This window comes from Marmota flaviventris, chromosome 3 (genome assembly GCF_047511675.1).
Source record: "Marmota flaviventris isolate mMarFla1 chromosome 3, mMarFla1.hap1, whole genome shotgun sequence".
Lineage (NCBI taxonomy): Eukaryota > Metazoa > Chordata > Mammalia > Rodentia > Sciuridae > Marmota > Marmota flaviventris.
Genome location: NC_092500.1, coordinates 18,477,078 through 18,621,256, shown reverse-complemented (window position 1 = coordinate 18,621,256; position 144,179 = coordinate 18,477,078). Strand labels below are relative to the sequence as shown.

The window sequence follows — 144,179 nt, the reverse complement described above, 5'->3', positions numbered from 1 at the left end:
TTTGTATCTAGTACCATGTTTCCCGCAGACTATCACTTAAGTTTATTTTTAAATGAATGCATAACGCATGCGTGAATCCATGAATATGCAAATTAGTATAAGAATAAATTAATAAGTAATTAATTTATTACTTATTAAAAAAAAAGGGAAGTCCAAATTTCTCTTCCGTGTCTTCCATGTGTCTGGATCCTCGGTCATGTTCCTGACACTCATCTGTCTGGCTTTGAGTGGATTTGAAGAAAAAAAAAATAACCCTTCCATGATACTTTATTCCCATCTCTCAGAACATTACCATAATACATTGATTTTGTTAGAATAAGAAAATTTCACTGTTGTCTTCTCCAAAATTTTACTGAGGAAAATGTATAAATCTATTGTCTTTGTTTTTTTTGTTACTGTGCCAAAAATAACTGACATAAATAAATTAAAGGTGGAAAAGCTTATTCTGGCTCCTAGTTTCAGAGGTTTCAGTTCCTGGTTGGATGCCTGTGTTGCTTTGGGCCTGAACATCATGGCAGAAGGGCGTGGCAGAGGAAAGTGACTCAGCTCTTAGTAACCAGGAAGCAGAGGGGGAGGCATAGGAATGGGCCAGGGACAAGATGTAGTTCCCCAGGGCACAACCCCAGTGACCCACTTCCCCCAATCTTGCCCCACCTGCCTAAAGTTCCCACCTCATACCAGTAGTCCATTTAAATTATGAGTCCATTAAATGGATTAATCCACTGATGGGGTCAGAGCCCTCATCATCCAATCACTTCCCCAAAGTCCTACCTCTGGACCTTGCTGCATTGGGGACCAAGTCTGCAAATACAGAAATTTCTCTGGGACAGTCTAGATCTGAACCACAACATTCCTCATGCCTGGTATGGTGAATGGTACCCCCAAGTGTCGTGCAGCGTCCAACCAACATAAATATGGTGGTCGGTCCTGGCTATGTTTACGCAGGCCAGAAACCAGACTGGTAGAGCTAGAAATAAATGTTTACCACTGAAACTCAGAAACCATCGAGTCTGAGAAGCAGCTCCTTGGTTTTCTTTGGGATGGGTATTTTGTTGTGAAGGACTGAGAATTTAATGCCACATTGGGACGTGCCATGAAATCAGCCCTTCTATTGAGTTCCCCCACCCTCTTCAGTCGTCTTTACTCGGGGACTTGGGTAAACTTCTCTTCCCAGAAATGATGTAGGCAATGAAAAGAGCATGAACTGAGAGCCAATAGATAAGGGTTTTAATTCCAGTTCTCTCACTCGTTAGTTGGGTAATTTGGGGACAATCTCTTAGCTTCTCCGAAACTTAATTCTCTGAAAATAAAAGAAGAAGAAGAAACAGTTGGAAAACCACAAACTCTGCAAAAGTAAAGTGCTATTTCATCATCAATAATAGTTGTTATTATTATTTTTAAAAATATTTTTAGTTGTTGATAGACCTTTATTTAATTTATTTATTCTTAGGTGATGCAGAGAACCGAACCCAGTGTCTCACACCTGCCAGGCAAGTGCACTACAGCTGAGCCCCAGCCCTAATTGTTATTGTAACAATATTTCTAATGAACCCACCACAAATGCCACATTTTAAATTGACTCAAACACTTCATAAATTAAATGATATAACACATCAGTTCATTAATAAGTTAACATAGGTTTGAGCATTTGATTAATACCATTCTCAAATCTCAGAACAGAGAGCAAAATTCTGGGAAGAGTGATGCTTGATAAGTTTTGATTTGCAAGGAAGAGGTTATGAACGTGAGGCGTGTCCATACTAGAGAAGTTTGAAGTAGGGGAGCAACAGGGAGGCATTGATACTAAAAGGAAGCAGAGGTCTTATCATCACCCAGGTTTGGCACAGGGAATGCTACGAACACAGGAATCAGGGACTTGGGATGACTTCTAATGGGAGACTCACAATTGCACTGTGTACTATAGCTTACACATTTGTTTGTGTATTGGCCTCCAAGGGTCAACCCTGACTCTAGTCAGGGAGAAATGATCAGGAAGGAATTGTCTCAGTGAAACCTTTCTCATTAACCCAGGAAGTCCCAGACTCTAGTGAAACCATGCCATGCTTTTGGGTTCAGGGCCATGTTTCCACTTATAAACAAGATAAGATGTTTAGGGACAAGATACTAGAATGTTAGAACTGGGAATGCAGATAATGCAGTCCAACAACAATCTCCCTAGAGATGAAGAAACAGAGGTAACTTGCCCAAAATCATGCATCAAATTAGTGTGGAGTTGTAACCCCAACCAAGTGACCCAGAATCTATGGATATTAACAAGCCACATTACTCCAAATGTCTATGTACCCTGGAGGCACTAAAAGGGGGCTTCAGTGGAGATTTCCTAGATGTCCCCATTGCTGTACTTGTAGCCACTACTTGAGCTGAGGGGCCCCAGGTTTTCTCAGAGGCTATCATTGCACCACGAGAGTGTAGGTGTGGGGAGGAGAAGATATCAAAGACAATTTACAAGACAGATGGAAAAGATGATGCTGGAAATACTCTTCTCAGGCTCCTTTGTTTCCAGGATTCACACTGTGATTCAGTATAAGTGTGATTTACTGTCGGTTAGTGAGGTTCGCTAGCATAAGGTGTGGAAGGTGGGAGACAAAAGTTTTATCATTTTCTTCCCAAGGAGCAGGATGTGAGGCCATACCAGCATGAGATTCTGGAATGGTCTCTTGAAATTTACATGCCTCAGGCACTGGTTTCCAAGTGCTGGAGAACTTCAAAAGTTTAGTGACGTCTGGAACCACAACTTGAAAACTAATGGCAATCTTCTGCACTCGCCCTTTTAGTTCTTTCAATGACTTTTTTTTTTCCTTCGAGTTATTACTTAGTGTTAAGTCCTTTTTTTTGCTTAACAGACTTTGAGTGATTGTATTTTATTGACTGAACTGCCTGATAAAACACATCTGTCACTAACCATTGTGTGACATTGGGCAAGAGATTTCCCCACTCTGGCCTTAGCTCCCATCTTGCCCAATGAGGGGTTTGTAGGAGATGACCTCTGAGTTTCCTTCTAAGTTTTAAGATCAGAACAGTTTCACAAAATTATAAGTTCTCTCTCATAGCTTGGGAGCAAGAAAGGGAGAGAAGATAATAATTTGACTTTTAAGGATCAAATTATGCCCGTAATTGAAGAACTGGGTCCTCTGAGGAGGCATAGAATTTCTCCCACAGCTGAAAGGCATCCGGGTATTGCTGACAGGAAGTATCTGGATACTTCCTGTTTGACGTAGGCTACCCAGTTTCTGGTAGACTTCTCTCCTGGAAAGAATACTGGTTTCATTATTACTCTTTTCTAGAAGTGGACCTCACCTCACCCAGAATATCAAGAAGAGCCCGTGTGTCTGAGCCATCTTCCGTGAGGACCCATCTGCCTACCTCCACTACAAAATCTGTTCTTCATTTTTTGTCTTCCAACCTGAATACCAGAAGCAATTGAGTTCAAGCACTGCCCCAACCAAGTTCCTAAGAAGGTCAGACCCCTCCAGCAAGGTCATCTGTGGTAGATGCAATTAGTCATTTCACTCCATAAAAGTTAGGGTGCCCTCCCCACATTTTTACAGCTTTACCACCTTTACCACTTCCTGTGCTCCAGGTACTTCCCACATGGGTATCTGATTCACTTTGCTTGCCTGCTTTCTCCAAAGTCCTGTTGCCAACCTATCCATGTGCAAAAAGTCCTGTTGCAACCTATCTCATGGGAGTGCCAGAGAATCAACACCCCTGAACCAAAGACTGTCAGGATGGTGTCTAAATACCCCAGCTCCTTTGCCTCTGGGTGGGATAACTTTGAGTAGGAGGCATGTTTTCCATGTCATTCTTCAGAGTTTTCATGAGATAAGGTCAGGTGGCCCACAGTGGCAACTGGATTAAGTTTTGGACCCTTTATTGTCTATCTTCTTTCCCAGTCTCTTTCCAAATAAACCAACTCCACTTGTTTGCCTCAGGCTGTGTGTTCACGTACGCAGCTCTGAGCAGAGCCTAACATGTAACAAAGGATCAAAAGTGTATACAGCTCTTGCTGAATATCTTCATTTTCTTTAGCACCAGCCCTGGGTATCATATTATTCATTCATTCCTCCATTCCTCGATTCCCTCTTATATTCACTCACTCAACAGTTAAAATCATTTCCTTGTTGCTTGTGTTGGGCTGCTAGGTGCTGGGATGGAAAGATGGATAGGGCAAAGGCCCTACCTCTAAGATGCTTCCAGTCAAGAGACCCAGAATGGAAGTCCCTACTGGTACCCAACACACCTCCCAAAGTAGGCTGGCTTGCCTGGGGGCTTTGTAAAGAGATCTTTGCTTGGCTCTGGAAGAGGTCAGCTGCACACTATATTTTTTCTCATTCCAAGCAAACAAGCAATAATGTAATGGCAGGAAGCCTCATAAAATGGTTATTTCTATTCCCGGACTGCTCCGGGGTTCCATCTAATTTATAAACATTGTTTTATGAAAAATTGAGATCATTCTTGGAAGTGCCCACAGAAAGTGACCTTTGCTTGTTTTGGTGCAGTGTTTGTATGTGAATGTGTACACGGCTATTGTTGCTAAGGAGGCGATGGCCAGCTCAGGGTAAAGGCTTTCTTTCCATTCTGCACATTTCCTTCATAAGGGAGGGTGTAACTGAAACCCCTCTCCACACCCATTCTCCCCAGAAAGGCAGAAATGGAGTCAACTGTGGATACAGCAGCCTGAGTGCTTGGGACAGGCTAGCCTCACCCCACAATGTGGCTTAGGAAAAGTTCTACCAGTGCTTTCAGAGCCAGAAGTCTTTGGGCACATGCCTCAGGTGTCTCTCACAAGGCTCTTCATCTAATTTTTTTATGAGAGTCAAGTCATTGATACCAAAATCTGTTTCTAGGGATTTGCATCAAATCCCAGGATGTGAAAGGTTAGGATGATTAGAGAAGTGTGTCTTACCTTGCAGGGGAGCAAAGGGTCAGATTTGAGTGAATCCTAGCAGTGCCTTGTCCCTCCTAACAATGAATAACAACTGGGACAATTTGGCATAGGAATAAAAATCACCCAATTAGAGTCAGCTCCCAACTCTGCCACTTAGCTTGTGGAGTGACCCTGGACACATACCTCAACCTCTCTGCCCTTCAGTTCTCTCAAATGTCCATACAAACATCTGTATGACATTTGATGAATTAATTCAGCAAATATTTTTAACATGTGGGAAATACGTAGCATACAGCCTCTGACAGACATTTGGTGAGGCTGTATGCTGTATATGAGGCTGTATCCTTTATGTGGAAAGTTCTTCCCTCAAATATCTGCCTGGACCACCCCACTCCTTTCATAGAAATTTCTACTCAACATCTCAGTCAAATGAACCTTCCTTGAGCCCAGTGTGTTGACCCACACCTGTAATCCCAGAAGCTCGGGAGGCTGAGACAGGAGGCTCATGAGTTCAAAGCCAGCCTCAGCAAAAAGATGCTAAGCAACTCAGTGAGACCCTGTCTCTACATAAAATTCAAAATAGGGCTTTGAATGTGGCTCAGCGGTTGAGTGCCCCTGAGTTCAATCCCCTGTGAAAGGAAGGAAGGAAGGAAGGAAGGAAGGAAGAGAGAGAAAACATTCCTTGTTCACCATCTTTCTAAAGAGCACTCCCTTTTTTTCTCTATCTCTTCCTGCTTTCCTTTTCTTCATAGCACTTGTTACCTGAAATTAAATCTTTTCATTTAATTACTTTGCTTTTACTTCCCACATCCCCTAACTAGAATGTATGGACTATAAGAACAAAGACGTTTTGTTCATCATATCCCCAAGGCCCATGATAATGGCAGCACATAATAGGTGCTCAATACATATGGGTTAAGTTGATGGCAATCGTGATACAGATGCCCAGAGTATATATTCTACACTAATTTAGTAATTGGAAAGCCCAGATTAAAGCTAAATGGTCATAAAATGGTCCCCATCAGAATTTGCCAGGCTTGGTTAGAATTGTGATTGGAAAGTGCATATTTTCCCTTCATAGCCACTGTTGGGAGGGGCTCCTCTTTTTCCGAAAGTATCCTTCTATTTCCTCCTCCCCTCCGGTTCTCCACCACCATTTGTCCTAGCCCTGAAGTTGTTTTAGAAATGATTCCTTGGACTCTGGGATCATTTTCTTTCCTTTTTAGGGACCTGAGGCACCACAGAGGGGAAGGATCCTGCTGCCCCTCTCCTGAAAGTCTGGAGGAGGTCGCCCTGGGCTGCACAGGTCCCCAGGGGTTTTTCTGGGGTCATCACAACAATGTGATGAAGGTGACCCTCTCGCACAGCCAGAGCACATGAGAACTAATTTGGAGACCAAATTTCGAAAAGAATTGATGTCACTGATCCTAGGGGTCCCTGGGTGGGGCCGTGTGAAGACAATCCTTTTATTGATCTGGTATGGCCTAGCTCTAAATAAACAAGAATTGACTGATAAGAAGACAGAGGTACAAACCTCAATAAAATGTCAGTGTTGATGGCAATCCCATAGATTCTCTAAGGCTATCCTGTGCTCCCTGAATTGCTATGCTCAAGTAGGGCTTAAAATGGGAAAACATAAACCTAGAGAGGTAAAGTGGTTTATCTAAGGTCATACAGCTTGTGAGTGACAGAGCTGGGATTAAAGCCATTTGCCCTATTCTGAGCCAGACTGTAAGCAAGGAGGGAGTCTAACTGGCTCAGCATGGACACCTCAGCACCTAGGACAGTGCCTGGTACTTACATACTTGGAACATTCAATAAATCCATATATGTGCCATTTTGAACACCGTATTTAGAAGAACAAGCCAAATTAAGTAGAGAGAACAAAAGTTCTCGTGGCTGAAGTAGTTATCTCTGAGCTCTCACCAAGTGAGTTTTTCCCACCTCTGTCCTTAGTTAACCCTCCATCACAGTTGTCTCCTGACATTGACCAGCAGATCCAAGTTCTTCTTCCAAGAGAGCTTTGAAATGTCTGATCCAATTGCATTGTTGAGGAAAGAATCTAAGTAGTGTTTCTCCATTTCAGGGCCATTTTTTTTTTAAAGGAAACCACTGTTGGATTGATCATGAGCACATTGTGCCAACAGGTCAATTGGATCCAATTTATCAACTCACTAGAAACAAATTGGCTAGCGGAACAGACTATGTAGTATCTAAAGAGCTAAATACGACACTGGAAAGAGGTAAAATGATAGGTGGCAATGTGTAGGCAAAATGCAGATTCCTGGGTTTGGAACCCAGAAGTTCTCAATCCGTAGATTTATAAGATGGCCATGACTCTTCATTTTAAGCAGCATCCTGATGAATCAGACCCAGATGGTCCAAAGCCCCTGTGCAATTCTAGTTGAGGACATGCTTCTGTAGAGTGATGGGAACTTGTGCAATCACTTGCCCTCCTTGGATGTGACTTTCTTACCTAGACAATGAGCACATCATTCAGAGCCTGCAGGCTGGCATCCTGATGTCCCCACATGGCTTCTAGCAGGGTCTCCCATTAGCATTTTTTTCAGGGCTGTGGCTGATCTTTTTCTTGTCATCCCATCAAATCTAACAAGTGTGTTAAAATCAACCATATTTCACATTCTGACCTATATATAATTCATATTAACCACAAAATAGTTGAATTTCAGTTGATTGCTTGGTGGGTTACAAACCATATTTAATGTCATGTAACACTGAATTTAATTTTGTAATTTTCTTTCTATGTTTTGGAACCAAGATTTTTGTTTTGTTTTGTTTTGTTTCCGGGATCTCAAGCATTTCTGTAGGGTCTTAAAAACAACTTCGGTCCTGGAAAATACATCTTTAAAATCACTAATAAATAAAACTCCTTTTTGCCAGCAGAGTATTTTAACAGGAAATGAAAACAGACAGGAGATAGCTTAACAGGAATATTAGGTTAATCTCTAGGGTGTTATACATCATCCATTTTATACCTTCCAGTTACTATGACCTACCCAGTTCTAGAGTGTGACCCTTTTATCTATGATGAGAAAAATGTCAAGATGTCTTCTATACTCAACTATTATTATTTGATAAATAGAAATTTTCCTGCCTAAAAGCATGTTTTCGGCCCATTCAATTGGCTGATAAATCAGAAGTATGCAGTTGTCTCCATTTGAATATAAAAATAATTTTTTATATTTTATATTTTAATTTGTGACAAAAAACAAATTTTGGGGTAGATCCATGACTTCACTTCACCAGCTAAATGATATCAAATGAATGGCAGGGCTATCAACAAAAAGCTATTCAAAGAATATATCCATGATGGTTTCAAGAGAAACTCTCCTTTACAAAGTATAAAGTCAACCTATATAAATGAATGAATGATGAATGAATAAATGAATGGGATATGTTCATCAAGTTGAAATTTTCTGGGTTGTGTAATCTACTCTTGGCAAGGGATCATCACTTTAGAAAACAGGGAAAAAGAGAAAATGCAAAGAAAGACATTTTATAAATAAAGCCCCACTTCCTGGTTTAGATAGTTTTCTCCCATGTGGGTACTGGAGTAAAGTACATATCAAAGGAGTTCTATGCACAGTAGTCCCTGGATCCTGTATCTGTGCAATACTCTCACAGGGCTGTTTTCTCACTGATGAAGCTTTATGGAGTAGCATACCTTACCCAGCTAGAATCTAATTCAATGAAGGCAGGAATTATTCCTGTCTTGTGTACATCACCAGGATCTTCCCCAGAGCATACTTGCAATAAATATTTACCAAAGGAACAAACTCTGGTTGCTTTTGCAATTTGCATCCTGCTACCAAGTGACAATAAAGAAAATGCTCAAAAATTAAGTCTGCTATAAAAATCTAAAAATTACATTAACAAGACAGTAGATATATGAGTCTGACCAAATCAGATTGAAAATTTATTCTATCTGGGGTCCAGAATCAGAAAATAATAAAAGATTTATAGAGTATTTATGTAAAATTTTGTCATGCCATTATGATGTAATGTGCACAAGATATCATTGCTCATAACCTGGGCATGGTCCACATCATGCTACACCATTTGTTTGACTAGCTCAAACCTCTCTCAAGACAGATGGCTCTTATATAGCGTAGCTCTGTTTATCCTCATTGACCAACCAGGCTAAAAACTATCATGCAACATTGCCAGTATCTCCTATATCTCCTATTTGAAATGATTTTTTTCTTTGGAGACATACAATTTTCCTCAAGTCAGAAAACACTTTCAGAGATTCTTTAAAAATCTAGAAATGGAACAACCCTATGACCCGGCTATCCCACTTCTTGGTATATATCCAAAAGATCTAAAATCAGGACACTATAGGAATGCAGTTACATCAAAGTTTATAGTAGTCCAATTCACAAGAACCAATGGAACCATCCCAGATGCACATCAACAGATGAATGGATAAAGAAAATGCAATACACACACAAAATGGAGTTTTACTCAGCCATAAAGAAGAATGAAATTATAACATTTGCTGGTAAAAGGATGGACCTGGAGAACATCATGTTAAGTGAAAGAAGCCAGGCCCAGAAAGTCAAGAGTCAAATGTTTTCTCTCATCTGTGGAAGCTAGACCAAAATAAGGGGGAAAAAGTGAGGGGAAGAAGTCCTAGGAAAATATATATCAATGGAGTAGAGAAAGGGAATGGAGGAGGTGGGAGAAGGAACAGAAAAATGGAGGAAAGGTGCAATGAAACTGATCAACCTATTCTATGTACATATGTAAATATGACACAATGAACTTCATGTATACACACACACATATATGTATAAGTATATGTGTGTTTGTGTGTGTGTATATTACTGATTTTTTTTAAAGCTATAAATTAAAGAAGAAAGACCAGTAGAGTAGTGGAAAAGGAGCTGGGGGAGGGAGAAGAGGAGGGAAATGGAAGCACTAGGAACTGAATCAGAACAAATTATATTGTTAAATTATGTATAATCATGTCAAAATGAACCCCAATATTATGTATAACTATAATTCACTAATAAAAAAATCACACAAGAAGAAAGTACTCTTAAAGTAGAAGCAACTTAGTTTTTTTTTTTTTAAGTCTAGTTTCCTTTAACAGAAAAAGTTCTAAAATGTAATCTCTAAAATTCCCTAAGAGAAACTTTCAGTACAAGAGTTATATTTCCCATTAAGTAAGAACAATTTGCCTGTTTGTTTAAATCAATAAATTTACCTCTGATGGCACTGAGGGCATGAAAATAAAACCATTAAACAGCTGAAAACATTCATTTATTTTTATTTTATCATCGTAGTTGAGCATTTTGATGATGACTAATTATGAGAAACTAGTTATTAAGCAGAATATTGAAACCACTTTGTTAAAATGTAAGCATGAATAATTGTGAGTGCTTCTGATAAGAAAGGAAATTGAAAGGAAATGAAAAGTTTTTCTCCAAACACTCTTGGGAAGGCAGTATCCCTGGCAGAATGCTCGTCACCCCACAAAGTTCTGCTTCCCGTTGTGCAGGCCACTAGCCACCTGCAGTCATTTGAACTTAGTTTAGCTTAATTAAAATTAAATAAAATTAAACGTTCAGTTCTTTAGGCACACTGATCATGTTTCAAGTGTTCATTAGCCACACGTAGTTAGTAGCTATTGAATTGCACAGCGCAGCACAGAGGATTTCCATGACGCAGAAAGTTCTATTGGATGGTGTTGCTAGAGAATGTCTCATGCTCTTATCAAATAATTTGCTAATACGTGCTTTACTGAAATAGGTTTAATCACCTGAGTTTCAATTTGGATGTCAAATACCAATACGATGGATATTTGGTGCCACAGGTAATCCATGGATTGATGAAATGTTCTTTGAAGAAGTGGACTTTGTAATATGTTTATATGTGTTTTACTCATTAGAAGCAAGAGGTGTTTTAAAATATGCAAAATTGATTTCTAAAAAGCCACATGAGCTAATGAAAGCTCAAACCTGCAATAGACATTATCATTAAAAAAATCTACATATCATGAGCATCCTTTGGATTGGGCAATTTATGTCAAGTGTATTTGATGTTTTATTTGCAGTTACTGGATGTAACTAAGAAAAAGACCATCTGTTTAGGAAACCAGATCATCTGTTTATTCAACCATTGTATTAAAGTAGAAGTAAAAGAAAAACGGATGTCTTTAAAACAACCTATGAAAAGAATTTAAAATCGTACCTCAAAGTAGAGAAAATAGTCCTATTTTCAACTTTATTTTCATTTTCTTTTAACGCAGTCTCAATTCTCCCCATTTTTTTCCCCAGAACACTGGAAGGATTTTACCCTTTGGAAGATCATTTCCATCGAATGGCATGCATACCACTTTACATGAATAGAGGAAATGCTTATAATTTTTTAGTTTATATATTAAAGAAAATATAGTTACTCTGTTAAAACCATGTGCTCAGCTATTTCAGCTATTAAGCTTTGTAAAAATAAATTTAAGCAAAGATGTAAGACAATTTAAAAAATTAGTAGTATACTGATAGAAAATAATAATGAAGTTAGCATATAAGTGTCTGAAGTTTCAAAAACAATGCTTAAACTTACCCTGGGTTTACCCTGCATCCAGCTCCTGGCATGTCATCTCTTAGCTGTATAAATTTTGTTTTCAAAAGGTCTTGTGTTGGTCACAGGTACCATATTGCTAGCTCTAATTTTCAGTATTATCTAGAATCCCAGTGTTATTTTTGAACTTGCAAGAAGAGGGGTGCCCTCCCCATTTCACTACATGCCATATTTAGCTATTTACCTTCCTCGCTGAGACATCTGGTCTTCTAGTCTTACCTCTTCTCCATATACTTTCTCTCCCAGAAAAGTCCTATTTCTGACTGGTATTTGACCTTCTTTAAATCTACCAAATTATCCTGGATCAGTGGTATTTGCTTTAAGAACAGAGATTCTCATGACGGGAGACTTCCCATCAATCAGAACTCAGCAGTTACCCATTCAATTAAATAATGGGACAGTGGACTTACATTTTCAGTTACATTTTGAAAGGGATGACACAAATCATCACTTTATAAGAGCATTTCTCAAAGTGTATTCCATCAAACACTAGTCCTCTCTGCTGACCAGAAGGAATACAAGAGTTCCGAAGCCAAATAATTCTGGGAAATATTGAATAATAAATCCCCCCTCTTGGAGTCTGTCATTGCAAAGCATTTCAGTATAATGGTTAAGTATGCAATTTTTGTAGCCATGTGGTCAGAATTTGAAACTCAATCATCACTTATAAATCCTGTGCCTCATTTGTAAAATAGAAAAAAAAAACATTAGTGGCTACCTCGTGGTGTTACTGTGGGGATTTATCAGGTCAGTGTGAGTAAAGCACTAGTGCAGGGCTAGACTCAGAATAAGCATGTCATTGTGTTGATGCTTTATTATTAAATTTACTTTATTATTAAGTGAATTTTTAACTGATATATAAAAATTACACATAGTAATGGGTACCATGTGATTTTGATACAGGTATACATTGCACAGTGTTGGTGTACAAGTCAGGTCAAACACATGTATCTTCTCAAACATTTATATCTCCTTTTTTTTAATTTTATGGTGAAAAGATTCAAAATCTTTTTTTTTTTTTCTTTTGTGCCATGGAAGTACATCAAATGTTCTGAGAAGTCCTACAGGGTTAAACCACAGTTTTACTTTGCTTAAATCAGATTTGTCCATTTATTTGACTCTGGAAGCCCTTCGCCCCGTACAAGTCTTCAGGATATTTATGGATTAATAATTTGGGAAACACTGCTCCAGAGTCTTATGTCTGAAAGCCAAGAGCTCAAGAATGCCAATTGTTTCCTGCAAGGTACGTCTCTGCGTAAGGGTATGCTGCCCCCAGGTGGACAGAAAGACCCTGGTCAGAAGCCCAGTGCCTGTGGATACAAGCTGTCCTCAGGTGTAGTTATGAGAAAATGAAACAAAAACAAACAGCAACAACAACAACAAAAAAAAAGCAAGTGATTTTTCTATTAAGATGTGTTTTAAAATAATTTGAAGAGGAGCTCTTTATAAAAATGCTAGATATAAAAATAAAACAGCAAGAGCTAAGGCTATAAGTTGCTTCCACGAAAAGGCACCTTGTAATTATGAATCCCGCGTAGAGCATCGCTCAGACAAGCATACAGTAAGTGATCAATAAGTTTTGCAGAAAAGAATGGCTGGCTGGTTGATTTCCTGAAAGGAGAAGCAGAAAGTGAGAATGAATGGCATGACTCTGATCTGACAGTTTGGGCATCTCAAGGAGTTACTGCAGAGTTCATAAAAGTCCAAATAATTTGCCCAGAAACCTTTTCTCTGGAATGAGTCAGCACTCACTAAGGAAAGACGGTAAACTCCAACATCCAACAAAGGCATGAATTTGAAATAAGATGCAAAGTTGCTGAACAGTTAACCGGCAAATATGACTAACCAGAAGAGCTAACCCTGTAAAAATGATAAGCTGTTTTAGAGAAAAACACATGACAGTGTGCTTTTCGGGAGGGTTGACTGAGTGGGTACAGCACAAAGACCTTCATAAACATTTTCTAAGCTAATTCACCAAGAGCCAATGTGATAATTCCTTTCTTACCTCTGTTACACACTTGATAAAACTAAGGCTCCAATGGATCAAGTGACATTCTCAAGGTCACACAGCCCCATAAATGGACCCTGAACCTGACCCAGCAGCCTGATCTCCAAGCCCCGACTGTTGACCTTCCTATCATATTGCCTCAATATGTGCAAAAAAAGACACAGCAAAAAAGAGGCACAGACTCCACAGGCCAAGATAGGTATTTGGACTGAATTGATTAGTTGGCAAAGCAACTTATCTGATGAATTTGGGCTAGCGAATATGTAGGTGTCCTAAAGACCAGAGCTTCTCAGCCTTGGTAGCATATTAGGATCACTTGGACTGCTTTTCAAAGACTGTCGATGCCTGAACCTCAAAGAGAATCTTATTTCATTGTTCTGGGATGGAGTCTGGAAACACAAATATTGTTTTCTTTTTATTTGTTATTTTTAGATATACATGACAGTAGAATGTATTTTGGCATATTATACACACATGAAATATAGCATTCCAATTAGGATTCTATTCTTGTGGTTGTATATGTCGCAGAGTCACCCAGGTCATGTATTCAAAAACAAGGCTAAGAAAGTTAGGTTCGATTAATTCTATTGTTCTTCCTATTCCCCTCCCCCTCCCTTCCCTTCATTCCCCTCTGTCTAATCCAGTGAATTTCTATTCTTTCTATTTGTCCCTATTATCGGTTAGCATCCACATATCAGAGAGAACATTCGGCCTTTGGTATTTGGGGACTGGCTTATTTCACTTAGCATGATATTCTCCAGTTCCATCCATTTTTTTGGCAAATGCCATACTTTCATTCTTCTTTATGGCTGAATCATATTCCATTGTGTATATACATATGCATTTTCTTTATTCATTTATCTGTTGAAGGAAACAGAGGTTGGTTCCATGGCTAATGTGAATTGAGCTGCTATGAACATTGATATGGCTGTGTCACAGCGGTATGCTGATTTTAAGTCCTTTGGTTATACACTGAGGAGTGGGATAACTAGGTCAAATGGTCGTTTCATTCTGTGTTTCATGAGGATTCTCCTTACTGCATTCCAGAGTGATTGTACCAATTTGCAGTTCCACCAGCAGTGTATGAGTGTAAATTTTCCCTCACATCCTCACCAACAGTTATTGTTACTTGTATTCTTTTTTTTTAAGAGAGAATTTTTTAATATTTATTTTTTAGTTTTCGGTGGACACAACATCTTTATTTTATTTTTATGTGGTGCTGAGGATCGAACCCAGCGCTCTGCGCATGCCAGGCAAGTGCTCTACCGCTTGAGCCACATCCCCAGCCCTTACTTGTATTCTTTATAATCGCCATTTTGAAGAGAGATGAAATCTCAGTGTAGTTTTAATTTGCATTTCTCTAATTGCTAGAGATGTTGAACATTTTTTTCATGTTTCTTTTTAAATTTTTTTAGTTGTAGATGGACACAACACCTTTATTTATTTTTATGTGGTGCTGAGAATTGAACTTAGTGCCTTATACATGCAAGGCAAGTGATCTAACACTGAGCCACAACTCCAGTACCTCATATATTTCTTGACTGATCATATTCCTTCCTCTGTGAAGTATCTGTTCATTTCTTTGCCCATTTATTGATTGGATTCTTTATTTATTTTTTGGTGTTAAGTTTTTTGAGTTCTTTATATATCCTGGAGATTAATGCTCTAGCTGAGGTGCAGATGATAAAGATTTTCTCCCATTCTGTAGGCTCTCTCTTCATATTCTTGATTTCTTCCTTTGCAGTGAAAAAGTTTTTAGTTTGATACCATCCCATTTATTGATTCTTGATTTTACTTCTTGCACTTTAGGAGTATTTTTTAATTATTGTTTTAAAAATTTATATGTGACAGCAGAATGCATTACAATTCATATTACACATATAGAGAACAATTTTTCATATCTCTGGTTATATACAAAGTATATTCACATCAATTCATGTCTTCATACATGTACTTTGGATAATGATGTCCATCATATTCCACCATCATTTCTAACCCCATGTCCTCTCCCTTCCCCTCCCACCCCTCTGCCCTATCTAGAGTTCATCTATTCCTCCCATGCCCCCTCTCCCACTATGAATCAGCCTCCTTATATCAGAGAAAACATTCTGCCTTTGGCTTTTTGGGGATTGGCTAACTTCACTTAACCAATCTTCTCTAACTCCATCCATTTACCTGCAAATGCCATGATTTTATTCTCTTTTATTGCGAGTAATATTCCATTGTGTATATATGCCCATTTTTTTATCCATTCATCTATTGAAGGGCATCTAGGTTGGTTCCACAGTTTAGCTATTGTGAATTGTGCTGCTATAAACATTGATGTGTCCCTGTAGTATGTTGTTTTTAAGTCCTTTGGGTACAGACCCAGAAGAGGGATAGCTGGGTCAAATGGTGATTCCATTCCCAATTTTCCAAGAAATCTCCATACTGCTTTCCATAATTAAAATAAAAAATCCATAAATAGGATGGACTCAAACTAAAAAGTTTCTTCTCAGCAAAAGAAACAATCTGTGAGGTGAACAGAGAGCCCACATCTTGGGAGCAAATCTTTACCCCTCCCACATCAAATAGAGCACTAATCTCTAGAGTATATAAAGAACTCAAAAAGTTAAGCACCAAAAAAACAAATAACCCAATCAACACATGGACCAAGGACCTGAACAGACACCTCTCAGAAGATGATATACAATCAATCAACAAGTATATGAAAAAAATGCTCATCATCTCTAGCAATCAGAGAAATGCAAATCAAAACTACTCTAAGATTTCATCTCACTCCAGTCAGAATGGCAGCTATTATGAAGACAAACAACAATAAGTGTTGGCGAGGATGTGGGGGAAAAGTTTTTGCACTCATACACTGCTGGTGGGACTTTAGGAATCTTAGGGAGAAAGTCAGTTCCTAACCAACATGATGAGCAGTTGGGCCTACTTTTCTTCTAGTAAGCATAGGGCCTCTGATCTAATGCCTAGGTTCTTAATCCACTTGAGTTTTGTGCAGGGTGAGAGATAAGGGTTCAATTTCATTTTACTACATATGGATTTCCAGTTCTCCTAGCACCATTTATTGAAGGAGCTATCTTCTCTCCAATGTTTGTGTACAGAGCCTTGGTCTAGTATGAGATGACTTTTATGTGAGTGTGTTTCTGTGTCTTCTGTTCTGTTACATTGGTCTTCCTGTCTGTTTTTGTGCCAATACCCTGGGCACAGAAATATTTCTAAAGCTCCCGGAACATTTTATTTTTTGTACCAGGCATTTAACCTGGGGCACTTTACCACTGAGCCACATCCCCAGCCCTTTTTACTTTTATTTTTGGGTCTACTAAATTGCTTTGGGCCTCACTAAGTTGCTGAGGCTGGCCTTGAACTTGCAATTCTCCTGCCTCAGCCTCCTGAGTTGCTACAATTACAAGCATGCATGACCACGCCCAGCTCCCTGAGCATTTCTAATGTGTATGTGCAGCCAGTGTTGACAACTTTTGAGGGCAGACTCTCCATGCCCTTAAGGGTGCCTCTTAGTTATAGAACTTCTTGGAATTCTTTAGGGATTGGGTTTGTTTATCTTGGCATTTAGTTCAGAACTAATTGGGTGATCCTCACACTCTAGGCAATAATACGTTGTGTAAATTCTGAATTGGGACAGCACTTTGCCTAGAAACATGAAACTTCCCAAGGAGAGTATTTTTCTCTATTACTAATTGTAGTCAAATTTCCCTTGAAAAATGGCAACATCCAAATCTCCTTTTCCTACTAGTCATGTATTGCAAAAATACAAAAATAAAAAAAGATTTTTTTAAAAAGTCTTCAAACATTGCAACACCATTCAGTAGATTGCACCATGTCGTGGCTTAGACCTCATTAGGCTTGCCCTCTTTGGCTTTATTAAGAGAGCAGCCATTTCCCTTTGGGATCCACCCCCTCCCCCATGAATGGATTTCTTCACTTTCCCTGAAAGGTCAGAACATCCGCCTTTCCCTGAATCCCTTGTCAAGCAGTGATGGCTCAGCCTCTTGTTATCGTCTCAATGTCGTTCCCTTGAGGATGAATTTTACTTACAAATTAAAGATGTCTACAATTTTAGTTGTTTATATTTGAAAAGGAAACAGGATAATTTTATTTTGAACAAGGATACTTGAAATGAACGGGATGGCCATCTAATCAGCCTTTCCTCTCTTCCTACCAAGACATGATTCTGTTGAGGAGGCCCCTCCTCTGCACCGCCCATGTGAGCTCAGCATCCACTTGTGCTCAGTATTCAGCTCCCTGTGTTCTAATAACTGCTCCCCACTGAGACGAAGGGCACTCAGACTTTCTATGGTGGCAGCCCCAGGGTACTACAGCAACATCTGTGGATATCCCTGACGTTTTCCCATAATATTATGAATAATGGCTATATTAATTTCTCCTCATTTGACTAGCTTTCAGATGCCATCCGCTTCCTGCTGGGACCACTAAGACATTCCGTGTCTCACATCTCCAGTTTCATGGGCTGGATCCTGATTAGGCTAACCTAATCACAGTATCCCATTTACCATTCATCAGTTGAAACACCCAGAGTTAAGGCAATTCCTCTATGGCATTCCATTAAGAAATCGTTTTGATATAGAGATGAACACCTGAATTACATTGGTCCATTAGACGGAAGGGACCAGGGAAGCACTTGACCTCAGCTTCTGCCAGCAGCCATCTTGTGAGCAAGAGGAAAGACCCCATGAATACAAAGTCAACATGCTTATAGGGCAGAGGACAGAATAGTGACATGGAGCCCTGATGGTCATATCTATGGGCTTACTGGGAAATAATAAATCTTCCTATGGATTAAACCGTTTTAGTTTTTTTTTTCCTTTATTTTTGTTTGCTCGTGTGTCCTGTCATTTGCTGAAGAAAACCTATGCAGTTTTATCAGCGTCTCTCTGGTTTGTGTAGAAGTCACAGAATGTAAAGCATTTCCCATGCACTGCCTCATTTGACTTTCTCAGTGGTCCCATTCATGGTTATAATAATAGTAATAGCTAAGGTAGTAAGTAATAGCCCCAGGCACTATTTTCAAAACACTTTATCTATAATTTAGTTAATTTGGTTAATTACCACAGCAACTCTATTCAGCAAGTACCATAATTATTCCTATTAAGATGGCTATTAGATGACCCAAGAGCATGAAGATACCCCAAACAGCCGATAGCTGGTAAGTGGGAAAGCTAACATTTGAACTTACGCAGTCCAACCCCAGACTCTGTGTTCTTTATTGCTATATTCTACCACAAGTATTTCAAATGGAGAAACTGAGGCTCAGAGAGCCAAAGAGATGGTTAAGAAAAGAATCAGGACTCACTTTACATTAGTGTATTTCCATGATGCCTTATTTCCCTCCTGGTGAGCTCCCCACCAGGGTCTTTCCAATAAGTTGTGGAGAAGTTCATGCAAATGAGAACTCTCCACCCCTCCCAATTGTCCTTGAAGTGGAACTGTGACAACATGAGAGGAGAGAATTTCTCTAGGGGCCATATATATAATGCAGCCTACCAATCACACAATCACATATTTCAAGTAACCTAATTCTTGGAATATTGAGATACTGACTTTTAAAATAAAGCAGTTGGATCATTTTTCTGTGGGTATCCCTTGAAATCTGAATTGCAACTTGAGATTTACAATAATGCAGTCAGAAATGGTGATAACATTTTTATAATACTTGGAAATTTTACATCTTTCTTTTTTTTTGGAAGTTCCATTTCTAGTGCATATTGCACACAGAATTGTATCCCAATGGGATGTGTTTATTCTTCAAAGATTTTATTTATCTTTGCAACAAAAATATGAAGATAAGTTAAAAATACATTGGTTTTTAAAATTTTTCTGTGACTGTGGATTCTAAGAGTTAAAATATTTATTTTTGATTGAGTAATATTTGCAAATATTATTAATACATAATTTATAAATATTTATTAACTACAAAAATACACTTCAATTGGAAATGCATTTACCAATTAGGTATAGATGGGGATTTTCTTTCTTTACCCATAGTTCATATGGATTTACTTATTTCTAGAATGAGACAAGAACCGGTATTGATTCAATTTTTTTTCCTATTTTTTTATAGTTGCAGGTGTTGAGAAGCCTTTATAATATAACAAGCAAATGAAAACTTAAGTTTTTTGTAGAATTGTCATTCAATTAATTTATCAAATGCACCATGATCTACTATCAAAATTCATTTTAATAAGCAATCAGGGTGTTTACTTCCTCCCTAGTATTTATCACACAAAAGAATCATATTTTCTATGTTTTCCTGTATTTTCTTCCCTTTTACTTCCTGATCCATAATCAGATCCATGACAACAGTACTTTGGGCACATAATAGATGCTCAACAAAAATTTGTTGAACAAATGTTAGAGCCAGAAAGTATAAAGAACAGGGGGGGTGAGAAAGAAAGAGAAGATGGAGGTTTTAGAGAGATAGAAAGTACTGGGGAAAGAGAGGAGAGAGACTTGTAGAGCATCAGGGAATTTTATCATGTGGCAACAAATGAATTTCCCTTAGATACCCTTTCCTAAGATTGCAGTAAGCAATTAAATTGTTCACTATACTTTTTTGCCATGAGATTAGTATCTTTTTGGAAATTAGTAACGCATAAATTAGACCACAAGGCAGCCCAAGGAACATAGATTCCTGGCAATACTGCCAAAAAAGAGAAATGATCTCCTATTTGCAGCTAGTACTAGGTACTATCTGTGACCACCTGCTAGATGGCAATAAATAGGCCTTACCATGGCCTGGAATTACTCTTTGCAAGCTATGCATGAATAGAAGAGTTCAGTTTCCCTTTGTCTATATTGTTGGGGTTGCAGTGTAACACGTGCATGGACCTAAAACCATATTCAGATTTATAGTCATATTCTTAGGAAAGAGAGGGGACAGCCTGCCAGATTACTGCATGATCAGGATACTGATGGCAAGAGACAAGCGTAGCTGACTCATATTGGAGGCTCAGAATTCACCTCTCACAGCCACCACATAAAGTGGATAAATTTATTGTTGGCATTTTGTAGTTAGCAAAAACTACAGGGAGGTAACATTGTTGCTCATGTGAGATCAGCTCCAGGAAGACTGACTGAAATCCATCACGTAATTTCATCTAAGTATATGCAGACATTAGCTCCAGTCTCCTTAATCTATTCCAAATTCTTTGGCTCCAACCTTCTTGTCTATACTGAATATTTCTATCTGGAAAAGATTCAGTTTCTTCTAACAGGTTTTCCCTAATGCTTCATTTCTATTTTATCAGAAAATGTTAGTGACACTAACTGCTGACACTTAGTATGTTCCTAAGTTCTTTATGAGTTTATTCAATATTAATACTTACTTGCGAGGTAAGTGTTATGATTCTCCACTTTACCCATGAGGAAACAAAACCACAGGTGATCAATAACTTGCTTGAGATCATATATTCATTGAATAGAAAAATCACGATTCTGCCTGGCTTCTACTACTCCCTTACTTACTCCTCACTATGTTCTGCTCTCTCCTGAGCCAGAGAGCTTTTAAAGAACAAGGTTTTGATAAGTCCATGGCCCTTGGCTAAAATAAAACAAGGTCTGTGGACACAGCCAATCCAGAGGAGCCACAGCTTCATCTCTACTCTGTCCCACCCATGTCCCATGCAGGTGGTGGAAATGGGTTTCCCCTTGGTGGAATGGGGTGGCTGAGAAATAAAGGAATGTCGAGAAAACCACAGGACACAGAAAGTACTTTGAAAAGCAGGGCCAGGACAGGCAAGCAGATCAGATCTAGACTCTGGCCAAAATGGAGCCCGCGCCTGCTTTATTTATATAGGGAAACATCAAAGACCTTCCAATAGAATGTTCTCCACCAGAAAAGGTTAAAGGTGGGCTGGCTGTCCAGTTCCCGGTGGGTTTTGCCCACTTCTGAAGCTATTTTGAAGGATCTTCCTAGCAGAGTGGAGATGAAGGTCATGTGCACTGGGCAATCCCAAGGCCAAACTTAAATATCCTTGGCTTCCATGCCAAGAGAAGATCCTCAGGTAATTCATGGATGGCTTCCCACAAACTTGTTCTGATTTAGCAAGTTTGAAATACAATGACATACCTCTTTCCTTTGGGTCAGCATGCACATCTCTGAACTCTTATTTCAAGGCATCAATAAACAGGCCGATTCTGCAACCTGTATACTCAGAAAAATGAGATATTATATCCCATGTGATTCAAATGTATGATATGTCAAGGTCATTGTACTGTCATGTGTAACTAATTAAAACAAATAAAATAAAATTAAATAAATAAAATTAAATAAAAATATAAATAAATAAATTAAATAAACAGGCCGATTCTGGACTTAGGGAAAACATGTTTCATGTGAATTTTCTCAGAGAAAAAAGCACTGTTGGCCTTAAAAACAGATCTGGATTTTAGATGCTGAGTCTTTGCCTCAAAGGAAGAGGTAGATCAGTAATTAACATCTCCGTGTACTTGTTTTTCTTTTTTTTTTATTCCCATGACTTCAGTGATATTTATCATATAAAATATTGAAATAAATAAAGTAATAACCCCCTAAACAAGTTCAGATTACCTTTAACCACATCATTTTTCTTTAAAACAACGTCTTAGTTTATTTTCTGTTGTTAATAACACCATACCACATTTATTAAAAAATAAAACAAAACAAAAAAATAGGCTTATTTTGTCTCACAGCTCTGGCATGAGGTCGAGGGGCCACATCTGGTAACGGCCTTCTTGCTGGCAGATTCCCATGGTGGGGCAGACCATCACACGGCAAGACACAGAGTGTGCAAGAGACCCAGCCAAACAAGCTTTTAGAGCCGATTCCCTGTCAAGAGAACCCATTAGGGCTGGGGATGTGGCTCTGTGGTAGAGAACTTGCCTAGCATGCAAGAGGCACTGGGTTCAATCTCTAGCACCACACAAAAACTAAATCAATAAATAAATTACTTACTTAAATAAATAAAAAAAAGAACCCATTAGTCCATTAATCACACTAACAGGTTATTCATTCAGGAGGGCAGGAACTAATCTCCTGTTAAAGGGATTAGGTCCCCAGGGCCCAGTGACTGGACCTCCCTCCCCCCCGGTTTCCACAGATGGATCTGGTCACACCTCTTAATATCTCATAATGAGGATTAATTTTCCATATGAGTTTTGAAGGGGACCCATAAAATTCAACCATAGCAAGCAGCACTAAGGTAAGGAGTGAGAGCAGTCTCTGACCCCTTCCCAAGACCCAGGAGTGACATTATTTAATGGGGGGTTATTATTTAACATTCTTACCTATTTTCTCTCTACAATCATAAAAATATACATATATTATGCATATCATATACATTATTTTTGTAAAAGTTTTGTAAAATAACTGAAAGTGTGTTTCCTTCTTCACTTAACAATGCCTCCTACACTTCCCCAATCAATATTCACAGTTTTACCTTATTGGCTTTTTAGATACTCTACAATATCCCATTAAATATAATTTAACTAAACAACTTCTTCCTGATTGATATCTGGCTTGTTATAAAATATTTGCTAATACAAGAGTTTTTACGTTGCTCATCTTGGTGTATCGTTTTTGCTCTCATCAAGCAGCATCATGTTGGAGCATTTACCACTTCTCTGAAGACGTCAGGTAGTTGGGATCTTTCTCCTTTGAAATCAGTAGGTAAAGTGGAACTGAGTATTTCATTTTCAGAGTTCCCAGATTTCCTTCCACAAATGTTTCCTGCTTCCAATTCTAGTCTAGATGCCCAATGTTTTCAATTCTGAATCAAAGGCATCCCCATGCTAATACCAGATCAAGAAGGAAACCTAGAAGGTATCTTTCTCCTTCTTCCTCCCTTTTACCACTACCTGGGTGCAGACTTTCATCCTGACCGCTGTCTCCAGGGTCAGCCCTGAATCCTTTCTAGGTTCACAGAGACCAAAGACTTTGAAACTATTGCTTAGATGAACTGAATTCTTCCTGTAAGTCCTCCACCCCCTGCCCACAGAGAAGGAAGGTCCAACTTCTTAAATGAGACTGCAACTTGAAAAACTTCTACAGTCCTGGAGAAATAGGAAGACCTCTCCTGAGCTCCACCCTGTACTTAGAATGGAAACCAGCAGAAAAAGACCAAACTGAAGCAAATGACTCTCACATTCCTTTCCCACCTTCCAACAGAAAGGCAGACCCCCTGGGGCCTTTCTGGGGAGATTGACAGCTTAGGAAAGAGAAGAGGGAAGAATGTGGAGCTCTCCAGATGCTTGGTGAAAGGGGGACCCTAAGAAGGATCACAAGTGAGGGAATTGCACATCTAGCCAAACCCTCCCCCCACGGAGAACTGGAGAAAAGGAGAGGAGATGGGGTGGGGAGGAGAAATGGAGGGACCTCACCTATTATGGCTGAAATCATCCTTACTGTGCAGAAAGAGGTCTCTGACATGTCTCTCTCCCCTTTCCCTCACTTGGAATTGGACACACACCACAGAGTAGAGGTACCTCAGTGTCTTGGCCTGCCTTCAACAAGCCAGCCTTCCCCCTGATAAAAAGCAAAGTCACCTCTATTCTGTCATCTGTGGGACTGAGGTCACTGCCTCTGGTTGTCATCTCCCTGGGTGAGTAAGCCGAGGTTCAGCTGCTAACCTTGGTCTATCCATGGTACAACTGGCCAAGACACTGAGGTACCTCTCAGACTCAACCCCTCATAGGGCACCTAGCTCCAGGCTGGACTCTAGCAGCCCAATAAACACCCAGAGGTGGTAGAAAGGATGCAAAAGCAATAGACAACTGTTGAGATTGCCCAATATCCCTCATTCTCCATGACAATACAGAAACTACTCAGCTCTGGGACCCTACAAGGGCCACAGGGCGGGAGCTGTCTATGGTACAGGCCAGCATCAATGAGTAGGTCATTAAAGACCCAGGACAGCTAGATTACCTTCTGCTAAACCACAGGGAAGAGTTAGAAGCTGAGGGGGCCACGGCTGGTTTTCGTTAATTCTCCTGCAAGGCGAGTTCTGAGAGCTTCATTTCTGGCCCTTTGAGACGCAAGTTATTGCTGGGTTAAATCTGAAAGATTCTCACCATGTTTTCCCTCAGAGTCATCCCTCTTTGAGGACTTAAGCGACTGACTATTTTGATGTCCTCCCCACTTTGTCCCTAGCCTGCCTGGCGTTTAGTATAGCTCTCCAGCTTCCTCCCCTGCTCCATACCCGGATACAGGTGGAGGAGTACAAGGTGAGGAATTTGTAGCCAAATGGTGACATCTAGCCCTACTTCTGATCCCCAAGCAGCCAGGCAGGTCCAGGGGCATGGGCACACTGAGCCTGAGATTAGGTTAAAACCCATGGTGCTGACCTGTATGCATGAGGATGAAAATTTAAGTTCATCAAATAGAAACCGAATTTTTGGAACCTTGAGGTTTGGACCTCTTAAAAGGCAGTGTACATCCACAGATCTGAGAAATCCTGAGTTAGGGATAGTATATGGAAGGCTCCCCCTTTTGGGTGGGAGAGCTCCTGGAAAATAAAGAGAAAAGAAGGTTGAGGACTACAGCAGCACACAGAAAGAAACAGATTGGCCAAATCAATTGTGTGGTGGAGCAACAGAGGTGCAGAGCCTTGGCAGTAATCATCGTCATGCTCCTGGTCTTGCATTAAACACAAAGCAAATAGTCAAATCAGTGTTCAAAGAATTAAAACTGGGGAAAAACACAATATTGTTTTAATATTAATATTAAATATTAATATATAATATTAATATTAATTTCATATTAATTAAATATTAATAGACTCTCTCCTTCATCAAACTGTAGGCCTGATGACAGATTTTGGCATCCTTTATTCTACTAACCTTTAATGAATGGGAATGGAGCAATACTTCTCAAGGAAGATACTGCTCTCTCATCATGTCTACATTTTTCAGGGCCTACTTTGTCTTGTTCTAGTTTGCAGTAATTGTTTGGCCCATTGAACTTCTCAAAGGGGCAATGCTCAGAAGGTAAAATGAATTGACTACAGTGCCAACCACTTTCCATTTTTAAAATTGGTTTCCACTTCCTGCCCCTGGAGGCACAAAAACCTTTCCAACCCTCACTTATCAAGGCAGTCTTAAAATTGGGCAGCAAAGAAATCATGTTTTCTTGCATCGATTCCTTAGTAAAGGAGCATGTCTGGAGAATGATTCATTTTTAAAATCAATTGTGTTTATATTAACTGTTTCCTAAAACCTTACTGAAGGTTTCTATGTAGTACATTGAATGGTGGCTTTCTGGAGGTTATGATTTAGACCTTCGAGGGCAATGCTACAGCTCCAGGAGGAAATGGAAGGTGAAAAATTATGAGTGCATGTCAAGAAATCAGGATTAAAAAGTGGAGGTTCAGGCTGGGGTTGTGGCTCAGTGGTAAAGCACTTGCCTGGCATGTGTGAGGCCCTGGGTTTGATCTTCAGCATCATATATAAATAAATAAGTACAGTAAAAACTAAGGAAAGGAGCAGTAGGCCAGAAAGCTTAACTTTCTATAAGTATTTATTTTTCTTGTGATGTTGGAGATAGCCCCCAGAAGGTTTCTATGTTGTACATTGAATGGTATACTACATGTGGCATGGAGGTTCACTGCCACTGGCTTTAAACAGGACACTTTAATTTCAACCTCCAAAGTTGCCTTTTTCAAAATAAAGTTTTAGTTTCAAGTTCATGCAAATTTTATTATTGACATAATAGCACATATAGGAGAAACACTTATATGAAACATTTAGACTCTGCTTTAGCAACTAAACCACTCTTCCAAAACCTTTAAAGGAATTTTTTAAAAAATCTTACTCTTTCTTCAACGGAAGCCAGTTTTTAAGTCAAGCTTCTCCACAACCATTACCTCTGGAAAGAAGGTCCAATGGGATCGTGTTTCTGGACCAAGGTGACCAGAGTAATTTATGGACTCATAATTGTGCTTCAACTCAGAATAATATATGCTTAAAATTGTTAGATGCAGCTGACAATGAAGGAAAGGTTCTATACACACAATGTTATTTGATCTTTCTGATGATCTTATGAGGAAGACATAAATCTTTGCCATTTTACAAATCAGGAAATTGAAAATCACAGAGCTTAAAGGTCTTTCCAATTAGATACAGAGAGGCGGAAAACTGGCATTTGATTTGGAATCCACAGAAGGGTCTGATGAAAGATGCTGCATCTTCTGATCTCCAACAGTTACACGTGATAGTGTACTGGAAAAACACAATATCTGATTTTCATTTGAATAAATAACAAGACATCAGACATTGTTAATGAGGTAATGAACAGAAAAAAAAATTCACTCTTTTAATTTAGGCAAAATTTATTTAAAGTCTCAGTGAGCAAGACAATCCTTAGAACCTTGTGTGTCTTTGTATTCACATACACTCTACTCTTTTCCAGGGCTGATGGTTGCTGCATGAGAAGATGAGCTTAAGATATAGCTTAGTGTTAGAAGAATTGACGTGCATGCACAAGGCTCTGGGTGCTATCTCCGACACCACAAGAAAAAATAAATACTTATAGAAAGTTAAGCTTTCTGGCTTACTACCCCTTTCCTTATGCTGGTGGGGGCGCTGTCCACGGTGCTGAGAATCTCCTCTCTGGTAGGCATGGACAGTCTTGGTTCTTTCTCCATTCATCCCAGCCTCAAGTGCCTGGTCTTCAGAGGCACTTCATGATCCAACAACTTCTATTTTTTAACTCCAGATTGTCCTCCACTCTGGAAAATTTGTTGTTTTTTGCAATAGCAACTTTGAAAGGAGCCTCCTGTCTCTTTGGCTTTCCCAAGGACATTCTGGGAATAGAAGGGTTCTGCTTCCTCCTTCCCCAGTCTAAAATTTTATTTATTTTGTTGGGCCATAGAAATGGAGTTCTCCCAGTTTGACAGATATAGGGTTGGCAGCCACCAGAAGCACTGCAAAGATCCCAGAAGCCTTCCTAATTGTTCCAGATGGATTTTCTGCCTCTGGGAGAAGTTGCTGGATGAAGATTCTCAAAGAAACAAACAGCTTTAAAATGTGTTTTCCACCAATACACAAGTATTAGAGACTTACAGGGAGGGCCAGCTGATCTATGCCTTTCTTCATTGGTAGATCCTCAACTGAGCCCTTTCTTTTAAGTATCACGAGGTCAGAGAAATGGAGTGGTACAATAAAGTTTCTCAACAAAACCCAAGGTCCATCCTTTAGAAAAGAGAAATGGGGGGAGAAACTCAGTCACAAAGGAAGGTTTTTATTCTGAATCTTTCTTTCTAAAATCCAAACTCCATCTTCCCTAGTCTTCTCACAAGGTGTGGAAATCAGTCTTCTGACACTACTCTCCCCAGTTGAAGGTGTTGGAAAAAGGGACATGACCCAGTTAACATTTCATTGAGAGCCTGTAGGAATAAAGGATCCTCAGAGAGGACTAAGTTTATTTCTCTTTTAATAGTTATCCCTTAATTTAGTCCTACTTCTAGGAAAAGAAAATTATAGGCATCCAAAGTATAGACCAATTTTAATAATCTCAATAAAGGATACCGATTCATTTGCTTTCTCTGAATATCACATACTTCCTAAGAATGATCTAAGAAAAAATACAGACTGCAGTTCACACAAACCACATGTTGAATTGACCTTTCATCCCAGGGATAAATCTAACTTTTTGATGATGATTGATCCTTTTCAGGTATGATTGAATTCAGGTTTGCTAATATTTTGCTGAGGATTTTTGCACTTAGTTTCAGCAGGGATACTGATCTGTAATTTTCTTATCTTGTAGTGTTCTTGTCTGACTTTAGTATCATGATAATGCTGACCTCATAAAAATGAGTTTAGAATAGTCTTTTCATTTTTTTGTAAGAGTTTGAGAAGGATTGATATTAGTTCTAATTTAAATGTTAGGTGAAATTCAACAGCAAATATATTAGGTTCTGGGCTTTTCTTTGATGGGAGACTTTTTTATTACCGATTCAACTTTATTACTCATCATTGTTCTGTTCAGAGTTTTAATTTTTTCTTGTTTCAATATTGGTAGCTTGTATGTTTCTAGAAGCTTATTGATATCCAACTTTTGGTATATAATTGCTCATTGTAGTATTTCATGATCTTTTGTATTTCTATGATATCAGTTGCAATGTCTTCTTCAGTTTCTGATTTTATTTATTTGAGCCTCTTCTTTTAATGTCTCCTTATTAATTTACTGACTGAACGACGTATCCATTGTTGAAAGTAGAGTATTGAACCCCCCCTGGCATTTTTGCTGCCTTCAGGTCTGTTAATGTTGTTTTATATATTTTATAAATAAATGTCCAGCTAAACAAATATCTAATGTTGAGTGCATAAATATCTATAATTGTTATAGCCTCTCATTGAATTAACCCCTTTGTCATTATGTAATGAACTTCTTAGTCTTTTTTATTTGATTTTTTGACTTAAAGTCTACTTCATCTAGTACAAGTATAGCTACATTTGCTGTCTTTGGGATTCCATTTGCCAGAATACCTTTTTCCACCCTTTAGTTTCAGTTTGTGTGTCCTTAAAGCTGAGTCTCCTGTGGATAGTATATAGCTGGGTTTTGTTTTTTACCTACTCAGCCACTCTTTGTGGTTTTTTTTTTTTTTTTTTTTTTTTTTTGTAGTTACAGCTAGACATTTGTTTATTTTTTAAATGTGATGCTGAGGATTGAACCCAGTGCCTCACTCATGCTAGGCAAGCGCTCTGCCACTGAGCTACAGCCCCAGTCCACTCTTTGTATTTTGATTGGAGAATTTAATCCATTTATATTCAAAGACTTTATTAATAGATAAAGATTTACAACTGCCATTTTGTTGTTTTCTTTTCTTTGTTTTTTTTTTTTTTTTTCCTTTTTGGTAGTTGTAGATGGATAGCATGACTTTATTTTATTTGTGTATTTTTTTATGTGGTGCTGAGGATTGAACCAAGTGCCTCCCACACCCACCGCAAGCGCTCTGCCACTGAGCTACAGCCCCAGCCCCTGTTTTCTTGTTTTGTAGATTCTCTGTTCTTTCTTCCTGTTTTGTTCTCTTCTTTTGTGATTTAATGAATTTCTGTAGTGTATTATACCTTGAATCCTTTTTCTTTATCTTTTGTAAATCCACTACATGTATTTACTTTACGGTTACCATGAAACTGACTCAAAACATTATACAGCTGTGTGGGCTATTGTAAGTGAATAATCACATAATTTCAATTGCATATGAAAGCTACACTTTCATTTCTCCTCTCCACACTTTGTTTTTGATGTCATAATTTACATATTTTAATATTAACTATTACCCTTTAAATTTTTATAGTTACACTTACTTTAATAGTTCATCTTTTAAACTTTATAATATAAATGTAAGTGATTTGCATACTACCATTAGACTTACGTTCTCAGGGGCTGTGGTTGTAGCTCAGTGGTAGAGCACTTGCCTAACATGTGTGAAGCACTGAGTTTGACCCTCAGCAACACGTAAAAGTAAATGTTTCATATTGGAAAAAAAAATACTTTCACCAGTGAGTTTTATATTTCTATGTTACTAATTAACATTCTTTCATGTTGGATGAACTTCCTTTAGTATTTTTTATAAGGCAGGTCTTCCAGTGATGATTTCCACAACTTATGCTTGCCTTAGAAAGTCTTTATCTTCCCTGTATTTCTGAAGGACTGCTTTGCTGGCTAAAAATATTCTTGATTGGCACTTTTTCTTTTCTTCCAGCCCTTTGCCTGTATCATTCCATTCATTCCTGCCCTACAAAATTTCTGCTGAGAAATCCACTGATAGCCTATGGAGGCTCTTTTGTATGTAAGATTTTTTTTTCTGTTGATGTCCTCAAGATTCTCTATTTATCTTTGATTTTTGACAGTTTGAAATATATAATGTGATGTAGTCTTCTTTGTATTGAATCTGATTAGAGACTTTCCTATACCTACATATTTATGCCTTTCCCCAGATTTGGAAAATTTTCAGCTATGATTTCTTAAAGTAAGCTTCTGTCCTTTTCTGTCTCTCTCTTCCCTTTGTGAACTCCCACATCATGAGAGCTATCACTCTTGATGCTGTTCTATGAACCCTCTTTAATCATTTTTATTCTTTTTTTCTCTTTTCTCCTCAGTCTGTATCTTTTCAATTATTCTGTCTCAAGTTTACAAATTCTTTCTTCTGCCTGGTCAATTCTGCTGGTAGTGTTTTCTACTGCATTTTTTTTTCATTGTATTCCTCAACTCTAGAATTTTCGTTTGGTTCTTTTTATTATTACAACCCATTAAATTTCCCATTTTGTTCATTTATTGTTGCTCTGATTTTGTTAAGTATTTTCTGAAAGCTCACTGAGCTTCTGTCAAACAATTATTTTTTAATTCTTTGTCAGGCCATTGACAGATCTCCACTTGGAGAATTAAAGTTACTGGAACATTACTGTGTTCCTTTGGTAACATTATGTTCCATTCATTTCTCCTGTTCCTTTTTGCCCTGTGTTGATGTATGCATACTAACAGTAATAATAAACAACCTAGGTACTTAAAGATCCAGGTCTCTCAGTTCTATCCCCCAAAATTGGGTCAAGCCGGGAGAGGGCCCAGGATTTACTGTTGATGGTGCTGGTCTGAGAACTGCTCTTGAGGAAGCACCATGCAAACCCCTTAAGACTTAGCTGCTTAAAATGTAAGGTCGTGTAAGAATTTGAAATCAAAGCTTTAAAGACACTGACATTCTCCCACTGCCTCTCAGACATGCATGTGTTCAGCTAAAATGCACATTTGACAAAAATCAGCTTGTTGACTATCCACATATGACTGATTATCACAATGAGCCTCTGCGATGGTTTGGGCATAGGAGCTTCCGGTTATTCCTTCAATTCAGAAGACTATCCAGCTAATGTGTTTCCAAGGCAATGAAAGGAATATTTCATTCCAAGGAGCATTTAAAACAGTAAAATTTAATAACCCCCCATGTGCTTTCTAACGTAAATTCCTCATTATTTTTAGTGGACTTGCTATTTAATAGTATATGCACTTATTTATTCAATGAATATTTATTGAACATCTACCAACTATGTCTTTAGTTAACATCTGCTGCACCATAAGTGTCTTTTAAAAGTTCCCCAAAAAACTTGGCAAATTGTTGGAAAATGATGTTGGAAGTTGTGGGATCTTGTGGGGAGTTAATGCCTTACACAGCAGTAATTATGATTACAATAAAACATACAGAATGTTTTTACAATGCTTTAAAATTTTAATGTTTGTAATGATCTTAATGGGCTCCCAAATTAAAGAAGTTTTACATGGGCACAATAACAAAGCAGTAATTGGAGTCATACTTAATGAAAATAGAAACTAAATTTTGTAGAATAAGATTTATATTAAACCAACTAATTCGATTCTAATGACAGTCTTCTCTCACGTGTAGCCATATATACTCCCTTAGGACTTCTCTATGACAAATAAAAGCACATATGAAGCTTGAATAAAGCCCTTCCCAAATATTAATTCACCTTGATGAAATGTGACAGAATATTATTTTAACTTAATCGGGAGTCTGAGATCATGATCTCTAAATCAAAGAGGACTCCAAAAGATCCACCATTATATTTTTGGATTTGAATTAATAAACTGTCACTTCAGATTATTTTGATTTACTTGTTGATCTTCCGTTTTTTTCTAAAAATTGTTAAGGCTAACATGTCACATAAAGTTTTTTTTTTTTTCAGTTTTATGGATGAAAAAAGTAGCCAGATTTCTATGGACAGCTTTTCAGTTGAGAGACCCAAGTTCTGCCTGTAGATTCACTTTATTTTCTGGAGGGCATTGCAAAGGATTCCAACTTCACCTAAAAAGAAGAAAACCATTGGTAAGGGCCACACATATAATTTAAAAATACCCTTGGAGAATCCACAATGTGTGGAACCCTAGGGAATCAGTGGACTTCCTGAAGAAGCTGGGTGTCATTCAAATTTTATGGCACCTACAACTTAGTTATGGAGATAGGAGTTGGGCAGTTGTGCTATGGGTAGTCCCATGTTTTAGGATGTGCTAGAGCTATTAATATAATTATCTTCCTCTTTCCAGAGGCTGTTCACCAGGGAAGGACTTAACAGGCTTCTGCCCAGGCACACACTAGCTGTTCTGTTACTTTTTACATGACTATCCAAAGGTGTCTCAAGGAACTAAGTCACTAAACCCAAAAGAGTGGTTCATACAAATCTCACATGTCAGAATCGCCTGAGGTCTTATTGCCAATACAAACACCCAAAACTTAGCACAAATTTAGTAAATTTAGTTTGGAACTTTTTGATTTTTAGCCATCTTCCTAAATGATTCTGGTGCACATTAATGTTTGGGAATGTGTGCTCTAAGCAGATCACAGAGCTTAGATTGTCAGATCCCTAGACTAAGGTGTCATGTGATTCCATTCATGCCAAGTTTTCACAAGCCAAAGAACACAGGTCAGATACTCATTATAAAAGTGGAAGAAGTCTTGGGTGTCAATAAACCTCCTTCCCTCCTAGATCCAGAAGAAGCAAAAGTGGAAAGATGATGAGGTCTTCTATAAAGTCATATAGTTCTAAGAACCCTCAGTTCCTAAACTGGTTAGTTTGTACTCTTGAAAACCCCCTGATAAATGATAATCTATGGAATTATTTTTGTCTTTTCAGAAACAATTTGAAAAAATAGCTATGGAAATGGTAAAAGCAGCTATAGCCTCACACCTCTGTCTTACATCCCAGCCTCTGGAGTGCCTGGCGCTTCTTCACTGAACACATTGACACCAAATGAGTGTTTCAAGTGATTTTTTTGAAATGAGAAATCACAGACAGCCATACCTACTGTGGAACGTTGTCAGTGATGAGGGCAAGTTCTGTGTATTGGAGGTTACCACAGGCAATGTGAAAGGGGCATTACAGACACTTCAAGCCAAACTATCCCTTTGGACTGCACTGGCATTATGCAAGGCAGGAATTCCTGCCTGGACCAGAATCCAGAATACCTCCCTACGGGCTCCCCTCTTTGGTAGTTCCATCTATTCATTCAATAGCTCTTGAGTACCTAATATAATTCTTAGAAATAGAGCTATGAATAAACCTGCTGTGGCTTTCTGCCCAAGTCTAGATGGAGAGACAGCCAAGTGAACAATTATAAAACAACAGTGAGAAATCCTCTATGAGAGGAATCTCCAGGCACTGGAAGACAAAGGAAGGGTCTCCAACCACTCTTCCTACAAGAAGAGGTATCTACACAGGACTTAAAGGTAAACAGGTTGTGGACATCTCTAAAAGGGCCTGGGAAGAACAGTATTTTAAACAGAAAGAATTACATGGGCAAAAGGCCAGGAACAACCAGAGAGCACAGGAACTAGAAACTGATCAAAATTACTAGAAAACAATTCAAAGGGTTGGGGGGGAATCAGGTATGAAAAAGGTAACTTTGTGATTTTTTTTTAAGAATAGCTATTATAATTCTATAGCCGAGGAAGAGTAGACGGCAATAGATGAGCTACTGGGGAGCTGAGAATGGAGACAGAACTAACTCTTTAGGAGATGAGATTCCAGGCAGAGTGATATCACCTGGACACTTGGAGGAATGGGATGAGAGGCACCTGAGAGTGACAGACCAGGTGTAGAAAAGTGGTGTAGAGAAGGGAGATGGAAGGGAGTCTCAGAGGGTAAAATGAACTCTCAAGGCAACCTCTCCTTTTTGCCAAATTCTTCTCTCCCGATGATCCCGTGGCTTACGTGGGGATGTCTCCAAATCCAACACGTAATAAATCTCCTGTTGTTCCTATAGTGAGGTAAGAAAACACAACCCTGTGTTTCTGGGAAAGAGGGGTAACTACTTACTGTTGATGGAGTCCGCCAAAATCTTAATCTGCTGGGTGTTGTCCAAGACCTCGATCCTCTGGGTGTAGGGGTCATAACGCACTGAGAAGGGTCGAGGGATTGTGGCAGCAAAGTTCCTGAAACCAAAACTGCAGGTCAGCTTTTGGAGAAAAGTCTCTTTTTTCCTGTGGCATTTCCCTTCGTTGTTAACACTGAAGCCTCACTAGAACAGGGGCTTCCAAAGCCAGGGCTGAGAACAACATAGAACTTTAGGGAGATCCTCTTGGGGAGCCTTCATGATGCTGGAGGAAGGTGAGGCTCCCGGAGTGAGGAGGATGGAGGAGAGAACTAGAAATGCCAAGCAGGAAGGACTGAGGGTCCTTGAGAGAGAGGTGGAGGTGGGAGTCATTTTAGGGCAGAGCAAATGGACTTGTGGGCCAGAATTTTACCTTTAATTACTCCATCTAAATGCACCAAAGGCTGACATACTCAGCCTCAGAATTCCAAAGGCCTACATGTCCTGGGTCCATCACCTGATGGTTCTAAGCTATTTCCTAAAAGTGGTGACAGTGACTATCAGGACATCCATGTTGGGTAGACCCTCTGCTCAGCCTGTCTCCTGCTTGGATGAGAACCTGGTTTGAGGGTTGCAGGGCTTGTAGGCAAAGCTCTCAGCTCAGAGGCCCGAGAGTCCCAGAGTCCTGAAACCACTCTGAGGCCTCTTGCTGAACTGCCTCTGGGACTGACCCCTTTCACTAGTTATCGATTCAATGCCTTTTTTATGTCAGGTACTATTCTAGGGACTCGAGAAAGAGCAGGAAACAGAAAGCACAAACATTCCTACCTTTATGGAGCTTAAATTATAATATGTTAGAAGTTCAGAAGTGCTAGGAAGAAAAATAAATCACAGAAGTGCTGAGGGAATGGTTGGATGGAGATTTTAAGTACAGTCAGGTACTGCATAGACATATTTTGGCCGATTATAGACCATATATATAACAGAGGTCCCAGAAGGTTATCCAGGAACTGGAATATTACTCTTGCCAAGTGACACCATAGCCATTGTAATGTCATAGTGCCACATATCACTTATGTGTTTATGTTGATGCGATGTCAAAAAACCTACTACTCAACCAGTCATACAAAAGTATAGCAATACAATTGTGCATAATACAAAATACTTGGCAACAATTATGTTACTATGCTACTTTTCTATGTATTTACTATACTGTACTTTTTAATCATTATTTTGGTGTTCTTCTACTTGCAAAAATAAATATTTTAGTGTAAAATAATATTCTGTGTCATGCCAAGCAGCAGCCTCATACATCTCGGCTTTATTATGCCTCATAGCAAGAATGTTTGCATCATTTTCTCTGGTGCTTGATTAATCTTGTGTTATTTTGTTCATCAAGGCCTTAGGAGCCATGGGCTGTGCCTTGTATGTGCCATGCAGCTGCAGTGTGCAGTAGGCTTCACCATCTAGGTTATTATGTATGTACGTGCTATGACATCAATGACACAATGACAATCACCTAGTGATGAATTTCTCAGATACGTGGTTGGTTGATGCATGATTGACCATAAGAGATGAAGACAAAGAGATTAAATTTGGGGAAAGATATAAAGGAGGTAAAGAAGCAAGTTATGCAGGTATTAGAAGAGCAAAATGAAGAAGGTATTTCCTGTGGTTGGAAGACTTCCCTGACTGATTTGGTGGGGTGGGTGGGGGAGACTTTTTGGCCACTCTGCACACACAGGGTCCCGTGACTGGACTTGGTGTCTACACTGAACAGAGACCTGATGTCAGAACAGTCTGAGGGAGTCAGATGTCCAACAGAGAGTGGAAAGGGATGAGGGTGGGGAAGTTCTGCAGGCTGACTGCCCACAGATCAGCATCACCAGCCCGGGTCAGGGACTCCCAGAGCTAAGGACCCACCTGGTCACCACCTCACCTCACTTTCTCCTTGGCATCACTGAAACTCTCAGCCACGTAATACAGGGGCTGGAACTCTGTGACCTTGTATGTCTGAGTCGCTGTCGTCTCCAACTCCAGGGGGAGGAGTTTCGGCTTGTCAGATAAGCAGTACTGCAGGCACCAAGTGAAGGGCTTTCCGTTAAATCAAGATCAGGGATCCTGTTCTCCCCATAGGCTATTTGCACATCTTATTTTACCTTGATTCCTTCTACACTCCACCCAAACACAGTCAGCCACATTATTTTGCATATACTAGATTCATCTAAAATCCTTCTTAGCTCATCTAAAACCCACAACCAAGATAGGAAGTGGTAACTCATTCCAAGTACTTTCAAGCAAAGAGATCAACAGGCACTGTGGGAGCCAACCACATCTTCTGGCATGTGTTTGCATCCATGGAAAGTTGCATACACAGGTCAATCTTAGGATCAGGAGTTTCCTCCTCCCTAGGGCCCTGTGCACTTGCAGTTGAACTTCTACCTCTGACACCCACAGTCATAATCAAATCATAACTGCTAAGGTACCAATCATTGGATGATGAGCCTCCCATTGCATCTCAAAATGGATACACGGGGCCTTAACAATACCAAGAAAATGAGAATGGTCTCCTCTACTCACCATTTTTAAATCCATTTCTGGTTCCTGTTAGGGTCATACCTGTAATTCACCAAAGGATGACAGGAGCCCAGCACCATATGCCTTTATGGAATCCCCTTGCTTGCAGAGCCCAAACTCCACGGTGAACCAGTAAATCTGGAATGGAAAGCCATGCTGAGAGCATACCCCAAGTAAGGAGAAGGTACCAGATACCCTAGGATTAAGGAAGGAACTGCCCAGGTAGGAGCCTGTGTGAGTCTGTTCTCTGAGTCAGTGCTGCTCGACCTCACTTCTCTGTATCCTGTGCCTCACCCTACCTACTCACCTGTTGAATCAAGAGTTGGCTGAGTCCAAGGTATGATGGGAAATACACCTTGATGGGCACTAAGGAAGTCTCCTAAAGATAGCACCAATAAATTCCTCTAACATGGGAACCTCTCTTTTCTTTTCTTTTTGATTTTTTTCACTGTGCCATAAACTATGATGATATGTCCCTAAAATGTTCTGAAATTGGTAGGGTTTGTCAGGTAATTCCATCAGGTCTAGCAGTGGGTGGTAGGGGACTGGGTGGTGGTGGAATCAATGAGGGGCGCATCCCATTGTCCATGCTAAAACTTGGAGTGTTGCTAAAGTCAACCACTGTACTTATCTCCCCAAATAACCAAGTCCTTTCCCCTCAACAGTTCCTAGTCCAACACGTCCTAGATGCCTGGCCTGGGGAAAAGTGTCTTGGGGTTCTTGGCTTAGAAACTGGGGAAGGATGTGTTGAAATTGTGGAGTATAAAGGAAGGAAATCACCTACTACGCAGATTTGCTGCTTCTATAGCTTCAGTGAATGAGTGTCATTATAGTCACATGGGAGAGAGAATGAAGAGCCCACCCCGTTCCTACCTTGTGTCTGAGAAAAGAACCTAATGTTGGCTCCACTATAAAGGTGGAGATGTGAACATTCCCTCTTCAAAGTTGTGAATCCAGACTACTTCACAGCACACTTTAGACCCAAGGCATTTTGATTAGCATAGCCAGTTGTTATCTTTAAGAACACTCTGTTTAAAATTCTGTGTAAACATCTACATGCAGCTGCCTCCAAAATAATCCAAGAAGGAGAAATCAAAATGTGAGGCTTCCCCTGGGCAAATGGAACCCACTGCATTCTGATTCCACCCCCCACCCAAATAGCCTGCCTTCCAGGAAAGAGCAAGTTTTTAGGCTCTGAAGCCACATCACAGCACTCCCACCATCCACCTAGGGGGAGGAAAGACTCACGGTGGCGAGTTTCTCGATGTACTCATCAGGAGCACCCAAAGAGGCCAGGCCAATTTCCTGCATGATGGAGAAGCAGAGTCACCAACTCAGCCCATCCCAACCCTACCCTCGGTACCAGGCTGAGGCTTGACCACAGAAAGGTCACGAGTGGCCAGCTGTCTTCAGAAAGGCCCAGATGGATCCTGTGTGTTCTGTCAAGTCTTCCCTGCCCACACCTCATAGAAGCAAAGATCTCTAGAGCCCGGGGAACCTTTCAACATCATTTGGTTCTTTTGTGCTCACTTTACAAATGAGGTACAGAGAAGGGAGGTGACTGTTCATGGTCACACAGGGCGTTGGTATCTAAGACTCTTGTTTCCAGTCCAGTGATTTTTCTCCCATAGCAAACATGGACATTCCTGGAGTATCAGATGAGGCTTAATCATGTACCTCGGGACACCACAGGAGAACTCAGATGAGTGTGTGAAACGCTTCCAGGTCTAACACCCAGCTGGAGAGTTTGAAATGTCATGGATCATTTCTCATCACAACTTCAATTGCAGAATTCCTCTCATGGTCTCTTGGTTTGTCAGTGTGTGTGTATGTGTGTGTGTGTGTGTGTGTGTTTCCAACTTTATGCATTCCTTCCAAAAATATTTATTGAATGCCTTCTGTGTGCCTGACTATGTACAAAATTGACACAGATTCTTGACTTTGTGGTTTGTATATCTATGCATATACATAGATATGTGGTACCCTGAATAAGTTCTTTGGAAAGAAGAGACAGAAGAAAAAAGGGACCAGGAAGATTACAAGTTTCAGGGAGTCTGGGAGAGGTGCAACCTTAAATGGGGTTTCAGAGGAAGCATCATTGAGAAGGCAATATTTGGGCAAAAATTTGAACAAGATCATTGGTTCTACTGATCTCTGAGGAAACTACATTGTTGGCCAAGCACACAGACAATATAAAAATTCCTTAAAGTGGGGAAATACAAGTTGGTTCAAGCAATAGAGAGGGAACCAGCGTGGCTGAGAAGGGATTCAGAGTCAGATTATGTCAGACCATTTTAGGGCTTGGGCTTTTCTTTTCAGAAATGGGAAGCCATTCCAGGGTTTTGACCAGAGAAGTGGACAGGATCTGACTTATGTTATCAAAGACTCACTCTGGCCACTGAACAGGAATGGGCTGTAGGGATCACAAATAGAGGCCGGATGCCAGGAAGGAGGCTATGATGTCAACAGGGTAAAAGATGACAGTGGGTGACTGACGCAGGGTGTAGCAGTGGACGTGGTAAGACATGGTCAGGCACTATGCCTATCCGAAAAGTAGAATGCACAGAGGAGACTGAAAGATTAGTCGTGTGGTAAATGAAAAAGGAGGTGATAACATTCTCCTGTGCTTTTGGTTTAAGCAACTGGAAGAATAGAGTAGCTGAGGATTGATATGAGGATGTTTGTAGGTGGAAGTTTGGACAAGATTTGAAATTTAGTTCTGGACCAGATGATGGAAATATCTAATTAATACCCAAGTGGAGCTTTTGAGTAAGCAGGTGGATATATAAGCCTGAGTTTGAGGACTGCAGTCTGAGCTGAGGACATAAATTTGTTCATCATCAAAGTCAAGAAAGTATTCAAAACCATGGGATTTGGTGAGATCACCAAAGGAATGAGTGTAGGCAGATAGAACTAATAATTGAGACAACTTTGAAGCAAGAGGATACATGGTTTGCATTTCTTTTTTTTATTATTATTTATTTTTTAGTTTTCGGCGGACACAACATCTTTGTTTGTATGTGGTGCTGGGGATCGAACCCGGGCCGCGCATGGCAGGCGAGTGCGCTACCGTTTGAGCCACATCCCCAGCCCCTGGTTTGCATTTCTATATCCCTCCTGCACCAAGCCCATAGCCTCAACCCCACTATGCTTAGAAAATGCTATCAAATGTAGAGTAAATCAGATTCAGATATTGTCCTTAACCTGGCTCTCCCTCCATTGTCTCCATTCCAACCACCTTTCCAAAAAAGCCATAATCCCAAATCCAACAAAATCCATTGATAAATCCAAGATCAAAATGGTGCCCAATTTTTTTCACTACCATTCTCCCTGAGCTCAGAGCTGGCCCCCATTATTTCCCTGTGCTCCATCCCAACCCCAAACTTCCCTATAGTGAAAAGCAAGTTCTACCTTTAGGTCAAAAAGGAATGTTCTCATAGAACTTTTAAAATGTCTCCTTGCCTGTGGATTTTCCAGATCAAAGGTGGAACCATGTGACACTGATGGCCCCACAGCTCTCATCTGTTGTACATAACTGTCCACGCCTCTGTGGGGTCCCCAAAATGGAAATGGCTTAAGGGGGATTGACACTTACTTAGCCTCTCACTTGGCAGAAGAATTTCTGGAGGTAAAAATAGAAGTATCTATTCTCCAAAGAGAAAAGTGATAGTTCTCTAATATAGTAACTAGTCCCTATTCGAAGCTGTCCTGAGTAATCAATACTATCTGGACAGCTGTAACTACACTGTCAGTGAAAGTGCTCCCAGAATTAAAGTTAACTAAGCTGTACACCCTCCCACTTTTAAAAGTCCAACAATCTCCAAATTCCATTAGCTCCCCCAAACCTCACACAGAAGTAACAAAAGCTTTGTCTGTTTAGAGAGTCTGTGTCTTACAAGAACAGTTCTCCCAGACTTAGTAAGCAATGAGTTTGGCTTTCTGTTTTGTCCATTTGTTTCAAACATGAAGTGGTATCCTCTTAATTCATCAGTGGAAATATTTATTTCTTCCAGCTGACACAAAAAAATGATTATAATATTCACACTCAATCCCACTATTCTGAAATTCAGACTTGGCCTGGCATTTCCTCATGGGTTATTCTATTTGATCCTCATTCTTCATTGTGAGGAAGAGAACTGTCAGGGAAGGCTTCTTACTGATCAGATCTGTGCAAACAAAGACAGGGTACCCTGGCGATCACAGAGCTGAGCATTGGTAGGGTTGGATCCTCTGAGTGCATCAGAGCCATCATGCCACTCAACCATGATCCCAGCTACCCCAAGCCTGGTTTTAGGCTGCCTTTCAGTACCTGGAGAGAATTAGTAGAATATTTTCATTCACCCCAAAAGATTTTTCTTTTGAGTTTGCTCATCACTGTAAAAGATGAATCAAGGTCTAGATTGCTGCTTTGATGATGGTGAGGAGACACTGGGCTCTTTAATTATTTACATATTTATTTATTTTTTTCAACTGTAAGTCAGGTCCTTGGCATTTGATTCTCAATAAATATCATCTTATTTAATTCAAATACATACACCAATGCCTGGTGTATGTACTTGTATGAAAGTCCGTAAAGAAAATGAGAGTGGAAAAGTACTAGGGGAACTTGGAAGAAGGCAAGGTGATGTCTGCATGGGAATCAAGGAGACATTCACAAATGAAAGGCTCTTAAACTACATCTGGTAGGATAACTAAGATAAGTAAGTTTGACCGTGCACAATATGATTTGGAGGATGAGCGATTCATCCTGGATGATGTCCCTAAAATGGGTATTTAGCCAACTCCACAGACCCACACACCCCTCTCAGATAGGATCACAGGACTAGACCAGGTTTCCACTCTTGCAAAGGATATGTAAGGCTCTCTCTAGGGCTCAGCTCATTTGAGAAATCCAGGCCCAACTCTATAACTAGAAGGGGGAAAATAAATCCATTCCTTACCTGGGAAAATTGGGCAAAGCTGCGATCTGAAAACAAGGGCACATGTCCCAAGAGCTCATGACAGATGTCACTGAAAGACACAAAGTAGAGTTTGGAGGAGAGGAGGGTTAGGCCAGGCCAGAATTCATCTTTCTACATGAGGAATGGGCAGAAAGAAGGTAAGTAACTCCTTTAGGCTAATGCCTTCACTCTCACGAATAAGTGATATGCAGAGTGTGAGGTCAGTTGAGAAATGGAAGAAAGGCAAAGGAAAGTAAGGATCAGGCACAGGGCAGGGCACAGCAGCCAGGGGGCATAGGGATATGTCCACTAGGGTGTAGGGCAGGACCTAAGAGCCTCTCATACACCTAGGTGAGCTGTGGGTCATAAGCACTTTCCCATTCCAAGTCTTCTGTATGTTCAAATTTGGTCATTTTGGACGGAGAAAATCCTCAGAATAGACGGGATTCCTTCCCTGTTAGTATTGCCATCAAATAATTCAGACAACTAGTCCTGAGGATCAGCCTACAATGATCCTAAACCTTGTTTCTGGAGCAGAAAGGGTGACACCCACTGTGGCTAGCAACAGGCGCTGGAGGACAGTACTCACGGTTCAGGGGTGTACATGGGCTTGGATCCGTGTCTGATGTACTGTGTGCAGTGGAACACGCGGAAGGCCAGGCCATTCAAGAAATCTCGGGAAGACAGCAGGCCAGCCACTGGTCGGAGGCGGAAGCCAGTACAACCTGGGAAGCAAAGAACAAAGACTCAAACCCCTTTGAGGAGCAGCCAGAGGGTCCTAAAGACCTCCAGGTAAGAAAGCAGTACCTGCACCTGCCCTGGAACAGGTACTCTGATGCCAAGCTGGTTTGGCTTCACAGCTCTACCCCACTGTTTTATGAATGGCTGATTTGGGTCAAGTAAACACATTTCTGAGCCTCAGTTTCCTCATCTGCAAAATGTAGATAGATAGTGCTTAAGGATATTTCAAACATCACGAGAGTGCTAAGTACAAAGTACTTAGCACAGAGCTTAGTTCACTGGAAATACTTAGCATATTTCACTTTTATTATTGCTTGTTAGAGTTGAACACTTACTTACTAATTCTTATTTTTCCAGTGTTGGAAGGGAACGTTTACTCTGTTGCCCAGAGGAAAGAGAATGGAAGGAATAGTTCCAGTTTCTCTGCTGTGCCTCACACAGTCCACCCCAGGAGGAGCTGGGACCTGACTTCAGTATTGGGGAAGAAGAAACGAGGGTTGTGACTTTAACCCTTCCCCTGGGGCTCCTTCTTCATTGACTGCCCACGGAGCAACACATTCTGGTCTACTCTTAGCTATGCACTGTGAATTGGCAGGCTAGTTTCCCTAACCAAGGACAAAATACTGGGAAGTCCAATACGGGATTGACTGGACATCTATACCTGCGTATCTTTTCTTTAAAACCGACATTGTGGTCACCATCTCTCCAGGTCCTCTGTCATTCAATTTGTTCCATACTTAGAAGGAGAACAGTAATCACATTGATAATGATAATAAGAATAGCTAACACTCTAAATGACCTGCCATATGCCTGACACTGTTCCGAGAACTTTACATGTGCTCACGGATATTTGCACTGACACTGAGATAGACGCCATTATTATCCCCCTTTATAGTGGAAGACGCTGAGACACAGAGATTGAAGCTCTTGTCACAAGCCACAAGCAGTCTGGCTTCAGAGGCTAGTCACTTAATTATAATTATATAATTCCCCAAATGCTAGTATTACTGTTTTATTATTCTTATCATTGGCTAAAGATAATAATCAGCTACAGAATGTCTTCAGGACCTCCTTTCCTCTTCCCTCGTGTTCACTGTATCTTCAGGCTAAAGCTTCTTCTTGCTCTTCTCTTTATCTAAGGAGACTCTCTCAATAAAAAAGATCCCCAAACTCCTATAGCCCAACCTGTCCCAGCTACAACATCCCTCCCTGCCATCTAGTTTCCTGGAGCCTCGCCCCAGAGTCTGCACAGTTCATATGAACAGAAAATTCTCAGTTGCTATAAACCTGCACTCTGTCTTCCTACCTTTTCCCTCAGTCTACCTGGCACATAGTAGGTATTCCGTACGTGCTGATTGTTTTATTTTGTTTTTTTCTGGATTAACACCCTCTTTGCAGAAGGGAGAGTACCTCTCTCTGAGCCACTCAGAGGCAATTCAGTCCAAATTCCCCAAGCAGCCAACACTAGGTGCTGCTTTCATGTGCGACATCTTATTTCACTCTGATGACATCCCTGTGAGAAAGGCTAAAGGGTTGACAGAGTCTCCATTGAACAGGTGGCCACACTGAGGCAGGTTTACCCAGCTAGAGAAGGTCAAGGGCAGGATTCATGTCCGAGGCATAGACCACCCCACATAGGGCATTTACACAAATACTGCAGCCATCTCCTGAGACCAAACCTGCAGGGAGAACCCTCACTGGGCACCTTGAGCTTTGTGTATAATAAAAAAATAAAAATTTAAAAACAACAACAACAACAACAACTTCAGGGACAGATGTAGGGCATTACTACCAACTCTCTGACCCACTCTGGCTTCCAGGTACCACCCCTTCCCGCTCCTCTCCCCCAGCCCTCCCGCTCCCTCAGGACCCTTGACCTTGGGGAGGACTCACTCTGCAGGAACTGAGAGACATCTTCCAGCTGGGGAATGTTGTCTTCACGGAAGCCACAGTACTTTTCCAGCAGAGGGAAAATGTGATTGTACTCATAGCAAGCGTGGGTTCTATACAAGGACTTCAGGGTCCTGAACACCGTCCCCCACGTGTTCTTCTCTTCCTCCGTGTATTCCACCCGAGGGATGGGCTGCCCACTAGAACACAGACAGGAAACAGGTGTCTCCAGGGGACCCGGCAGAGCAGACAGGGGAACGCAGGCCAAGTCACCAAGAGTCGAGCTCCAGGGTTTGTGGGCTGCCACCACTGCCTAACTTCAAAAGTTATGTGAGCAGGGCACCGTGGCACATGCCTGTAATCCCAGCAGCTCGGGAGGCTGAGTCAGGAGGATCGCGAGTTCAAAGCCAGCTTCAGCAAAAGTGAGGCACGAAGCAGCTCAATGAGACCTGTCTCTAAGTAAAATACAAAATAGGGCTGGAGACGTGGCTTAGTGGTTGAGTGCCCCTAAATTCAATTCCTGGTACCTATCCTCCCCCCAAAAAATTATGCAAAAAGGGAAAATTCCACTTACTGATATAGAAACATTATCGTGTTGGTTTTCCTGGCGCATGAGTAATTTGATTAAACAGCAATATATGCCCTCACTTCACTGCTGACACTGGGAATTTTGCTCTCACTGTGGGAAATCATTTGGTCCTGCTGCTGTTCTCTCTAATTGTTTACCTGTAGGGGCCAGTCAGGTAGCCAACAGGTATAAAGTGGCAGGTATAGGGTGATAAGGAGGAGGGTGCTGAGGCAATTCCAGAATGCTTCCTCTTTCTAAACAAAGATACCTGACTTCAGTTAAAGCAACACAGTGCCTTGTGTTACAGCAACTAACACAATTAACCCTGTGGGCTAAGCTGGATCTGATAGGTGGGTCCTGGGTCATGAGTTTCAAACAGCTTTCTTGAGTGGGTGTGTGCCTGGTGAATTTGGTATTTCTACTCCTGGGAAGTTACAAAGGTATTTACCTGCTAGGAGTCCACAATGTGTATATGTAAATACTATATATATAAACATATGTGTTTTGTCAATACAAATATATTTCATATAAATGCATACAAGTGTATTGTATGTGTTTTTTATTTATCAGTTTAAAAGAAAAAATTCTAAATCAAGGGTAAAAATTAAATAAAGAGTGAGACAGGTAAATAAATACATGCTAAGGTATAGCCAACACCGAGCTTGACAAAATACACACACTGGGCCCTGCCCCACGGGTTCTGAATGTACTGGGTGAGGACGACCCAGACTTTGGAATTCTGATCAGCTCCCCAGGTGACTGTTACGTACTTTGTCATTTATTTGAAAGGCCCTGAGCTGTGTTCTGAACAGTGAAAACAAATGAAAACAAAACAAAGTCTGGTCTCAAAGACCAGTGATGTGTCCTGGGCTGTGGGCCTGTTTCCCTCACAGGGGACACAGTCTAGGACAAAGTCAAACTGTTTACCTCGGAATTTCAGATCAGGCTCCAAATTTGATCCCTCCTGCCCTTTCAAAGTTGTAGCACATCCAAGGAAACTAAAGTCAAGTCACTGTTATTTTCTACAGAAATATGAGCAGGGATTAGGGGGAAAGACATGGTTTTGCTTATGAATTAAAAGCTAGACAAGCTTGGAGGATCTTGTGGGGACCATCAAGGACTGTGAAAGAACATTAGGTGAGCCCCTCGGAATGCACCATTATTTTAGAGCCAAGTGCTGGCACTTGGAGGCGGAGGGGGGAAAGGCTTTGGAAATGAACAGAAACTGGTTCAACACTCGTCTGCCCTTTCCTGGCTATGTGTCCTCAGGAAATTTAATAAACCTCTCTGAGCCTCAGTCTGTGCAGCTGTTACACAGGTTAATGGCAATAACTATTGGTAAGGTATGGATAAGATTAAGTGAAATACTAAGGGCAAAGTCCCTAACACTGGTATTGACAAAGAGCAACCAGTAGATTGTTGATCATGACCATTATAACTGATTCTCATTTAAAAAGAAAGGCATCTGATATTTCCTTTCTTTTTTTTTTTTTCTGTACCAGGGATTGAACCCAGGGATGCTTAACCACTGAGCCTGAGCCACATCCCCGGTCCTTTTTATTACTTTATATTTTGAGACAGCATCTTGCTGAGTTTCTTGGGGTCTTCCTAAGTCGTTGAGGCTGGCTTTGAACTTGTTATCCTTCTGCCTCAGCCTCTGAAGCTACTGAGATTATAGGTGTGTGCCACCATACCTTGATACTTCTGCAACAAATTTCAAGAGTTAGTAGCATCCAAAGCACCAAGATGTCCCCCTGGTCAAGATTTGCTATTCTAGGGACCCAGAATCTGTTCCTTATTCTTTCAGTAAAGTACCCACCTTCCCTGTCAGTCTACAATGTCTGGGTACAAGAAGGTTCCATTCCCCATCTTCAGAGGTAAGTGTTATAACCAGATGTGGCCAATGAGAGAGTCCTGTTCCCTGGTCACAGTGACTGGCTGAGGGATAGACAAGTCCTGGTCAGAGCTGATGAGACTCAACCACGGAACTTTGACTTTGTTGGAAAGAACCCAGGGAACCTCTCTCTATTGGGTCAGCCTAGAGGTACTAGGGTCCATCTTCAGGAGAGGTGAGGTCAATGCCTGAAAACCATCTAGTGCAGAGGCCACTACAGCCAGAGAGAAAGAGAGGGGGGTGGGCCCTGAGTCCTAGGCCTGCCTGTACCCAGCTGTCAGACACCACAGAAGTATTGAGAATAACTTTAGAGGTAAAATTAAAAACCTAAAAAATTTTATCACCTATTAGTTATATGACCTTGACAAGTTACTTCACCTTTTTAGGCCTTAGTTTTCTCATTTAAAAATTGAAAGTTATTACTAAGACTGAAAAAAAAAAAACATACGCAAAGTATTTAGCAAAACCCCAAGTACACTGTAAGGACATTTCAAATATGATCTGTCCCCACAGACTCTGAAGGAGGACTCTTGCCTGTGCCTGATATGGAAGGACAAAGGTGAGGACAGAGAGAAGTCACCTGTTCTGTGATTCCTGGCTCAGCAGAAGCCACGGCCCAAATGGGCTTAGATCTGACCAAGGGCTGCCAGGTTCTGGATCTTGCTACTCTCAGGAGTTATTCAGAGAAGGAACGTTCCCCCATTTTCTCTAAAGGTCTTTCCATTGTTTTCAGGTTAACTAGGAACTCAGTGACCTCAGTGTACCAAGTCCCAGCACCTCGGTTATCTCAGTGATAATCTCATCAGAGCTGCTGAAGTACTATCACCTTAGTACTCTGCCCACCTTTTGGGCCTCTTTCTGTGCATATCTTTGCTCATTTCCTTAACTCAGGGATGGCACTGTCCCTCCAAACATAAGTTTCCCATGGTAGGATTGATGGAGTTCATGAGGACTGAAAATAGCAGAACCATTCTCTTCCCAAACAACATTTTTGATATTTGCATTCTCTTTTGGCTAAGTTAGCATCGGGGAGGGGCATTCAATCCTGAATAGAGAAAAACATCCTAAAATTGCCCTTCACAGCTGGGTGAGACCAGACAAAAATGGAACTCTGCTGGCCCCAAACCTCTCATGATTCATTATTTCAGTAAAGCCGCCAATTCCTTCCTGAATACAAACGATCCTCTTTTTTTCCTTCAATGTGGAGAAGACCAGAGGCTGTTTCATTCAAGACTGAGACGTTTTGTAATGATTTCAGACACTGTGTCATTAGGCAACAAAGTTTGGGAGAGAACTGAGGCCTAGTGCAGTGGGTAATTTTGTTTTGTCTGGTAGCAATTTTTTTTTAACATGTGCTATTAAAAGGAGGGCCTAAACATACACACACACACACACACACACACACACACACACATGCATACACCGTGGCACACTCCATGCTAGTATTTTCCAATCAAAAGCAAAAGAGATGTAGGCTAGGGGAAGGCATTTCTCTTATCTTTTCTGCAATAGGTGAGACTTACTGGCGATAGTTGTAGGCAATGTCAGCAAACTGCTTTCTTCTTGCTCGGTACACAGGATCTTTAAAACCCTAAGAGAGAGGAGACACTTGATTACTCAGGCCTTTGTAGGAAAAATTTAGCTTCTCTATAAACACCTTGAATGGGGGCTTCCATGCTGGGCAGTGTGAGTCTCCTTCATCTGATTGCACCCTAAAAATACAGTCTCATTAAACTTAGGGTGAGCTCACGCCAAACACTCTGAATGACAAGTTATCAGCAATACCTTCAATTAGGCAAGACCCACCCTGCAGTGGGATTCCAAGGTCTACAGGCACACTCTGTTCTTAAAGAAATCTCATCCACAGCATTTTTCCCTTCTAAACCTGCTAAGTCAGGCAAAGATAGTAGGATAGACAGCCGGGTTGAAGATCACAAGGAGCACTTCCTTCCTGGCCAATGGAGCATGTTCAGCACGGCCTCCTAACTGCTTGATAGATAAATAGGTACCTGCTTATAGCAATTTTTAAAGATAACCTTTATTGAGTTCCTACTAAGTGCCAGTCTCTGTGTGCCAAGGGGTTATTGTATCCACAACTCTGACAACGAACTTTCCAGGTAGACCAATGCAACCATCTCCTTCTTTCTAGAATAAACAGCAGCTCAGAGAAATGGAGTCATAACAAAGGCCAGGCCAGGACCCGGATCACTCAGTTCTGAGCCCTTTCCAGTGCACTTCAGTCACTTGTCAACCTTTACAATCTGTCAGGGGCCCAACCAACTGAGAAATCCATCTCAGGACATCAAAAGGATGATAATGGCTTCTTCTCTGAGGCTGACTGGCAGCCAGTCTTTTTAAACAATTTCCAAGCAGAACATTTCCAAGTGAATAGAGGACAAGTATGTCTTCGAGTGTTGGGGGGCGGGCAGTAGGGCACATATTGAGTGGGCAATGATTGCAATTGATCAAAAGGGCATTTTCCAAAAAAGTTTACTATAATCTGAATTTTGGTGAGACACAGACTGGTACATCATCTCAGAACTCTGCTTGGTTCCCTCCAGTAAGCCTCACCGTCCACCACTTTACCTTGCAATTCTCTGTCCCAATGACCCTCCAAACCACAGCATTAATGAATTGAAAGTTAAGGCTTGTATCATGAAGCTCAGCATTTAAAGAAGGTTTTTTTTAAGATAAATAATTTCCTGATTTTCAAATGTTCTTTTGTTTGCTGGATTGGTTGGCTGGGTTCTTTCTTTCTTTCTTTCTTTCTTTCTTTCTTTCTTTCTTTCTTTCTTACTTTCTTTCTTTTTTATATCATGGACACCAATAATTATGAAGAACCAGAAATCAATGAATGCAATAAAATTTCCTCAGAGAGTCTGGAACAGAGGATCTAGCATGCAAAAGGAACTACGGACATCTGCTGATGGACAGAAGTGGGGGTAGGAACCTACTTTGTTAACTAGGGTGAATTTTGAGAAATTGAAAAATCCAAATACTTCATAGAAAAGCAAAAAAAATATATGACTACACATTTTTAAATGACAAACCCAAATCCCAGTTACTATAGTAAGTGACTACTGAGTTTAGAAAAGATGCCATGGATCTAGAATGTCCCCCTAAAGTTCATGTGTTAAAGGCTGGGTTCCCGGCTGGTGGTGTTATGGGGAGACAGTAGAAACTACCTGGCAAGTCTACCTGGCAAGTCGTTTCAAGAAGGTCAGGCCCAGCTAGAGGAAGTAGGACAGAAGTGTTCTTAAGAGGTATAGTTTGTCCCCGGCCTCTTCCCCTCTAGCCCCACCCCACCCACCTCCACTCCCACTCTGCTTCCTGACTGCCATGTAGTAAGTAAACAGCTTCCCTCCACCATGCCCTTCTTCTGTGATGTCCTGCCTCACTACAGGCCCAGGAACGATGGAGGTAAGATACCATGGACTGAAGCCTCTGAAACCATGAGCCAAAAGAAATCTCTCTTCTTGAAAGTTGATTTTCTCAAACATTTTATCACAGCAACGGAAAGCTGACTCTCACATGGCATGGTGATGATGATATGCAATCCTATTGTCTTCCCTGGAGAACTGACTGGTTTGGAATCATTAGTTTAGGGAAGCTTAGGAAACTGGGAGCTTGAGACTACCATTGGGTGTTCTACCATTGGGCAAAAATAAGTTGGTGTAGAATAATGTTGTAAGAAAATCTGGATTCCCGGGTTTTGGGCTTTTTGGTTTTTTTTTTTGGAGGCTATTGTGAATAGTTTTCCTAATGTCTCTTTCAGTGGATTCATCACTGATGTATAGGAATGTGTTTCATTTATGGGTGTTGATTTTATATCCTGCTACTTTGCTGAATTCATTTATTAGTTCTAGAAGTTTTCTGGTGGAATTTTTTGGATCTTCTAGATATAGAATCATGTCATCAACAAATAGTGATAGTTTGAGTTCTTCTTCTTTACCTATTTGTATCCCTTTAATTTCTTTCTTTTGTCTATTTGCTCTGGCTAGAGTTTCAAGGATGATATTGAATAGATGTGGTGAAAGAGGACATCCTTGTCTTGTTCCAGTTTTTTAGTGGGAATGCTCTCAATTTTCCTCCATTCAGAATGATGCTGGCCTTGGGTTTAGCATATACAGTTTTTACAATGTTGCAGTATGTTCCTACTATCCCTAGTTCTTCTAGTGTTTTGAACATGAAGGGGTGCTGTATTTTGTCAAATGCTTTTCTGCATCTGTTGAGATGATCATATGATTCTTGGTTTAAGTCTACTAATATGATGAATTATGTTTATTGATCTCCGTGATGTTAAACCAACCCTGCATCCCTGGGATGAACCCCACTTGATCGTGGCATTATCTTTTTAATATGTTTTTGTATGCGATTTGTAAGAATTTTATTATCTATGTTCATCAGGGATATTGGTCTGACATTTTCTTTCTTTGATGTGTCTTTGCCTAGTTTTGGTATCAGAGTGATATTAGCTCGTAGAATGAGTTTGGAAAGGTTCTCTCCTTTTCTATTTCATGGAATACTTTAAGGAGTATTGGTGTTAATTTTTCTTTAAAAGTCTTGTAGAACTCAGCTGAGAATCCATCTGGTCCCGGGCTTTTCTTGGTTGGTAGGCTTTTGATGGTGTTTTCTATTTCATTTCATTGCTTTTTTTTTTTTTCAAAAGTCAGTGCTTAAAAGTCAAAAAAGCATTTAGTTGTGTGGCAGGATTACCGGACCCCCAGTGCTGTGCCCTGGAAGCATAACTCCTACCCCAAGTAGTTTCTCTTCCTTTGATGCCTTCAGCTCTCTGTTTCATTACTTGAAATTGATCTGTTGAAATCATGTATGACCTCCTCATTCAGTTTGGGTAGGTCATGTGTCTCTAGAATTGCATCAATGTCTTCAGTAGTTTCTATTTTATTAGAGTATAAATTTTCAAAATAGTTTCTGATTATCTTCTATATTTCAGATGTGTCCATTGTGATATTTCCTTCTTCATCTTGTATTTTAGTAATTTGAGTTTTCTCGCTTTTCCTCTTCATTAACATGGCTGGGGTTTATCTATCTTATTTATTTTTTCAAAGAACCAACTTTTTGTTTTGTCAATTTTTTCAGTTGTTTCTTTTGTTTTGATTTCATTAATTTCAGCTCTGATTTTAATTATTTTCTGTCTTCTACTGCTTTTGGTGTTGATTTTTTTTTTCCCTAGGGCTTTGAGATGTAGTGTTAGGTCATTTATTTGTTGAGTTTTTATTCTTTTAATGAATGTTTCAACCTAGGTGTCCCTCCATAGATGAATTGATAAAGAAAATGTGGTATATATACTCAATGGAATATTACTCAGCTTTAAAGAAGAGTGAAATCATGGCATTTGCCAGTAAATGGTTGGAGTTGGAGGATATCATGCTAAGTGAAATAAGACAATCCCACAAAACCAAAAGCCAAAGGTTTTCTGTAATATGCAGATGCTAGTTCACAATAAAGTGAGGACACTGGGGAAGAATAGCATTACCTTAGATTAGGTAGAGGGAAGTGATGGGAGGGGAGGGGAGGGGATAGGTAAGGTAGTAGAATGAAACTGACGTTATTACTGTATGTATATATGTGACTGCATGACCAATATGATTCTGCAATATGTACACTCAGAAAAATGAAATTATATCCCATCTATGTATGATATATCAAAGTGCATAAATGCAGTCCACGGTCATGTATAACTAATTAAAACAAATAAAATTTTTTTAAAAACCAGAGAATTAAAAAAAAAAAAAAAAGAAAAGAAAACCTGGAATCGTGATTTGACTTCCAAGCAATATTAACATGTGTACAAGTAACCCACCTACTGGACTAAACAGAGAACACTTATCTGTCTACATGTGCATGCTTAGGACTCAAAATATACATTTAAATATAAACTTAATATTTGTCATTCTTACTGTCCATCTTAACAGTCAGTAGAAATGTCATTTCTAGTCCCTAGCTATAAAATGAACACCTTTGCTCCAGGCACCTTGGGGAATGTGTGTATATTTTGATCTAGAAATGAGGACAATTATTCCCACTGGGCCATTTGCTAAAGGGTCCTTAACTGCAGAACCAGCACCTTCATCAGGGTTTTCTGATCCTACCCAGGCTGGCAATTGAGATTTGAGAGCTGAATGAGAGGATCAGGGAAGCAAGAGAAGAATTCCTTTAATCAGTGGATCCCCGTCTCATGCTGCCTCCAGAATAGGATGCCCATGGCCATGTCTCTTCCCCATCTGGCTCCACGGTTGACCTATAATATGCTTTGTGGCCTAATGTTTTGCCTCCTGTGAAAACAAAAGCTTAATACAAGTTGTATGTCTAGCATCAACTGTGTCAGAGGGAAAATAAAATTATATAAATGAAATGGTGGAAGAAATACACCAAGCTCTAATAAGTGTTACTTGTAAGTAGTGGGGGCCATGTTTTATTCTTCTACACTATTTGTGCATTTGAAGCTTTCTACAGTGAGTATGAATTTCTTTCATAATTTGGAAAGAAAGCAAAATAATATTAAAATCCATCTTAAGTCATCTTGGGAAAATGGCAGAAGAGTCACATAACTGAGCTGCGTGAACACACCTATATCATATGCCACACAGACTTTCTACGTGAGAGAGTTTCAACCAAGGCCTTTTCCAGCTTTATGTTACTATTAGCCTGCAAGGAGTGCCCACCAGGGAGATCCCAGGGAGTTTTGCCCTCTCAGTGACTAATGGCCAGAGAGATCTCTGGTCCTGAAGCCCAGCCTCTCCACGAGTTGGGCTTGCATCTTTTGGGCTGTCAGGTGACCCCGGAGTCTCTATGGCCATCCACATGAAATGCTTTCTCAATGAAGCTGCTGTTGGTGACAACTAATCACCCTGTCTTGATTTAGATAATAGCAGCAATTTTGGTAGCACTGCATGTCATTTATTTATAATCACCCTGTCTCAATTAAGCTAATAGCAGCAATTTTGGTTGCACTGCATGTAACCAAGTATGTTTTGACAGGAAAAATACATTGTTGGTGAAGGATTGGTGAGGGAAAGGTGGCAATGAGGAGGAGAACCAGGGGAAAGAGCAGAGAATTTGACAGGATGCAAAATTATAATATTGCCTGAAGTCTTCATACGGTTCCTTAAGTTCAGAAGTTTGTTATTTGCAGGTACGACTTTGGCAGGATGGGAGTGGGACTGGGGGTTAACAATATAGAAAAGTCTCCCAAGGATTCTTCTAGACTGAGTCATTTAGTTCATCTTTCTTGATATTCTAACTCAGAGTAAACTCCAGAAATGCCATCTTTAGGATAAGTGAGGAAAAGGACACAGGTTTTAAAGTCAGACAGGCTGGCTTGGAATCAGAACCCATGCATGGACTCCAATGTTGGTTGATTTACCTATCAGATCCTTGGTTTCCTTATCAATAAAACGGAATCGTTAATCGTAGGCACCTCACAGGATTGTGAGGCGCGGATTCAGTAATGGAGAGGGCATGAGGTAAAGTTCTGAGCACAAAGTATGCACTCAAAGTATGATACATTTGCACAAAATGATGGGAAACTCCAAAACCTGAGGGGTGCCTCTCAGCATGCACAGAGGGGATTCTCTGGAATAGGTTATAGAGTCCCACCACCCACCTTAGGCCTTGTAAATGACACCTGCAGAATTCTCACTTTGCTATTCACGTTTCAGGTGGGCCAGTAATGAGAGGATTTTCACATTTCATAAGTACCCAGGGGACAAGAGTTTCAAGCTGGTATTTACTAGGTGCCTTTCATTCCCACCCTGTAGACACTGGCCAGAGGAGGCTTGCAAACCAATGGACAGGGGAAACGCTGACCATGTCCCTGCCCCAGCTCACTCCAGGTTGCTGTCCTGGTCACTACTGAGAAGACCAAGAAGCCTATTGTGGAGAGGATTTGGGTACCTGGCTGGTCAGGCCCATGCGCTGGGAGTCAACTTCTCCCCACTTTCTTCCTTGGTGTTCAGTAATCCATTTCCGCCCATTCTACCTTCCAAACATCCCTGCGACCTTCTTCATTTTCACTGTTCCTCCTTCATTGAGGCCGCTTTCCCTTCCTGCCTGGACTTCTGTGTCTGCTGTCCAGGTGGTCTTTCACCTACCCTCCAAGTGGCTTCTCCAGAGCCTGCTTGCCCCCTCTATTTCAGCCCAAAGAGACTTGGAAGACACAATATTCGAGGGTTATCCCCTCCTTAAGAACCTCAAAGGGCTTCGCATTGCTTTGCAATAAAGTCCAAAGCCCTTCGCACAGTCCACCAAGCTTTATGGGATCTGGCCCTGTCTATGTCCCCTGCCCTGTGCTGGGCCACTGCTGTTCTCCAATGGGACTCCCAGTTGTACTGGTCTTTTTTTCAATTCCTTAAACCTGCCACTCTTCCCCACATGAAGGTCTTCACACATGCTCTTGCTTATGACTTGGATTTGATCAATGAGCAACAACCTCTTCTTTCCATCTTGATTTAAATGGCTCCTTTAGAGACCTTCTTTGATTTCCCCAAAGTTTATTGGCTTCCCTCTGCAACATCTGCATCTCTCCTTTTATAGGGTCATCACGCTTGTTAATTACAACCAAACACAGGACCTGTTTGTCTTCCTTATCACTTAAGGAAGCCCACTTGGAATATCCCTGAGTAGTAACTATTAAGGGTGAATTTTACAAAAACTTGGTGATTTGCAAAACAAAATCACCCTATGTCTTTTCAATGTCATCTCAGACCCTTTTGCTGGTGTGTGTATATAATCTTGTGGCCTTATGAGCTCACTGTCTGACCTTGGAAAACATATTTACTTACTTATAAATTAAGAATCTTCAAAGTGAATGCTGACTTTTAGATTAAAAATTGCAAAATGTTTATTTTAGGGTTAAGTTGAAATTGATCTCCATCTAGGAGAAAAAAAGTCATACTTGTGACTGTGGTTGCATTGCCTGGTGGACATTAGTCATGGGTGCAACCCTCTTTGTGATCTGATCCAGGGTTCTGTTTCCTATTGACTATACATACTTTGGTGTCCCGTGTCCTTTGTACCAGCTTCGTCATATCTTGACGGTTCCTCGTTAATGAGTCAAATGGATCAAGCACAGGTGTTCACCGTGTACTTGTGTTTCAGTTGTTTTTAACTCTGAAAACTAGGCCTTGGCAGAGCAGCTAATAAGAGGGCAAGGGCCTTTGATGACTCAGCTGGATGGTTGACCCTTAGAACAGACTGTGACAGCCCCAGGTGGAGAAGGACAGAGGGCGAATGAAAGAGGAAAGGAGAGAAGCCCTGGAGAACATATCCTGTTCCTGGGGAATTTGCTGGTGAGCAGGGAACTCAACACCCACACGGTGAAAGCAGTTGGAGAGACTTGGCTCAAGATGTGGAGCTCCACACAGAAGGACAGTTATGGTGGCTGGTGTTTCTCCCCCGACAGCCCCCTCTAGTGCCATCTTCACAAGACTGAAGCACAGGCACCAAGTCAGCTGGGTCAGGGGACCCCCGGGGTTCAGCTCTGAGTGGCAGAGACTGCTGGTGCTCCCCAAGATCTGTCCTGCCTCCTTTATTTAGGGCGCATTGCTAAGCACTTGACTTCGTCTCCTGTGTGACTGGTACTAGCCCCATGGCTGAGTTCTGCATGGGAGAATTTGAGTGGAGGGATGTGAGCTGTCTCCAGCGTGGTCCAGAAGAACTTTCCAAGAGCAATTCTTGCTCCCTCTTTCCCCCACCCCAGGTTCTGGAAGAAAAGGAAGGGCTCTGGGGAGCAGCCATGAGGGCTTGGTCTCTGGAGTGTAATGCAGCTTCTCCACTGAGCTACGCTGCAAGTACATTTTTATTGGTTTAGGCTGTGGAGATTTGGGGCTGGTTTGATAGACAGTTAGCCTACATTGGTTGTTAGAGGGCTCAACTCAGGTCTCCCCCTTTCTAGAAGGCCTCCCTAACCCTTCCAGACCACGGTGTCCGTAGAACTAACAGCACACACTGACTTCTTAAACCAGGTCTGAGTTACTATTTAACTGATCATTACCCAAACCGTGTTCCATAGAACAAGAGCTTTCAAGGTAGTGTTGCTAAGTATTTCATGGATAGGGAGTTCCATGGTTAAGCACATATGAGGAAACATGAAGATGAATGGGTTTCATTTTTGTAGAAATGACTGGTCTCTATAAAACCTCTTAAAATGGATTATAGAATACCACATTCCTTGGTTCGATTATGGGATTTTGTCATAGACTACAGTTTGGGAAATACGCATGAGACCCTTTTGCTGGTGTGTGTATATAATCTTGTGGCCTTATGAGGTTTTAGGCATGAGGAAAGGAAGAGGGAATTTACTTGGATCTGATGCTCTGTGCTCAAAGGGTGAAACCCACTAAGATACGACCATCCCTGAGACACAGTTCTTCCTACTGCAATCATGTGAAAAGCTTAAGCCTGGAAAGAGACATGAGAAAGCTTAGGAAGGCAGGGTAGAGGAGCTAAGCTTCCCAAGATGGGTTGAGGTTTTCCATCAGGGAAAGCATCTAGCGGGGAAGGCCCAGCACGGCCACTTTTGGAAATTGAAATTAAATGAGACTTGGATTTTGCCCGCCACGTTTACAGAAGCTATGCCAAGCCAGGCACGAAGGTGCATGCCTATCATCTCAGCAACTCAGGAGGCTAAGGAAGGAGGATCGCAAGTTTGAAATTCAGCCTCGGTAACTTAGTAAGGCCCTAAGCAACTTAGCAAGACCCTGTCTCAAAATAAAAAAATAAAAAGGGCTGAGGATGTGGCTCAGTGGTAAAGTACCCCTGGGTTCAATCCTCTGCGGCACCAAAAAACAAACAAAAAAACAGAGGCTGTCCCAGTTCCTTCTGGTATCACTCTGACACACCTTCACCCTCTGCCTCACACCTGGAAGCCTCTGGAGGGCAGGGGTCATGTCTATTTGTCACTCCAACCTCCTTTCATTCACCTGGCCTGGAATACAGTTCACATCCACCAGAGGCCCCGCGGCCCTCTCCACCTGAGATTTCTCATCAGAAGATGAAAAGCAGAACCCTCCCAGGCTGGTGACCAACATTTAGATTTAAAAACGCATGCATCGTGCCCGGCTCGCAGCCTGTGCTCAGGAAATGTTAGCTATTCACATCATGAGCTTAATGAATGTTTGTGGAAGGAAGAAGGGAAGGAGGGGAGGACAGATGCATACAGCAGAGCAGGAGGCGCAGGGGGAAGAACAGCCACCCCGTCTCATTTTCCCACTTAGCTAAAGCCCGAAGGCAGATGTCTCTCTTTCGGTGACAACCTTTCCTTTCCCTCATTTCTCACAGCGGCTATTTTGGAGGCCCTGATGTGAGATATTGGGTCAAAATTTAAGGCCCCTTGCCAAAGGCAGGGGTCAGGAAAGAAGGGATCATACTGTCTGCAAGGGCACAGAGCAGAACAGAGGGTCCCTGGGAGAACAGCCCCTGCTCTCCGCCGGCTGGTGTGGGCTCCAGGTTCTCACGCTGAGGCCAGGCCTGCAGGGTCTGGAGGGCCGCGGAGAGGCACCCTGGAGGGTTTGCTCTGTGCTTGGCTCCGGCTCCCAGAACCTGATGAGAAATCCAAGGAACAGCGAGAGCCTGGCGCCTCCTCTTCGGGGGACTGTGTACCTGATAAGTTGTATTTTTATGATAAAATGCATGACACTGAAAGGCCAGGGAGCCAGAGGTGGGGCTTGGTTGGCGGAGGAAAAAGAATTCCAGAGTATTAAGGCCAATCCATCGGCCTCCGAGAGGACATGAAGACTCGGGGAAGGAGATGTCCCTCTCTCTGGACTGGCTTCCTCTCCTCCTGCCTCAAATGACCAGGGAGAAAGGCCAGCAAGAAGACTACAGGGACCCAGGAGGACAGACACAGAAACCCTGGGAGGAGAGGGATACTGATGGCTGGCTTCCAGTGGGACCGATCCCTTCCTGAGTGGAGGCCTCTGGAGAGGCTGTGCTAACGGGACAGATGGCTGGAGTGCCACATTGGAGGCCCATCCAAGAGCGTATCAGAGCCTTGCCTGGGGGGACCTCTGCCACACGGCTCCAGAGTGGTCTGCATCCTACATGGGACGATGGATCTGGGCATCCACGTCCCTCCAGATTCACCTTTGGTTCTCGGACAAACTATTTAAGTAGTATAGATCAGGAGACGGAAATACCATTTCTGCCCCCAGTTTAGGATGATTTAGTTTAACTTCACAATGAATATTTGAGGAAGCCCCTGGAAGTTCACGTGAAGATGAACAGGCAGGACCTTCACTACATGGATAAACAGGGAAGACTGGAAACTTCCTCAAGACTCACTGTTGGGTGCTGCTTAGCAAGAACTGCATTAGCAAATAGATATATGTATATATATTTATATATTCATATCTACTTTTATTAATATATGCATATTAATTATAATAGTTAAGAAATTAGTTTATTATAGAAACATATTTATATAGTTATATGTAATATGATGTCATATATTAACATATTTATTAGTGCACTGCCATAATACATAGGGATACAGGAAGCATACCCAAATATAAAGTTGATTATTTTAGGACAGCATGATAATAGATGATTTTATTTTTTTTCTGTCTTGAAGTCTGGGGAATAGGAGGGAATTCTTCTTTGTTTTTGTTTGCAAATACTTTCTCTTATTTAAAAAAAAAAATCACACACAGAATAGTAGGAAGAGAAAAATAGAAATAATTGAAATTATGGCTGATCTTCAAGTTCTCCCTCATGCTTTTCTGTGTGTTCAATTCCACTATAGGGGGTTTTACTATTTGAATTAGAGTAAATGTCATCAGTTGCCCACATTTTAAAAGGTCAGACTGCCTCCAAAAAAGCCCCCCCACCTTTGTTCCTGCCACCAGCCAGGCCTTTGTCCCCAGGTGCTGTGAGGGCTGGGCTCTGAGTCCAAGCAGCCCAAGCTTGTCGGGGACCCTGCAGAGAGCGTCTGCCCTTGGTAGGCCTCCGCATGTCAGGGAGATAGAGGCCTCTGTGTTGCTTGCTGAGAAGTACCTTTGGGAAGAGCCAGCTCCATCCCAACCGTCAGGACCCACAAGGTCCTGAGCGCAACACAGTCTCTGGGTGGGAGGCAGATGCTCCCTGCACGGAGCCACGCCAAACCCTCCCGCACCTAAACAGCTTCTGAGTCGTTAAAGACCAGGGAGACCTGGCAATGAATGGAGGGTGGTCAACATGCTGGTGCCCTTCACGCCCAGGGAGGCCCTCAGAGCCCACCCTGAGCTGCAGCCAGGATTCTTCCCACAGAAGAGGGAACAAGAAGATTCCCCAGCCCCGTCCTCTACTCAGAATGCTTTAAAGGAGCCATCCCTGACCACAGGACAGAGACATAGTCAAGTTCCTCATGCTGGTACTTTAGCTCTTTGAAAATGTAACCGCAGCCCCACTTTAGCTCCCATCCTCACCCGACACACTGACCAGCCAGTCCCACACCCTTGCAGACCCTGGGCCTTCACATACACCCTCCTCTCCACCACCAAGCCTCTCCTTCCCTCATCTGACCAGCATCTGGGACTCGGCTTCTAAGGTCCAGGTCCAATGTCACCACTCCCCACCACCCTTTGCAGCTGGCAGAGTTGTTAGTACACTCTGCCCTTCCCAGGCACTTGATTTAAGCCTTCATAGAATATGCAAATGCTGACATACAGATCATGCATGTGGACCTTTGTATATATAATAGACCGTTTCTGGACAGGGAGTCATATTTGCTCCAAGCATGACCGTGATAATGAAGATGACGTGAAGTCTAACAAGTTAGTCTTTGCTTCTACAGCCCTGGTGTAAGTGGGAACTCAATAAATATTTGTTGCAAAAGTAAACAAACACACAGCTACAAGATGAGGATGTGGGAGGAGGGGGTCAATGAAAGACTCTCGCCCAGAGCATCCCAAGGGCCATGCACTCACCGGGTGGTCGGCATCCAGTTCAGCGCCATAGCTCAGAATCTGATTGGCAAACCTGTCAAGCTCTTGGATGGTCCTTGGGAACCAGGGCACTGCAACACAGAAAAGGCAAAGTCCTGAGTGCTGATCAGCAGGATGTGGCCAAAGGCCTTGCTGAGTCAGAAAGCACAGGCCTGGCCCCAGTCGGTCAGATTGATGGTGTCAGCAAGAAGGGTTCCGCACAACCCTAAACTCCTGTAATTGAAAAGTTCATTATTTAATTTTCTTGGAAAATTAAATTTTGAAGTATATCCCAAACAGATTCTCTTTCCTGGGGATTTTCCTGAATTATCTCAAACTCTTCTCCCTCCCACCCATCCTATTAGTTGTCTTCTATGACTTTTTAGCATATTATACAAACTATAAATACCAGAACTGTTCTATTATAAACAAGGATGGTCTCATGAGACCCCATCTTCCTACCTGTGTTTCCCCAGATATGCTGGAAAAATATTTCTAATCCAAAAGCCAGTTAGAAAGTCAATATTGAAGCAGAGTGGGTGGGTTCCGGTAGTGTGGGATTTGGAGGCGCCTTGCGGTACCTAAAAACCTTGTGGACTTGCTATTGTAGGGAGGAGACAGGGCCTGAGTCTTGTGGCTCACAAAACCCTGAACCATGGGGTCTTGCAGAGAGAGAGAGAGAGAAACCCCAGGGAAATGAGGAGGTGATATCACCCAAATCCCTGGGGCTTCCAGGAAAGCAGACACACTGGGAAGAAATTACCCCAGAAGTGAACAGAGACTAGGAATATTGGCACTGTAAGCTCCATGAGAGCAGGAACCAGGAGTATTTTGTAGTTCCAGGAAGAAAGAAGAGTGAAGGAACAGAAGAACTAGCTCTAGATATGTTAACACGAGGCACTGACAGCAGTAACCACCAGCCACAGTGTCTACTCTGGTCTAGTTGCTGTTTCTGGAGTGTCTCCAAAATGAGGAAGGCATTATAACCTCTACTGTACAGGTGACAAAGTGAGTCTCTGAAAGTCTAAATAGCTGGTTTAAGATCTCACAGTGTTGATCCAGAACATGTGCAGGGGGGAGAGGAGGCGCTGGATGCGAGCCAGGGCACCCCAGTCCTTGGATGAGCCTCAGGGGACACAGCTGAACTTGACCCCCCCAGCTCTGGCTTGGAACCCAGGTTTCTTCTGCCTCCTTATCCTCTCTGTGTCTCAGTCTCTTCTCTGTAAAAGGGAATAATAATGATAACAACAGAAGGAAGAGCAAATATTTTAAAACCTTGCTGTGTGCCAGGCACTGTGCTCACTCGGTATTTTTTTTTTTAATGTTTCAATATATTTTTTTATTGGTTGTTCAAAACATTATAAAGCTCTTGACATATATTTCATACATTAGATTCAAGTGGGTTATGAACTCCCATTTTTACCCCAAATACAGATTGCAGAATCACATCGGTTACACATCCACGTTTTTACATATTGCCATACTAGTGACTGTTGTATTCTGCTACCTTTCCTATCCTCTACTATCCCCCCTCCCCTCCTCGCCCATCTTCTCTCTCTACGCATCACTCGGTATTTTTGGTGGAGCATCTGTTTTAATCTGAGGTTTGCCGCCAGGAGTAAATGAGAAAGTAGGCAATGGGCGCAGCCCAGGTCTGGCACAGGGAGGTTTTGATTCCGACCTGCTCAGGAAGGGCAGAAAAGAGCATGCCTGCCATCTAGTGGCCGATCTGGGGAGATGCTCTCCGTGAACAAGGACAAGATTGGACTACTTTCCAGCAAACACCTGGATGGTGTTCAGGTGTTCATACACTCAGCTTAGAGCCTCTTTTCTGTAGCTCTGATCTGCTTAAGCTCTTTATCAGCCATGTCAACAATAAAAACTGAGTTCTGTTCTCAATAACTCTTGGTAGCCCTCTAGTACAGATATGAAAACAGAGGCAAGAGATGTCCTAAATTTAATTATGCAGGTGGGAGAAGGGAGAAGAGACGAGGGAGGTTAGTTAGTAACAAGCTAATAGCTTTTACAGACAAAAAATAGCATTTTATATTTTTGAATGTGTGTTAAAACCTTAAATTTATTGTGAACCCCTAGGTACCACGGCATCCTGCTTGCACCCCCAACCAATCCAGAGGAAACGGCTACCTCTCCTTGGGGATGTCCTCCTAGCCCAAAGCCTTCCCTGCTTCCTATAATCCCACCTCTCTTATCTATGGCCAATATAGGTTCAATGTAAACAGCTTGTGCCTTCCCCAGACTTTCACTGTGAAGTTGTCTGGTTCGTGAAGGTTGAGCAGACATTTTTCCAACTTCTGCCTCATCGCCCTGTTGCTGGCAGTAGAGGACAGGGACCAGTCCTTTCTGGCCTGGTCCTTATCTCAGGACTGGTCCTTTCTGGCCATCATCTACAATGGCTCAATAAAAGGGCTTATTTCAGAGATCTCTGGGTTTCGGGAATTTGGGGGTAAGCATGGCTAACTCAACCACACGCTGTGAGTGAGCAGTGGAGTCAGGGTGCAAATGCTAGCCCAGACAATGCTGTCATCTTTGGTCTTGACCACCCAGCTATCCTGCCACTTTTGGCTCTGGAGCCCGACTGCCTGACTGGCTCCTTGTAGTTTCTGGAGATTTCCATGTCCCTCCATCCCAGCCCACTTCTGAGATCAACTCCCTAGGGATGGTCAAGACAGAAGCCAAGGCTGTGCTGGTAATGGCAGTGGACACGTGTGTAGCATTGGCTCTGGGCCAGGTGCTGTCCAACACCTCAGTCTTCATGGTGCTGAGCAGCAGGAAGTACTGTTACCCCATCTTGCAGACGAGGAAACTGGGGAACAGCAAGGGCAAGACCACGAATAGACCTCCTTGCTCCCAATAGCTGAGACTCCAAAGTCTCCGTGACTCAGCACCATGCTCTGCTCTCCTGGCATGGGACCTGGCCTCCCACCTCCTCACCTGACCTCCTCCCAACCTCTTCTTTCTCCTGAAGTCCAGCATGGGGCCTGTTTCCTGGCCAACTTCAGAAGAACTTGGGAAAGAATGGCCTACTGTGGACAGGCAGGGCTCAGGATCTCCCACGGGACCTTCCTGGCTTCTCCAGAACACTGTCACCAAAGGCACCCACCTGGGCATGAAGCACCATTGATAACCCCGACTCCTCGATTCCACAGCATCCTGTTACCACTCCTCCATCATCTCCTTTGCCTAAGAATCACCCACAGTTCCAGCAGCTGCCACCTGAGACAAGGCAAGTTAGGCCTTCTTGCTGTTCTTCCTTCTGACCTGGGGACCCCGAGACTCACAAAGAAGATTCCACAAACGTGAAGTGAGCACCTACTATGTACCTGGCACTGGGCATGGTAGCCACCAGAGTGACTGTAACATTGACTCCAACCTTGTGGTGCTCACACTCCAGCGAGGGCACCATGAAATAAGTAAGGAATAAATGCAAATATTCACCAATGCCAGGAAGTTCTTGAAAAAGATGAACAGTGCGTGGATGATTACCACAATCATGTCAGTGAACACACCCATCACTTCATGTGGCTACCATTTGTGTGTGTTTGTGTGTGTATGTGTGTGTGTGTGTTTGTGAGTGCATGTGTGTGTGTTGAGAATACTTCAGAATCATACCCCCAGGACTTCCCTTATAACCAAAACTTTATACCCACTGACCAAAATGTCCCCATTTCTCCCTCCTCCCAGCCCCCAGAAACTGCTATTTTACTATCTACTTTTATGAATTTGACTTTTTTAGGTTCCATATATAAGTGACATCATGTACTATCTATCTGTCCTTGTGGTAGGATTATTTCACTTAGTGTAATGCCCTCAAGATTCACTAATGTTGTTGCAAGATCTCCTTTTTTATCACCACTGAGTCGTATTCCATTTTGTACTCACTTTCCTTATTCATTCATCCATCAGTGTAGACGTTGAGGTTGTTTTCATACCCTGGCTTCTGGGAATAAGGCTGCAGTGAGAGTGTGAATGCAGATGTCTCTCCAAGACACTGATTTTTCCCCCCAAAAGTAGAACAGCTGGACCACATGCACCTCCATTTTTAAGAGGAACCACCATGCTCTTTTCTATTATGGCTGTATTAATTTACATTCCCACCAACAGTGTGCAAGGGATCCCTTTCCTCCCCCCACTTAGCCAACACTGCTTATCTCTTCTCTTCCTTACCTCAGTCAGGGGGTGCTATTCCAAAGAATATTCTGGGCCTCCAGACCCCAGGGTGAAGACCCTGGTGACATGACCATACCTCGCCAAAGCTCAATGGGACCTGAGACAGTCAGAGTGCGTCCCTAGTCCTGAGTGGGACCTTATTTGTCTCGGGGAGAGTTGGAGTAAGAGCCCAACAGCACAGAGAGCCCCGACTTAAATCTTTTCTTTACACTTTCTATCTGTGGGACAAGGACAAGTTATCAACTTCTTTGTGCCTTGTTTTCTTGTCTGTAAAACAATGACAGTACTATAACACAATACTTTATAAAACAATATATAGTTTAGTAAGTGAATATATAGGATTTTTTGAGAATAGTATCAGGACATAGTGAATACCATTTTTATTCAGCTAGAAGATACAGGAGGCATATGTGTGTGTGTGTGTGTGTGTGTGTGTGTGTGTTTACTTAATAACAAATACTTTCTGAAAAATGCATTCTTAGGCAATTGTGCTGTGCATGACAATCACAGGTGTGCTTACACAAGCTAAGATGGCTACAAGGTCACTTAATGATATAATCTATAGGGCATCATTGTGTGGTCCATTGTTGACTGAAATATCATTATGCTGCTCATGATTGTAAATATGTACATGTACATACAATTTTTTTTTTGCTCTGCCCCAAGTTTATCACACCACAGAGGAAAGAGTAGAATATTTTCCAGCAAAGCTAGAAGGTAAATCAGTTGTGTCGTTGTGAAACTGAGCCTTGGCTTCTTTATCCATAACATGGATTGAAACTATCTTTCCATATTATTGGCTGAATGGAAGACTATAGCAAATGTGACACATCTTAGCACAAGTGACTCACCCACAGTCGATTCTCAGTGGTGACCATGAGCATGAAGTGACAAGGAGTTTAGTTATGACCATTAAGGAGGAGGAAGAGGAGGGGAGTTAGAAGAAAGACTAGCGTATTAAAAAAAAGCCAATTCTTGGCCCCACTTTAATATTAGTCTTGCTAACCCTGGGCCTCATCCCCCCACCCATAACAGGGTGCTAGAGTCACTTGCTACAATCCCTTGGGATTTCTTATTCTGAGATCTCTGGGATCCTATGGAGAGCTGATCAGAGGACACATGCAAAGAAGCTCCTGCTGCAACCAATGTGTCACTATCCTTTATTTCCTGGAAACATGGTCACTGCATTTGTTCAGCCCTCAAACCCATCCCACCTGCCATTTCCCCTTTTTCTCTCACCAAAGGGACAATGCCATAGCCTGTTTAGGGGCAGGACTCAAGAGCTGGGAGCTTGGTTGTCTCCCAACAGACCACCAGAGGGCAGCAGAGCCAGCTATTTCCAGCTCCTTGTTAACTTTTTCTTCCTCCAAAGGGAAAGGACTAGTTGGGCCACCTGGCTTAGTTCAGACACTTATGGAAAGCAACAAGGCATTGGAGAACATGAGAGAGTTACAAAGACTCAAGTATTCACGTCAAAAAGACAAAAGGTCAAAGCAGCCTACCAACCACAGGTCTTTGAGCCCAGGACCTGGTCAGAGGCAGTGAGGGACCCCCCCCCCATAGCAGCACTGCAAGGTCACAGGGTATCCACTAGAGTCCAGAGGTCTTTGGTGGTTTCTGGGCCCCATTATCACCCCCAAAAAAGCCCCAAATACAGCCAGGCTGGAGAAGTGGCAAACCCTGGGGGCTAAGGACATAGATCCTGTTCCAAGACCCAAAGCTACTTTGTAACACTGGGATTTGGGGCAAATTCCTTAATTTCTCTCTTCCTGGTTTTTCATTTGCAAAATGACTATAGTAGGATGTCCCTCAGCAGTGACTCACTTCCTGGCTGTGCAAAGCATGAAGGACAAGCCCAGTCCAAGGACCCCAGAAGCTAAAGGCAGGAAGCCCACAGAGGAACCCCAGACAGGCTCAACCCCAAGTCCAGTTGTACTAACACTTGATATCATGCAAGGGACATAAGCAGGTCTGAGCTCAAGTTTCCTCTCTTCCATCCACAAACCACACAAGTCTGAGTCGATTCCCTAATTCCTGGGATCCTGGCTTTTCATCTGTGAAATGCGCCAGGGAACCGATCCCTCACTGCCTACTTGTTCAGGGTGGGAAGCAACCGACTCATAGCAGGTTGATCTGCGTCATCAGTCATTGTATTTGAACCTCACAAGAAACTCTAGAGATGCTTGTCTGGTTAAATACAGTCAGGGCAGGCCACTGGTAACAGAGCCAGAGCCTATACTCGGGTTCCCAAATTCTATACTGGCCAAAAAGTTATATTTCTCCTCTAAAGTTACTTTTTTTTTTTTGTTTTTTTTTGTTTTTGAGAGAGAGAGAACTTACTGTATAACAGATCAGAGCTAAGTGGTTGGCTTGGTTCCATTGTCTCCTCTATCTCTAGGAGGTAGACATTATTATTTCCATCCACTCACAGGCCAACTGAGGCACAAAGACACGAAGTGACTTGTTCAAGGTCACTGAGCTGGCTGGGCCAATATTAGAATTTTCCACCTGTGTAGGTCAGCCCCAGGCCCCACTGGCTCCTGTCCCCCCACCTGGAGCGAGAATGGAGGTATTGAGCTAAAGCAGGATCCCAAAGGGGCTGGAAGAAGTCCTGGGACACCCTGGGCCCTCTCTCCTGATCCTTTTACGCCTACATTCTCCTCCTTTTACGCTTTCTCTTTTTCACTGAAGGCTGCAGATTCCCCCCACGTACCCTGGTCTCACAGAACTGGGAGTAGAGACTGACCCCTGCGACCCAGGCCTCTGTTTTGAAAAGTTCAATCAGATTAGCTCATTAATGACCTTGCCAAATACCCTGGCGGTAGGCCGGCCTCCACGGGCCCCTCCACAGGCCACCGGGCCCCGGTTAATGAATGACTTGGCCGGCTGGTGCAACAGAGGCCCTCTGTGAAGTCAGAGTCACCCGGGGAGTGGGGGGCAGATCATTAATAAATATTGATTTGGCTCCAAAGGAAGCAGCCCGCTGGAGAGCTGGCCCTGGACACCCACGTCGTGGTCCCATTAAGTCAGGGTCAACTGCTCAGCCAGGACACCGAGGGGCGGCTGGCTCAGGAGTGCTCCTGAGCCAAAGGCCCCCACTGGCCTGGCTGGAGCCTGCTTCCTGGCCAGCAGGTCAGAGCAGGCCCATTAAATTTACAGCAGTTCAAGGTGCAGGCTGAGTCCAGTGGAACCCCTCCCGCCACCAGATGTTCCCTAGCCCCAGGGCTTAGCCAAGGAGGCACCCCGCTTGCCTCCAGCCTGTCTCAGGGAGAGCCATAAATCCTCCAGTTCTGAGGCCCAAAATAGAAGGGTGTTTCCACCCCCACCACCCAGGCTCCCGGATGTCGCCTCCGAGGCAATGGTCTCCGGCCACTCAGACAAGCAATCGCTGTGCTGATCCCAGTGGTTCCCGCAAGGGGAGAAGGGGTAGCAGCTTGCACCTTGCAGAAGAAGATGTTGGAGGGTTTCATCTTTCACTTCTCAAAGAACTTCTTCTTTCTTTTCAGAGGATCAATACCCTTCAGGAAGGTCTGAAGGATACAAAAATTGAACACTGGGGCAAGCTATTACCCTCTACCTCTTAGAGCCGTGGTCAGGAATGGTAGGTTCAGGGCCAAGCATCTGTTCTTTCTGTTCACATGTTAAAATGAAAACCAAAGGGCCAGATGAATTAAAGGACCTGGTCCATGAAGGAAAGAATGTAAATGTGTTGAATAAATAGAGTGAAGGAATAGTATATGAGTGAAATTATGAATAAAGAAAATAATGTCCTGCAGGGCTGTTTATTCCAGCCACCTACCTATGCAGTACTACCTTCCCAACAGATGTCATATATCTCATAAAGACATCTAATGGCAGGTTGGCCACTCTGTCCCCAAATACCTATTCTCACGTAGCACTGAAACCTGGTGACTGTGACTTAGTTGTGATCGACTTGCATTGGGTCAATGCAAGTTGAAACATGGAAAGCCTCTTCCACAGATGGTCTATCTCACTCCAGGTGGTCTAGCCTGGCCCTGCTCCCTCTCCTCCTATCAAATGAAGAAAGACTAGGCTCAGTGCACCTCCTAAGGAGACCCCCAGGCATGTCACACTTCTCCACTGCTGCAGGACATCCTGCAAGAAGCAGCGACCCACAGATGACAGGACACATAGATGCAGGCGCCAGCTCCGTCTCTTCTCTCTCCTGCCTCCTATCCTGGGTACGTCCCTGGGTGACATGCGTCAACGAACTGAATTCGGGATGAATGTGAAAAAAAGAGGAAAAGGTGGCCAAGTTGATTCTGGTTTCTGAGGACTATTAAGAGAAGAAAGAAAATCCCAATAAATAGGATTTTTTAAAGTAAGGGCCATAAAATTTATAAAATGCTAAAGAAAGGGGTTGGTGCTGTTCCATGCTACAAACACTGCCAAGGAGGATAACGAAAACTAAGTAGGCTCTTTGTTTTGGAAATAGTTGTGGTCAGAATGATAGGAAAGAAAGGAAGAAGATTAAAAAGGAAGGAAGCAGGAGAGGATGAAAGGAGGAAGAAAACCTAGGGGGGAGGAGGAACACCTACGTGGGGGGCTGGTCTCTTGCCTCTTAGGCCTGTGCTGTCTCCAGTAGGTCCCACGGCCAGGTGGGGAACACCCAGCCCAGGAAGAAACACCTGGAAATGGGTGACCCTCTGCAGGTCCCCACTAATCCCACACATGAAGTTGCCTCCCCAGTTTCCAGGTAAGACTGGCCCCAGTGAGGGGAGGTAGCCACCGTCTTCCTATGTGTTACTGGCCTGGTAGGTGTCCACATCCAGGGAGCTGGGGTTGACAAATGGACGGTTATTGGTGGTTACTGGTCACAGAGATCTCTCCCTCCTGATGGAGACCCTGGGCCTGTTTACCTCAGCCTGTTCTACTAGATCTGCCCTGACAGCCAGCATATCTCACAAGATCCCCTCCTTGACCTACAGCAAGTGGTGAAGAGGGTCTTCATTCCATCTCACAGATGGAGAAAAGGCTGATATGATCACCGGCAATAGGAAGTGTCTGTGTGCAAAGCAGAGATTCAAATCCTGAAATCCTGGCTCTCGATTTTTTTATTATTATTATTTATTTATTTATTTATTTTATATACCGGGGATGGATCCCAGTGGCACTTAACCACTAACCCACCTTCCCAGTCCTTTTTAATTTTTTATCTTGAGACAGGGTCTCTCTAGATTACTTAGGGCCTTGCTGAGTTGCTGAGGCTGGCCTCCTGCCCCAATCTCCAGAGTTACTGGGATTATAGATGTGCACCACTGCACCCGGCTCTGACTCTCCATTCTTTTTTTTTGTAAGTGGAAAAAAAAACATTCAAAGTTTATTTTGCAATAGACAAACAGCATCAACAGGTCCTACAGGGGTTTCTCCACTGGTCACACATTCACTAGGCACTCTGAGCTCAGCAGTGAGAGCCACTGGGGTGTTCTCTGTAACAATATCCGCGTCACAGTGTAAACAGGCGCTATGACTGTGTTCACTTACAATTCCAGAAGGAAAGGCACAACTTGGCAAAAACATATATTTTTTTTTTCTTTTTCTTTTTCTTTTTTTGGATCCTAAAGCCAGGTGCAATAACTAAGACAAAACTTTGGGTAACAGTCTTGATCCACGTTTCAACAAGGGCCATCCAAACAGAGGGAAAGAATCCTCGGCTTTCTTTCTCCTTCCTCATTCAACCACTAGAGCAGTGTCTCGGCATCGGTCTGACTCTCCATTCTAAATGTACTGCTCTTTCTGAGTCATTGTGATGCTCTCTCCAACCAGCATGAATGCAGAGTGGCATTCAGTTATAACTATTTCATATCCTCTTACTTCCTTTTTCAACTGAGGGATCACACCTGTCCCACAGGGAAAAGGTGTTCTCAGTCTGACTTCTAAGTTTCACAGTTGTTCCCAGTATGTGAGAGATGGTGGATTTTCTTTATCCCAGATCGTGAATTTTAGGATTCTGGACCTGCTTAACCAAAAGATTCATTGTCTATCCTGATAAAAGACTCAAGGATAAGTTTCCTGCCAACATGGATCCTACATGCCAAATACGTTATGCAAATTATGTTGTATAATCCACATAAACGCGTTGGCACCCAGGTATTTTCATTTTCAGATGAGAAGAGCCAGGTTTAGAGAAGACTGGCGACCTGGCCAAACAACAGCAGCCCGAGAACTGAACTAGAACAATGAAGACTGCAAAATCCACACTGCCTTTAAACTTGACCTCTCTGTCTCATTTTCTATTATTGACAACAAGGGTATATCATCTGCTTGCTGTACCTTCCTAAGTTGGTTATTGCAAAGTTTAAATGAGACAATCTTATGGGGAAAGAATTTTAAAGATGATTTGGCATACAAATAAGGAATTTTTCCTAGAATCTGGTTATAATTTTGTAATCTCCCTTAGCTTGATCCCCTGTGACCTGGCCAATTGGATGGCTTCAGCAATAGCATTTGCTCAGGTTTTCTCTTGCCAGTAATAGTGCTGCCCAGATTTCAAGGAGCAAGCAAATACCAAGGATGTCAAGGACCTCACTGAGTGCCCCCTTCCCCGAATGGGTTTATTCTCTGAGCTGGGGGTCTGCTTGCTCTCAATAGGAGCAGGCCTGTGAAATAGAAGTCACTCTCCAGTGGTCAGGATGTAGGGCTACACCAACGCATCCAGCAAGCAACCATTTAAAATAGAAAAACTGTAGTCGATTCTGTGTGTTTTTAAAAACATGCAAATCCATGGACTTCTGCAGACATAGGGCTACAAGCACCTATGTCTAACCATGGCCATGACAGGCATCCATGGGGCAAAGCAAAATGCGTGGGAGAAATTTTAGAACTGAGAAGAAGGCAGTGAGAAGATGGAAAGAGAACACACAAGCCAGTGGAAGGGCACAGGTGGCCGGGATGGAAAATCCCAACCGGAATCCGAGTTGGCCTCCAGCCCTAAACAGCCTTCCTCTAGAGATTCCTAACTCTTTGGGAACCACAACTCCCTGGAAAAATCTTCTCTCCTAAAAAGTGTGCATGCACATGCATATGTGCCATTGTGCCCCCAATCCCAGGGGGGCTTTTCAGAGCACTTTAAGGGATCCTGTCCTTCCCCTATCCTTAATTGATCTGAAACATCAACCTTACTCAGCACAGCTGTTCAAGGCAGAAATGGTGGAAAAGAGAGAAAACTCAAGGGGACGGGGGGGGGGGGCCCAGGGGGGCTATTAGAGGGAGGGGGGAAGCACTGGGAAGTTGCTTTTGTCTTCTTGCAGTAATCACAAGAGCTCCCAGCTTATATGGATGGATGGATGGATAGATAATAGACAAGAAACAGACATAGAAAAAATATGTAGACATTCATATATACATACACAAACAGATACATATGTAGGTAAGTAGGCAGGTAGATACATACATGCATATTACCTAGGCAGGCAGACAGATAGATGATAGAGAGACAGACAGACAGCCTTTCAGCTCCACACAGAATATGCAGTTGTATTTGCAGCCTGGACTTGCTTAACTTCCACACCAACACACTCATAATTACCATAACTTGAATAAAATCTAACAAGTATCCATCTGCTCTTGGAAAAATAACACCCAGGAGATAAATTTCTCACAAAGTGATCTCCTCGACCTCCGTCCCTCCAAGACGCGCTGTCCGTCTGCTTCCCCTGGCTGCAGTCTGTCTCCACGTAGGCATTTTCCATCCCCCCAGTAAATGCAATGTCATGCAGAAGACTCAAAGGGAAGGTAAAAGGATTAGGAGATTGATCGATGGCCGATATTAATGCTCTTTCATGTTGGGTTGGAGAAGGATTTGAGGTCCTCAGGAGAGAGGGTAGAGGAGAATAGACCTCAACTATTCAAAAGACTCTCTGGATTAAAATCCTATTAAACTTACATCAACTTCTCCAGGAGGCATTTGGGAAGGTTGGGGTTTCTTTAACATGTCACCATAATTAACCTTCCCTTAAGCTGTTTTGGGTGGGGAACTTTAGCAATTAAGAAACTGAAAAACTTTCATTTTCTGTCACCCACATGGCTTTTTGAATGGTTTGAAAACTAGAGTGGAAAGTGGTTTAGCTTAATTGATTTGAGGGGTTCAGATCTCCCACTTGAACCTGCTGTCAGACCCGCCCGAGATCTGAGCCCCTCATTAAAAAGGGCATTTTGTCCAGAGAAAGAATCAAAGGTCCCGGGCTACTCCAAGGCTTTTTCTTCCTCTGATCATTGCCCACTGAGGCCTCGCAGAAGGAACAACTCTGTAAAGAGACCGTTGTTTCCGCTACAAAAATCTGGGCCCAAACTCCACAACTGCTACCATAGAGACCCAAAGGGCCCTCTATCCCTTGGCAGGTGCCACCTCTGCATCTGCTGCATCCCTAGAAGCTGTTAAAATAAGATGAGGTCAGGTGGGGTCGTCATCAGGCATGTCTGACCGGCCATTCCAAGAAGTAAGGGTCCTGAAACACTTGTTGTTTTAAAGACTTAGAAGTTTTCTTTTCTCCAGGTAAAATGTCCTCCCAGCTTCAAACATCAGCACCCTGCCATTTGGAGCAATGAGGTGAGGAACCCTGCTAAGGGACCATACCCCGACTAACCTTCAGCCTCTGATAGACTCGGTGGTGACAACGTGATACCTTTTCACCTTCACGTTGCTGGTCCTCAGAGATACACAGCTGTCTCTCTCACAGCATCCTTCTCTCCACTGCATTGACCCAGGTGTCTTGTCCCTGCCAGACGGTGAGATCCTGTGGGACAGGCAGCGGGCCCCACTCTGTCCACAGCTCTGATCAGTGTCAGGCACAGCATGGGGCTTTAGGGCACCCCTGCCTGTGACCACACAGAATTCACACTGTGCCTTGAGGCCAGTCATGGCCTCCATCTTTACAATGAAACATTAAGGAGGAAGTCTTCAGGGCCACGTGACCTCCGCTGAGGTCATGTTGCAGTTTTCAGGGTCTCTGAGACGTTGTGTACAGACTGGCTTTTTGTGGCTCCTGCATTCACGTCCCCAATGATAATAATTTATAAGGATGATAATGATAAGAAAAGAGACGATCGATTAAGTCTTTAAGTTTGTTCCGGTGCTTCCTAGGTGTGATTGCTTTCGTCCTGCAGGGCAGAGACTCTTGTTTTTCCCACTGGATACAGTAGAAGGCTGCAGAGGTCAGTCATCTGCTCAAAGTCACACCAAGTGCGGTGCGCCCTGGCTCCGGAACCTGGCTCCTAACTGTCCCGTGATATCCCTGCTGAGAACCTCCTTTGCGGCCCTCCAGCTGGTCCACATACATCTTCCGGGCCCCTCAAGGGGCCGCCTGCCTGCTTGTCAATTGCTTTGATTTCCGACCCCAGAGCCCCAGCTGGCCCAGCCTCCACCTGCTGCGACCAGAGGCAGAGCTTGCCCCAGGATCCTGGAGGCCCTTTGTCCTGAGGGCCTGCAGCTCCTGTTGGGAGCAGGTGGCCGGAAAAGCAGGAGAGGACAGTCACTAGGGAGGCAGCTTGAGAGGCTAAAAGGGGGGGGTGGGACAGAAAGGGCTGAACAGAGGACAAATTCCAAGGGCCCAGCCCCTGGATACCTGAGCCCCTGCATGGCTGTCCATGGTGGGCAAGGGCAGAGCCCAGGAGCGGGCCTCATTGTCTTAGTGTTACCTTCAGGAGGAGAGGGCAGAAGGGGTCTCCTAGGAGGGCCTTGGAGCTACCATTTAGGAAATAACTCAGTGGCCTGTTTGACAAAAGCCACTTTTTGTGGCTCATTTTTAAAGCATCTGCCTATTAAAATCCTATTCTAAAATCATTGTTAATTGACACATAAGAACTATACATATTCTTGGCATGTTCAAGGTCCTGGGTTCAATCCCCATCATAAAGAAAAAAAGTCTACCTATTTATGAGAAAACACATATAAATTGTATAATGCTCAAATTAGGGTAAATATATCCACCTCTGTAAACATGGATCACCTTGATGTAGTAGGAGTATTAGAAAAATTTTTTTTACTAGCTTTTGTTTTTGAAAAAGACAGTACATTGCAGTGCAATAGAACACCAGAACTTATTTCTCTTACCTAACTGTAACTTAGTATCTATTAACCAATTCAGCTACAGTGCTTGAAATTCTCTTGACCTAAAGGTTTTTATTGTTCTGAAAGAAACTTTTGATTTTACGGTGGAAAAACAAATTTGATCAATAAACAAGTTCACCACAGCCACCACAGTCTTAAATATTTACCCAAATGAGTTGAAAACTTATGTCCACACCAAAGCCTGCTCATGAATATTTATCATAGCTTTATTCATAATCACCAAAGATTGGAAGCAACCAAGATGTCCTTAAACTAGGCGACTGGATAAACGAACTCGTGAAGTTCGTGTGGAATATTATTCAGAGACAACATGAGTTCTCCAGTCAGGAGAAAACATGAAGGAACCTCACGTGTGTGTTGCTAAGTCAAAGAAGCCAGTCTACGGGGCTACACACCATAGAATTCCAACTCTACGACGTTCTAGAAAAGGTGAACTTCAGAGACACAAAAATATCAGAGGTTGCTGAAGGGAGGGTAATGTAGGAGGGAGGACTAGGTGGAGTGCATTTTTACAGCAATGAAACTACTCTGTTTAGTTTGATGAGGATACATGACGTGCATTTGTTAAAACCAATAGAACTATACAATGCAAAGCACGATTCTAAATGTAATCCGTGGATGTTAGTTCACAAAAATTTATCAATATTGACTCGTCAAATTATAAAACATGTATTGCACTAATGCAAATTCTTAATAAGGAGAACTAGGGATAAGGAGAATGAAGACATTGGAATTCTCTGTGCTTTCTGCACAATTTTTCTGTAAACCTAATACTGTTCTAAAATTAAAGTCTATTAAAAATATGCTTTGGACCCTAAAACACAGCTTCCTGTTTCACTATATTCTTTTTAGGCTAATCATAATCATAACAACTTCATTCCATCATTTAACCAGCCCTCTACTATGTCAGATACTGTTCCAAGCATGGTTTACATATTATCTCATTTAATGCTTGTATAAGCGTAATGAAAAATTGAAATCAGAGTAGCTCAAGGGACTTGTCAGAGTCTCAAAGTCATAATGGGGAGGAAGTAGGACTTGAACCCAAGTCCATCTAATCTCAAGCCCATACTTACAATACCTATGCCCTATCACGCTTCACTTCTCCAGGTGACAGAAATGGGCAGCACTTTGGTAAGCAGAGAACAGGACGGCATAAGTCTTAGTAAATCCTGTATTTAATCATTCACTCACAAATATTTGCTGTGTACCGAGCACTGAGCTGAACTCTGAGGATATACGTACAGGTAAGAGGGACCCCCTTCCCATGAGGAGCTGGCAGTTCAGGAGCAGAGGCAGATGAAAAGACAGACAATGACAATGACACCTTTAGGACCAAGGAACCAGGCAGGCCCAGCTCCAGGACTGGCATGTTATGCACAGGTCTTGAGACAGTCCTCTGGTGGCAATGGAGACCACTAGGCGTCTTATTCTGGATTTGCATTCGCATAGGAAGCACCTGGCACCCTAACCATCCCACCTCTGGAGGTAGAAGATTGAGAGATGATGGATTCAGGGTCTAAAAATTGCAGCGAGAGAAAGAGAACTACTAATCTAAGAAACAGCTATTTTGAAGGGGAGGAAACTAATTTGCTATATGTCCCTGACATGCTAAGCTAGTCCTGGTCCCTTACTTACATCCTCTCTTCTAATCCCCCACAACGGTTTCCAGGGGAGGCATTATTTGTGTGTCATTTTATAAAAACAGACCCCTGTGTCCCAGGATTTCTCTAATTCTTTTTTTGGGGGGTGGAGGGTACTGGGAATTGAACTCAGGGACACTTGACCACTGAGCCACATCCCCAACCCTATTTTGTATTTTATTTAGGGACAGGGACTCAATGAGTTGCTTAGCACCTCGCCTTGATGAGACTGGCTTTGAACTCGCCCGTGATCCTCCTGTCTCAGCCTCCAGAGCCTCTGGGATTACAGGTGTGTGCCACCCGCGCCCGGCCCTTCTAATTCTTACCAGTGTCTTTCTTCTTATCTCGGGAGAGCTGGTGGACCGTGGCGCCAATGTCATGCCTCAGGATCTTGATGATGCTGGTCAGGGCAGGCATGCTGCGTTTATCCAGGTGGGTGAAAAATTCATACTCGTCCTTGTTTAGTCGAGAAGGTCTGGACTCGATGTGGGTCAGGTTTATGTCATTCTCCTGGAAGAAAGAATCGAGTGTGAGGGGACAGTCACTGTGACCAACAGAGGCCAAAGATGCAAAGCCACACCCAGACACAGCACAGCAACATGTAGAGGTGAGGGGTAAGATTTTGTTTTTAATAACAGTAGAAGAAAGTCCTTAAATTATCAACAGATGTTTACTTTTTCTTCTGCAAAACCAAGTCCCAAATGGCAAGTGGTGGGAGGAATTATTCAAATGTCATGGTATTTGATCACTTGGAAACCTACTACTGGCTTAGATTTGATACCACAGGATTTTGGGTTGGTTCAAATATCAAGGACGGTGGTGGCCAAAATTATTTACATAGGAAAAAACCCCCTTTTCCAAGTTAAATCTCACACGATCTCAATTAAGAGATAGTGCAGAAGCAACGTTGGTTTGCTGAAACAGAATTCTCAGCACTCAGACTTCTTGGCTTTACATCTAAGTTTAAAGTATATTGGTTATGAGATTTTAGGCAGCTTGTGTTCATCTTTCTAAACCTCAGTTTTCCCATCTATAAATGAGTGGTCTTAAAGAAACCCACTTCATCAGTTCCTTGGGAGCCCTGGATGAGCTGGTGCATACAATCCCACTACTTAGCACATAGTAAATGCTCAGTAAAAATTAAGTAATTGCCATTAATATCTTTATATGATCCATTGGGTTTCTTTTATGCCATTCAACAAGTGTGTGCATGTGTGTGTGTGTGTGTGTGTGTGTGTGTGTTTGTGTGTATGTGTGTAAAACACCCATCAGATGCCAATCATCTTTCTAGGTAATTGGGGTCCCTCAGTGAACAAAACATTCAAGTTGAAGACATACAAACAGCAAGCATAAAAGAGAATTTAGTTATTATTTTATAAAGATAAAGGATAAGGAAGAAAAGCACAGCAGAGCAGGGTGAAGGGGAGAGACTGTCCTGAGAAATAAGGAGGGTGCATTGACATATTGGATGGGGGACATAAGAGGTCTCGGGAGAAGGCAAGACTGATGTTGGGTCAGTCCTAAGGAGTTGACAGAGGTAAAGAGACTAAGGTCATGTGCTGCCCTGTTGAAGGGACAACAAGCAAGACCAGCATGACCAAGGCCAAGGAAGTGATGAAGGAAAAGTAGAAGAAGTCAGAATAGACCCAGGGGAGAGGCCAGTTATGCAGATTATTCGGAAAGAAATAGGGGTCTTACGAGGTTTCGAGCATAGGAAAATAGGGTTTCCCGGTGCCAACAGATTCGATCTGACTCCCACTTGGAGAATAAGCTTTGGGGGTATGACAGACCCATCGATAGGTCTGGCCTCCTGCCAGGAGGCCATTGCTGTGATGTGGGATGTGATGTGGCTGTGCCCTGGGGGGTGAGAAGAGGTGAAATTCTTGACACCTTGTACAATGTCCTCAAAGGACCAAAATTATCAAGGCACATGGAAAGATTTGTGGGTAAAGAAGTAGGAAAAGGTCCATCCTAATCCATACCACACTCAGATGTCACCATGACTTTGAATCACCATGTGGCAGAACAAGGAAGATTCTAGAAACCCCAGGGAAAGAAGAGGCACCAATTCGGCCTCCTGTCTCCTTGCAGTGTTTTCTTTAAGTCAAGCATGGTGGGTCAGGGGAGGCGCAGAGATGAAGAAGCAGCTTCTACTTTGACCTTACCCTCCCCAACCCCTCAGACCAGCTGCTCCATAACTTCTTCAGCAAGCACTCGACGATGGACAAGTAAGTTGCTCGTGTTATTTTTCACCACTAGAGTCAGTGAGTAACATTACACATACACTTTTCCCTCCTTGCCTGATTTCTCAACATCAATGCCTAGGAGCCATGTTGCCAAGTTGCAAAGTTGTGTTCCCTTTAAAACATTTTTATATATTGACCCATTGCCCTTGGGAAAGGCCATACTCATCCACACCTCTTCTCTATTAGAGCCTTACTTCTCATCTGCCCAAACTTTCAATACTCTTGACCTGATAGTGAAGATAACTCATAACTCATTACTCAATTTTTTTTTATTTAATTGTTTAGAGGAGACCACACATTTTTTTTTCCTGAGGTTAATGATCATTTATTTGTATTTCTTCTTTCATAAATTACTGGTTCATGCCATTTTCCCATTATGAAGTTTTCTGGGTGTTTTTTTTTTTTAACTGATTAATAATAACCATTTGTATATTGATGTTATCTCTGTTATATGTAATTTTTTCAAGTCATTTTTTTTTATGCTTGGCTACTCTTAAATACCTTCACACATACAAAAAATATTTAAAATGTTCTAAAAAAAATGTGGGGAACTAAAAAATAAAGTAAGTCTCTTGTGAGTTTTTAGGGATTGCACTTGAAATGCCTTCTTAGAAAAGAGCAACTTGTTCCTCATCACCACCTTCATGTCAGGTCTTCCTCAGTTTGTCCAAAGAACTCCCTAATTTTATGATCAAGTTCCCTGAGATTTACTTTGGCATTGATGGAGTTCTAGGTGCAAAATCTGGCATTGATGGAGTTCTAGGTGCAAAAATCACCAGAACATAAACAAGACGCACACGGCTGGCTGTGGCATTTGTCCAAATGCATTCCTAAAATCCTGATGGTGGTGACGATAATGGTGATGGTAATGGCACTGCTAGATCACTTGAAAGTCTCACTTATTTCTTGGCTCTGACTTCCTTCCAAACAGAGGGGATTTGGGGCCTGGAGCCCATCCATCTCTAACAATGAGATGTCACAGTTCTCTTGCAACATCTGGATACATTATTCTAGTTCAGAAGGAGAGATGGATGTTGCCCAGCAGCAGAGCCTGGTGAAATCTGGAAAAACCTGCTGGACCCCCACACAAAGGAGTGAACCTTCAGCCCTTAGTCAGCTGCCCACTGGAAGTTCCCCTGATGCTCCAGCGTGCCACACCCGCATCCCTACAAGGAGCTGTGAAAGTTGCTGTGTCCAATGCCATACAAATGCAAAAATAAGGATCATCTACTGTGGCTACTCTACTTCCATGTTTTTAGACGGTGACGTTTTAGCTCTTTTGGTTGTTTTCTTACATAGGCACACAAATAATTAGTTACTGAAGTCCACCCTCCGATTTTAAGTACTGAGCAAATCACCTGCTGAGAACACCAGTGCTAGTTCATTACAGAGAAAAACCAAGGGAGTACGGTTTATGTTTTATTAAAGCAAACAAATAACAAGGGTGATCTCAACATTTAAATGAACAGAAAATGCCCTGAAAATTCAATAACCTAAATAACTCTAAAATGTCAAAAAAAAAAAAAAAAAAGCTCATCAACCAGATAGTTGAAGAGAGGTCTCTATCTTTGGCCTTGTTTACGGTCCAGGGTTGGAGAAGCCACATAGAACTACAATAATGAAACCTTTTCCCACTTGAGGATCACTTTACAGTTTGATCTTCTTTTCCGTGAGCTTTCCCATAATCCTTTGAGGACATTAAAGAAAATGTAAAAAAAAAAAAAAAAAAAAAAAGTAAAATTGGAGCTGAAGATGCTTTACTGCCAGCAAAAGGGAGGGACAATTATCTCTTCTGATCTTAGTCATTAGTCTCCTCACCACACTGCCTTTCCTGCCAGGGATCAAGCCCTCCTCAAATGTCAGCTTTTATCATTATCATTAATATTAAGTCAAATGCAAAAAGTTAAGGGCCCTGGATATTTGTAACTAAGTGACCTCAGACTCTCCTCCTTCTGTCCCCCCCCCCCCATGACCCAAGGACACAAGATGCTGCCATCATTTGTGGGCTCACGTGGTGACCAGGTGAGACTAGATGGAGGCCCGAGTGGGGGACAGACGGATCCTAGGAAGGCCAGAGAGATAATGCAAGCTCTGAAGCTATCTCTGGCAAACAGATTATTTCCTAAACAAAGCAAAGAGCAAGATCATCCTTCCTGGCTCAGGAAGAAAGAGAAGGGGAAGTTTCCCATTTCCTGACCTATGTTGAAACTTCCAAACGAGAGACAACCAACCCCTGCCTTCTGCAGGGCGGAGAACACAGAAGAACCAAGAACCACAAAGGGACATGTGTGGGGCAGGCTTATTTGTGCTGGAGTTTAGGATGCAGGCCAGGGGCAGTAGGAGGGGGTGTGTGCAGAGGGAGGAAGTTCTGGGAGGCGAGTCATAGGTTAGGAGTGCTCACCACCCACACCCCACTCTGTGAAGCAGCCACTTTCAAAGAGAAGTTTAAGTTTCTTACTTTGGGAATAACCACAACACATATGCCATGACTCAGTCATAATGCTGCAGATCAGGCTAAGGGGAACAATTCACAACACTTTTCACCAAAGTTTTTTTCTAGCTAAACCTAGGGGAATGACTAAGTGGATGTAGTACCCTCCCTCAGTGGAAAATTATGCAACCATTAAAAAGCAAGTAACAATGACATTCAAAAAATGAAGGGTCACCCATCCTTTAAGATGTGTTAAAAGAAGCAATCTCTAAATGATGGGTTTAGGGGTGATTTGGTTTCTTTCATCTTTCTCTCTTTTTTTTTTGTATCATAGTTGAACTTTTCTAAAAGTATCATTTATTACTTTTATTATAAAAATTAACTTTATTTATTAAATGACTATAATGATAACCACTCAGAGAAATACTTGTGATGTATATTAATATGTGGCAATTAAAACACATTTAAAACAATTATGTCAGGTCCAAAAAAAATCTTGGATGAAAAGCATCAAAATGTTTATGGTGACATCAGGTGAATATTCCAAGTCTTACGTGAGAGGAGTTTCTGGCTCAGCATGCACTGAACATTCAGCTGGGGTCTTTATTTCTTCCCCATTTCTATCAACCTGTTAATAATTAACCCTGTGTTTACCAGGCAATTTCTTTCCTGGGGTGTGTTTCCGCTTATCAGTACAGATCCTTAGAAAAAAATAATTCTGATTGCCAAGAGAGGCTTTAGAAATTAATTTCCGAGCCTAGTTAGGATCATAATTTTGTAAATGAATTTTCTAAACTAAACAAGAGTTCTTTGTAGGTCTCCAAACCAACCCACTCACAGTCACCATATCTTGATCTTACTCCAAGGGGACAGGTAAGGAAGGGCAAAAAGGTTTACTGTTAAAAAAGCATTTCTTGGAGGTGGGGGTTACCTGGGATTGAACTCAGGGCACTCGACCACTGAGCCACATCCCCAGTATTTTGTATTTTATTTAGAGACAGGGTCTCACTGAGGTGCTTAGCTCCTCACTTTTGCTGAGACTGGCTTTGACTTAGAGATCCTCCCGCCTCAGCCTCCCAGCCGCTGGGATTACAGGTGTGTGCCACTGAGCCCTGCTAGTGTTAAACTTTTAAAAACCAAATTCATGATTTGTTCAAAAGTTAACTTATTCATACACATAACCCACGTAAAACCTTGATTGATTAGGACTCTGGAATAGAAAGTGTGTGGCAGGTTAAGATGAATTGCCTGTTTTACAAAGGATGGACCAGAGGCCTGTTTCTTTTCCCATCTTGGAGGACTCTTTTTAAAGAGGCTTTGGAAGCAAGTGAATAAAATTATAGGATTCACAATGACGATGCCTTGGCTTGCTCTTCTGGATCCTTTAAGTTCCATTTTGTATTTTATTTTTCATTGACAAATAATTGCATATATTGATGGGATACAACGTGAGGTTTGGCTTTCTGTGTACCTTGTGGAATGATCACGGGAGGTCCACCTATCCATCGCTTCAGCTAGCTATCATTTCTTTGTGGTGACAACATTTAAATTCCTCTCTGAATTGAAATATTTGCTACATTATTAGTGACTCTGCCATGGAATGGGTCCCAAACTGGCTTCATGCTGAATCCCCTTCTCTCCGTCAGTATCCGATTCTATGAGGAAAGGAGATTGGTCTCCTGAAAATAGCTTGGGCTTTAGAACCAGCGGAAGTTCAAATTCTCATTCTGCCGCTCACTGCCCTTGGATATGCTCATTGGCCACTCTGAATTTTTGCTTGTGTTTAAAGATAACGTTTCTTTTTTTTTCCTGGCAGCTTAATGAATGAGAATTAAAAGGGTGAAAACATGCCCAGCACCATTTGGGTTTGACTCTTACAAGCACAGTCAATTCCTGCTGTGTTCTTCCTCCTCACCTTGGAATAGACACACCTTTCCCTGGCAGGTGGGACACATGATATTTTAGGCCATTTTACCTTTAAAACCTTTTTTGCCCTTCAGTATTTCTCAGCCATTTCTCTGAGAGCAGACTTCAAAAAAAGAGAAGGGAAGGGTGAGCCCACTTTGAGGTGTGACCAGAGTGGAAGGGAAGGGCTACTTAGGCTACCGCCGGGCCTTGTTGTCAACTAAGTGATACCCCAACCTCTTTGGGAGGTTTCTGGAGCCAACATCAAAGACATCTACAAAGAATGTCCCTGGTCGCTGGTCTCAGAGAACAGGTAGGAGCTTTCAATGATTCATTCCCTTGAGCCCCTCCCCTATGCCCAATGCTGTTCTCCGTGCTGGTATGAGCGAGTGAACAAAGCAAGAAAAAATAAAATGTCCTGACCTCCTGGTGCTCAAATTCTCCAAGGCAGAAATAAACAGTAGCTATGGAAAATGAGTCAAATACAGTCCCCAGATGGTGTTCAGCACAATAGAGAAAAAAGTAAAGCAGGAAAGAGGGATCAGATTCAAAAATATATCTGCAAGGGACATCTAAGCATAAACCTAATGTCAGTGTAGGGACAAATCCGAGGGAACAGCAAGTGCAAAGGTCCTGGGGTAGACAACATAACTGAGGACCACAAAGGAAGCTAGTAGAACTGGGGGAAGAGCGAGCAGGATGGAAGGTAACTGGACAAGAGGCAGAAAAGTGACCAGCATAGACCCTGGAAGGCCATATTGGCCATTACTTTGATCTTCGGTTTTTACTCTAAGTGATAAAGGAAGCTATGGGAGGCAGAAGAGAGAGATGATTTGACTCAGATTTTAACAGGAGCACCCCAGCAGCTGTTTTAAGAGTAGACTTTAGTGAGAGGAGGCGGAGGCTACTACCATGTTTGGGGCGATAAATGATAATTGCAAAGATTAGAGAAATGTCATGGAGGTGCAGGCAGGACTTCTTGGATATTTCACTGATCTCTCTTGTGAGAGGGTCAGCAACAGCCCTGGCTGGCCAAAGGTCTAAGGAATTACGCCAACAGGGTTTATCAGAAAACCAGAGTCATCCAGGAAAGTCTGAGTTAAATTCTACATGAAGCCCAAGACTAGTCCACTGCACCCGGGGGTGGGAGTTGGGGGTCTCCAAGAGGGGAAAGCTGGGATTTCAGTGGATTCTCCCCCTGGAGACTCTTGCAGGATCTCACCCTGGCTCCCTCTTGGAGGGTCCTCTGCCACCCCCTGGAATTGTCTTCTCTCTGTCCTCTCCCTCTGTTAGAGATTCTGCCTTCCCCATGCCTCCAATTCAGAGGAACCCGTTCCTGGGCCAGAAGAACCACAGCAGCAGCTTATCCCGGCCTCTGCCCCAGGCCTCAGGGAGAAGAACTTCTCTTTCTTTTTATTCTTCCTTCTACAATTTTTCTGGCCAGCTGAGTGATAAGAGATGGAGGATCGAAAAGACCTTGCGGTCTATTTCCATTGAGGCTACTGATGAGGAGTCCCAACTCTTGTGTCACCAATGGGCCACCGTCTTCTGTCTACACCATCACAATATGAGATCTGGCTTCATAATGGAAGTTTTGAGAGCCAGCTCCGTGTTGCTAGTTCTCAAATACGTGCAGCTAAAAGCAAGGCTAATTTTCCATTAGAGATTCTTCTACTTCATAAGTCATCAACCCTCTGGAACATGTTCAGTGTAAAAGCAATGGAAACAACCTAAATGTCCATCAAGTGGGTGAATAATGTGTAATCACACAATGGAATAGAGAGAGGGGAAAATGAAAAGCAAGAGCTGCACATATCAATATGGACAAACCTCAAAAACAAGGTCCAGGACGGGGGATGTGGCTCAAGTGATAGCGCGCGCGCCTGGCATGCGTGCGGCCCAGGTTTGATCCTCAGCACCACATACAAACAAAGATGTTGTGTCCGCCAAAAACTAAAATAAATATTAAAAAAAAAAAATTCTCTAAAAAAAAAAAAAAACAAGGTCCACTCCCCTCCCCTAAATAGGAAACTGCAGAGGGAATTGCAATATGATTTCCCTAATACGAAGAGCAGAGGTTTACAAAACTATGTGTCACTGGTGGGGTATCTCTATATAACAAAAATATAAAATGTTGTATGAGAATAATGTATCAAGTTCAGATTAATAACTACCTCTGAGGAGGGAGGTGCCTGGGGAAGGGGCATCCAGGGACTTAGCTGGTTATACGGTTTTATTTCTTAAGCAAGTGAGTTACATGATCCTCTTTATAGCATTATCTATATTTTGGCATTTAAATCAAGTGAAAATGTCATGTGGGCTATAAAACCTATAAAACTCAAATGTCTTATTTTAAATAAAGAAGAAATGTTCTTGGGCTGGGGTTGTGGCTCAGCGGTAGAGCGCTCGCCTCGCATGTGCAAAACCCTGGGTTAGATCCTCAGCACCACATTTTTAAAAAAAAAAAACAACAAGTGAAATGGAGGTGTTGTGTCCAACTACAACTTAAAAATAAATAAATAAATAAATTTAAAAAAAGAAGAAGAAATGTTCTTGGGAAACATTTTGCTGCCCGTGGATGTTCTGGACCTAAGACCAGGGGGTAAAAGCGGTTCTCGTGATTCACCTTCAATCCCGACTTGCTCAGCAAGGCCCCGGGGATCACAGGTGAGGCTTTAAAGTCCAAACCTCAGAATGATAAACAACCTGTATGTTCTCGTCCTTCTGCTCCCAGAAACGCTGAGGTTGCACACAGGAAAGGATTTGCGGATTCTGCAACCTCTCCACTTGCTCTTCTCCTCTCGCCTTAAGGCTGCTGTTCCTTGATTCTAGAATCTACCCTTCCTCTTCCTCCTCCTGGCCAACCTTTTCACATTTCACCTGAAACACTACGACTTCAAGAACCCACTACCACCACCACCACCTTGTCGGCCTCCGGTCTGGGTGAAGAAGCCCACAGAACCTTGAGTTCCTCGGGGCACCCGCTGTATACACCATGGAAACTCCCTGTTGATGCAGTCTTCACGTTTTACGGGCAGTGGAGGGCTGTTTCACGGATGCCCGTGTCTGCGTCACCTGTCTAGGGTGTGACCACAGCAGATACTCCAAAGACATTAATTAAATGCATAAATGAGACGATGTGAGATCATCCAACATCTGATTAGGGAGGAATGGATTCTTTGGGCTTGAGTAGGGTACAGCAAATGGATGTGCCTGATATGACTGTGTCTTTTCCTTTTGTTTACAAAAGACCAGTGCACTGAGAAAGTGGAAGGTCAGTTCTGAAGCAAATTTTATGTGCCTAGCCTTGGAGAGAGCTTCCATGGTCTGAAGCTCTGTGTCTCCATCCATTAAATGTCGCTAATTGAGGGCCTCTGAGATGTCCTGAGATCTCAGAGCTCCATATCTCTGCTCTGTGTCTTTGCTTGTTCCCTTCCCTGGAGAATACACGGCAAGGTGAGTGTTGGAGGAGGAAGGGAGACCTCTTCATTGCAACTCCCCCCAGGAGCCTGCTTCTAATTTTATAGCTCATTACTAAGCAGTCAGATTCTCAGGAGATTATTTTCCTAAGAAGATGTGGGACATAAACTAGTAGGGACTAAAAATATAGAGAGTGATGGAAAATGTTTAAATAAACATATAAAGAATTAGAGGAGAGGGGCTGGGGTTGTGGCTCAGTGGTAGAGTGCTCGCCTAGCATGCTGGGCTTGATCCTCAGCACCACATAAAATAAATAAATAAAATAAAGGTCTTGTGTCCAACTACCACTAAATATATATATGAGTTTTGGTATATTCCTAATCATCTGGTCTTAAGTCATCACATTTTTTTCAAACTCCACCACCATAAACATAGGAATCTGTACATATTTTACAAATGTCCACCCTACCATGGTACATCCTGAGTCAGTTACCTGCTGAGATCTACAAGGCCAGAAGTCCATTGACAGATCACGTGATTCCTTAACAGGATGGTGACTTTAGATCTAATTATCCGAGGAAGAGATGAACTCTCATCTCTTGGCAGGGAAGCCAACCTGGGTAACTAAATATTTCAGACCTCATTTTTTCTTTGAAGAGTGTGCTCCTAGGAGTTAGAGGCTAAGGAAGTTCCACTACATGGAGTCAGGACAAGGGGTCAGAGGGCCTAGGGTCACATTACTGAGTCTTTCGTTTATTATTCTGAGCAGTTACTAAGATTGGCTAAAGGTCTCGGTTGCATCTCTTCCGTGCCACTGGGCACCAAGGGATGGTTCTACTTTCTCAAGCATGGAGTTTCTGCCATGGTATTTAGCAAGAATCCACAGAACACAGATGGGCCTCCCCATACATGAGATTTCTCACTATTGCCCATCTTGGAGGAGCTGCATAGATTCTTCTCTTTTGTTGCTTTAAGGAAAGACAATATATTTATTCCACAGTTTGATTTGATTCTGCCCTGCCTTTTGCTGACAATTTTGAAATGTTGAAATCAAGATCTTTCAGTGCTCCTTTTGCAGTAGAGATATTGCCTATAAGTGATTTGGAACATGTCGCCTCCAATTTCTACTCATTGACCTTGTCTCTCAAGTTAGAGAAAATAACTAGGACTCTTCCATGATCAACCTTAAAATTTGTTAATTACACTCTCAAGTTGCCTACACCAAGTCTTTTTTCTTTAAACCCAATAAAACTCATCCTTAAACTATTTTTCCTATGACTAAGAACTTAAAAGTCCTTGAGGCTCTGTATCCCTGTAAAGATAATGGAGCACAGAGATAATTAGAACACGTTTATTTCTTGAGATCTTACTATCTGCCAGATACTGTTCTAATGACTTTTAAGAATTAATTCATCTAATTTTCATAGCAGCCCTGTAAAATAGGCTTGTTATTACCTTTGCTTTAAAAAAATGAGAACACCAAGCCACCAAGAGTGTAAATTGCTTCCCTGTGGTCAACAGCTCAGAGGTGGCACAACTGGGTTTTGAATCCACATGGTTTGGTTCCAAATAGTAAATTGTGAACCCCAGCACTGTTCTGTTCCCCAGCACCTCACACCTAGGCTACCACTGATGGTCAAGCGCTCATAACTCCAAGCCAACATTCATTTAGTGAGACACTCATACCAGAAAAACTAGTAAGAGGATTTCCCTAAATAAGATCTCATGATCAAATGTGTTTGGGACATTCTGAGAGAGAACATTGAATAGTTTCCTCCCTGCAGGTCGGTGTCTGATCGTAGCTTAAAACCTGACCTGGCGTCACAGTATAAAAACATGCATCAGGGGAGTTTTTTAAATTAAGGAAAAATAGAAATCCAAAGCCATGAGAGGAATGACAGAAAACACTGGATATATCAAAATTTTAAATTTCAGTATGACAAATGATACCATAAACCCAAGTAAAATGAAAGGGTTTGGGGGGGAGTATTTATCACACACATAACAAACTTCAGATTAGATAAAATTTCAAAAATCAATGAGACAAATTTACAAAAGGAAAAAAAAAATGATACCCTGGGTGAACAATTCATGATTTATGAGAGAAAATTTCTAATATTATGAAAAATAAAAAGATGCCCTCTTTTCACTAATAATCAGGGAAATAAAACCTAAAGCAATAAATTACCATGCTTAACCCATTTTATGGTCTGAGATTAAAATAAATATTAAGATACATATATAAATGCATATATATGTGTACACACACACACACACACAAACACGGGGGATTGAACCAAGGGGCACTTAACCACTGAGCCACATTTAAAAAAATATTTTTTTTAAATATTTTATTTTGAGACAGGGTCTTTCTAAGTCACTTAGGACCTTGCTAAATTGATGAGGCTGGCTTTAAACTCGTGATCCTCCTTCGTCGGCCTTTTGAGCCACACTACTTAAGCACATATTCTTAAAGGTAAACTATTGGGAGTATAAATTGGTACACAATATTAGGGAACAAATTAGTACTTTATGTTAAAATTAAAAGTGCTCATACCCTAAGATCAACAAGTCCATTTCTCGGTACTTACTCTAGATAAACATTTGCATATTATGTACCAAAATAAGCAAATAAATAAATAAAATAAGTACTACAGAATTATCTGTGGCTGCACAAAAGAGGAAAGCCTGTAGAAGTCAAAAATAAGGGGATGAATAAGTTGTAGTGCACACATATTAAGAACTAAGCTTCAAACGTTAAAAGGTATTAATCATGTGCATATATATATCAACATGTATATACATTCAAAATATTGCAATTGATAAAATATGTATATATGTAATATACGTATATATTCATTCTTACTGAATAGTTCTAAAGCTGTTGAAGGCCTTTACATGCGTGAAGTCGATGAATTTTCAGAACTACTCTATGAGGCAGACACTGTCATTATTCCCATTTTACAGGTGAGGAACTGAAGCCCAGGTCCTCAAACAGCTCTCTCAAAGCCACAGCCTATGCCCCTGTCCCCCAACCCCAGTCCATGATTTTGACTGCTCTCTGGGGCTGACTCAAAGAGGTCGCAGAACAATGTGCACAGCATGACACCTGAAATGTCAACTGATGTTTTAAAGGACAGGATGGAGCTACACTAAACCCATATAAATGTTTCCTTAGCCAGGAAGTTTGTAAGAGGGCCAGGATTGAGGGAAAAGAGGAAAGGAAAATAGCTTCATCTTCAATGTACTAATTTTTCATCCTAAGAAATAATGTGCTCATTTGTGATTTTTTAATCCATAATTATGCAACAAAAAAATGAAAGCGAATATATCAAAATGCTAAAAGTGGATGATAGTGACTAGTGAGAATCTGAGTAGTTTTCTTAGACTTTGATGCATTTTTCAGTTTGAAAGAAAGAAATATCTGGAGACAGAACACAAGAAAAAGAGAATGGAGTCAGGATATTTGCATTATTTAAACATTCCAAAGATGATTCATATGTTCAAGGACAGCCGTGGGCAGGCTGTGGGGTATAGTGCAGAGATCATGGGCTTTGGCACCTGATATTCCGGGTTCAAACTCATCTTCACTGTGCATCAGCTGTGTGATCTTGAGCAAGTTACACAACCTTTCAGAACCTCAGTTCCTTCATCCAGAAAACAAGAACACTGCAAGTTCAATAAGGATCAGATCAAGAATCTTATGTGCCTGACATCATATAATGTTGTTCCACAAATAGTAAAACTGGATTCTCTCCTTTAACTCAGTAATTCGAATGATCATAATTTTTCAATTTTTGTCTTTTTACTTATACACAGTAGACTCTATTTTGACATATTTACACAAGCATAGAATATATCTTATTCTAATTAGGATACCACTCTTGTGGTATCACAGTCAATATTTTGAGATTCACTGTGGTGTATTCATATATGTACATCTAATTTAACTCTGATTTTGCCAGGCTGTTAAAAAGGTATCAGAGTAATGCTGCCCTAGACAATTTCTTGAGTAACTGCTGAATTGAATTTTTTTGAAAAAAAAAATATACATACACCACACACACACACACACACACACACTAACAACTGTTCACTCACCACCCAGTACAGTGTCCTGCTTCCTCCTCTGTACAATGGGTATAGAAATACCACTCAATGATTTGGACAGTTGAGATTCTGGATAATGCATCAAAGAATTCTCCCAGAGCACACATGTGCCCGCAACCCTCCTGGGTGCATTCCATCCAGTTCTAGTAACTTAATTACTTGCAGTTTGTTTATTAGATTGTAAACATCCTGCTCATTTACTATTATTTAATCTATTAACTCTGACTTTAGCCCGAGGGGCAACCTCTGGAAGAGAAAATGTGATTAACTGTCGAACACAAAAGTTGCCCAGAAGGAAGACTTTGCCACTCAGAAAAACATGATTTCTTCTTGACAGATCTTGCTTGCTGTGGTTTAGCCATACATCCTCCATTCATTTGGATAACCAGGTTTGATTTTTTTCAAGAGGTTTCATTTTGTTTAGAACAATTTTCAGTGGACAACAAAATGACATTGTATTTATACAACATGTCAGTGTTGCTCAGTGTTAGAGCATGCGCAAGGTCTTGGGTTCCATATCTAGCATTAAAAAACTAAAAGAAAGAATAGTACAGAGAGTTTCCACATACCCTGGCCCCAGCGTCTCTCGTTATGAACATCTTACGTTAATGCAGAGCATGTGTTATTATTAAGGCATTGATGCCACAATGCATTATGGTAAACTAAAGGCCATGCTTAATCCATATTTCTTGAGTTTGCGTCTAACCAATGTCCTCGTCCATCTGAGGAGCTCATTCAAGATGCCACAGACATTTCCTCTTCAAGTCTATTTAGGATCCTCTTGGACAGCTTTTTAGACATTCCTGGTTTTTAATGACCTTGACACTTTGAGGAATAGTAACCAGATAATTTCTGTAATGCTCTTCCATCAGGGTTTATCTGATGTCTTCCTTGTGGTTGGACAGGATTCTGGATTTGGGGTTGGAAGCGCTCAGGGATGAAGAGCCACTTTTACCACATATTCTTTGATCTTTTTTAACATTAAGAAAAGCTTTGTTTTAATATTAGGTTTCTTTTTTGACAATATCTATCTACCTTGGTCAAAGTGTGGTAAGGAAGTCTGCACTTGAGGAGTAGGAGCAACCACTTAAATTATTCAGAATTCCTCTGTGTAAGAAATCTGTGTGTTCTCCGCCTATTTACGTACTCATCACTGATATTTAATATCACTAGCAAATTCAGGGTAAAAATTGACTGGCTCAGGAATACTCCTTCAAATCCATGGTAAAAGAGTGAAGATTCTGATTTCCTTTGCTCGTATTTAAATCTAGTTTGATTCTTAATTGAACAATTAGTGTCTATAAAATCTTGGTCGGCTGATGATATAATCACATCCTCCCCTTGAAGAAACCATCCTGAGGGTCAGACAGAAATGTATACACTGAGAGGCGAATCAGTTCTACAGTGAAAGGTCAAAGTGTTTGGAAACACAGAGAAGACAGCAAGTTGTTCAAGGATGCTGGAAATGGGAGGTCTAGGTCTGAGACAAGGAGTGTCTCGTGGGTATAGAAAATCTGCATTTCCACAGAGCTCACTCTTGGGGTCTAAGGTGCCCACGAGTCCTCTTGAAATTCTTAACTACGTGTGTCTTTGAATTTCTGTGTGGTCAGCCAAGTCGGAGGGGACAGCGAAGCACGCACCAGGTGTGTGGAGTCCCAGCTCACCTGTAACCCTGCCTCTGTCCCCTCCCTACTTCCCAGCAGGGAGTATAGGGGACTTGTTCCTAGCTCTCTGTACCAAGGGCCCCACCCAGGCTCACCACATCACCAAAGTCGTGACCAGGTGGCAAGAGGTCGAGAGGGACAGGCACATTCCTCTGTCACCCTCCCCGCTCATAGATTTGGCAGGTGGTTGGTGCATGATTTGGTCCAATGTGAATCTCTTTTCCAGGGCTGCAATCTCTTGGGGGGGTCACCGTCACTGTGAGGTGGTAACAGCAGGCCCAGAAGAGGGGAGATGGTCTTTCTCACCAGTAATAGGAGCTTGGCTGTCAGTCCAGCAGCTGGGGGGCCACAATGCCCAGGAAAGGTGAAGACAACTAAATAACAAAAGCCACCGAGACAGCACAAGAGAGAGATTGCAGAAGAAATGGAACAGTTTTATGTTTGGGTTTTCTTGACGGCACTTTTCTTCAGTTTTCTTAAAGTGCCTTTTCATGTCTGTGGTATATAATAAAGCCAGTCTTGTCTGGGGCAGTACTGAATAGCAGTTAAGGGAATAGGTCTTAGAGTCGGAATGCCTGGGTTCCAATAATATCTCCAGGATCTGTGTGACCTTGGGCAAGTTACTTGACCTCTCTGAACTTCAGTTCTTTTCCCTGAAATATAGAGAAAGAAATAGCCCCTACCTCATGCTATAAAAATAAGATTGAATGAGATCATGTCTGTAGAGCTGACATCACTGAGAGACGTTCCCACACTCTACCCCAGCTCCACAGCTACTCAGACCTTCTGCTGGATCTTAAAGAAGGCAGCTTTTCCTTACAACTTCTGTGTAGCCCCCACACTTCACCAAGCACTGAGAAATCCATAGGTTTCCATGCGATGTCTCATTCTACCCAGCCAGATACTCGAAGGATTTGTTGAATGTGTGATCAAACCAATGTGTCAATCAGCTGAGAGTTCAGAGAAAAATGGGTACAAAGCAATGTATCCTCAGGTAGAAAAAGTCCCAGCTAAAACATTGGCAAAATATTTGGGAGGAATCTGGGTTAGGAAGACATGCCCAGCAAAAGCTCAAATCAGCATTTCCTAAATTCTGTTCCAACATGTTAATATATGTCCTAAAAAGTAAGAGTCCACAGTGATAAGCTTGGAAAACAGTACACACATTTCCCATTTAAACTAACGTGATATGCTTTAGCATTTTATAGACTCTAAAATTCCTACAGTAAAGAAATCAGATAAAATGATACAACCCCAAGTTTTCCAAGCACATTGATCATGAAACCCCCTTTAATCATAAGACCTCTACCACCAGTATTTTCAAGAACATCAACTGTTTTCAAGAACAGAATTTGGATTTAAGCTGTTTGAGGAAGGGATGGTGTCTTACTGTTATCTTCTGCCTAAACGTACAAGATAATCAAAATTAATTTAGAGAATAAAAGAACAAATGGTTCTTCATTTCATTTTTGGCTGGTCTTTAGTTACAATCCTATATAACATTTATATAACATGCATCTAGGCATTTTACAAAACACAGAATCCCAGTTGTAAACGACAAGTCACATACTGTCAGCACCATACTATGAATATTTAAACTAAAAAGCTCAGAGATTGTGTGACTTAACAAGAGTTGTACAGCTGGTTAACGTAAGGGCCTGAGCTAAAAATCGAGCCTTCAATTCTATATCCTATTTTTTTCAATGCATATAATTATAAAATTCCTCAAAAGTTTGCTATGCCATTATTCAAGACAAAAATGAAGAGAGCACTTACCTCAAATAAGCGCAAGACTTTGGCCAGTGCACCAACTTCTTCTTTGAGCGAGAAAATCAGTGATATGGAGCCATTTTGAATGGAGTTGTCTTCAATGTAGCTTGTTTCCTACAGAATCAGATGCACTTGGTTAAAGTGTTTTTCATCACTTAGCAATTCATTCCCATGAAACCAAGTAGGAATACAATGTTCTTGTATTTTTTCTTAAGCCTTGGAATACAATGAGCTTCATGTATTCTAAACAGAAATATGTGGTGGTGTAGAAAATAAGTAAATAAAGGGCAATGGAATGGTCAATGATACTCCCAGGTCAGCTTTCAGTTTTAAGAAGTTTCCTTTATTCATGACATCACCAAGAATCGATGTCTTTTAATGAGCACTACTAAATGTCAGGCATGATTTACTTTGTATCTTTTGGAGAGATGCAAAGATGAATAAAGTGTTTCCACCTTTTAGGAGCTACAATCTGACTATAAGCCACTCAAAGTAAATCAAAAGATCCTCAGAGGTGATCAAATATGGTTCAGAAAGTATCCCAGGAAAGCACTGAGAAATAGATTGGAAAGTGCTAAAAATAGAACACTGGCAGGCTTTCGAGTCCATGACCTGGTTTGGAACCCTCTCTTTTTTATTTATCAGCTGTAGTGATTTGCATGCAAATCACTTAGCCTTCTTAGTTTCCTTGCCTATAAATGCATTTTATTGATAAGGCCTAACCAATCACTATTCAGATGATATAAAAAGAATAAGTTTCAATAGAATATTAAGAGAAGTATATGAAAACCATGGAAATATCATAAAGTACACATGAATGACCTCTCAGCCTTTGGCAGGGAAAAAAAAACTCAGCATGAATTTGTTGCCACGTACTGGGATCTGAGGTGTCCGATTGCTGAAATAGAATTGCAAACTACACAAATAACCTATCAGAAGATGGATGCCTTTCACTAACTAGTGAAGAATGTGTCAGGGATCTAGCACATACTCTATGCGTGTGACATGCACACCGAGATGGGATTAGAGTTGACAGTCCGTGAGTTTGCCAACAGAGTTCCTGGAGTTTTTAAAAATCATATGTAAAATTCTGAGTGTGCCCATAAATAGGCAGCATGTTCCCCCAAAACAGGAAGGAGAAAAATGTGCAGAACAATTACTCTCTTGTAAGCAAGTTAATGAGGTTAATGGGGGCGGGTGTTACATCATCTCAGTGACAGAAAGCTACACTGGGCAGATTCTTATCAGTGTCTCAGGATAATAGCCCTACATGAATACTGATGACCCTTAGGACAAAATTCTTTGGATTCAGAGAATTCAGAGTTTCCCAGAAGTTCACATGAAACAGGAGTATGGGGAATTTATCAGCAAGCAGGACTATAGGGTGGTTCAAATAAAAGACTGGACTGTTACATATCCCTGTTTGGACCAGATGTTATCTTTCTTAAAAATTTTTAATCTGTCATTAATAATTTTTTAAAAAATTATAAGCAAATAGCAGAACCATCAGTAGATTGGTGGGAAAGGTACAGGGGAGGGAGGAGGGGAGGAAGAGGAGGATGTATTGAGGAATGAATTAGAACAAATTATATTCCATGTTTTTGTAAATGAATTCTATTGTCATGTATAACTAAAAAAAAAAAAAAAGTAGAAAGAATCTGTTGTGTCCTGGGTATTGTAAGCACTTGATTTGGAAAAACATCTATGACTAGGTTTGATTACGTACCAAGTTCCCCCTTCAACTGTAGAGGGTAAGGAACTGGCCCACCTTGTGGCAGTTAGCGGGGGAGCTAGGATCTGAACCTAGGAGACTTGATCCCTGTGTACTGTGCAAGGTCACAACCTGCTGCAGACTCTTACCTCCCACTTTGAAACCCTGCCAGGGGCCAGGTGAAATGGCACATGCCTGTAATCCCAGCAGCTTGGAGGCTGAGGCAGGAGGATCGTGAGTTCAAAGCCAGCCTCAGCAATTTAGCGAGGCCCTATACAACTTAGCAAAACCCAATCTCAAAATAAAAAGGGCTGTAGATATAGCTCAGTGGTTGAGCACCCCTGGCTTCCGTCCCTGAAACCAAAACAATAAAAATCAATAAACCCTCCCAGGGATGTGCCCATGAGTCTGATTTCAGTCTCCTTCCTACAGAGAGCATTGAGCCCTTAATCCTTTCCAGTTTCCTTCAAATAACAAAGGGTTTCCCTGTTTCTTTCCCCTGTTGACCTCCAAGAAAAGTAGGATATTCCTGATATGCCTCCACAGATCTCCCTTCCACGAAGGCAGTGAAGTCTTAGATGTCCCTGTGGGTGAAGTTCAGCTACCCATCTCCCACCCCACTCTCACGTGTGTCCAGCCAATCAAGTTCACTGCAGTCTTCTCCAGCAACAACCTTAGAAGTTAGTCTCTTTTTCTGTTCCCACAGACATCATGTGAATCCTGCTCTCTGTGGTCTATCTGCATTGATCCCGCTCCAACAGAATTTTGCCCATGAACTTCTGTGTTTTCAAAACCATTCCCAGTGATTTTTAATAATGGAAAACCTCAAAACCATGGATAAATATATAGTCCATTTTTAAATTATGACTTTTCTCAAATGTGTCTTCAGAGGTGCATTTACCATATGATAGGGTGCTACTCTGTCATTATTAGTATCAATGCTCAGTACCTGTCCCTGACTGGGTACCCCCTTTTTGCCAGGAACCCTACTGAGTACTTTTTTCACAGATAATTTGCATCATCGTTGGTAGCAGGTAGCACTGTTCAAAGGGTTTGAATGTCACGGCTCAGTGAGTCCTGAAGTAGGAACAATATTTTGCAAATGAGGAAGAGGCTCAGCAAGAACATCCAGCTAAAGAGCAGCAGGGCTAGACTTGAACCCAAGTCCAGCAACCTCAATGCCCTTATTCTGCCTCCCAGTGGCAGACTCTGAAATGGCACAATAGCTTCCTCAATGTAAAGTGTGAGATGTGTGTGTGTGTGTGTGTGTGTGTGTGAGAGAGAGAGAGAGAGAGAGAGAGACTCTACCTCTGAGCTACATCTCTAGCCCTTTATTAATTTTATTTTGAGACAAATTCTCACTAAGTGTGGAGGCTGACCTTGAACTTGTGATCCTTCTGGCTCAACCTCCTGAGTCACTGGGATTATAGGCAAATGCCACCACATCTGGCAGAGGAGGGACTTTAAGTGAAAGGAAGCTCTTAGTAGTTTGTGAAATGGTGTGGCCTTCAATAAATTTGGAGTCTGGATTCTGATACTGCTGTTCCGCTCCAGGCAATCAGGGACCCTTGATCAAAACTCTTTTGTAGTAGACTTTTATTGGCTTATAAACTATACCTTATTTGTTTCCAACAAACATGTGCGTGGACTTATCCACACTTGTGCTCAGGATAAATAAAAGATTGAGTAAATCAGTTCCAAAGTTACATAGGAAGAAACAGAGCCAGGGGAGAGAATTTTACCAGGAACCAGGATGCAAAGAATTTTGATCATTGAGAAATACAATAGACACAGAAAGTTCAACAATAGACACAGTATGTTCTTTTTGGTTGTGTATATCAAATGCATTCTATTACCTTTGGAAAAGAGCTGATTTCGAATTTATAAGCAATCCACTTTGGCAAGGATATTCTGGGGATACTAACTTTTTAAGGTTAGTGCTTTGGGGGGTTGTGGAGGAGGTTTGTATTTGCAGGTGTGATCAAAGAGATAGAAAGAGATCTATACTATAACACTACTGAAAACAAGATACCGATCTTCTGTCTCAGTGTTATCTCCGTTGTATGGTATGAGTACAGCATATTTCTATATTCTAGCATTTACCTACAGGAGGAAACATTATAGTAAAGAAATGTGCAGTTTGGGGAGTCAGAACTAGGTGGTTTTCTTTTTTTTTTTTTCTTTTGCCATTCATTGATGTGATTTCTGTGTTGTTCACCTTCTATCCTATTGATCTGATCCATTTTTCTTCACTGCATTCATCTCTATATGACAGCATATGTTCATTTTGTTAATTTATTATTGTTTATCTCCTACACTAAGATAAAATTTTTGCCAGAAAAAAAAAACCACTGTGACTGGGAAAAGCAGGTGCTCAATGAGTCTTGGTCGTGTGGATGATTGTTGTGCTGATTGCATGAATAAGGCCCTGATTTACTATATGCCCCAGGAAAATGGCTCCTTCACCATTCGGCCTTATGTCTCATAGGGATGTCTAGTGTGTGCTGCTTATCTGAGTTGGGAATTTTAAGAAGGCATAAACTCTGTCTCTTTAGAAGACTGTCTGAGATGGAGGGAGTCCTATAGAATAATCTAGTCCAACACTTCCCACCTTGATCTTACACATACCCAACTGAGTCTCCTCATCTCAGCCAAGTGACTTCCCAAGGCAGCTTAAGTAGGTCAAGGATGAAAACCCAGGTCTCCCCACTGCACGTCCAGCATGCCCCTCCTGGGCTTCACTAGGCCTGGTGCCTGACCTGCTATCTCTCCTTCCTGCCAATATCGGAGCTGCATTTTATTGAAAAAACAAATTGGGTCTGGTGCACACATTCTCACTTTCCAGTGCTCCAGAAACTATACTAAGAGATTTCTAAGCATTATTTTATTTAATTCTCATATAACACTAGGATGTATTTTTATTCCTAGTTTACAAATGAATCAACCTGAGACTCTGCAAAGTAAAATATCCTGCTTTTGATGCAGAGGTTGCACCAGAGCACACTTGGAACCCTCCTCTTTACTAGTGCCCCTGTTATTGGTGGTGATAACTGGTGTGTCCTCACCTCAGTGCTCAGATGGCTGCCCTAACTCCCTGACAGGGCTATAGGGTCCCCACCTCCAGCCACACAGAAACAAAATGGAGGTCAGGTCAGTTCCAGGACCTGCCTGCACCACACACCACCCCTCTTCAACACTAAGTTCTTCTGACTCTGGTAGACTGTACACCATTTTCAAAGGTGATCTATCTCCTGGGATCCAAAAGGAGCCAGCCCAAATTTCAGGAGTCTCTCCAGTTATATTAACTTAAACATCAATCCTCCTCTCCTCTCCTACCTCTTTGCTCTCTGTGATAATCCTCCCTGTCACAGTCTCAGATCCCCTCTGGGATCTGCTCTCGAGTCCTGGAGTAAGATTTCCTGCCTGTCAAATTATAGAATGCATTCTGCACCTGTTCACCTCGAGAGAATGACAGCCTCCTGAAGAATGCCACCCTCCCTGGCAGCATCCCTAGTCACATTTAGGATTCTATTACTGTCTGTGCTGACTCTTGTTCCATCTCCTCTCTGCTTAATTTGTCTCTCCCCAGATCTGAGCAAGTCTCCAGATCCTCTTTGTTAGGTGCAGGACAGGCTGAGTAAGCTGTCTGCAGGGCATGCCAAACAAAGTTAGCTGCAGGATGACCTGGCTTCTCTAACCCTCCGTCTGGTTCTTTATCACCTGTTTGCTTCAAGATCAAACGCCCAATCCCCGGCTCAAGGCTGAACACGTAGCCCGCCACTCAAGGCCGAGCACTTAACCCCCTTTTGTGCCAACAAGGCAGCTTGCAGACCCAGACCCTGTTAGATTTAGGCAGCACAGCAGAAGGGCTATAAAAGCCTTCCCCGGCTGCCCCCCCCCACGCACTTCTTTCCTTCTTTCTTTTCTCCTCTGTTGCACTGCTGCAATAAAGATCTCTTGGTTGCTCCGAGTGTTGTGGTCACTTTCCTTTCACTCTTCATGTCCCATCTGCACCCCAAAGTGAAAGGAATTCTTACAATTTGTCCATTTCCATAAGTGACAGGGAGTCCATTATAAACATCATAAAAGAGATCTAGAAGGACCCTCTACCCCACCCAGGTCATTAAGGACCAGCCCTTTCGGTATACAGAAGAGAAAGCAAGAAACAGAAAGGTTCCAATGACACACAGCGGGTTGGTGGCAGTGCTGAAAGTCAGATCCCCAACCCTTGAAGCAATGCTTTCTTCCCCTGAAGACCACCCAGGACAGATATGCTTCCATTTGGAAATAATTATTGAGGACAATCTTTATATATTGACTTCCTAAACATTCCCAACATCTTCAAATGAATTCAGAGATCTTGGTGAGCTTCTGAAACTGGGAAAAACCAGAAATTTTTCAGATTTGTTTAGGATCCAAATTTCCCTACCAGAGTAGCTGAAGCCCCTTCTGGCTCACCTGTCCAAAGTCGGAGAATTTTCTGCCCATGCCTTGCGTCTCCAGGACCACAGCCGACATGCTGGCTCCCAGGGAAGTGAGGTCTGTGAATCTGGGCTGCAGTGGCAGGTAGGTTTGCAACCTGAACAAACGTGGAGCGAAGGGTTTTAACCTACATCAGGGAGGAGACCAGGTTCCAAAGGGTGCCTCCTGCTGCGCAACAAGCAGGGTGACACCCCTCTGGTGGGCGTTGTCCTGACGCAGAGAGGGAGAGCCGCCCACCTCCTGCTCCAGGTCACCTGCTCTGGGCGGCCAGGAGGGGAGGACTCCAGGAGGGTGTGGCAGACACTTGGCACTGGGCAACCTGCCCTGAAGGGAGGAAAGAAGTCAGAAAGTGCAGGGTCATCGGTGTCCTGGTGATTAGACAGGTTTGACACTTCTGGGACTCTCAGAATCCTGGAGGGCAGGTTCTGTACAATTGGAATTAAACCTGAGACAGCTTGCTGATAACAAGCATGTGCACAATTCCCCCTCCCGCAATCAAGCAGAGCCAGGACTCTAATTTAGATTTTCTTTTTGGTCCCTTTTATTAACCACTGAGTGAACGGCTTTGCTGTGGTTTGTCTTTAGAGAAGCACACGTGGATGACATTACTAACACTGAGCACAGGAGCCACCAACCAAAGGTAAGAGCCACCTAGACTAAAATCCACCCATGTGTTCTTCAGCTACCTGTGTAACTGCTGGGGGCTCTGAAGGGAGAATTGTAGCAGCACCTTGCTGGAATATTCATGAATAACAGGGAGAAGGGGTGTATTCAACATTTAGTAGCCACTTGCCACCTAATTCAACATTCAGTAAGTGCAAGATAGTATTTAAAAGTATGTCCACTGTGTGTATATATACCACATTTTTTAACCATTCATCTACTGACAGGCACCTGGGTCCAGAATATGACTTTTGTGAAATATAACCATTGATATGGCCCTATCACAGTAGTATGCTGATTTTAGTTCTTTTGGATAATTACCAAGGAGTGGGATGACTGGGTCATGTGGTGGTTCTATTCCTAGTTTTTCTTGAGATCTCCATATGGCTTTCAAGAGTGGTTGTACTAATTTGCAGTCCCACCCACAACGTATGAGTGTGCCTTCCCCCCACACACACACATCCTGGCCAGCCTTTATTATTATTTGTATCCTTCCTAATTACCATGTCATAGAGAATGAAATCATGGCATTTGCCAGTAAATGGATGGAAATGGAGAATATCATGCTAAGTGAAATAAGCCAGACTCAGAATGTTTTCTTTCATATGCAGAAGCAAAAGCAAAGTAAAGGGGGAAAAGGGGGAGAGGATTGCATATCATAAAGACAGAGAGAAGATCCGTGGAGGAGAGGAAGGAGATTGACTGGGAGGGAGGAGGGACAGGAAAGGGAGGAAATGCTAAATGAATTTGACCAAACTCTACTATGTGCATGTATAAATATACCACAGTGAATTCCACCTTTATGTACCTCTATAAAGCACCGATTAAAAATAAGTAGATAAATAAACAGAAGGAAGACCAGTAAAGTAGAGGAAGGGGAGTGGGGGAAGGGAGGAAGAGAGGGAAAGAGGAGGCACCGGGAACTGAAATGGAGCACATGAAATTCCATACCTGTTCGGTTATGTCAAAATGAACCCAATCCCTTATCCATAACTAGAAGGCACTAATAAAAGCAATTAAATTAAGGAAAAATAGGTGGGGAAAATCATGAATGAGATCCCTTTTTTAGGGGGGCTAGGGTTGTGGCTGGAGGCACTGGATAAGATTCTCAGCACCACATAAAAATACAAATAAATTAAATAAAGATTTTTTTTTTAAAAAAAGAGATCCCTTTTAAAAAATGCCCACATAATTTGACAATGAATAGCCACTGAGGACATGTGCTGTGTACCAGGTGGTGTTCTAGGCATTGGGAGCAGAACAGGTGACCTGCCATCGCGCCGTTCTGGTGGGCAGACAGGAAATGAGCAGGTTCAGGCAAGGCTGTCTTCTGAAGGAAGTAAATCAGGGGGTGGGTGAGCAGTGTGAGCAGTTGGGTGTTGGGGAATGGTCTTCAAATAGGCAGGAAGATGTCACTAATCCCATTCCTTCAGATGAGGAAACTGAGGGGAATCATTGGTTGCCAACAGAAATTAAAAAAAATGCTGAAAAGGCAGAGTTTCAGGAAAGATATGAAAGATCAGATCACCAAGCCCCTGGGTACCTGCTTAATATTTACCCTGGTGAGGTTAATGGCTTGTGAGAAAACAGGCCAATAATCGAGGTGGCTAGAAGTCCACCCTCTCCCCTCCCACAATTCAAGCATTTGCCAAAAAAAGAAACAAAACATTTCCCAAGGTTGGGATTCAAAACAAGTAGGTGAGTTTCTGGCCCTACCACTGAATAGCTGTATGGCTTTGATCAAATCCATGCTTTACTTTCTTTGTCTTAAAAACGGCAATTTTAAGGGCTGTGGGTTAGGATTCCTTGAGCCTCCACCACGTGCCAGGCTTTCTACTGGCTGCTAAGAATAACACATAAGAAGTATCGTGTCTGTCCCAAACAAGTCATTGCATGTCCAATTAGTATTCCCTGGGGTAGGTCGGAAGCTCAATGTTGAACATGGAAGGAAGGCCAAGACCTTGACTTCCACAATCAGGAGAATCTGTATCCTTTTTCTGACTTCAGTATTTATTCTAGTTTAGTATGGTTTGCCTGAGCTCCGTCCAGGACTGCCTTTACAAGCCTCATGTCATGACTTAGTGTGGCTGATGTACAAGGGGAGCAAAGACTGACAGCACCTGCACTCTAGCTACATAGAGTAAACAAAAGCAAACAGTGATGGCCACTTATGGGTCTGCACAGTGCATATTAGACACTGTGCCAAGCTCTCTACATGCATGATTTCTTTCCCTCAGCAATCCTATGAACTATGCATCCTCTTGGATCAGGGAAGACAGGCCCAGGAAGTTTAAATCAATAGTCCAAATGCAAACAATGTTGGACCCGACTCCAAGTCCCTGGTTCGTAAATGCTCTTTCTTTTTTTGAAATGGGGACCATGTGGCTTTAGGAAAACAAAATGGTAGCCATTCTCTTTCCCCTGCACACCTGCTAAAAATTGAGTTCTTACTCACATAAAGACACCCAAGGTCTGGATTGAGAGGAGGACACACTTAATTGCTATCTCAAAGAAAAAAAAAACAGAAGTAGTTTTCTCAATCTCATCTGCATAAATAAAAATTATTCTGATGAAAAGAGAGAATTTATTTATGGACCACAGCAAAAACTCAATATGAGATTGCTCACGACATAAACTTTGAAGAGGACTCAATGGGACACAGTGTGTTACTGTAGCTAACAAGGGGGATGCTGGATACCCAGGGAACCGAGGTGGAAGCACCAATCCAGAAGGAATATCCATGTTGACATTCCTAGATTTTCAGTCTCTCCACCACTGAGATCCTGTTCATGGCTGGGCAGATGTGGGCACCATGTCACCAGATGAGCAGTTGTGTACCTGTCAATCTTGATGATGACCTTCACTGATTTGAAAGCTGAAGATTTCCCAATCGTTGCTGGGTTACCATCTCCTTTTTATGTAACCTCACACGCAGGGCAACGAGTTAACCATGATCCATGAGGTCGTGGCACACAATCAAAACATACAAGACTCTTCATTTGTTTTACTTATTCATTCTCTTTGATCTTGACTCCCCATTCCCATTGCCTTTCCCCCCACATGAATATGTTTAATAGTGTATGTTTATAATAAAATGTTGACACACCTGTGTATTTTTTATTGCTAGGTAATGTTACACTGGATTTATTAGAGTGAGGGTACAGATATACTATAGATTTCATAGCTTCTAACATTCTTCTTTCCGCTGTATTCTTAGGATCTAGTCTTGCTGCTGAATGTAGATCCGATTCTTGCTTGGTTATTTGTTTATTTGGGGGCAGATTGTTCCTCCATGTGAATCCACCCTATTTGACTTCTCTATTCTCCAAGATGGACACCTAGATTGTCTACGCCAGAAAACACTGAGATAAACATTCTCATCCTTGCCCTCTTCTACACCTGGGAGAGAATCACACTCCCCTCATTTCACTAAGTGCTGCCAGTTTGTCCCTCAGATCATACCAGTCCACACTCCCACCAGCAGGTCCAAGGGCTCCTGTTATTGAGTGCCCCTACTCCTTAGCTTTCTCCAAAACTGAGACTTTTTTCTCAATCTCATCTGCATAAAGACGTGTCTCTTTGCTATTTTTAATTTGCACTTCTCACATAATTAATGAATTTAAGCATCTCTTTTGATATTTAGGCCTCCTGGATTTCTCATGCTGTGAATCACGGATCATCATATCTTTGCTTATTTTCTACAGGGATTTCTGTCTTTTACTATTGGTTTGCAGAAGTCATTTGTACAGTGTGGATATGAACCTGTGCCTTCGACAGTAACTGAAGATGTTACCTTCCCATAAATCACAAGTTAACTATCATTTGGGTGTCCCTTAGGGAAAAGAGTAACAAAACTAGGAGATTGCATTGCAAATTATTTAGCTATTATTGGCCTATTCATGTTTTCTATTTCTTCTCATTTTGTATTTTTACAGAAATTAATTCAGTCTGTCAAAGTCTCAACAAAATGAACATATTACTATTTTTAGCATTATTTTCTTAATTTTAAAGCTGTATTGTGCACATTTATCTTTCTTTTTTATTCTGTATTTCATTTATTTGAACCTTCTCTCTTCTTGCCAGATGTCAGTCTGGCAATCTCCATTAAAAATCGGCATTTCATGAAACTTCCCTGATGCTTGTGCTATGTTCTCTTTTCTCAATTTCTCTACGCTTGTTCTTATTATTTCCCTGCTTGAGTTTGCCTTGTTGGTCTCTTCCCAGTTTCTTGGGTTGAACACTTTTAACTCACTTGTCTTCAACATCTGTTTCCTGATAAATGCATTTAAAATGCAATATTTCTAAGCACTATTGTAGCTACATCTCCGGTATTTGATAATTGATTGTTCTAATTAATGTTCAGTTTTAAGTTTTGAGTATACTTTTCTCAATAACCCAAGGGTTTTAGGAGCATCTTATTTAATTCAAAGCACTTGGGATACTTTTAGTTTTCCTTTTTGATCTCTAACTGGGTTCTACCAATTTATTGTCTACCAGCAACATGCAGGTCCTCTCCCCTCTGCCTACCACAGTGCAATTCAAGATGAGGTTGTAAATAAGTTCAGATTCACGAAGACCAGACATCACTTGAGTAAATCAAAGAAGGCTGCTGAGTCAGTATTCACAGCAAAAAGGTCATCAGCATTATCTAGCCCAAGCAGAGGGTTAAGTTTCTGCCTGTGATCTTCACTAGGGAGTTTCTACCTGAGCACCATGTGAGTAAATGAGAAAATAAGTAGACCAGAGGGAAGCTTTGCACCTGCTGCCTAGCCAGCCTGATGGACATGAGGTCAAAGTTATTCTGAACAGTCCTGCCTAGACCCAGCACAACTGCACAGGTACAGCACATTAATCTTGGTCACTCATCACAAGTTTTTTTTTTTTTTTTTTTTTTTTTTTAAGAGAGAGAGAGAGACAGAGAGAGAGAGAGAATTTTAATATTTATTTTTTAGTTTTCGGCAGACACAACATCTTTGTTTGTATGTGGTGCTGAGGATCGAACTCGGGCCGCACGCATGCCAGGCGAGCGCGCTACCGCTTGAGCCACATCCCCAGCCCTCATCACAAGCTCTTAAGGATGGAATATATCTGTGTATCCTCAGACTCCTCATCATATTCAGCCTCCCCAGGCTGAGTGTTGTTAACCACTTATGCCAAGAATATTTGTGAATTTACTCCTCTAGACCCACAAGAAACAAACATTAGCTGTTTACACGTGTGGTCTTTAAGCCGTACATGAGATTTTACTGAATTTTTAAACTAGACAGAAAAAAAAAACTCAATATAGTTGAACTCATAATATCTCTTATTTTTGAGCAATATTTTCACACAGTTAACAAGTAATTTTTTTTCAAGAGGCGGAGGCAGGAAGATCACAATTTCAAAGCCAGCCTTAGCAACTTAGCAAGGCCCTAACAACTTAGTGAGACCCTGCCTCCAAATAGAAAATAAAAAGGGCTGAGGATGTGGCTCAGTGGTAAAACACCCCTGGGTTCCATCCCTGGCACCGACAAAAAAGTGATTTCTATTTACTTTCCTGTGAACTGTCTGCACCTTGGGTTATGTCCTTGCCCTTTGCTTTTGCAGTCTCCAGGCAGAACAGAGGCCAGGGCATCATCCCTAACCACCACCCACCCCCACCACCAGACGTGCTGAGCTGTGTAACATACAGATTCTTCATGGGGACATTGATAGCTGTAACCTGGTATTGGCATCTTCTGTTACCCAAAAAAAAAAAAAAAAAAAAAAAAAAGTACAAATTCTGATTATTTCTCTAATGGAACATTTTATGTGTGCCTCTGGAGGCTTTAAAACATGCTTCCAAGGCCCAGGAGATGTTCCCTGAACAAGAGAGATACTCTACCTTTTCAAGGACACAGACACAGGCAGTAGACTTGGAAGCCGGAGACAAGTTTCTCCTGCTGTGAGTTTCCTGATAGTATAATAAAGATAGAAAACATCTCCATCCTTGAAGATGTTCCATGATGAGAAATCCATCCAACTGTGCTTTCAATCCAGAGGAAAAATGATGCCTGTCTTTGGAAAGGGTGGTGGAGAAGTTGCTATCAGCCCCTATTTAAGATCTGGGTGTCCTGACAGATCAGCATTCCTCTGCTGCAAAACATACCCACTGTGTGCTCAGCATCCACCTGGGTCCACTCTGCATTGATGTCCATGGAACTAGGGGGACAAGTTCCATGAAATCACCAAGGCCATGTTCCCCGTTGTACCCTGAGCAATAAATTATCTCCATCTGTTTGGGCTCATTTGTTTCTTTACTGCACAATTTCATGGAAGCATGCCAAGTCTGCCTAGCACATACACTGATCTTTAGAAACTGCTTGACCACTTGACAGAGAAGAAAGGAAGCCGAGGCCTCCACAGCTAGTTGCTCCATTTTCTTTCCTTCTTTCTCATTGAATGACACAATCCTGTCTTCAAGTTTTCTTAGAACAAAAAGTACATTTCTCAGCCTTCTTTGCAAGTAGGTATAGCTACAGGTCTAATACTTTACCAAAGAAATGCAAAGAGAAATGCCCTTTAAGGAGGCCCACCCTCTCCTTCCACTTTCTCCTTCTTAGAGATTGGAATGCAGAAATACTGGTTGGAGAAGGAACAGCCATATTGGATCATGAGGAACAGGAACCATGTTTTTCAGAGCAAAAACAAAGAGAGGCCAAGATAAAAGGAGCTTGGTTCTTGACACCATGGAGTATCACTCCAGCAGCCTGGAACTGCTGACTTGAGCTTCAATATAGAAGAGAATTTAACTTTTACATTGTGTAAGCCTATTGTTTGAAGTTCCTGTCACTCATAGCTAAAACTAATCTTAACAATGTAAGACACAAGAGAATGATGGGATGGATTCACCTGACAATTACTCTTGCTCCTCAGAATTTAGAAGACAATGCAATGTCTAACTGCAAAACCAGCTAGCTCCTTCAGAACCTCATTCTTATAGCATCCCTCTTTCCAGTCTTCTTTCCCACTCTGACAACCCAGAAATCGGGAGGTCATTATCAACCAATGCCCACACAAACTAAATGCAATTAAGATATGAAGTCATGGTTTTTATCAGAATGAGATTTAGAGCTGGCTCTTCCAGGAATTCTGAGCAGAAATTGGACATTACATGGGGTCATAATAAAATCAATTATAAATCAAGTGCATTTAATCAAAGTTATGTTCAATTAAATAAAGCCTCTGCAGCCATTACAGTGCCATGCCTTCTTGACAGCATCAGAGTGAGATCACAGAGTGTTGTCATTCAGGATCTCCCTCCTCCAACAAATATTTGTTGAACGTATATTTGCCAGGCACTGTTCTAGACACTGATGAACAGGGTAGTCAAGGTCACTGAGATCATTGATCTCGTGTTCTATTAGGAAACATGAACAGTAAACACATAGATCAAAAAGGAAATCAAAAAGGTAAAACAAACTCAGTGCTGATAATGACCAAGAAGAAATAAAGTTTTAAGAAGTATTGGAAGAGACTTTGTGGTGGAGGCTGGTTTAATTTTGATGCAGGGGAAAGACCTCTTGACTGAGGTAAGTTATGAGTTGAGAAGTGAATTATGAGTAGACTCCAAATGCAAAGATCTGGGGGGAGAGGATTCTGGTAGAAGGAACACCTCTACAAGATCTCTAAAATGTAAATAAGTGGGATTCTTCTCAGGAATATATGTAGGCCCATTGAGGCTGGAGGAGGAGAGAGAGAGTATGGGCTAAGTCAAGTGAGCAAGACCAGTTCATTTAGCTGGTTCACTTTAGCCAGAGGTAGGCTAAAGGCAGCTCATGCAAACTCTCATGAGATGATTTTTCAACTATTTTGTGAGCCTGTTGCTAAATGCAAGCCTGATAAAAAAACAAATTGTGTAAACTTGCAATTGAGTAAATTTTATTAAAAACAAACACAATAAATACTCAAAAATCCATTACATTCTCACTATTTTACTACATTTTATTACTACTTATGCTCTTAAGGTTATTTATGCCCACTGAATTTGTTTAGTAAACATATTACATAATAATAAGCTACTGCACATCTCTTGCCAAATGTGTCTTTAGCGACATCATGTGGGTAGTTTGACATCAGGCGCACCGTGAATGTTTACGTCATGGAAATCAGCTAACACTGTGAATCACAGTTGTTTGGCAGGTTGATAAACTAATTCACCAAGCCCCCACTGACTATCACTGTAGCAAAGACACAGAAGGGTGGAAACCAGATGCTGCAGAGGGCAGGCCCACAACTTCACTCAGGAATTGAAGACACTTGGGGTCACAGCAAGCTCAGCCACTGGCTAAGAGAGCAGGGACATCAAATCCAAGTAGAGAAGGGTAAGTGTTGATCTGAAAAAATAATCCAAGATCAATGTTAGGGAGGCTTCCCTAATGACAAGACTTAGAAGTAAGGGTTGGTACTTGTTGTGGTTTGGATTAGTGTCTACAGGCCACATGTTGAATGGTTGGTCCTCAGTCCTTGGTGCCATTAGGAAGTAGAAGAACCTTCAGGAGGTGGAGCCTAGTGGAAGAAGGTTAGATCATTGGGGATGTGCCCTTGAAGGGTTTTTTGGAAGGCTGGCTCCTCCTCTTTCTCTCTTTTTTGCTTCCTGGCTGCTATGAGATGACAGCCTTCTCCTCCAGCTCCTACTGCTGTGAGGTACTGTGCCACCAGGCAGTGGGGTCAATCAACCATGAACTGAAACCCCCAAAACTGTGAGCCCAAACCAACTTCTCCTTTTTAAGTTGATGAGCTCAGTCGTTTTGCCACAGCGGCAGAACCCGGACTAACACAGTACCGAGTTCATCAACCCAAACACCTCCTCTTCCAATAAGCTTTCTCTGGCTTGCTGCCCTTGGTCAGAAGTGGTCATTCTCCTGGGCTCGGACAGCACCTGGACATTTCTTCCATAAACTCATGCTCTCTTGCAGTCTTATTTTCACTCTTCTGTCTCTTGTCCTAGAGACAGAACTTGCAGGCCAGAAAATAAACCTTAATATTTCTTAAGTTTTCAAAACTAAACACGGAGCCTTATGCATATGAAGCATTCAAGTCTTGGTGGTTTAAGCAGAAATATAGAAAACTATGGATAAAAGTATTTCAGGTGATACCATCCCAAAAAAGTATGGGGAGAAGCGAAATCTTCAGCAACAGGAGAATAATTAAATGAGTTTGTTTATAAATAGATGCAGACACAAAATTTTTTAAGATCTTAAAACATATCATTTCTTAAAATACACAATTAAACTAGCTACTGACATAAGGCAGAAAGCCTTGTATTATCTGTTACATAAATACATCAAGAAGTATATACACAAAAAAATTAAATAAAAAGAGACTGGAAAGAGGAATTTTGTCTAGAATATGGGATTAGAAGTGATATTTTGAGTGTCATATTTATATTTTTACATGTGAACATATGAAAAGAAGGAAAGTTGCAATGAAAAAGTATTTTCCCTCGAGAATCTGCCCAATGCCACATTGAATTTCTCATTAGACATAAATGAGCCATCCCTTAGCTTTATTCTTTCTTTTTTTATTCCTTATGGGAAAAGAATGAGGCAAATATATATTTCACACACTTAGATATTTATTCAGAACCAGGCACACTGCAGAGATTACCTCATTTCATCTTTTCTATGCTTCAATAAGATTTTAGGATTCCCACCGTATGGACGAGGAGTCCACAATATCAGGGTCTTGTGAGACAGGAAGAAAACGACTGGGAGGTTAGGCTAGGTAAAGTCCCATTATTCTCTCCCTCTGGCTCTCAAAGGGAAGCCAAGTCTAGTGAAGAGGGAGGCATAAACACCCCCCACTCAGAGACTGCTGGTCCCTTAGGGCCTTGGCAGGTTTGACCATTTGAAATCCTGGGTCTTGACGGTTGCAGTCATTGTCCACCTAAGAGACCTTCTGGAAAGCATATAGGGAGGCACACAGCCCACCATGCTCAGTTTCTTGGTAAAAGCAGAGTGGTAGCAGTGATTGCTGTTTTCCCGTGGGAAATGGCGACGGTAGCTTGAACCAAAGTAGCAGTGACAGTGGAGATAAAGAAAATGGGATGGATTTGAGAAAAAAAATTAGAAGATTGAAAAAAGGAGTCAACTTAGATATGAGATACATATTAAAGATGCCTCATGGGCTTATGCTATGCAGATGAAAACAATATCATCTGCAGTGAGGGCTCCATCTCTTTCTTCTCCAGAAGGACCATTGAGTTGCTGTCTCCAGACACCATTGAGAAGATCTGGGTGGAACTGGGACTCACTGCAATATATTAAGTTAAAGGAGGAAAATCTTCACCTTCCTTTGTATGTCTTATTCCTAAAATATGTTCTTGTTATTTTACTTCAGGATTTATAGAATTTTTTCATGTGCATTGTCTATAAGATACAGAGGTAAGATACAGGTGATTATTCTCATTTTGAAAAGGAGGAAAGAAACTCTGAGAAGTTCAGTGATATGTCCAAAATCACAGGAGTCATCTCAGTGCAAATCCACTCATTTACTCATTTATTCATTCAACATGTTTTTTGCACTTAACTCCCTAGAAATCAGTGACAGATTCATCATGGACCTAACAAAACTAAAGCTTTAGGGCCCCACATCTACATGGTCACCAAGGTGTTTGAAGAGACCCTAGATGTTGGCTTATCTGCTTATGAACGTCATCTATTTTGTAAAATTTGCCAAGGTCATAGAGTTAAACTAAATAAGGAGAAGTTAAGATGTGGATACATTTGATGTGATCATGGTGGAGTTGATTATGTCACTTGCAGTCACTAGAGGGGTGAGTGATTGCTGGTTGTCTAGGTATAAGAAAGGGCTGCAGGAGCGCATCCACTGTCCACTGTGTGGTCCCCAGGTCTGAAGATCTTGATAACTCTGGAGAGTGTGTTCCCCGGCATCTGCCTCTTCAATCTCTGGCCAAAACAGAATTTCCTGTCAGTAATAAACTTGATAATAAAGCATAAATAATTTGAGCACACAGATTTTTTTTCTTTTTCTATGACAACTATATGAAATGAATTTATCAGAGGCCCTTGGATTTGTATGGCACATATCTACCATAGTTCTATCAATAATCCATATATTTGTGTATGAAGTGATATTCCTTAGGCATCCAAAATATCAATAACAAAAAATAGATTTCAATCAAATGTTACTGGGAAAAAAATCTTTTCTTTTTCTAAAGATAATGTGAGTAAAACTCATAAGATGACCTAAGAGTAGGCACCAAAAGATACAGAAAAGGTTACTATAGAAGTTTATAATACAACTCATTAATTGTAGCATTCTCCCAGCTTTTAGCAATGAGTAATTTCCTTGGATTTCTGTTCTAAGGACGTTATTCATTTCTTTACTTGATTTGATACTTAGATACTTTTATTCCTTTGCTTAAGGAGTGCCTCAATGTTTTACAAGCCTGAGGCTCCTCAGATTTGGATCGCCCTCCTCATCCCACAAGAACTCTGTGAACCAGACAGGAAAGTACCCTGTCCACACCCAGCTTAAAGTCTTAGAAGGACCGGATAAAAGCAGCACTGACCACAGGGTGGGTAAGCGTTAGGCCCAGCAGAGGTCAAGCACTGTGCGGGGGGGGGGGGGGGGGGGGGCACTAGGGTTGGTGGTGGTGGCCAAGAGGGAAGAAGATACCAGGGGGAAAGGGCTGTGAGCATTTCTTGGATAGAAAGCCTAGCCTGAGCCTCGGAGAGACTTAGTGTAACTGTTCACCAAGTGACCCAAGGTTCATGTATTATTTCTAATGCAAGCTTTGAGACTTCAATGTGGGAGTTCTTCTTTTCTTGCTCCCCTAAATGTTCTCACCTCCCTCACCCACCCCAGACAGTCAGATGTCCCTTCCTTTGATCTCCCTCAGTGAACTGTTGATGTTCTGGTTTAGCATTCAGAATTGCCTCTTTGCTAGCCTTCTTACAAAAAGGATGTGAACTCCCTAGAAACAGGGACAGAATGTCTTTTTTTTTTTTTAATTATTGCATCCTGGAACCTGTCAAATGCTTGGCATATAGTAAGTAAATTATAAACGTTTATACAGTAATCTTTATTGAACTCTTACCAAGTGTTTCTGGACATTAAAAACCATTGTGATTGAAATGGAGACAGTCCCTGCCTCCTGAGACTTACATTCTAGTGTCTGTTGAAGAAATAAATGACCACAGTACCCAAACTGAACCATCTTGTGATGAGGAAAGGGGTTTAAAGCATTCAGAGTCTGTGCCCTCCAACCCACCTTCCATAGCTCCAGATTCATCTTCCATGGACAAAACAGGGTCATCTCTCTGCTTAAAACTCTCTCAGCCCATCACTCAAACCATCTGTCTGTCAAAGCTTCCTGTAATCCTGCACAACCAACACAGCCCTTCAACATCACCAACACATGGTCCCTGCTCCTCTTACTGGGTCCTTTCTCATACTTTAGTGGAAATATTCATGAAGGATTGTGTGATACCATCAATATCAAACACACTAAATATTTATGAATTGCCGGCTATATACCAGGATCTGTGTGTTCTTTGGAGAGGAGACCTGAGGCTAGCGAGATACTCACATAAAAAGATCACTGGTGATGCTAGAGAAACAATGTCAGGTGACAAATGAGGCTGCAGACAGGAAAGGAGGAAGAAGATAGTCTTGCTGAGTCCATTAAATTAATTAGAAAAGTGTTTGGCATGCCACTTTCAGTGTCATAGATGCTTACGCCTATGTCATTTAAACTGCTTTAGTCCTTCCAAGTTCATTCACTCCTTCCAGCATTTGTGGAGTCTTTGTCTTATTCTAGACCCCAACCAGAAAGAGGTTAATCCCTGCTGTTAGGAAGCTTTGAGGGGACTGGGTTCTTGTCCTAAGAACAACGGGAGCTACTGAAAGGTTTCAGTAGAGGAAACGTAGAGTACACTATGTTTTAAAAGATGACTGGGATGTGATATAAAGCAATATTCTTTGTACTTTGATGCCTTTAATATGTGTGACCAAATCATTTAATCACGTTTCTGGTGGCGGCAAGGAAAAGGTATTACAGGGGGAGAAAACTGGAAACAGACCATGGAGTTGGGAGAATTTTGAAATTAAGCAATGGGATTGGTGATAGATAGGAGGGAAGGGATTTAGACAATCCTTCCTTCAGTATCCAGAAGGGACTGGTTCCAAGACCAAAATCCATGATACCCTTATAGAAAATGAGGTAGTATTTGCATAAAAGCTATGCACATCCTCCTGTTTTCTTTAAATCATCCCTAGATTACTTATATATAATATCTAATATAATGCAAATGCTACGTATTTAATTATTCTACTATATTTATGGAATAAGGACAAGGAAAAGTCTGAATATGCTCAGTACAGAAATGTTTCTTAAAATATTTTCAATCTGCAGTTGGTTTATTCCAAAAATGCAGAACCTGTGGATATGGGGGGGCAACTGTAATATATATTTTACATTATACACATTACATATACATTATATATACTTTACATATGCACACATTATATACGTACAATATAAACATATACATTGAAATGCACATGTGTATTTTTCTGCTAAGACTTAATGATAAAGATGTGGGCATGAAGGTAAGAATATAGAATAATTTTCAGGATTTGGGGTAGGATTCTGGGTGGGTGAATGATGCCAAACCTGTAAATACAGAACACAAGAGGAGGGAAAAATTTGAGGGAGTAAGAATGATGAACCCGATTTCAAATATTACACGGGGAATATTCTAGTAGCAATGCTGGCCACACAAGTTTGGGATCCCAAAGAGAGAGTCAGGCTAGAAATAAGAATTTGAGAGTCATCAGCAAAGGAGATGGGAGTTACAACCTAAGGGCAGCATGTCAGTGGGGGTGGAGGACATTCCATTCAAGACAGGAAACTAAAATCTGAGTTCTTGGAAAGTAAAAGGATTCAGGGATGAGAATCAGGTAACTGACATAAGAGAAAACAGCCAGCTGAGTCCCCAGCAGTGCCAAATACAGTGAAGCGATCAAATAAGGTAAGATGTGAAGCATCTATTACATCTAGCAAAGTGCTGTATTAATGGGTGTGTTAGTGTGAGAATCAGAACCTGTAGGAGATTAGGTAGGTAGTGTTTAGGGAGGTAGTAGATAGGTAGGTAGATATTTGGAATATAGAAGGAGTTGGTTCATTTGGTCTCAAGTTCTACAGTCAGCAAACTGAAGACTCAGGATATGGCTCCAGCCTAAGTGTGACTTCAAAGGCAGGAGAAGCCCCATGCCCCAGCACAAAGACAGCCAAGCAGAGAGAAAATTCACCCTTACTCATCCTTTTTTATTCTATTAAGGCATTCAACAGGGTGGATGATGCCCACCCACACTGAGCAATCTGCCTTACTCAGGTTACTAATTCAAACGTTAATCTCATCCAGAAACACCTCCAGAGTCAGAGTCATAATAATACATAACCAATTATCGGGGAATCTGTGGCCCAATCAAGCTGTCATTTAAAATTAATTATTGCAATGAGGACCTTCAGTGGAGGGCAAACCCAAGAGAAGCAGGTGAGAAATGAGTGGAATAATAGATGTAGAGTTCTGTACACCTAGGAATTTGGTTGAGGTTTGAAAGTGGGCATGAGATCAAGGTGTAGGTTGACTTTCTTTTCTTTTGGTACCAAGGATTGGACCCATGGGTACTTAACCAGCAGGCCACAACCTCAGCCTTTTTTTTTTTTGATTTTTTTTTAATATATATATATTTTTTTTAGTTTTCGGCGGCACAACAAACATCTTTATTTGTACGTGGTGCTGAGGATCGAACCCAGGGCTGTGCGCATGCCAGGCAAGTGTGCTACCGCTTGAGCTACATCCCCAGCCCTTTTATGATTTTTTTTTTTTGAGACAGAGTCACTAAGTTCATTAAGGTCTTGCTAAATTGCTAAAGCTGACTCTGATCTTCCTATCCTCCTGCCTCAGCCTCCCAAGCGACTGGGATTACAGGCATGCCTCACTACTCCTGGCTTGACTTTTTCTTAGGATGGAAAGATATTTGATAAATTAGAGATTTATGGGTGAATTGGTCAAACTTTCCAAGGTGCTACTGTTCTGAATGAAGACAAAGTCCAAGATGTAGCCTCAAAAGGAATGCCTCCAGTGGAGATCAAGGTTACTGGAGTTGCGAAAGTCAAGGGAGCGAAAGGCCTGGTGCTGGGCAGGTTGTTCATATGGTCCTTTTTTTCCCCATGCAAGTTTTTGACAGTTCATCAGGGCTGGCAACAAAGGCCATCTATGTACCAAATTACTCATCTTCTCCTCCTCCCTCAAAGTCAACAGGGTATCCCCCAAGGCTTAACGGACTAGTGTAGCTTTTTTATCAGAAGACATTCGATCTTCACGGGTCTAGAGAGTGGAAACTGTGTCTTATCACTTCTAATACCTCTAGACAGAGAACTGCCCATCATCCACGTGTAAAAGGGATTCTGATTTGGTGGATCTGGGGTGAAGTTTCAGAATTTGCATATCAGAAGTATCTCAGATAAATCTCTAATGTGGGTATCCCAGGGCATGGGACACGGGTGGCACAGTGTTCTGTGGTTGAACTGAATTGTGTGGAGTCGAATTAATAGAATTGAACTAGGTGATACTTTGGATCCAATTGCAGAATTTTCTCAGCTCCCGCTGCAGTTTGAGAAATGACCGGCAGGTGGCGAGCGACCCACACAACCAGCAAAGAAGGATTTAGAGTTTCCCAGGTCCCCAAATCCCAGCCAAGAAACTGCCCAGGCCATAAAAGACAGACAGCTGTTGGCAACAGTGGTGAGTTTCATCCCTTTGCATGTGACTCCCGATGCCCCAACGACCCACCTTTTGGGTTGGTCCCCAGGACTAAAGCCTTGAGGATCCCATGATCCCAGGATGCCGCCTTCTGGCCGCCAGAAGCCATAATCCGTCAAACTGGTGATGACGTCATTGCCTCCCAAGATTCTTGCGGGTGAAATGAGGGCAGAACAGCAAAGAATGTTTGGCTGTACAAAGAGGGGAATTGTGGCTAGAGAGTGATATGGCCCCGTGTGTGTTGTCTTATAGTGAGAACTGGAGGGGATATATATTGCTCACTCCCCATAGTTTGTAAATGGAGAACATCCTGAGAGAGAATGAACAACTTGCCAGGGGTTGCAGAGCCAGAAAGTTCTAGAACATCCTGGAATCTTTCTCTTCAAGTGATTTAGGCAAATACCTGCATTTCCTTCATTAGTGTCTGCTGAAGATTTGTCATATTGGGAACATTTGTTGGAGAAGTTGGACGATATGATGTGTTCGCAGTCCACCGGCTTTTACCTAGACTTTTATTTATTTGGGGATAGCCTGACAGATGGGGAAGGGTGAAGGTCCAAAGAGAAATGGAGATGGAAGAAGAATGTTCTCCATTGCTGTTCCACTTTGTGTTTTAATGGACTTTCTTTTCTTACCCCCTTTTCCATCTATTAAACCACAAGTATATTCAAGGCTATGATGGTATCTTATTTATCTTAGTTATGTTCCATAGTTATTTGATAAATCAAATGAACACTTATCATTTTAAAATCTAAGCTGTATTTTTTAACATCTGAGATGAATAGCATATACCTCCTGTTATATATTTCATTATGCTTCTGATATTTAACATAGTTCCCATATGTCAGGAACTGTCATTTTTTTTTACAAACATTAACTAATTTAATTGTCTTTGTTAGTTTCTTTAAGTTTCCATGTCCATGAATATCCACATAGAATGTCACTCTCTTCCTCCCTCCTCCCCTTCTCCTTTCCCCAACAGAGGACTGAAAATTCCTAGTGTTCCTCACTTATGCTGCAAATGCTGGGCCTGGGGAAGAATGTCCCCGAGGGAGGAAAGAGTTCATTAGCAGATCCTGGGGATGCAAAGTTAATCCTGGTAGTCACTGTGCCTTGACCATCGCTGATTCCCTAATAGGTTACCAGTAAACCAGATTCTCTTGGTCTGCAGGGCCAGTGTCCAGATTTGCCCTGAGGAGGAGAAGGCTGGAGACCAGAGGGCTGATTTATAAGCCAAAGCATTCCCGGGCCGCACCGCAAGGAGTCGGGCTGAGCCCGGACTTTGGGGAGGTGATGATGGACACAGGACACGTGGCCACACAATGGGGACACACGACTGACCTCAGTCACTTCGGTAAACTGCCCCTGCTTTCGGGAGGCGGCAGGAGCGTTTCGGGGCTTCCAAGGCTCCTGGTGCCTAAGTTCCTTGCCCCGCTGGTGGCTCCCCTCGCCCTGATGATTGTGGAGAGCACCCCTTGGCGCGCGGGAGCTCAGAGGCCCCTGACTCTGATCTTAAAGTCCATGCACGAGGATGGAGCCTTGGTGCATTCCGTGCTGTGTAGAGAAAAAGACACAAGAACCACATCGGTTAGGGGTTGGGTCTGTTCAAGACCCGCTGCAAGTGAACTTTCCGGGATGGTCAGATAGGCACCGGGCGGAGAAGTGACGTCACCGAGCAGCCTCCATGGGTGAAAGGCAGCAGAAGGGTCAAAAAGTAGTGTGTGGCTGGAAGGGGGTGGGGGACATGTGATTAGAGGGCTATCAGAACGAAAGAAGGGGTTTGGGGATGTATGAATTTGAGAAGTAGCATCAAGTTGGGGTAAACAGCAGGGCTTTTTTCTTCCCTCCTATATGCAAACTGTCACTTCGGGTTAGCGTGAGCCCTTATCTGGCTCATTAGCATGAGCTGTGGCTAACACGCTTAAACCCTCTAATTATTTATTATGCCGACACGGAGCGGGTCGCAACCACCGGGTGCACTTGTGCGGACCGTGGAACTGGGCACCGCGCGGGGGCTGGGGCGCAGCGCTGGCCTGGCTGCGCGCTACCAGAGAGACCCTTCCTGGCTCAGGAGTCCCCCAGAGCACTGTGTAGCTAGTGCAAACGGCAGAGGTAGAGCGGTCTATCTGGAATGTCCTCTTGTCAAAATTTATCCCTGGGGAGTTAGTGCACCACATAAGTGGCTCCTGGTCTACACTTGCGCAGGCTCTTCTGGATCCACAAAGATGGAACTTGGCCCGAAGGGAACAGACTTTTTTGCAAAAAAATGGAAGTCAAACCCAGAGCAAGGGGCTGAGACTTGGGCTGGCTTGACTGTTGGGTACACCTTCCAGAAGAGCTCTGGGAAGAAACTAAAGCCCCTAGATGGTCTACGCAATTTGGGGGAAAGACGACGGCTGAAATCTGGCCACTCATGTCCATGGTTCTAGTCAGAAAACAGTTTCAAAATAAGTTAACCTCTGTAGGGTGTTTTTTCCCCCTCCCCTTCTAATTGTCCCCCTCTCCCCCTCCCTCTCCCTTCTGAGTCTGTTTTATGTCCCTCTGCGTTGTGCCAACTATTTTATCTTTATTCCTTCTCTTTTTCTCTGTCGCCATTCATTCCTTTTTTTGTGTGTGTGGCTTCTGGGGCCGATGTGCGGCTTGTTACCACCCACTGTAAGCTCGCTCCTGTAGCTGAGGTGTTTCTATACAAACTCGAGCGTCCAGTTGTCATATTAATTATTACACTGAGTAATGACTGAAATGGTCAAAATAAGGGGAGACTCAAGAGCGCTTTTTCTTGCTGCTCAAAGATTCAGCAAAGAAGCCGTGCAACAAAGCACTAATTGGTCCCCAGAAACACTCTGACAAGGCATGGAAGATAGGTTTCATAGAGCCCTGCGATTGTGAAGGGGGGAAGGCTCTGAATGGACCCCACGCTTCTTTTCTAAACTCTCTTGCTGAGCAAAAAATGGACCTCTGTTTGAATACTGCCCTGATCCTTGAATACTATACCCAGCAGAGAAAAAAATGCACCATTTATTGTAAGTTTTTTTTTTTTTCTTCTCTAGCTATTCAGGGGTTCTCTGTGAAGAATCAGCTGGTTTTGTTTACCATGAAAGACCTTTACTTTATTTTCATTCTTGGAGGAGATGGGGAGGGAGAGGGAAGGAGAGCCATGTGCCTAGACAGAGCAGAGCTGGCCTACTGTAACAAAATAGAGTGTAACAAATCCTACAAAAGTTGAGAATGTATTGATTCTTGGGAGAGCTATATAGATTAACGACTTTCTTTATGCTTATCCAAAGAAGGTATTTAATCATAATGTAAATGGGGCTTTAGAAAAACTAAAGACTTAGCGTTACTTCTCCTTATTTGGAGAACTTCAAAAGGACTTGTGAGGTGGCTGCAAATTACCCCGTTCACCCCCACCCCCGCACTTTTCCTCCTTCATCAAAAAGCCACAATAAAATATAGTTTGTGCTTTTTTGTGTTGCACTTTTTCAACTTTTTTTTTTCTTTTTAAGGCATATTGAAAAAGCGAATAGATTTGTAAGTCTGAATTCCTTCACGCAGGTGCAGGCCTGGCTGTTTTGACCAACGAGGGGAGCCCAGCCAAATGCAGGCTGTGCTGTTCTGCCCTCTGAGCAAGCCCTCTCTCTACAGAAACTCCAACTCGGGGTCTTCCCTCAGAATACCTTGGCAAGAGTGCCTTTGGAGACAGGAGATTGAGCAGAAATGTACTTTTCCTTTTCTCTGAGAAGACACGCTCAGAGTACTATGCACAAGTCAGAGTACATATGGTTGCCAGAAACACATATTTGCAATTAATTCAGGGCAAACTCAACTTTTCTCAAAATACCTGAAGCTTTGGGCTGGAGTTGTGGCTCAGTGGTAAAGTGCTTGCCTTGCATGAGCAAGGCCCTGGGTTCAATCCTCAGCACCACATAAAAATAAATAAATAAATATATATATTGTGTTCATCTACAACTAAAAAATATTTTTAAAAAATACCTGAAGCGTCTGGGACTTAGGTCTCTCCCAAATTGAGGACTATACAAAAATTCTTGTGACCAAATCCAGAATCAAATGCCTGTGTTTATGTTTGTACACTCTTTGCCCCTTACTCAAGATACACTATAAGTACAATTTTATTAAATGATTCATCCCATGACAAACTTAGTTTTGTTCTCCCACAAAAAAAATGTAGATGGGCTTTTTTTTTTTTTTTAATGAGACATATCTTGGTCCCACAGAAAGAGGTCATAGGATTCTGGGGCTTGAGGATAGCATGTGAGAAAAGGTGATTCTGGTCTGGCCTTCAGCTGTGAGTGGAAATTAAAGTGGCAAGAGACTCCAGGGAACAGGGTCTCCGATCTTTGGGTTGCAGATCTGTATGGATCATTAAGAGAAAGTCATTTTCCCCTAAGTGGACCTTGGTGCAAAGTGTTGATAAGAGCTAACTGAAAGCACAGTCCAGTTCCAGGAGGTTCTGACATAGGAAAGTGGTTTGAAGGTACAGTAATGAATTCACTTATTGTAGTGAAGGAAAAAATCAAACCTTTCTATTTTCCTAGAATACCTTTATTTGGGGTAATACTTACCAATGAGTGTCAGTGTCTTGTTCTCCTGAAGACAGAACTCTGTTTGCATGCTACTAGTTGAAAGAATGGAAAGACAATTCCTGGTATAAGTGGGATATTTGCAAAGCAAACTCAGCAACAGCATTTGACTTCATTCTCATAACAGCCTTCACAAATAGGCAAAGGGTACCCCATTTGTGAGTGAAGGTATCAGAACTCTTCTTGTGTGAGTTGTTTTCTTCTTCCCATGTTCAGATAAATGGGACCTTGTTCAAATATCCTGGTTAATTGAAATCCTGGATGACTTGTTCAGAGTCAGGCCCACTGAGTGGCAAGGGAACCACAGAAAGCCAATGTGTACGTCTGGGCCAGGGACTGTGCTACAGCCACTTTCATGTGAAGGTCACATGAAATAATAGCATGTCTATATTTAAGCTCCTTGCTACTGCTCAAGTTAAAACATGTGCTTGCTATCTCTATCACCTTGATTTACCAGAATCACAGTCATTCTTAAAGAATAAGAGGAATTACTTACCCCTAACTGCTCAGACAGGGAGACATGGTAGCACTGGATTTCCACCTGCTGGAGCAATTATCACAGTGTGGTTCCAGGAAGCCAAGAGCTGAACCTTTTCCTCTGCTGTACTTTGGGTCTGGAATATTTCCCAGAGGGCCAAGTGTAGAACTCTTGGTCACCAGGGTGGCGCTATTGGGAAGTGGCGCTTTGACTAGCTTTGAGAGATGTTTGGTCATTGGGGCCATGCCCTTGAAAGTGATTGTGGAACTCCTTGCCCTTTCGCTTCCTGGCTGTAAGGTGACTGGTCTTCCTCCACTGTGCACTTCCACCAAAACACGGGGCCAACAGATTATGGATTGAAACCCCCCAAATGGAGAGCTTAAATCATTTATCTTTATGAATGAATCATCTCTGGTATTTCATAGTGGTGATGGGAATGCTAACCAACACACCCTCTCTCAAACCTTGCCTGGGCAGGCTGGATGAGTGTGACTTCCTCATCGATCTCTTATCTAGACCTAGTCCAGAGTGCTGCATGTGTTTCAGGTCAAAATCTCACAGTGTTGTACCTGTTGCATGGTACAGGTAAGGAAACAAAGACTCCCAGAAGGTAAGCTAGGATGTACTCAAGGTGATTAAGTCTGGATACCTGCCAAGTCCTCTGCTTTATCTGGAGCTCCCTGGGCCTAGGAGAGCACACTGCCAGTTCTCTCAAGAGGGAAAAGAGTGTGTTATAATCTAGGTCACAGAGTGAGAAGCAGGATACCAATTTTGGCTCTTGAGCCTCAGTCCTTTGCTCCAAACTAGACTCCCATACAGGAGGTGTATAGGAGGTGACCAGGCCTAGATTAGAATGAGCCAGGAAACTAGTCTCAGAGGAAAACTCTCCTTGTTCTGTACCATCTCCGAGGGCAGAGTTGCATACTCCTAAAAAGAAATCTAGATAGCTCTACCTTAAGCTTGGAGGAGGTGAATACAGTGTTGGAGTGCTTAAGTTTCCTGGAGGAAAAAAAGAACAATGCCTGGGTTTCTGGAAAGCTTTGCAAAGCATGCATGGAAGCAGGCTTAGCCTATGAGAGTGGAAAGAATTGGGGTTGGAGTAGGGAGACTAGGGATACACTCTCAGGTACTTTTGCTTGGAAGGGTTTCTATACGTGTTATCCTCTCTCCAGAGCTGGGGCTAAGGAGCAGGAACACTGCACTGCAAGATTTCACAAGGTACTTACATTTAGAGCCCATTTCATGGCCAATGTGTGTTGTTCTGATTTTTTAAGTCTCTGGTAATTAGGATCTCTGTATAGGCCTGGAGCCCCCATTCCAGAATACGCATGGCTACCAGAAAATTTTCTGTGCTCCTAGATATGGTTTTCAAAACTAACTAATATAGGCCTTTCCTGTGCAGATCAGAAAACTGAGGCATATAGAGGGGATGAGGCTTGTTATAGGTTACAACGTACCACAGTGGTACAGCTGGGACTCTTCTGAACCTTTTTCAAATGTAGAACAATTGAAGTTGCATGGGAATTCAAGGCTCCTGCATGATTCAACATAACATGAATTAAAATGCACTTATATGCATTGATGTTAGCCACACGCTCTTCTGCTTGTCGCCTGCCCCCACTTTTGCCAGAGAGGAGTGGGTAAGGCCTGTGGAGGCCTCCTAGTGGCATACCCAGGACTCACAGTGGGGCATGTGGATGGTGGACAGCTTCTGAATAATCTTATTCTTTCTGTGGCCTGAGGTTTCCTGAGGTTGGAAAGCAAAAGAGGCCCAGGCTGGGTGGTGAAACCAAACTTCTGAAAAGACAAATGTGACTCTGGAGACCTCTTGGTTTATTTCTTGGGATGAGGACATCCTCCCAGTAAATCCAGGAGGATTCAGTGAAGTCCTGTGAATTCAACAAGACACAGGTTACTGGGGGCCCTGGGGCCTGTGTGAGTGAGGTTTACAGAACAGACCTTTCTTGGCAGGACTAGGTCATATGCTTCCCAAACCTACCTCTTCTACATAGAGGAAACTGAGGCAGAAAAGAGACGTGATTCACCTGGGGAGCTACTATTCTTACTGCCCACCATCATTATTGTTCTGAAAACACTCATAACCAGCCACTCATGCCCAGTGTGGCTGCCTGGGTCACTCTCACCGACCCTTTAGAAAGACCCAGCTTCATAAAGGAAGTTCATTTAGAGCAATTATTCAGATAATTCACAATCACTCCTGCACTTAGATCTCTGATCAAAACTATTTCCATTGGACAAATCCACCAGATTGCACTCTCTCTGATTCTGCCTCTGTAGACCTGAGATGCGACCCAGCCTCCCGCTCCACCAGATCATTTGCTTGGTTTGCTTTGCCCAGAGCACAGTATCCCCAGAAGCTGGACCGGGTTCTGGCCAGAGAGTGCCAAGGCCGAGGGCCCAGGAAGGGCGCCTGGGCAGGCGCTGTCCAAGCCGCCGAGCGACGGCTGCAGGCGCCTCCCCCACCCTCGTGGCGCCAGCACACGGCTCCACCGGGCTCAGCTCCCAGTCGCCTGCCACCGGCCGCCGGGCACACGCCTGGGGCGGGATGGAGGCTGCGCCAAGGCCGCCGAGGAGCCTGCGGCAGCGCTGCCCAACAGCCAAAGAAGCTCCTCCAGTCCCCTAAGCTCCATCACTCTCTCCTCTGCCACCCCACATCACATCTTTCTTCTGGAAAGACCGGAAATATCCCAGAGCGCTCTCCTCTTTGGGCTTCCCACAGCCAGTCTAGAAATAATCCTCTGGGGAACCGGTGCGAGGTTACCCAGGGCGCGAGGAGGTGTATGGGGGGGGGGTGCACCTCCCTGCAGAACTAATTATAATCTTTCCCACTCCTCCATTGTGGTGGGTACCTCCTAGTTATTAGGGTAGGATGGGAGGTAGAGACCATCTAATCTAATCTTCTGTGGTCACAGAGGAGGAAACCGAGGCTCAGGAGGATAGCACTTACCAAGAGCCACAGAGCTCTTGAGAGGACCGGACGGAACTAGAACTCAAGCTTTCGCAGAGTCCAGTCCTTTTCCTTCTGTCTGGATGGAGTTTCCATTCCATGCTTCTACACTTTAATTTTAAAACTACTGCAGTTCTTGCCATTGAAGAACCCCGAGAGAGCAGTAGTGGGGAGAAGTAAAGAGGAAAAGTAGAGCCCCAATTCTCCCCTAACCTTCACACCTCCCCTGTGCCACTCTTTCTGCCCAAACCCTTCCCTGAATTTTGTTCCAGTTTCTCAGGAGAATCCAAGAGCATGTCACCCCAGAACTTTCTACCCGTACACCTCAGTTCCCAGAGCCATTTACCCCTCCTGCGAAGCCGGCCCCCCCTTTCTAGAGCCACCCCCGGCCGCAGCCCGCTCCTAGCGCGGCGCCTGTTTATTCAGCCGGGAGTCCGGCACGCGCCAGGCGCACGCACTGCAACAACAAACCCCGCTGAATGGAGAGTTTGCAAGGAGCGGGCGCAGGGAACAGGAGGGGGAAGGGGAGCGGAGGAGGGGGAGTTTAGGGAGTGGGTGGGAGGAGGAGGTAAGAGGAGGGGGAGTGGGGGCTGCAGCCGCTCGCTACAGCAGCGGGGAGTGGGGGGCGAGGCGGGGCCAGGGCTGCGCGTGGGGCTGGGTGTCCCATTGAAAAGGCGGCTGCGCTCCGGCCGCCCAGCACTCTCACTTCTGGCCAGGGAACGTGGAAGGCGCACCGACAGGGAGCCGGTCAGGGAGAGAGAGTGAAAGAAGGAAATAAGAAAGAAAGGGGGTTAACAAAATAATAAAAACAGCCTGAGCCAGGGCTGAGAGACCAGGACCAGGCGCAAGAGACCGCAACCTTTAGGTAGAGAGGATCCGGAGACGCGAGACTCCGCAGAGCACACTCAGCACTGACTTTGGCTACTTCTTCCTTTTTCTTTTTCTTCCTTCCTTCCTTCCTTCTTCTTTTTTTAATAGCAAGAAGGCGCTAGCGACAGACTCACACGCGAGCGCCACGCGAGGCTCCCAAAGCCAACCCGCGAAAGGAGGAGGGGAGGAGGAGGAGGCAAAGAGGGAGGAGAAAAATCATTTGCACCTTCTTTGCTCCCTAAGAAATCTCCCGGGGATTTTGCTTTTTAAAAAACTTCCCTCTGGGCTCCCACTTTTTCTCTCCCCTTCTTCCCTCTCTGTTCGTGCACCCAAGTTCTGATTCTACCCCTCGCCTGCCCCGCACCTTGCATCCGGGCTCACTCTGATCCTGCGACTCCTTGGCCGCCGCTGCGCATGGAAAGCTCTGCCAAGATGGAGAGCGGCGGCGCCGGCCAGCAGCCCCAGCCGCAGCCCCAGCAGCCCTTCCTGCCGCCGGCAGCCTGCTTCTTTGCCACGGCTGCAGCTGCGGCGGCAGCAGCCGCTGCAGCGGCAGCTCAGAGCGCGCAGCAGCAGCAGCAGCAACAGCAGGCGCCACAGCTGAGCCCGGCGGCCGACGGCCAGCCCTCAGGGGGCGGTCACAAGTCAGCGCCCAAGCAAGTCAAGCGACAGCGCTCGTCCTCTCCGGAACTGATGCGCTGCAAACGCCGGCTGAACTTCAGCGGCTTCGGCTATAGCCTGCCGCAGCAGCAGCCCGCAGCCGTGGCGCGCCGTAATGAGCGCGAGCGCAACCGTGTCAAATTGGTCAACTTGGGCTTTGCCACCCTCCGGGAGCACGTCCCCAACGGTGCGGCCAACAAGAAGATGAGCAAGGTGGAGACGCTGCGCTCGGCGGTCGAGTACATCCGAGCGCTGCAGCAGCTGCTGGATGAACACGACGCGGTGAGCGCCGCCTTCCAGGCTGGCGTCCTGTCGCCCACCATCTCTCCCAACTACTCCAACGACATGAACTCCATGGCCGGTTCTCCGGTCTCATCCTACTCGTCCGACGAAGGCTCTTATGATCCTCTCAGCCCCGAGGAGCAAGAGCTGCTGGACTTCACCAACTGGTTCTGAGGGCTCGGGCTTGTCTGGCCCTGGTGTGAATGGACTTTGGAAGCAGGTAGGTTGCATTTGGGGGTGGACAAATTGAGGTGATCTTCTAGTCTTGGTCCTTTATCCTTCTGTTGAGTGTCTGTGAAAGGCGAGGCTGACTCCACGGCATGAAAGTCTTATTTATTTATTTAAAGAATTTGTTAAAGTATGGCATTTCAAATTCTAGTTTGTTGGTTTCAACACTGCCTTGAGAAAGTGGCTTAGACCAGGAATTCAAGGAGTGGAGGGAAGGGGTGCGGAGCTGAGATGCTGGCGAATAGGGTCCTGGGATTTGTCAAAAGAGGTGTTCTACCTGACAGGGTCTCCCTGAAACCTCGGGTGCTCTACTGCTATCTTCTACGTTCACACTAACTTTTCCTGTTCTTCTGTTTGTTATAGCGTGACCGTACCACCTGCATCTTTAATGCTTTCTTATCAGCGATGTTGGGAGGGAGATAAAAGAAGAAGGAAAGAAGAAGGACACACACACACACACACACACACACCAAGAACAGGCCACCAGCCCCAACGCCCACTGATTGATGAATGCCTGAGAGACAAGGCTCTCAGAAAACAAGGATGCGCCCAGAACAGCATGTTTGCACTCCAATCACTTACGGGGATATGAAGAGCAACTAGTACCTGAAAGTCTGCACAGGACCCAGCTGGTGTGCAAAAACAGTGGTCTCCCTGAGGAAGACAGCAGCGCATGCCCTGTAGTAACTCCCACCCACCGCTAAGAAGAGTTGAAAGCACTTGCCCTGGTGCCTTCACCTCCCCGCCCTCTCTCAAAGTGCAGTTCTTAGCCCTATAGAATTGGGTTGGTGTCTCTGATCTCAGTAACCCTCATCCCAATGAGCTGTGGAGATTTGTCCACAGTGCAACTATGCTATACTCAGTACTTTGAAACCCTGCCCCTGTTCCCTGGGACCCCTCCCCAAACCCTACTATCTCCCTCATACTGTCTTTTCTACAGTTTTCATCATAGAAGGCTTCCAATCTTTTGTGAATTTTTTTTATTATAAGAAAAATCTATTTGTATCTATCCTAACCAGTTTGGGGATATATTAAGATATTTTTGTACATAAGAGAGAAAGAAAGAGAAAAAATTTATAGAAGTTTTGTACAAATGGTTTAAAATGTGTATATCTTGATACTTTAACATGTAATGCTATTACCTCTGCATATTTTAGATGTGTAGTTCACGTTGCGACTGCCGTTTTCCCTATGTGGTTTTGTAAAGAACTCTCCTCATAGGTGAGATCAAAATGCCACCAGATGTACTTCAGCACCAATGTGTCTTACTTTATAGAAACGTTTTTAATGTATTAATGATGTTATTAAATACTGTTCAAGAAGAACAAAGTTTATGCAGCTACTGTCCAAACGCAAAGTGGCAACCAGTTGGTTTTGATAGGTTGCCTTTTGGAAATTTCTACCACTGCCTTTTTTTTTTCCTTACTGTTTTATTACAAACTTACAAAAAAAAAATGTATAACCCTGTTTTATACAAACTAGTTTCGTAATAAAACTTTTTTCCTTTTTTTAAAAATTAAAATAACTAGATGTCTCTAAGGCTTCTTTGACTCTGACTCCCCTGGCCAAGTTATTATTAAACTACCAAAGGGAATGGGTGGATGGGGGGAGGGGAGAAAAGGGTGGTCCAAAACATGTTAAGTGGCAGAAATGGCCAGACTAAGTGCTATGGCCAGTCCTAGTCCTATGGTAACTTTGTGATGGCTGTAGAGGGAAAATATTATCTGTATTTTATTTCTTCTGTTTCTCTATTTTTATATTTTTTTTATTTTGGTATAATGAATTGAACCCAGTAATGCTTAACCACTGAGTCACATCCCCAGCCTGTTCCAGTTTTTACATTGAGACAGGGTCTGCTAAGTTGCTTAGGGCTTCACTAGATTCGAGGTATAAATAAAAATAAAGGGCCTCTTTTATTTTTACTTTTTGGGCTATGAATATACACATGTTCCCAAGAGAAGATATGATTTAATGGCTGTATCTCACTTTAATAAATTGTACATTTAAACATCTCCAAAAAAAGTCAACTGGAAAGAGAAGGTCCTCCCCTCCCCTCCACTCTCAGACCTTCACTTTCTGAGTTTAGCCTTGTGAGTCTATGGAAGGGCTGGAGGAACTAGTGGAGAGAGGGGTGGGTGGAGGAAGGAGGTGCTGAAGGTTGGGGGCGGGGGGGTTGGGGCAGGTCTCCTTTTCCACACTTTAGCCTTGATGGTGGGTGTACTCCTTTTCTCTCACTTCTAGGCACACGTTTCCTAGTCCTTTTCCCCCATGCACACACTTGCCATGGTGACTTCAAGTAAAAAGCAGGTATGATATGAATTCCTTGCAGAAGGAATTAGATTTAAATAAACGCATTAGAAATGTGTGGTCGCCTTGAGACACTGGCCTATCTAAGCCTGTGACTCTATCGGAATAGCGTGAGCTGCGTGTAAAAGTACCCAATTACCAAGATTCAAAAAGAAATTGGTGGGTTTTTGGCTGGCTTGCTTCTTGTCAGTTAGCAAGGACGTGATTAGAATCCTACTGGGCCTCTCGCCGGCTCCTCACTCGCCGCCTGCATTACTTGCAGATTCAGTTTGCGTGTCTCCAGCCAAGCGGAAAGCCCAGCGCAAAATGCATCTTACAAAACCCAACAAAGAACCGGGAGCCAGCACGTCTTCCAGAGTTAAAAAATCTAGTCTGTGTTGGTACATCTATACCATTTAGTGGCACAGAATAATCATTTTTTAAAGCCGCGATGCGCGGAGCACGCCACAGCGTCTGATGTCATTTTGCTAAATGACCCTCTATAGAATGCACATCGCAGCTTCAGTCCCTTTCAAAGAGATGAACGTAATTAAGGGGAAAAAAATCAGTAAATTCCTCATCGCCATAAATAATCGGACTTTCTGCCAGCAGTGGGCCAATTTAGAGCTTACTTGAGGGAAGTAATGCTTTTGTGATGCCTGTTTTTATTTTTATCTTATTTGGAGCACCAGAGCTGGGCTTCCCCCCACCCCATTTCTTTTTCATTTAATTTAGCCCCTTTGCAAGTTTACAGATAAGGTATGCAAAGAAAGTGTAGCAAGTCATTTTTTGCTATGAATATAACATTAGGATAATGTTTCAGCTCCCACAAAGAGTTTTTTTTTTTTTCCTTCTCCCTGTGTGGACAGGTGTTCTTTTACCCACTTCTGAATGGGAGATATCCAGTCTCGTTAAAACTCGGCAAAGTTAGCCGTTGTTTGCCACAATGCGAAGGCAAACTCGAAAAATTCACAAAAACACACACAATTTTGCCGAAGCTAGGAAAGGGCAAAGCAGGGATTGGGCAAAATCTCATTACATCTGCTCTAATCGCTTAGCAACACAAAGCCGGGGCTTGTGCGGCGAAGGGAAGCCATTCACTGCGCTCTGACAGGCCGCATTCAGCCAGCATTAGTCAGCTCCATAAATCACCGCTGCCCATTGGCTGCGCGGCGGGCTTTGGAGCAGCCCTGGGCTGTCAGCGAAATACAAAATGTAGACCCCAGAGGCTAGCAATCGCAACCTCTCCCCGGTCTTATCCCCCACCCCACTTTTTTTTTTATTAACGGGGCGGGGGAATGCTGGGGAAGAAAACTGCATTAACTTTATTGACTGAGAAATCTTACCTATTCAAAAAATGGCCTGGAGACCACCGAGTTAAGAGAGGAGACGCGCCTGAAATTGAGGAGGAGTGGGAAGCGGGAGTGATGGGCAGATCTGCGGCTGGCTGCAGAGATGTTGAATGCACGTATTATCAGAGGCTGGCATAGAACTACTGGGACACACGTTTCACCTCCCTGATGCAATCTTTCAATTTTTAAATTGGGAATAGGAAGGTTATATATGGAGAAGACTATCTCACCGTTCATATCAGGTGGACCCACCAAGGAAGAGAAAAAGAAACCATTCTGCTCTGCTCAGAGCTTCCAATGAGTAGGACTGAGATGTAATAAAGGAGGAATTGGAAGTGCATCTCAGAGTTTGCTGTTCTTGAAGAGAAGTAAGACACTGAATTAACATCCAGACTTCTTGGTGCCCAAACAGCTAGAATAAACAATGTAAGGGACAAGAGGAATGCCCTGTGGAGGAAACCACAAGCTCTATGTAAATGTTCGTGTGGTGCTAATGTTTTTTTTTTTTTTTTTTTTTTTTTATTCTAGTTCTGTTTCTCATCTTCATGGGGACTGGCCAGGTGTATCTAAATCACAGCCCAGGCTTAATTCTTTCCCATAAACCTCATAGAAAGAAATCTGGCAGTAGAAATGGATTCAAAGTAGACTTTCCTAGAAAGTCCAGGTTGCCTTCCCTCAAATGCTTTCCCAGAGGACTTCCTCCAGAAGCTTTCCCAAGGGCTCTGTCTAAAACAACTCTCCATCTCTCACAATCAGTCCCTGTCCATGACCCTGATTCTCCTTCCTGATATTTACCCCTATGTGAAAGTGCTGTCTTTGCTTTTTTCTATGTTTGTTGACAATATTCTCCCACAGAATGGTGAATTCCATGAGGACAGAGGCCTTTCCTGTCTTTTCACTGCTAAGTCTCTGGAAAAATAGTTGGTAGAGTGCTTGCCTTGCATGCACAAGGCCCTGGGTTCAATCCCCAGCACCACACACACACACACACACACACACACACACAGGCTGAAAAAACAGTATTTGGAAGAATGGATCTGGATCATATGCTTTCCCCTTCTGATCTACTCTTTACCCTTCTCTACTCTTCAGTGTCACTTGGAATTCATCCCTAGGGTTCTCTTGCCTTCTGACTTCCTGTTGGGTGTGGCCAGTGGGAGGCACCCATAGGAGGCCACAAAGTGGGAGGGGAGGTATGTGGAAATATCCATACTCTCTTACTGTTTGGGCTCAGTTGCTTTGACAGTGGCTCTGCTCCTTTGTCTGAGGACACAGCTGCCCCACAGCTACAGCTATTTCTGAGATCCAGGAACAGAGTTCTCCTCTTGCCACTTCAGGTTCAGGTCCTTACAGTTCACCCTTGTTACTAGCTCTGGGTGTTGCATTTTGGGTTCCCGTAGCCCTACCTAGATCTCTCTGTTTATCCATTGAACTCTTTTCATTTACCCTTTTACATAAGTGCCATTAGTTCCTGCTAACCCTGACTGCTGGTTGGTAGTCAGGCCAATAGCCCCAGGATCTCATGAATATATACTAGTGATTTTTAGGAATTCATAGGACTATTGGCAAGAAACTTCCAGGGGCAGGGGCGAACCAAACTCTCTGCAACATCTAACTCTAGAAAATAATTTCACCTTTTGAAGCCAGCAATGACTTGCCTGAAGGTCTGCAAAAGAAGTTAGTTATTTTCTCTTCTGGAAAATGAGAGTAACAATACCTTCCTTTGCATAGATCACCAGATGAATAGAAAATGAAAGGGCTTTACAGCTGTCAATAACTGTATATCAGTGCAAGAGATATCCACTTCTCATAATCTTTCTGAATCAGATAAGGAGGTGGTGCTGGAACTTGCCATTAAGATAAACAGAGACGCTGCTGTGGGGAGCCACTAACATTTTCACCCATTTGTTACTCAAACATTTATGCAATCACTTAAAAAGGGGTGGACAAATGATTAAATTTAGTCAACCTTTATAGGTCTTAATTGCCTTCATTTGTATCTTCTACTGCAAACTCTCCAAGAAGTATGTTTTATTGCATTTTAATTTTTTTAGCACTATTGATGCTTCTCAGTGATCCCATTTCTCTTGTCTTATTGTTGAGCAGTCTCTGGACTTCTATCCACTTCTGGACCGAGAAATGATTGTTTCCGGATTTCCCCAGAAATTCCAAGTAACCTAGAGTCAAAGGTAGAGAGGGAGGTGGATTCCCTGATACTAGCGTTCATTTCGCGCTGCGAATAAGAATGACTTGGCTCTAGCGCAGGTCTAAGTTATATTCCTTCTTCCTTTGTATGCAAGATTAGGTTGTTACAAAAGAGGGTGTGTAGGTTAATGGCAGGAAGCAAGTTGCAGCGCGGAGCGCAGGCCCTGAGCGCGTGTCAAGCTTAATGATTTATTCAAGCTGCAGCGCATCCGGGCGTTGATTGGCTGCAGGCATGCGTCCGCTGTCAGCTGCGCGCGCCAGAGACTCGCCAGGCTACCTGACGCCGGGAGGTCGGGGGGAGGTCGCCGGCGGAGGTAGAGGGAGAGGGACAACAGGCTTGGGGACCCGCTCCCCGGGAGGAGTGAACGGGAGGAATAGGTAGGAAGTGACAGGAAGGAAAAGAGAGACAGGATGGCAGCCAGAGTGCAGAGAGGAAAAGAAAAAGGAGAAAAGGATCGGGGGAGGGAAAGAAGGAAGGAAGGAGGGAGAGGAGAAGAGACGGGGAGGGAAAAAAAAATCCAGGATAGGTGGTAGGGAGGAGAGGGGGAGGGGAGAAAGAAAATGAAAGAGAGGAGAGGCGAATGAATGAGAGAGGGAAAATAGGGAGAGGTTGGAGAGGGGAGTGGGACGCGCTCCCAGAATGTCCCGCGTGCGCCCCCCTTCAGGCAGCCAGCGGGCGGCCGCTCACAAAGCCGCCTTTGATGCGCTGGCTACCAGGGCTATTTTGGGGATGAGATGGGGGAAAGCCGCCAACCCACACTCCTTGAAGGGAGTCACTTTCTGCAAAGTACGTTGGAGAGGACTGGGCCCTGGGTCTGGACTGCTGGGGCAGGAAGTGGATGTAGGGGACAAAAGCTCCGCACCTGCCAAAAGCGAGAGCACTCAGTGAGCACCTCCCCCGCAGCCCCCTCCCTGCTCCCCAGCCGGTCGGGGAGCTCGGGCTGCTGGGCTCGCGAGCAGCGCTACACCGCCCCCTCCGGACTCCACCGCCGCCGCACCCAGCCCTTGTACATCCTCCCTGCCAAACCGCTTCTGCCAGCCTTTCTGGGTCTTTCTCCGAGTCACTTTCTCCCTCCTCTCTCCTCTTTCTCTTTCTGACTTTTCTTCTTTCCTTCTGCGTTCTTCATTCATTTGCTCTCTCTTTTTAGCCATCATTCTTTAAAACTAACAAATTTAAAAAATAAACCTGAACACTTCTAGATTGTATATAGGAGTCCTGCTTCAGCCAGGGAGCCCTTTGGAGGGAAAAAGGGAGAGCGGGAAGTCAGAGCCCAGGAAAGAAGGGGAAGAGAATGAAAATCAAATGGGAAAACCAGCCCACTGTGCGCATTTGCTGGGATAAAGTTGTTGAGCCTGGAGAGGCAGCGGTCAGAGGGTGGCTGCTTATGTTGAGGGAGCTGGGAATTCTATCAATAACCATCCCTGTCCCAAAGACCGAGACTGAAGTAAAGCTGGCATGCCGCCCCCCACAGCCTCCAGTACACACAGCTCTTGGCCTCCCCCAGCTATCTCTCTTTACTAGGAAAACAGTCTGGCTCCATTGTCCAGGTGCCAGCAGGGCCTTTGGCGAAAGGGAGGCCGGCCAGCCCTCTGATCAAACTCAAAGGTTAGTTAAAAGACAAAAACAGCTGAAAGTCTTCATGAATAATGCCGAGCCAGCCCACCCCCACCCAGGCCCCCCCAGCTCAGTGTAGTGCAAGCCACGCTCAATGCCCGACCACTTTGTTATGCTGCTCGCCTAAGTCAGAATTTCACAGAAAGGCCGAGAAGAAAAGCTCCCACAATTAGGGGTCGCCTGTCAGAAAACATTAACGCCTTCCTCTCCCAGCCTGTCAGGCCTGCTGCAGATACAAACCGCCATGGCGAATTGGCCCTCCACCCCGTGAAGCCCCGCCAGCCAAAGGAGCAGGGATTTGCAAGCCAAAGGAGATGGAGCCGGCCTAAGTGCAATTTCCGCAGTGTCGCAATGCACAGAGATGTCCCACCTTCTGCTTTCTAAGACTTGGCCCTGGAGAGGTCATAGGAGATAGTCCTCCACATGGGCATGGACAGATCTCCCAGACCAAGGCAGCATAGTAAAATGGTTATACCCTTCTCCAATGTTTACTGATCATATTTCAAGTGCCAGGCATCTTATTTTGTTCATGATTAGAATAGTTCTTTAAGGTAGTAGATCATCATATTTACTATAGAGGTGAAGAAAAACGAGAGATTCAGAGAGGCTATGGGACTTGTCAGGGGTCATATAGCTAGGTAATGTCAGGGACAGGATTTGAACTCAGGTTTGCCTGATTCCAAATTCCATGTCCTTTTGACCTCTGTCCAATAGTTTAGTTTCTCCAATAAGATTCAGAGAACAACTCTATGCTTGTTCACTTCCGAAAGCATTAGTAATACTCAAGCATGTTCTTTGCCATCTTTCTGTATTAACAAGAATATTCCCTGCTTTTAGAACAGTATCTAGCACATGCTTAGCACTTATACATTTATAGAAGGAAGAAAACAGGGAAGGAAGGGGGGACATTCCATAGAAATGTCCTTTTGGTTTTCTTTGAATACTATTTTCTTCTGGAAGATATTTGATTAGGGGTCAAAAGATCTGGTTGAGATTCTGGATCCCTGTCTGATAACTAGGGAGTTGAACTCTTGTCTCCTTACTTGCTTAAGTGGAGATAATAATAACTACCTGCCAGGAATGGTGAAGATAGAATTAGATAAACTATGTAATGCCCCAGCATGGTGTCTAGCACATACAAGATAGTCCAAAAATTAAGTTGAAATGAAATAGGAATTAGTCTTTATTTTTCTGTATCAAGAAAATATATTCCAGGTATGCAGTTACATCTAGGAAACAAAAATACTGTGCTACAGCTAACTTATCAGGGAACTTGACATGCTGTTGTCCTGTGGTGTTCCAGCTGCAAGGATGCTGTGTGGTAAATCAGAGACCACGTTTGCAGATCTCAGGGAAACTGTCTATTGGTGTGGAAGAGTTTCAGGGCCTCCAAGAAGTCAGCAGTCACCTTTCACTAAGAACAGAATGACTTGACTGCCAATTATTTCTTCATAAGGAAGCAGGTAGGAAATGAAAAAGTAAGTCCTAAGGAATGACTACTTTGCTAGGAGAAAATTAGCACTGAAAGTTAGAGTTAGTTACTATGCTTTTTTTCCAAGAGTCTTATCCCCCTAGCATTCTGGAATGGTTCAGAACTTTGATTTCTTCCACAGGACTTAGAAGGATAATTTGCAGAAATCATAATAATTTAAGGGATGGCTATAATTCCCATTGCATCAGATACTCCTGAGATAATTTAAATTTGCTTCCACACCCAAAACTCCAGGATCCGTGTCATGATCTCTCTCGGATCCTATTCACTGGCTGTTTCATAAAACAAAACTAGAAAACTTAGAACAGCTACTATTTGTAATCTCAGAGGGGTTTAATAATTCTACTGAAGTTGGTCAGTTTCTCAGTCATTATTTTTCATTGATTCCTTCTGTGATATATTATTTTCTTGAGAGCAGAGATCATTTTCAACATGTCCCTCTTGGTCTCTGCAGCATCTTCTGTTTTTCTTCCTTCTGTGGACAACGTTTCTCATCTTCTGAAGACAGATTCCTTGTTGATATATAATCATTACCTCACAGGTTGCTGCCAAAAAAGAATGCAGTGCTAGGTTGGCGAGTCTGCTTTGAGGATCCTGAATAATATGTTCAGAATACAGTGATGTTAAAAATACAGACCAATCTCATGGACAACCCCCTCCCCAGCCACACAAGCACGTGACCCAGGATTGCTGAAATAAAAACTTTAGAGTTAGTACAACCACAGTGCTGTAGCCAATGGTAGTCCATGTACACTATTGATGAGATAGATCTTTTCTCTTGAAAATCTAAGGAAAACCAGAGTGGCCAATAATAACTGATCCCTGGGTAGAGGACCAGGCTTGATCCCTAGGAAGAGGTGCAGGCAGGACCAATTCAGCTTCAGCCTTCAGATCTTCACTTCCTGGGGAGACAGAAACTGTATGGAGAAGAGAATGCTGCATGTGGGAAGGACATCCTCTTTCTCCAGTTTCTTCCTGTTGGCGCAGTAGGGAAGATGCCTGTTTATATCCATTTTCTCCTTCTCAGGAATGTCACCTGCTTCACCAGGGCACACAAGAATGATGACATTCATTGTGTGGCATCCAATAGATTATATATTTCAATGAACAACTAATTTTGCTGTAGATACTCTACAGATGAAAACAGACCAGCTAACTCTAATTCTACCTACTTTTTTTTCTCTTTTGGTACTGGGGATAGAACCCAGGGCCTTATGCATGCAAGGCAAGCACTGTACCAACCGAGCTATATCCTCAGCCCTCTACCTACTTTTTATAAGAAAAAAAAATAATCAGCAGAGTTCAAAAGACACAGCCAAGAGCTTTTGTTGTAGGATTTTTATTTTTTATAATGATAAAAATTTGAAACAACTTGAAATGTTAATGTTGAGTATTGGTTCAAATAAGTATTTGCAAGCTCATTTAATGGGACATTATGCAAACTTTTAAACAGTGGTGTGGATTTATATTTACTAATATGGGAATATATCTGTAAATGTAAATAGCCCTCACTTCTAATCTTACCACCACAGAAAAACAGTCAACATCTAATCTTACATTTTTTTTTCACAAAGAAGCATCATATCTTTCACTTTTCTACTTGTATGCAAACATTTATCAGGTTAGTTATTAAATCAATAAATATTTTCCCAGGTCTATTCTTAGCTCTCTCAATATAGCAGTAAAGTCTGACATGGTCCCTGTCCTAACAGAATAAGGTAGGACAGAGATTTAAAAATCTAGAAGTCATTTATTTCTGAATCTTTAGTCTTGTATAACATAATTTTAAATGTTGGTTGAAAGTATAATAACATCTTAGCCAATCTGTATTTTTACACAAATAATTTTTTTCTATTTTTCTTTTTTTGCTATAACAAATGAAAAATTTTGTAACTAAACATCCTATCCATACCTGCGTCCTTAGGATGGATCTGTAGAAGGAAAACTGCTTTGTTGAAGGATATGTGCTCTTTGAAGGCTCTTGGATTCATATTTCTTCGCAGCATTCAGAAAGGTTGAATCTGTCAAAGTTTCATCAACACTGATATGAGTATAATCTTCCACGAAGCCTCAGTGAGTATTATTAGATTTTAAACAATTTTACCAAAAGGGTAATTTTAAAAAATGATATATGTTCTTTTATTCTGCTTGTCTTACCTCACTAGTGACATTCAGTTTTCTTTTATATTTATTGACAGCATTGATTCTTGTACACAACACTAAAACGGACTGCATTAGAATAAATGGGGGGAGTTTGTTTATAATACATATTCCTGGGTATTCTGATTAACTAGGAGGCTTTCCTATAAGGCCAGTTTGTGGACAGGGATCATTTGTTTTGGTCTTCTGGGGGAGATGTACCAGTTAATTAGCTTTAACAGAAATGACAACTGTGGATAAGATAAAATCATCAATCCCATAATGGTGACATATTCTAAATTTACTGTTCCAAACTTATACGCACTGAAGGTCTGCAATGGTAATCTATCAGAGGGATTGGGGAGGATTGCTTTGGATTCTGATTCTCTGGTGTTCCTCCCTCTCCTTTCCAGCCTCTTCCCATTCACTCTGACCTCCCAGCCCTGCCCCCCACCTGCTGCAGGCCTGGAGAAGAAAGCCATTTCCATTGGCTTTGGCTGCCTGGGGAGATCTATATTACTCGGGGGAAGACAAGAGCTGTCCCCATCTTGGTAAAGTGTGAAATTCGGTTTTGATTGCAAAGGGAAGCCATTTGAACGGGATTACACCGTGACCATGTAGATTAAGCTCAGCCATATGGCCTGGGGATGAGTCTTCCTACTGTCAGGTAACAGCTCATTGCTAATGACGTGGGGATGACATTTTCCAGTGAAAAATAAAGCCACCTGGACAGGAATAAAGAAAGCATATGCACACACCACACACACACACACACACACACACACACACACGACTGGATACTGGCAAGCATTAACAGAACTGTTGACTGCTGGTTTTGGAGAGGTGATTTGTGTAATTTATAAGTAAAACCAATGATCATGGTGTTAGAAAAGGTCTTCTGCCTGCCTGACATAGGAGAATGAGATTCTCTGTTTTGATCAAAAGTGTTGACTCAGGGAGATTGCTTGACCTCACTTAGCCTCAGTTTCTTCACCTGTTAAGTGGGCCTAAAACACACTTCCCAGGACTGGATGTGTGATTTGTGAATTGCTACCTGATGTAAACTGGCTAATGTAAACTAAAAAGAGACATAGAAGGAGTTTGGGTAGTTTGTAGAACAACTGGGAAGACTGACTTCAGGATCACAAAATGGGCTTAAAAAGATGAAGCTAAAAACGCTCCCCCAGAATGGTCAGATATGGCTGCAAAGGTTGTTTCCTCTGTTCTCTGGACATTTATGCTGACACCATCTCCAGCATAGACACGGATCTCTTGCTGATGTTGATGCTGTCACTACCTAAAAACTGGCTGGTTGCAGCCATAACCCAAGCTGCCAACGTCACAGCAATGGCTTCCCCACTGTCTTTACTTTGCGCAGCTGTCCCTCAGTCCATTTCTAGGGCAGGGGCTCCTGATTGTTCAGCCATAAGTGTAAGGGAGGCTCCTGGAAGAGAGTCTTTGGCTTTATCTGCTTTTACACTAAGAAATGGGCTCTATTTTCTTCAAAAATGCATAAGAATGTCCAAGGGAAGTGTATTCACAATTGGACAGCAAAAAACAAAACAGAAGAAGCAATTTTTTTTAAAGCAAATACCTTTTAGATCAGTAAATGCTTCAGTAAAGAGCAACATAGTCAACATTTTCAGCTTCCTAGGCAAACTACTCCATACTATTCTGCTATTAGAATGCAGAAGCAGCTAGAAGCAATATGTAAATGAGTGAGTGTGACTGTATTCCAATAAATCTATTTATAACAGTAGGATTTTGGATTTTAGATGTTCTTTGCTGATCCTTGCTCTAGAATGATGATAATGGTGACAACTATGTCCCCTTTAAAGCTGTACTTTGCTTGCTAGAAATGGATGCAGATAGAGAGAGTAGCAATTCCCCCAATAGTGCTCTGTCTTCCTTCCTTCAGTTATCTTGTCCCCATAACTGCTGGTTTCATTGTGAAGGCTGTTTCCCAGTTAGGAGGTTAATAACATGTAAGTTATTTGCATCCAAACTTAATTTGGCTTCTTTCCTTGGCCCTTCTGCATTTTCACACCATTGGACAGGTTTGTCATTCTTTGCCCTGGGTGGTATAACACGAGGGCACTTAGTCCACACCAGGAATCTGGATATTAGCTTTTTCCTAAGGGCATGACAACCACATTAGTGAAGTTCATCAATCACTTCTATGGTTTCTATGGGATGTTCCCAGAGTTTGGTTTAGTTGACCTAGGGAGGGAAGACAGTCAACTCAATGGACTTATGATGAATTATCAGCTATAAATGTTTGTTGTCAGAGGGACACAGTAATTTTAATGGACAAAGATAGTTTCCTTCTCCCCATCATTCATTTAACCCATAGCAATTGTGATCTGAAAGTTTACCATGTCTAAGCAGGGCAATAGTTCTACAAGTGGTCTCTGTTCTGGAAGATGTTCAGTTGGTTCTTTGGGGCTCCATAAGCAAGGTTTTGTTGTGTTGTTGTTATGGGAAGCAGTTATTTATTGTATCTATATTACCTAAGCATAATAAATGGTGCAGGGAAATGAGACCATTCCTCACTATATGAGGGATGTCAGTCATCACTTTTATCAGAAATAGGTTTGATGGCATGTGCAGAAAATTCAATATATGATGGTGAAACCAAATGATGGACTTTCTCTCTTTTTCTTCCTTCCTTCCTCTCTCCCTCCTTCCTTCTCTGCTCCTTTCATTCTTTCTTCCTCTCCCTCCCAATTTTCTTACTTCATTTCTTTCCTCTTTTCCTTTTCACTCATTCCTTCCCTCTCTCTCCCTTCCTTTCTGAGTGTGAAGACTTGGTGTAGAATGTTCATAGTGCTATCAGGGTTAGACCAACTTTCCACTCGTTCATGATCAGCATCTGACTTATTGTCTTGTAGTTCAAGTTGATTGAGTCTCTGGATCACATCTGCTTTCTAGGCAAGAGGAGGAAAGATAAAGGGCAAAAGGAATGTGCCACCTAATGCTGCTCTCTTGTAAAAGAAGGCTGGGAGTTTGCTTTTAAAACCCAGAATGTCACTGCTTCAAACAGATAAGATTCAATTAGCAAGGGAGAAGAGGAAGATGGATATTGGGTCTCAACGAGACTCATAGCTCCCTTTTGAGTAGATTTTAACCCAAGACTCACTTTGTACAAATTCATATGTCACCCATGATCTGGCATCTGTTCCCAGTTCTTTTTGGTCCTCATTATTTGTCTTGTACTTTTAAGTTGGAGAGGAGGGTCAGTTTCTCAACGTAGTACCATCAGTTTCATTTATGGAGTCACTGAATGCTTAAAATACCTCATAGGTCCCCTCCTTCAACCCCCGAGCTGCAGATGATAGAAACAGAAGGCCAGAGATATTAAATAACTTGCCCACGATCACACATCTAAAAAGTGGGATAGCCAAGATGAGAATATATGGAAAGAATTCTGGACATATTCTTTCAAAAGACTTATTTTCTGAATTGTAGTTCAAGATGGCAAGAATGTCAAACCATCACTACCAGGTGGCGTCTTTTCCAGCAAATGCCCCTCATTACAGGGATCTCCCCATAAAAGTACATTGGCTTTTGAACTACATTTCTAGTCCTACCTATTTTCCCATTCCTAGGGCTTTTGATTAAGTACTTAGTAGGCTCTGAAAAAAAAAATGTTGATTGAAAGAACATGCTCAAGTTGGGCTCCAAAGCGTGGTTTGTAATGTTGTCATCCCTTCAATATTTTTGACCAGAAACCCAGGAATTGCTTCATTCTCTCCATCTAGTTCTCAGCAAACATGATTAAGTCCAAAAGATCCTCTATGATGTCTCAAAATTCTAGATAAATCAGAGAAAATATTCAAATTACTTTTATTGTACTTTCTCCCTAGATTAATGGCTAAGCAGATTAGATTTCTGATTTACAGACATCTTGCCTATCGATGTGCCTGGAAGTTGAAGGAAACATTCTGAACATGTTCTTTGAAGATGCAAAGAATGTATTGTTTAAAAATAAATTTTCTCTGGGCTGAGGTTGTGGCTCCGTAGTAGAGCACTCGTCTAGCATGTGTGTGGGCCGGGTTCGATCCTCAGCACCACATAAAAATGAATAAATAAAATAAAGATATTGTGTTCAACTACAACTAAAAAATAAATATTTTTTAAATAAATAAATTTTCTCTGTTTCCAGACTTTTAAGATATTCATACTTATCTCTTAGACTGAACTCCTGTGTCCTCAACCCCACTGCTCTGCCTTTGTTCAGGACCTTATCATTCCTCCTGGGACCTCTGCCTCTTAACTAGTATCCTTGTCCCTGTCACTCCAATCCACCCTTCACACTCTGGCCATCTGAATACTTTAAAAATAATATACAGACCATCTGACTGCCACCAAAGTAATCTTTCTTAAGTGGGATTATATAGCCTTCTTGTTTAAAAACACTTCCATGGTCTCCCCATTGTCCATGATAGTAGTCACTCTATTCACTCCACAAATAAAAATGGGGCTCTTGCTATGCACCAGCACAATGTTAGTCGGTGCCAATGGGATGAATAAGGCAAACCTGGAAGCTCTTGTGGAACTTCCGTTCTGATGAGAGTTGTCAAGTCCTGATGATGCAACTTCTGTCCACTGCCCTACCTAGATCTCTAGCCATTCCTAGTGCCTTTCTAATAATACCAACGTGCTCAGTATCATCTGTCCGTGTTCCTTTTTCTCCTCTTTGTATCTTTGCACATGCCCTCTTTGTTGACCTGGTGTCTCAAAACATCCCTTCTTCCAGAAAATCTTCCTCTACTCCACTTTGCACAGGTTAATCACCTTTTCACTATAACTTCTACGTGTACTAGTGTTATTTAGTCACCCTTATTATGATAGCCTGTAATTTGTTTGTTTATAGCGCTTCATTTTTACCCCTAAAGTGGAAGAAATGATCAAAATAAAAAGACTTTGAATAATGTTTAGAATTTAGAAAAGCTGTCATGATTACTTTTATTCAAGAGACTCTGCTGTATCCAAAAATATAAATAAATAAAATAAAGAGAAATGATGAAAATTTTCATATTGACCACCAGGAGTTACAATAAGCATTTTGTACCCTGGAGAACAATAGCTCTTAAGAAAAGGAGCCAGGCAACTCCACGATGCTTTATCTCACTCAACTATAGCAATTTGTGAATCCTCATTAATTGTCTAACAATGTTTCATGAATCTTGAAAGTAACTGAAATAAAAGGGTTCATTAGTGTGTGCTTCATAATGGGGGAAACTCAATTTTCTGAACACAAGAAGGGAACTATTCTTTTTTACTCCTTAGGTGTCAGGAGGTCTAGGGAGCTGAAAGAGTAGTCTCTAGCAAAACACAGACTGATTTGGGAATTATCTTCGCAGCCCAAAAAAATCCTATTGGCGATGTAGGGAGGAAAATCTAAGAAAAGCTGATTCATGTGTTAAAAGAGAAACTTATATTTCTATTCTCATAATTTTTTCCCATATAAGAGAGGAATTTTATGTTTTATGTACACACTAAATTGTTAGGTATTTAGGAAAAGGACTGTACTTTATATTCACAGTATACCTAGTGCAGAAATATAGAAGGTGCCTGATATGTGTAGATTTGAATTAAATAACAGAACATAGCTGATGACTGGCTTTATTGGGAAAGACTAAAAATCTACAGAGGTGATACAGATGGCATTCAAAAAATGTATGAAATCACAGGTCTTAGGATAAGATTCATTTCTACATTTGGGGCAGGCAAGACCAGAGCCAGCAATGGGAAATATGCATCCATGTTTCACACATATAACTCCTACACGTGGCCCAGGTGTGTAGCTTTGGGCTCAGAATCTCTTGGGCTTCATAACTGAAGTCCTGTTTTCCAGTGTTTCCCCCCAACCCTTTCTGTTTTGTTGCTTTTGTCAGAAACTTTATTCCTGTGTTTAATTTCCAACTTTTCATACAACCTCAGAGAATTCAGGTGTAAAAGATGTCGTTCTGGC

The 144,179-nt window shown here is 42.4% G+C and overlaps 2 protein-coding genes across 2 annotated transcripts; one reads left to right on the top strand and one right to left on the bottom strand.

Annotated features, from left to right (window-relative positions):
- Positions 1-32,312: 32,312 nt before the first annotated feature.
- On the bottom strand, positions 32,313-100,609 carry Pah (phenylalanine hydroxylase). The gene is made up of 13 exons (XM_027928816.2): positions 100,528-100,609; positions 94,365-94,472; positions 77,139-77,322; positions 60,895-60,983; positions 48,493-48,560; positions 44,511-44,707; positions 42,466-42,601; positions 41,877-41,946; positions 38,185-38,241; positions 36,979-37,074; positions 36,299-36,432; positions 34,365-34,480; positions 32,313-32,356 (listed from the first exon to the last, which is right to left on the bottom strand). Exons 1-13 carry the CDS (start codon positions 100,585-100,587, stop codon positions 32,313-32,315), a joined length of 1,359 nt encoding a protein of 452 aa, XP_027784617.2. The 5' UTR covers positions 100,588-100,609.
- Positions 100,610-126,360: 25,751 nt separating this feature from the next.
- On the top strand, positions 126,361-127,059 carry Ascl1 (achaete-scute family bHLH transcription factor 1). The gene has a single exon (XM_027928831.2). The coding sequence runs from the start codon at positions 126,361-126,363 to the stop codon at positions 127,057-127,059; it is 699 nt and encodes a 232-aa protein (XP_027784632.1).
- The last annotated feature ends 17,120 nt before the right edge of the window (positions 127,060-144,179 follow it).

Bases quoted from the DNA above. Each gene is read 5' to 3' on its own strand.
- Pah (XM_027928816.2), bottom strand. From the start codon at position 100,587: ATGTCGGCTGTGGTCCTGGAGACGCAAGGCATGGGCAGAAAATTCTCC. The intron at 94,473-100,527 runs GTGAGCCAGAAG...CTGATTCTGTAG, and splicing joins AATTCTCCGACTTTGGACAG to GAAACAAGCTACATTGAAGA. The intron at 32,357-34,364 runs GTAAGTAGTTAC...TCTTCTTTTTAG, and splicing joins TTTGGCGGACTCCATCAACA to GTGAAGTTGGAATCCTTTGC.
- Ascl1 (XM_027928831.2), top strand. From the start codon at position 126,361: ATGGAAAGCTCTGCCAAGATGGAGAGCGGCGGCGCCGGCCAGCAGCCC.